General features: G+C 45.8%; 8 protein-coding genes and 3 long non-coding RNA genes across 11 annotated transcripts; 5 read left to right on the forward strand and 6 right to left on the reverse strand.

Moving 5' to 3' along the window:
* Positions 1 to 26,527: 26,527 nt before the first annotated feature.
* On the forward strand, positions 26,528 to 28,848 carry LOC137481103 (protein C19orf12 homolog). The gene is made up of 2 exons (XM_068202586.1): positions 26,528 to 26,733; positions 27,766 to 28,848. The coding sequence occupies exons 1-2, from the start codon at positions 26,574 to 26,576 to the stop codon at positions 28,026 to 28,028; spliced, it is 423 nt and encodes a 140-aa protein (XP_068058687.1). The 5' UTR covers positions 26,528 to 26,573; the 3' UTR covers positions 28,029 to 28,848.
* A 266-nt stretch (positions 28,849 to 29,114) lies between these two features.
* On the reverse strand, positions 29,115 to 29,695 carry LOC137480958 (pleckstrin homology domain-containing family F member 1-like). Its single transcript, XM_068202428.1, has one exon. The coding sequence runs from the start codon at positions 29,649 to 29,651 to the stop codon at positions 29,115 to 29,117; it is 537 nt and encodes a 178-aa protein (XP_068058529.1). The 5' UTR covers positions 29,652 to 29,695.
* Positions 29,696 to 40,322: 10,627 nt separating this feature from the next.
* Positions 40,323 to 43,131, forward strand: LOC137480959 (protein C19orf12 homolog). Its single transcript, XM_068202429.1, has 2 exons — positions 40,323 to 40,482; positions 42,761 to 43,131. The coding sequence occupies exons 1-2, from the start codon at positions 40,323 to 40,325 to the stop codon at positions 43,021 to 43,023; spliced, it is 423 nt and encodes a 140-aa protein (XP_068058530.1). The 3' UTR covers positions 43,024 to 43,131.
* Positions 43,132 to 44,116: 985 nt separating this feature from the next.
* Positions 44,117 to 44,929, reverse strand: LOC137481105 (pleckstrin homology domain-containing family F member 1-like). Its single transcript, XM_068202587.1, has one exon. It carries the CDS (start codon positions 44,666 to 44,668, stop codon positions 44,132 to 44,134), a length of 537 nt encoding a protein of 178 aa, XP_068058688.1. The 5' UTR covers positions 44,669 to 44,929; the 3' UTR covers positions 44,117 to 44,131.
* Positions 44,930 to 50,456: 5,527 nt separating this feature from the next.
* LOC137481168 (protein C19orf12 homolog) lies at positions 50,457 to 59,209 on the forward strand. Its single transcript, XM_068202693.1, has 5 exons — positions 50,457 to 50,520; positions 52,140 to 52,271; positions 53,815 to 53,946; positions 56,497 to 56,673; positions 58,947 to 59,209. The coding sequence occupies exons 1-5, from the start codon at positions 50,457 to 50,459 to the stop codon at positions 59,207 to 59,209; spliced, it is 768 nt and encodes a 255-aa protein (XP_068058794.1).
* A 13,785-nt stretch (positions 59,210 to 72,994) lies between these two features.
* Positions 72,995 to 80,973, reverse strand: LOC137481106 (pleckstrin homology domain-containing family F member 1-like). The gene is made up of 2 exons (XM_068202588.1): positions 80,911 to 80,973; positions 72,995 to 75,275 (listed from the first exon to the last, which is right to left on the reverse strand). The coding sequence occupies exon 2, from the start codon at positions 75,261 to 75,263 to the stop codon at positions 74,442 to 74,444; it is 822 nt and encodes a 273-aa protein (XP_068058689.1). The 5' UTR covers positions 75,264 to 75,275; positions 80,911 to 80,973; the 3' UTR covers positions 72,995 to 74,441.
* A 1,968-nt stretch (positions 80,974 to 82,941) lies between these two features.
* On the forward strand, positions 82,942 to 96,928 carry LOC137481107 (uncharacterized). Its single transcript, XR_011003328.1, has 5 exons — positions 82,942 to 83,519; positions 88,728 to 88,867; positions 90,289 to 90,401; positions 93,654 to 93,850; positions 96,703 to 96,928. It is a non-coding gene; the product is annotated as an uncharacterized lncRNA (long non-coding RNA).
* On the reverse strand, positions 90,878 to 94,076 carry LOC137481108 (uncharacterized). Its single transcript, XR_011003329.1, has 3 exons — positions 94,024 to 94,076; positions 93,268 to 93,520; positions 90,878 to 90,995 (listed from the first exon to the last, which is right to left on the reverse strand). It is a non-coding gene; the product is annotated as an uncharacterized lncRNA (long non-coding RNA).
* A 1,015-nt stretch (positions 96,929 to 97,943) lies between the features above and the next one.
* Positions 97,944 to 101,711, reverse strand: POP4 (POP4 homolog, ribonuclease P/MRP subunit). Its single transcript, XM_068202593.1, has 7 exons — positions 101,652 to 101,711; positions 100,814 to 100,866; positions 100,206 to 100,429; positions 99,478 to 99,555; positions 99,196 to 99,257; positions 98,755 to 98,856; positions 97,944 to 98,323 (listed from the first exon to the last, which is right to left on the reverse strand). Exons 1-7 carry the CDS (start codon positions 101,704 to 101,706, stop codon positions 98,187 to 98,189), a joined length of 711 nt encoding a protein of 236 aa, XP_068058694.1. The 5' UTR covers positions 101,707 to 101,711; the 3' UTR covers positions 97,944 to 98,186.
* Positions 101,712 to 102,888: 1,177 nt separating this feature from the next.
* On the forward strand, positions 102,889 to 109,866 carry LOC137481110 (uncharacterized). Its single transcript, XR_011003330.1, has 2 exons — positions 102,889 to 103,490; positions 108,844 to 109,866. It is a non-coding gene; the product is annotated as an uncharacterized lncRNA (long non-coding RNA).
* A 9,255-nt stretch (positions 109,867 to 119,121) lies between these two features.
* Positions 119,122 to 139,406, reverse strand: VSTM2B (V-set and transmembrane domain containing 2B). Its single transcript, XM_068202590.1, has 5 exons — positions 138,768 to 139,406; positions 137,960 to 138,144; positions 136,363 to 136,392; positions 135,080 to 135,503; positions 119,122 to 119,829 (listed from the first exon to the last, which is right to left on the reverse strand). Exons 1-5 carry the CDS (start codon positions 138,838 to 138,840, stop codon positions 119,741 to 119,743), a joined length of 801 nt encoding a protein of 266 aa, XP_068058691.1. The 5' UTR covers positions 138,841 to 139,406; the 3' UTR covers positions 119,122 to 119,740.
* Positions 139,407 to 140,114: the final 708 nt, after the last annotated feature.

Here is a 140,114-nt window from a genome sequence, read left to right on the forward strand (position 1 = left end):
TGTCCCAACCCCGTCCCTGTGCCAGCAGGAGCATCCCTGTGGCCTTACAGGGCTCAGGAGAAAGATTCTAGCTGGAACCTAACCCAGCCTGTACCAGCCACACTCCAGGGGTGGGGAAGGGAGAATTGAGGTCAACTTCCTCAGTCCTTGCATCTGCAGCTCTCCAGGCTGCTGGTAGAGGCAGTGCAAAATTATTTAAGGATCATGAAGATGCTTTTTGAATTTGTATTCCACACAGCCACAGCATCTTTGCCAGGTAAAGCAATGATCTGGTTTAGTCTTACAGTTCTTAGCTGAGTAATGAATGTTATTTTATGTCCTCTGTATTGTGAAAAACACCATATTAAAGTAAAATAAATTCACTTAGATACTAGTAATATCAGTCTGCTTAAATCAGTACATATGTTTGATCTTTGTGCATTTAGGACTGTTTTATGTATGTTTCCATACAGCATTGCACAGAAGATGTAGTGAAGGCTGTCCCAACAGGTTTGCACTAATACAATTGTTACCAGCTTTGGAAGTTACTTTCAGTAAACCTGTGGGCTTGAAAGGCTGACGTGCAAGCAATGAGCACTGGTGCTCTAGTGCCACAAGAATAAAAATCTTTAGTCAGCTGAAAACTACAACAGATATACTGGTAAGGACTGTTCAGTGGTGATAGTTGTTTTCAAAGAAACTGGTGTCTGTTGTCAGAAGTCACATTCACCACTGTGAGTATAAGAATTTAGTGTTTACCAGTGTGTTTCTTGACTTGGTTTCTACTTACTCACATCCTAAAAGCTCAGAAGTGCCTGAAACTCAAATGGATTTTCACCTGAATAAAAGGAGGGGGTAAGTGAGAACTTCCTCAGTGCTGTATGCAAGGTCTGAAGGCAGTAATGTTGCACACAGTAGTTGTTTAAGACAGAAGCCTCAATGAGTTGGTGTAATACTCATAATAATGCAATGAATACTGTAGACAGCACTTTCACTGCCAGGATTTCATGTAGCACAGCACTGTGTAAGGAACACCAGCACTTGTGGAAGGAACAGGTCATAATTTGGGTCTGTATTGTTACATATAGAAAGGTGAGTGCAGAATTTAGGGGACAGAAGTAAAGGAGAGCTGATTTTCAAGCCTGAAAATGTGACTGATCACCAGCTCTATATCGTTCTTTGTGCCAAAAGTATTTGTCTAGCAGCATTAAGCATCTGCTTGCCTGTTTCACACAGATGCTGTAAGTAGAGTTTGACCTTTTGTTCAGCAAGTGTTTGAATATTTAACGTGAAAATATTAAGTTATCAGAAAGACTGACTCTTTTTGGGAAGACTGTTCAATTTTTATACAGCCCAAGTTGTTAAAGTACTTTGGAGCATGAACAACTTCAGAGCAGAACAAAGCAGCCAGTGCTAATGTGTAGAAACTCCAGAAGTAAATAACAGCTGTTCAAGAAGACTTCTATTAAATATGTATTAATTAACTTGAAGTGCATCACTTAAATATGTGAAGAGATTATCTTGTGTTAATTTACATTAAAACACACAGCACTTGTTAGCCTCATTACACCACCCTAAGTATATCCTAAGCTATCACCTCATCTTACACTGAGCGTTTTGTTGGGTGTTGATTGCTTTTGATTTGCCCTTTTAAAATGTCAGATAGTGGCCTCCATTTCTTGTTGGATCTCTTCTTTCTCTCAGGTTTTGCTCTTGCATAGTTACTGTTCTTACTTGTGTCTGTTCTGTGCTGAGCAGAAAGAAAAATAACAATAGGTTGTGAAAATATAATAGTAATTGCCCACCCAGACTTCGCAGGTGGATCCTGCTGTTAACCTGTGAACCAGCAGAGAATGTAAGTGTCCATTTGTATAAGAAAATTATTTTGTATGAAGATTCAGCATCACCTTTGGACCAGGAAAGATAAATAGTGAAATGGATTCTCTTTAGTGAAATTATAGATAAATAAAACACAGAGCTCATGATTGTGGTATAACTCAATGCATCAATCTTCATAGACTCTCATTCCATCCAGAAAACAAGTATTTAGGTGGACTTAAGTAAAAACCCATCTTTCTTTCTATTTTGGTGCTGAAAATATATAAACTTACAAGATTTTATTTGGTGTCATTTTAGCAGCAGATCCAGCTGCTGGGCTGTTCTTTGATCCGTTATTTTGACTCCACAGACTCCCTGATCACAAATTGGAGTCCAGTTCTTGTTTCCCACACCTATCCCAGCACACTCTTCACTAGGGGGAGACTGAGGAATGTGAGAATTTGCAGGCAGGCCCTGGCAGAGCAGGAAGGGCAAATGAAACCAAAATATTTGGCTTTAGCAGAATTTTCAAGTCCTCGACAAGTTGCTGCATTGCATGACTCTCCTGGGAGAAATGAGTGGGGCTGTTTGCTCTGCTTTCAGGTTGTCTGCAGCCCCTTCAGTTAAGACTGAATTTGCACCTCGGTTGTGTTTCCAGGATTGTCTTTGCTGTATTTGTGCTTTGGGTGCCATTTTTTCCTAAGTGAAAGCTGGCTTTGCAAGGTAATTATGGCAATATGGGAAGTGCTACCTGTAGAGAAATCCAGGCTTGGAATTCACAGCCCTTTGGTTCAAGAGCAGATTCAGATGCATGTATCTTCAAAAAAAAAAAAAAAAAAAACACCAAAACCACAAAGCTTTAAAGGTGACTTAAGTTAAACCTTCACTACTTGCTTTGCCCTGACATCCAGGCAGTGTTTGCTGTGCTGAGGAAGTTGAGTTTAGGAATAGAATTGACTGTGGCTTTTTTCTTGTGCATTTTCAGTGCTTATCTCTGTGACTTAATGGATGTATTATTTTTCAGAAGGAGTGGAGGACTGGGCTGAGATGCCATGGTGTGTAGTAGAATTGACCACCCCTGCACTGAAGATGTTTTTCCTAATATCCAACCTAAACCTCCCCTGGTGTAGCCAAACTAAAAGGCCAGATGGTCTCTAGTGAAATCTTGAGAGTAGTAGATGCTTTTTCACCCTAATCTTTAAAAGCACAGAAAATCAAAGGTAGAAAAAAGTCTTTCTGCGATGCAAACAGGAAAGCTTTAACATGAGGGGAAAAAGTTGCAATTCACAACATAATCTGATTCTTTGCTTCCAGTCAGAAGCTTTAGAAGTAGTAGAGCTAAGGAGAGCCTAAGATGTCTCTTGTTAAACACTTAAGGATAGGAAAATATGTGTAAGGGTAATTATCTTGATTAAAAAATTTGATCATCTTAAATAGGTATTTTTCAAGGTGCTAAAAAGAGAATTTTGCTGATTTGGGCTGAAACTACTACTCTATGTTTAACTCCTCTCTTGTCACTCAAATTTTCGTTGTTTTATGAAGTAAATTCAGTGTCAGCCAGCAAATGTTAGTGTTTCATAATTTTTTTTTAAAGGATGTCACTCCTTTAAAAATGAGTGATGAATGAATGAGGGACATTCATGAATGGAACAGAGATGCTGTTTGGTGCATGGATTATTGGGTGTTTTGTATATTGAAATGCAATTTCTCCCTCTGTCCTACCACCTGTGCAAAGGGAGGTGGAATATTTAGTGTAGAGAGTAGGAGCTGCTGAATTGGTGGGTATTTAGGACCTTTTTATTACTCAGTGAACAACATTAAGTGTAAAAAAAATTATATATCTAAGTTTGGCAAATCTGATATGAAACCAAGTGTTCAGGATAGTAGTTGAACTCAGAATTGTTTGACTTTGTGCCTGGTCACTGTGTTAGATGTGCTATGTCATATTGCTTCAGAAAGAGGTCACAAAACAGAGAACATTGAAATCATGTTTCATACAAATTTGGAGAAATCCTAAATTCAGCAGTAAACAAAAATGAAAAGGAAGGCAGCACAATAAGGGCAAGAAAATATGCTTAAGTTTCCATAGTTCCTGCCTCATTGTTTATTCCAGCTTCCTGTTTTTTCAGTCTGCTTCTCAAGCCTTTCTTGTGCATATACACAGATTATAGTATGCACAAGAATAAGCTGAAGGCAGAAACTGACTTAATGAAGACATTCTTGTGAGAGAGAAAAGATTTTGTTGTCCACAGATGCGCAAAGAAAAACAGAAAAGCAGCTGCCCTTAGAAATGGAGTAAAAGTAGAGCTGAGTGCCACGTCATGATGCTTTACTCAAAATCTGATGTGTTGAAAGTCTTTGAGAGCTTCTGCACTGTTGTGCAGGGATGTAACCAAGAGGTGGAACGAGAAGCCTCTGTAAGTCTCGTGTCTTAGATACTGTCCTGAGCAGTGCTGTCTCTTTGCCAATTTTCAGATGGCAAATAAGGATAAAAGGAAATAGCTTTCATAACTCTGGTATGGATGACACAAGTTTTGTGTCAAAAACTTCTCTTTCCTTAAGACCAAGCTATCTAGAGACTCATGTGCTGTCACTTTTCTCTTCAGAGGAGGATTCTGAAGGGCAGAGGTCCTCAGCTCACTAGTTCCCATCTCTGTATGAAATTAGTTTGTCTTTTCTGAAACCTTTGAGGGCAGGGACAGTATAAATGTGGTGGAAAAAATTATGTGGCAAGTGGGTGGGGAGGTGAGTGAAGTGGAGCTGAGATACAGCAATTAAGTGAAGGCTTGTGGTCACTTGGCCTGCAGAGTTAAGGAGCTAGGGATGTTGGTTAGCAACAATTAAATTTAAGGAATATCTGCACTACACCCACAAGGCTGTGAGCACTGGCATCTGGGTGAATTGGGCTGGTTTATTCTACTCCTTGTGTTATTTGTTTATCAGCTGAAGCATTTATGAGAGCTAATGCAGCTGGTGGCATTTGGGCTGTGGAAATTATAGTTTGTAATAGTCTTCTAACAGTAATTTGAGAGTTTAAAGAATTATATAACTAATATTTCAGTTAGGCACTGAAAACCTTCAAGTTTTAGGAATTTTTTTTTCCACTACCTTTGTCAAATAGCCAAAAATTCTACAGGATTCCTCTGGATCACTAACCATGGCTGCAGCAGCATACCTGGTGAAATAGATCAGTGGTCCAGTCTGCTTTGACAACTCCTATGTAACCAAATATAAGAGAAAGAGAAGAGAAAATTTGTAGGGCTGGTAGTGGCTTGTATTTTTCAATAATTTATCAAGATTGGAGAGCACAGATTTCCTTTGGGAAATATTAGTTCTGAGGTTTACAAAGTGCCTCAGTTGTAAATACCCATAAAAATGACAATTTGGTAGGTCATATTTATTCTTAAGCGGGTCAAAGGACATTAGCGTATTCCTACTGTATAAATCTGTCAAGTGCAGAATTTCTTTATGCTCCCAAATCACAAAAGCACCTCTTACAGTCAAGGAGAAAGCATCACATTATTGCCAATCAAGGACAACAAGCAAGAATATTGATCTCTACCTAATAACTTTTGCCCTGCTCACTAAGTTTTTATTACTGAAACTGGACACATCGAGGGATTGGATTTAATATATACATATAGTGCTGATTTACTACAGGAGGAGAAATATGGTCTGGCCTTACTTCTGGCTCAATATTTTAAGACTTTTTTTATTCCTTGCATGGAAGCCTTTTCTACAGACAAAGTGTAAAATTTCCAGCTAGCTCTGGATGTGCACAAATCTTCAGCTCACAGAGGCACGTTGACTTATGGGTGTACAAGCATCCTGCCTTTGGTGGCCTTACAGTCATGAGTCTTGATTTTAGGAGTTTATGTATGTGAAAGTCTGTATAGGGGGATTGTTACTTCAGAGACATGACTGAAGATAACCCTGGGGAGAGAAGAGGGGAGATTGAAGGGCACAAAAGGTCTGGGTGCTGCTTGCTGAGCCTGGTGTGAAGATGTGTTGGCTTTCTGCTCATTTGTGGAGCTGTGCATGTAAAAGCCTTTGTGTAGGGGCTGTTTAGCAGTCACAGGCATTGGAACAAAGCAGAGAGCCAGCATCCTGCATCTTGGTCTCCTGTTGGTGAAACTTCATATTTTGTGGTCATTTTTGGTTGATCACTGCAGAGGATTTGGCCTCTCCACAAATTCAGCATCTTTGAACTCTGTCCACAGTGATAACCATGGCTTAAGGCAGAGGTAGGATCAATCAGCTGCTTTTTAGAAGGGAAGTGCATCTACAAAACTGAAGGGAGAGTTCTTCGCTACAGAATTCTGGAACAGTGGACGTTGGAAGGAGCACCTAGTCTGACCCACCAGCTCAAAGCACAATCCACTGACTGTTGCTCAGTGAACAGGTTGTTTGCTCCACTGAACAGGTTGCTCAGGGTCTTGTCAGGTTTTCAATGCAAGGATGGTGTTTGGTGTTTCCACAACCTCTCTGGGTAACCTGTTCCAGTATTTCAGTGGTCAAGGATAAACTACTGAGTTAAAAATACAGGCCATGTAAGTCAGCAGGACCAGATATCTGTTTATTTTACATTCTAGAGAGCAGCCAACTCCCTGTGTAATTATAAGCCCTGCTGGCTTTTTACCTGTCTAGGCAAAAGATAGGAATTTTGATTGCTCTTTGGCCTTTCAAGAGCTGGTCAGCCCTTTCCCAGAATAAATGCATGCAGAAGTAGGTGATGGATTTGCTGCTCATGTTCATAATGCTGTGGAGGCTATACCCTACTCTCCATCATTTCCTGACGGAGCAGGCAGAGGGACGCACGCTGAATTTCTCCAGACATGTCCTTCCCATGCCAGACATTTTGTCAAGAGGTTATGTGCAAAGATTATGTGTTTGTCAGGATTTCCAGATGTCAAGTAATCCCAGCACAGGAGCAAATCCTACTGTGCCTGTGGAGCAAACCTGACACTCCCTGGAAGTGCCCCTGCACATGGTGTGCACACTCCCACTGCATCTGATGTGGCTGGGGGTCCTGTGCGTGTGCCCTCCTGTGGATTTCCAGGGCACAACAAATTGGATGTGACCCAAACATTTTGGATTAACTCTGCGTGTTCAGACCATCTGTGCAGCACATGTACCACTGGGCTGGTGGTGCATTGAGGGTTGGACAGAGTGCTTCTACCACACAGCTTCTGGGAATGCATTTCAGTGTAAGAAGAGTTCAGAACAGGATCCTAGCACAATCAGAAATCATGCTTTTTATGGGGAACCTCTAAGAATTCTACTATAGGAAGAAGCTGATTTTTTAGGTTCTTCAGCCTGACTTGTCACAGGTAATTGTGTAGTCAGCCATACCCTGCCTTCAGGGTGCTTTCCTATGGCACAGATTTCAGAAGGATCTGAGAAGGCAGTAGCTTTTGATTTTGCATCTGTGTGTCTTAACTAGAATGTAATTTCTTCACCAACAGGAATTCAAACCAGAAAGGAGACCAAACAATGTGGAGCTGAGATGAAAATATGACCCAGGGTATGCATTGACTACTTCAAGTGTCAGGTGGAAATGCTGAGTTCTACCAGCTGCCTTTAAAATCACCTCTCAGAATCAAGCCTAGAATGAGAAAGTGACAATGACTTCCATGTCACCTTTTCAGGTAAATACAGAAAGCTGTAGTTGCCAGAGCAGTGATGAATCATGATTTCTTTCCATCCAAAGAGCCTTGGGCTTTTTCCTCATTCAAACATTTAACTTACTTGCAGGGCTGACAGAAAAGCAGTAGAGTTTTTTTCCAAATATCCATTTGCCTTTCCATTTATCTACTTTGATCTAAAATATAGAACCTGATAGATGCCCTAGGTAAATCAAACATTTTCCGTCTGCCAAAATGGTTTTGCAAATGCTTATTTCATGCCATTACCATTTTTCTGTTTCTAGCAGTAAATCAAAAAGTATCAGCAATTCATCCACTTTAAAAGTAATGCCTTTCCTTAGCATAATTACACATACCCAGTGGAGATCTGTGTGCACAGTAAATCTATTCCTTTAAAAGGTTTCGCCTTAAGTACCACAGTGACATAAATTGGTGAAGCGCAAATTTATTTATTTAAAAGGTTTATTCTTTTAACTGATCGAGTAACTGTTACACATCCATTGTTTGGTTTGGGTGGAGAGGGCTTTTATTAATGTTTCAGATTTAATTTTGCAGCAGATGTTTATGTAGAAAGGTCTCACTCCTTACAGGACTTGTAGCAATTGATATGCATGTGTAATTTATTCTCATTACAGGTTTATTCTTAACTGGTGTTCAGGGGGTCTTCACTGCATCTCTAGTAGATCCTTGAGAATTAATAGTTTAACGAATGTAATGAGCAAGCCTGAAAGAAGTACACGTAAAGCAGAATATGGATTTGGGTATTACCTCTCCAAATTTGCAAATAATGTAAGTATGGTATTAAAAGGGAGTGAGAAATTGCCAAAAATAAATGTCTTCCAGTAATAAATGCCATGGATGGTATTTTGGCAAAGCAATGATTAAAAAAATGGATCTTTTCATCATTCTCACGTAAACTTGCTCATCTTTCTAAGTCATGCTTGTAGCTCTCAGGGGTGTCAAACCTAAAGCAGACAAGCCCAGCTGGTGGAAGCATGGGAGTGAAATGATGAATTTTTTAGCAGATCTGAGTTTATTTTTAGGCTTTATAGAATTATGTTTCATTTCCCTGTGAGTGAAATTGTAGGAAGTAGCTTAGAAGAAAAACAAATTAAGAAACTTCACCAGAACAGCAAAAAATAGCAAAACACTGGACCCTAACTACAGTTGAGCACAACATATCCTGATTGCATTTGAAATTGTGGCTACAGTTTAGTCCTGCAAATATTTACATACATGTTCAGTTTATTGCATATGAGAATACTTGAATCAAGCAGGAAGTCTGAAGAGACAGCAGACTGCAGGTTAGGTTATGGCATGGGGAACTGAACAAAATTTCTAGTGTGAATATATTTTGTGTGGATATATTTTCCATGGTGCTGAATATGGGAGTAAAATTCCAGGTGTCTGGATTTTGTTAGGCTAAGCAGCAAAAGAAGCATAGAAACATTTTGTGGGAGAGGAGAGTTCATAGCAAGGTTTTGGGTCTGCAATCTTGTTTGGTTAGTGAAGATAATTTCATTAACACAATCAACATATTCCACCCTATGATTTCACACTATCCATTTTTGCTGGCATTACAGAATTGCCAACTCTTTCCTACAGATAAAAAAGAAAAACTACATTAGTGTCCAAGGCAAGTCTGGGAAAATGCCATGGATCTGGGATGAGGAGATGCATATTTTACAGATCCAGCAAGGGCTTGTTTTTGCAAGAAGTTTATCACATGCAGCTAAACATCCCATGTCCATTAAGGTCACTCTTTTGAGATTTCATTTTAAATGAACTTGGCTTTTTGAGGTCTTTTCTAGTACATGGAGTAGATCAGATGTTGCCAAACATCCTTTTTTCTCAGAGTTGATAGTGGTGCTGCCCTGTGGTTTTGCCTCTGATAGAAATGGATTAGTAAGTGACAAAGATGCCTCTTTATATCCCATGTCCTAGAATGTGCTCCTGGGAGTGCTGGGGACTGCAGCCTTCCCCACTGAAACAGCCTCCCCTCTGTTCTGCACTTGGGAACCAAAGGAGCCACCTTAAAGGGGGAGAGAGTACCTCAGCTTCCAAACTGGCTCAATCTTTGTCTTCCCATGCTGTTTGCATCGATGCTAATCAATGTTAATTATGGTAGTGGGGCTTGTGATGTACTCATTATAAAAGCCATCCTATTTTTCTGTGCTTGTAGAGTCTGTCACACAATAGAGCCCTGATTGGGGTTCCCTAGATGCTACAAATAGCAATACAATTTGTTATAAGAATGAATATGTGGTTCATGGTGTGAGACTACCAAACTCAGTTCATGGAGCTTGGAAGCATTGCTTGATAACCATGTTTGCTGTTACCATTGGCCATGGCATTCTGGATATGTCTTGACAGTTGAGATCTCAGGAGTAAACCAGTTAAGTTTTTGTTACTGTTTTAATAGGTGCTTCTTTTTAAATTTGCATTTGAGCCTGGGGGTTTTGGTGTGAATATATGCTTGAAGTTAGCTGTGCTTAAAAACTCTTGTGATTCAGCATCCTCACTGTGCTGGGTTCATGATCCCACCACCACTCCCTGACTGCACTGGGAGCTGGTGGGTGCTGAAGGATGGGGAGCCAGGGTGTTTCTTTCCTAGGCTGAAGGTAAGAGGTGCAAGAGTAGGAAGGTGCTTTGTCCCAGGAGCTGAGCAGCTGCTGGGTGTAATTTGTAAAAAAGGTGCCCAGCTCCTGCAGGGGCTGGAAGCCCAGAGCTGGGAGCTGATGCTTTCCTTCCTCCCAAAGCTGCAGCCTCCTCTTCTGTTACTAAGAGCTGACACCCAAGAGGTGCAGTCCCCTATGATGAATTTGGTTCAGTCCTACTGATATCCTCTCCAGAAATTTCAGCACCATTGTTTATATTAATTAATTTGTGTAAATAACTGTGTTAATAATAATTAATTTGTATTAGTAACTTTAAATGTTTTACATATTAATTTGTATAAATAACTCACTCTGCACTACCTTTGTGAGTTTTGGTGGCTTGTATAGACTCTCCTTTCTTTTCAGAGAAAGTTTTCCACAGTGTTATTGCTTGTTACCTGGTTTGTTATGGATATTGGCTCCAGTCTCATTTTTCAATTCCCACCAGACTGCATGCTTGAATTTTAGTTACTTACATGCAATTTAGCTGTGTGATTATCTGCCTGACTCTAGTTTTCTGCTAGAGTGCTGAGCAAGCCTGTGTACAAAAATCTTTTCAATTGTTTAGATGTTACATTACCTCTCTTGAGTGGTTATGTTGTTTTAAGAGGAATTCAAGTCAGTGGAGAGCTGCTTCTGTGTTTGTAATTAATTTAAAATATTTATTATAGCAGCTAGATTTTTCCCTGCTAATGATGCTTTACTGAAATTTCATGAACTACAGCACACCCTAGTGATATCTGGAAATCATGAAGTTACACCCAGTCAATTTTATTTCCTTTGTGGTTAAGCACATCTTAGGACTTCAATAAGCAGAGTCCAGGAAAGGAAGTACCTAAATGCCTTTGTATCCAAGATAGGAAGTAGGTTTATAAAGCGAAAAACAGCTTTAGAAACTGAGACTAGAGGCTAGTCCTCTGTGAAAAGAGCATCTGCATAATGAGTTCATCTGGCTTACAATCTATAATGTTTGACATGTTTAACAACTAGGGGAAAAGCAGCCAAAGGTTATGTGAGAAGAGAGAGAAATATCTCTTGGGTTCCCTTCTGGACTGGAGAGAGAAATTAGATGTAAATAAAAGCATTGTGGAGGAAATGTGCAGGCAGATTTCATAGGTCAGAAGCACAATTGATCATTTACTCTCTTATAGCCAGAACATTAAAAATTTTGCTGTGTATTAAACTCCTCCTTTTGCAGGATGTTAGATCACTTGGTTTTTCAGGTGGTGGTACCTGTATTTAGTTTTGAGTGGCCATCAGGCTCCATATGATTCTGCAGAGCTTCCTAACTTTTTAGGTTATTGTCCACTCAGTTTTTCCTGGATTTCCATATTTCAGTAATTTATTTTCTTCTGATTTGTCTAAACATAGAGACTGTCAAGGGTTCTGAATTGGCTACTGTTGATCCCATGATGGGGTGAGAGGAGAAAGCAGGTTTGAGAGGGAATCTGACAAAGAATTAAGTAGTCAAGACGGAAGGCAAATATTTATCTGTGGTGAAATCAAATAGGTGACGTGTGGATGACACTGAAAGAAAGTGAAAGCAATATGAGCTCCAGCTTGGCTCAGCTGGAAGATCTGATGCCATATCTCTGTTTCATGTACAGAGCATTCCTTGTCTATGTCAGGCAAAGCTGGATATGGGGTCCTGCTTTCTGGTTCTCTCACACATGAGAAATCTGTAATACTTTAGGGAGAGACAGGTTTCCTCTCAGACCTCTGCATTCCACTCTTGTCAGGTAATCCAAACAATAATGGAAATGAGTATTTTGTTTTATGTAAATAAAAACAAAAAGTTTGCAATAATTTATGGTATTTATTTAAATGACATGCAAATTACTTTGTGAAACTTAGGGGGGAAAGCAGCACAACTGAAACAGCACAATTGTTTCCGAGAACATTCATTTCAAATCCACATACAATATTTCATTCATGCTTAATTATTTCCCCAATGCTAGTCTAAGCATTACTAGTTTCCTTTGTCTTTTTGCTTTTGCATGCAGCGTGATTAGCAAAACTGCTTGTGCTCTACCAACTCCTGCACATATGGGGTTTAGCCTCATTGTTCAAGGGGTGGAGCAACAAGCAATAGGAACACTCATGCTGCCAAATTTGGCACACGTGAGCCCTCCAAAGTATACAGATACCACCCGTTTCATTTAAATCCCTGTCTATATTTTGCATTGCTACCATAATGGCAACTCCATTGTCTGGGTGTATTCTTTGAAGCAGCTTTTCTCCCATTGTTTGTGCACTGTAATCCTGGAGGTTTCTGTAGTCGTCGTGAGCAGCTTACGTGAAAGAAATCCTTTAGCTTGCAGTGAACCTGCTGGCAAAGGAACAGGCCATGACTAAAGCATGAGACCTGTGATCCTTCTGAAGAAAATCTCTTCAGTAGATTGCATAATTTCTTGTTTTCATGAGACCCTGTTCTCAGGTTTGGATTTAGCATTTCCTTTTGTCACCTCTGAGGCATGATGGGAGCAATGATGCTGGCTGTGGATGTGTACCCTTAACAACATTTTATACACATCCCAAATACTAGCAAAGAGACACAGCTACTGTTTGTCAGAAATTTAGGAGTTGTTTATTCTAACTGCAGCAAAGTCTTGGCCTTCTATTCTTTCATGGTATTGATTGAATTGGCACATCCTGCTGCGAGTCTTTCCAACAGATTTTGAAAACTTAATGCTTGTCTGCTTAGGGAAGAATAAAGAATTTCCTGGAACTTACTGCAGAGAAAGAGTTGCCCACTTCTTTCCCTTTCTAGCATTCAGTCACCTGCCTGGGCAGTGCCCTCTCCTCCTGTGGTGCTTGCCTCTCATGACTGTGTATACGCACACTGTTGTCCATAAAGCCATTCAGCATTAGCTGATCTTTACAAATTATGCCCTTTACTGGTTTTGCATGCACATAATTTTACTCCTGACACAGTCATTTGTGACATTTTTAAAGCAGTGGTTCCCAAGATTAGGGCTGCAGAAAGTCAGCAAAAGGTCCCTTTGTAATTTGCAAAGTTTCCAGTTCATTTTCCAAAGTCTAGCTCACATTAGAGGACAATATAAATGTGATATAAACAATGCCCTACTCTTCATTTTAGCTTAGTTCTTCAGAGAACCCTGTTGCAGCCACATAGGCATTATGTGATCCCAAAGGGTGACACCTTTGTGCTTGCATGTGACACTGAGGGATAACCCAGGAGACAGTATTGAAATCTGCTAAACTGTGAGTCTGAAAATCCCATTTTAACTTACTTGAGCATTTGCAGTGACTTCTGGAAGCTTCAAATCTGGTCCATCATTGCAGAGAGTAATTCAAATTCACCTTTTCATCTTTTTGCCTCCAACTTACAATGATAAAAGAAAATCAGGTAATGTAATCTGTACAAGCTGGCCTCTTTCACTCCACTGCCCAGCTGCCTGCAACTTTCCCTCCTGCCTGCCATATTATCAGAACTCAAATCCAGGAATGCTAGAAAGAATGATTCTGTGTTCCTTTGGAAAACTGGGGCTCTCATTCAGCACCTCAGGAGTAGGTGTAAGGTTGGAAGTGAAGTCAGCCAAGGACCCTTGGCTCTGGTGGGACTGAAATCAGCTTCTTTGGGCTTACAGCATGTCTCCAAAGTAATGTGTGTTGGGGGCCAGAATTACAAAGAGCTGGACACTTTCTGTTCTCAGACTCCAGAAGCACCAGTGCACAGCTCTCACACCACTGAGTAGTACCAAGCATGGAAATGTGCTGCTGATGTTATTCCAGACACTTTCAAATGTCATCCATCCTTGATACTCAAATGTTTTGTTCCTTAACTGAATGTACAATAGACATTTTAGATCTGATTTTGACATTTGTTTACTTGATGTATGTCCTTTAATTACTGTTTTGACAAAAATTCAGATGCACTATTTTAGACACACTCTGCGAAAGAGTGGCTGTAGGAGATGGGGATTTTTTTAGCTTCTCTCTGGGAATCTTTCTAGCTCCTCTCTGGTATTTTGCGTAGCTATTTTTTTAACCAGGTTTTTATTTCCACATCAGAGTTTGTCCATGCTATAAGCTATAAACATGTAAGATAATTTCAGGACACTGACTTTTCAGATTTCTGTAGCTTTTTTCTGAAAAGGTCACAAAATGACTATACCAGTAAACACAATTAGTGAATTAGGTTGCTGAGGAAGTAAAAAAAATAGCATAGATGACTACTGTAAAAGAGTCTGAAAGAGTAGGAGATAGGTTATTCCATTTGCAGGTAAGAGCATGTCTAAAGTACCTTTAACAGCTTGCTTGGATAATGCTAGCTAGCAATGTGTGCTCTCTTCCAAAGCACCAGCCTATATTTTTGGATGATCTTTCAAGACTGAGATGATATAAGGCAATTAATAGTGTTTTGTGACCTTCTGCACCAGTAGTCCATCTTTTTGGCATTGAAACTGATTTTGCCCAACTTGGCATTTTATCACCTAGGAGTGCATGGGGAGATCAAAGAGACACCTTTTACAGCAGCAGTGGAATGACTTAGTTCTGTCACACTGTTCTTCAAATTCACTATTTCTTACAAGCTGATGAGGCAAACCTCTTCTTTGCTTAATATCACATAAGGTACATTGAAAGGCTGTGAAGAGGCAGATGTTCTATAGCTTCACTTCATATGCAAAAACCTGTTATTCTTTATTTGCATTCAATTAGAAGTCAGACCCCGATGAATATCTAGTGTAGGAAATGGGGAAGAGATTTGCCATCAAGCATATGCTTTGCTTGTAGTGGATCTCAGTAACCTGTGTCTTCCTGCAGTGATTTGGTCATTTCTACTGTATTATTTACACCTTCCAGCTCAGGGGTAAAGAGTGTTAATAGGTGACAATTGGAGTTATGTTCCTGCTTTTAGAAATGTTGCCTTTTCTCATTCCTTTTAAAAAGCCATTCTGCAGTTGCAAATTTCCCTTACTAAGTAGCTCTGTTTAAGGATTTAAATGCTGTAGCATTGCTTCCATATTCATTTTCTTTTTTGATACAGTTGTGCCTTGTTTGATCCTGTGAAGGCTCGCCATTCTGGCAATCCTGAGTATAATGTGAGGAGCTCAGAAGTTGTAAAACTGTTGTGTTGTCAAGAAGGGAAGTTTCAAATGATTGCTGTAATATGAAGCAGAAGTGGCAGACTCTTCTAGAACAGCTGCTGTGATTGTTGTGACCCTGCAAGAGCACACATACCAGGGTATTAGAGTACGTAGGGAGAGATGGAAGTTGTCTGGAGCCTGAGACATCAGAGACAGGGATAAGCAAAATAGCTTTTCATCACTGCAGTACAGGATTTTCCAGCCTTTTGGGGGGAAAACAACAGGAATCTCATAGCCTCCTAAACTGGCATGTGATTAGAAATTTGCTTTGTTGAATCCTTCATCGCCTTTCTTCTCTGTGGCCCATTCCCCCCACAAGTTCTGAAGAACACATATTTCTTCCTTTTTCCTCTTTTCTCTTTGCTTTGAACTAACATTGTAAATTAAACTGTCCTCACCCGTATCCAAGCAATGCATTAACACAAAAGGAAAATACTGAGAGTATTTTAAGGTGCTTTGCAAACTTAGACAAACAGATCAATATTACTTCACGCATGCCTCAAGTTTGGAATTGTTCTTTGTCTTGCCATTGTGATAATAAAAAATTTCAAGATTCTAAGGAAAAAAAAAGGTGCAACTAGAGGAAATTATGAAACTCATTCTGTCACAGTTGCCTAATCCTCATGTTTTCTCTGGGATTCTCTACCATGGAATAAAATGTAGAGAAACAACCTTTTTTTCTGTGCAACAAGATTAAGTGTCTCATCTTGGAAAAAAAAAATATATCTGTCAGGGTTTCCTGTGAAGGTAATAGGTGTCAGATAACTGGATCAGCTATGTCTGGACAGTTTCTCCAGACTGAGCCTGCTTCTGATAAGCATTTTCTTAAGATGTACTGAAGGATAGGCTAAAAGCCAGAATGAATCATTGTTTTGGTAGCAACAGCCCCGCTGCAGCTGAAATAATTTGTGGTGCCCCTTGGCCTATCTCTTAGTATGTCAAAAGCTGTGCAGACATGAGGCTGAGGACACAATGAAGGGGCTTGCAGTCATTTTGGGTTCTGCTGTATGTTAGGGAAGCCCTTGACAGAAATCTGCCAAGTGGCTCTTCAAACCAGAATGCCAGTGCTGTGGTTGATTTCTGATGCCTGCTTTTGACACATAATGAGGATTTTTGGGGGTAAAAGGGAATGTGGTTTTTATCTTGATTTTTAGAAGCATGGAGATCCTAGTAACTTGAAGAGGGAAAACAGATAAAACATCCTGATACAGGAAATGAAATAGCGAATCAATGCTGATATAAGGGATGGGGGAAGAGCAATGACATCTAGTATTTATTAAGAGCTCAGCTCACTGCAGTGAGTAGGGAATCACAGAATGGGTCAGGTTGGAAGGGAACACAGCGGCCCCACCTCCCTGTTCAAATAGGGGCCATCCCAGAGTTCATGGCCCAGTATTGTGTCCAGGATTGTTTTGGAATGTCCCTGGTGAGGAAGACTCCACACCCTCCGTGGGCAGCCTGTTCAGTGCTCGGTCACTGCACAGGAAAGTTCTTCCTCATGTTCAGGTGGAACTTCCTGGGCACCAGCTCCTGCCTGTTCCTCTTGTTCCATTGCTGCACCCCACGGAGCAGAGCCTGGTCCATGCTCTGACACCTCCCTTTGGACACTGACAAGGATGAGGCCTCTTCTCGAGGCTGAGCAGGCCCGATTCCCTCTGCCTGTCCTAAGAGAGATGCTCCAGTCCCTAAACAGAGAGAGAACACAGTGAGATTAATGACAGGATCGGATGTGCAGCAGGACTGCCTTGAGCTGCTCTCACTCCACCAGCTCCTAGAATTAAAAAGCACACGAACGTCGGTACCCGGAGCAAAGCTGTCCCTGCGTGTGTTCAGGAAGCCCTTCCCGAGGGGCAGGCGCGGAGCTGCGGGTTCCCAGAGCCAAGAGAGGAGCTGCGGGCTCTCCCGAGCTGCGGCTGCCGCCAGATGGAGCCGCCAGGCAGCGGGACCTGGGCGCGGAAAAGCCCGAAACAGCGCCGGCATCCAGCCCGAGCCCACCGAGTGAGAGCTGGGCTGGTACACGGGCATCGGCGAGTGCTCACCCAGGAGAGGAACAGACTGATTCCACCAGATCCTGCCTGGGAACCGAGGACACAGTCGTATCTTAACCCAGCGGATGCAAGAATCAGATTCCCGTTAACCAGATTCCTGTAAAGAACCAGATTTCTCTAAAGAACCAGATTCCTGTAAAGAACCAGATTCCCTCAAAGAACCAGATTCCCTCAAAGAACCAGATTTCTCTAAAGAACCAGATTCCTGTAAAGAACCAGATTTCTCTAAAGAACCAGATTCCCTCAAAGAACCAGATTTCTCTAAAGAACCAGATTCCTGTAAAGAACCAGGTTTCTCTAAAGAACCAGATTCCCTCAAAGAACCAGATTCCTGTAAAGAACCAGATTCCCTCAAAGAACCAGATTCCTGTAAAGAACCAGATTCCCTCAAAGAACCAGGTTCCTGTAAAGAACCAGATTCCTGTAAAGAACCAGATTTCTCTAAAGAACCAGAATCCCAAAAAGAACCAGATTTCCGTTAACCAGATTCCTGTAAAAAAACAGATTCCCTCAAAGAATCAGGTTCCTGTAAAGAACCAGATTCCCTTGAAGAACCAGATTCCTGTAAAGAAGCAAATACCCTCAAAGAACCAGATTCCTGTAAACCAGATGCCCTCAAAGAGCCAGATTTCCGCTGACTGCAGCTGAGTCAGCATTTGCGTAAGTGTAGCGCGATTGCAATGGTATGTACAGCATTAAAGGATATATACCTTACACAGTTATCTTACATTTTGATCTTAGTAATTTCTACCATACAAAAACCAGACCTAGTAAATACCTACTGATGTAGCCCTAATAACCTGGGTGTATTTTTAACTGGAGTAGTGAAGTAATGATTCCATTTGGCATAGTGATAAAAATTCCCTCCTTTGATGGTTGACAGACTTCATTGCTTTTAATTTTGCCCCTTGGAAAGCTGCATGCAGCTGGAATTTGGGGTGTTACTTTTTAAAACGTACATGGCATTTAGGCTCTTTGCTCATTTTAGGAATTACATTTGTGTTTTACATCCAAATCATAAAAATCAAGAGCATCAGTAGACCTGTAACATTTTGAGTTGTTACACAGAGAGTTATTTTATGTGATCATATAAAGCACGGGGAGGTTAAGAAGTCCCCAGTGCAGCTACAGGAAAGGGACAAAAATTGTGACTTATATTTCTCCTTCATTTTCTCATCCTGCATTTTCAATTTCTGAACAAGGAACTGATGTGAGATGGTTTATCTTAAATCAGAAATGAAATCATAATGAAGGCTTAGTTTACAAAGCCAAAAACCTCTGTTATTAAACCATTCTTGAGGAAATGGCAGCATTTTTAACATTGACTAACTTTTCCAAAACTGTACTGGTATTAGGAGCAGTGTGATATTTCACAAGCCATATGTGACACAGCTGTTTTAATGCTCATTTGATTGCTCCTGGTGCTCTATCAGACTAGCACGCTGCATTTTACTGAGCTGGTGGCTGAAACAAACCTGGATAACAAACATGCAAAAATATTCTGAGGTTAAATTCTCAGAGTAGGGCTAGGCATGTCCTAACACTGTTCTGTGGCAGACAGCCCCTTTCCTCTTCCTTTATCCCAGAGGATGGGATTGGGATGTTTGTTCCACAACCATGTTCCTAAAAATCATAGCATCAGAGAATAGTTTGGCTTAGGAGACCTTGAGGAACATCTTGTTCCAACTCCCTGCCATGGGCAGAGACACCTTCCACGATCCCAGGCTGCTCCAAGCCCCATCCAACCTGGCCTTGGACACTTCCAGGATGGGGCAACCACAATGCCTTTCCTTCCCTATTCCAACGCCTCAACACAATCCAAGAATGCTTCCTAATGAAAGCAATGAGAGGGAGGTGTCTTTACAAACAAACTGTGGGCCTGCTGGTAGATTAAGCCAGATACTGATAGGGTGAAAGAAGCAATGAAGGGAGACAAAAATTCCAGAGGAATTCCACTAATTGACACAGACTACTGCTTACCCAAGGATATGCTAAATTCCTGGACTTACAGAAAAAGAGCAGGATACACATTAGAAGAGGCTCTGTATTAGGCGAGTTGGGAATTCTGTATCTCTCAAGTACTTCAGCCACTGGGGAAATAGAAAGGCAAATGCAGCCGGGAAATTCGAATAAAAAGGAGGCTGCATCCCGTAGCAATTTGAGAGACCTCATGGGAAATACTTCATGGCCTCTCCCTTTATTCCAATAAAGCTACAGAACTTTATTTACTCCTCTGTCTCCTTTTTGGACATTAACCATGAATTAATTTCCTGACACTAAACTCTGATCTAAACCTACTCTCTGTCAGTGTGAACCCATTCCCCCTGGTCCTGTCACTACATGCTCTACTGAACAGCCTTGCCGCATCATTCCTCTAAGCTCCCTCCAGGCACTGGAAGGCCACAGTGAGGTCACCCCAAAGCTCCTCTTCTGCAGGCTGAACAATCCCAGCTCTGCCACTCTGACCACGCCGCTGCCTGCTCCGGGCCCGGCTCAGCGAGTGACGGCCCGCACAGCGGCCGTGTCCGGCCGGGCCGATCGCGGCCGCGGGGGCGGCGGCGCACGGCGGCGGAGCAGGCGCGGAGGGCCCAGGCCCGGCGCTCCGCGGCCGGCAGAGCTGAGGGCGGCCCGGGCCGGGCCGGGCGCTCCGCGGGGCCCCTCCTCCGGCAGCACGGCTGTTTCCTGCCCGGCCGGCGGAGAGCCGGGCGCTGCCGGCGCAGGTAGGCGGGGGAAAGAGGGGAGGAGGGAAGGAAGGGCGCGGCGGAGCTGGCTGTGTGTGTGAGGGCCCCGGGCAGCGCGGTCGGCCCGCGGGGTTCGCGGGTGCTGCCCCGGGGAGGGAGAGCGGGGGAGCCGCCCCAGCGCCTGCGGCCGGGCCCGGACCGGGGCCTGGGGCTGTGGTTCGGTGCGCCGCTAACGCCCCTAAAGACCCTCAGGCCCCACGGAACTCCCGCCGCACAGAATCCCCGAGTCATTATGGTGGAAGGGAGCTCTGAGATCACCCAGCCCAACCCTCCTGCCCAGGCAGGGCCACCCCAGCAGGGGACACAGGAGCGCGTCTAGGTGGGTTTTCAATGAGCATCTCATTCCTCATTTCTCCAAGTCACATTGCGGCTGGAGCAATGCTTCAGCGACAGTAAAACTGAAATTGACAGGAAAATAAATAAAGAAATAGCTATAATGTAATTAAATTTCGGCTATTTCAAAGGATTTATAATTGCATTTTATGCTCAACCTATTTTAGTCATAACATTTTTAATAAATTTTAAAGTATTCACAACATGTTGATTAATTTTAATGAGATTAAGTTTTACGATTTTGCAATGAGTCAAGGAAAACATCTTTAATTTCCAGGCTTTGTTCAGGTTTTGAAGGTATCACTGATATGTGCTGTGCTAACTATCTCTACAGGGGAACAGCTCTGCTATTTGTGTTTCTGACTGTTACCTCATTTCTCTTTCTTACCTGAAAGTCTCATTATTGGCTTCAGTATCAGCTAGCTGATGAAAGCGACCAGTACCTTTTTTGAATACAGCCTTCAAAATGGAGAAACTGGCTAGGAAATGGGGAAAAAATCACTCTTAGTTTATAATTAGAAGGACAATGAATGAGGTCTATAAAAATTCAAGGGCAGAAGGAGTTATGGCCAGTCTTTCACAGATGCTTTGTGATTTAGCAGACCAGGTAAGCTGGGTATCCTAAGTGCCTAGACAGGTTAGATGCCAAATTTCCTTTTATCTCAGTGGAATGAGATCATTCCTATTTAATATTTACCTGCATTTTTAGGCATCTAAGAACCTTGTAAAATCAGCTTCTAGGTCTCTAGAAGTAGTTTGCTTATCTAATGAGTAAATTTGTTACCTCTTGTATTAAATAAACCAGTTAGGTGCTTTGATTATATTACATGCTTTGATAAATACAGAAAAGAAGAGCAATGCTCTCAAAGCCTGAGTCCTTAAAAAACAATATTAATATGCTCTTTTGAATTCAGGTTGTCTAGCAAATACAAGAGTTTCTTACTATCACTTCATATAGTTGAAACGAAAAGAAATCTGAGTAAATATATAGTCAGTAACATATTATTACAGCAAATATTTGTAGATATAGTGAATGCTCATTGTTAGGAAAGAAGAGTACGAAATCCTGGGGTGAGAATGGCGGTAAGCGTATTTTAACTGTTATGCTATGAAGCAGGAGTAAACCTTTTGTAGCAAAATAAAAGAAAATTACAGATGCAGAGCAGGTTCAAAATTGGTATATTGACTGGCTGCTGATGCCAGTCGTGATTTATGTCAGACAGACCATCTGCTTTGCAGGTTCCAAGTACTAGACCAGGCCCTAAAGGTAGGATTTTCAGAAAGTGATGGTTTAGGAGCCAGATGCTGCTCGTACTTACAGGATGTGTATGGACCTGTGATGAGACAGTCCTCCTTTGCAGATGGACTCAGTATCTTGAGTCCCTGTCTGTCCACCTGCTGTTATTGAAGTAACTGATGGCCTTCTGGCCTGTTCAATCAATCAGGTGACATCTTCTTGCACACTGTTATTTGTGAAGTTGTGTTCTCCAGTCTGTCTCAGTGTGTGAGTACCTTGTGTTTGGATTTTCTCCAGTGCTGTTCTCATATTTCTTCTAAAAGGTTGCAGTTCATAGAGAGCTGTCACTGTACAGTTGAGACAGAAGAAATTGTCACCTCACATTCCTGTTCATCACCATATGGTGTCCACCATGATAGGGACAGCCACAGGTAGGACATATCTCTGTATCTTCCCAGGTGGGTTGGAACGTGCTGTGTGGGTGGGATTTTGGGCTATGTGCCTGCACGTGGCAGAGATGTTCCCTCAGTTCCTCAGGGAGAAGCTGTAAGGAGCAGTGAGGACAGCTCGATGGTGGGGCAGGCTGGGTGCTGGTGAGAATGTCTCCTGTGTGGGCATTTGGGAAGAGGCTCATTTTTCACTAAGTGGGATAGTGAGTGCAGGGACAGAAGGGCTTCTGCTTGTCTGAAGCCATCATTTGGTGAAGGGGGCAGTGGGGTGATGAGATGGGAATGTTCACCTGGGAACAGCTGAAATGAGGTTCACACCATTGAATTACCTGGGAGCCCTCTTCTATTATTTTGTTAGTAGCACTTTCAGTGAGTTGGGTATGATACTGTTGTTTTGATTCTTTCTATGGCATTTTTCTTCTTAGGAAAACCTGCTGGTTGTAGCTTCAAAGCTGAGATGTTGTAACATGATCTTTCCATTCCCTTTGGAGAGGGAGAGCAGGAGCATTGCTCACTTTGTTCCTTGGGGTGAAAGTGAGGGAGGGAGCATCAACTGAAGCACAGAATCTAAGACTTGGGATCAGTATTTGGGGAGACCACAAAGACACAAGGAAAGCAGCCGTCAAACTGCAATAAAACAAGAACATTGCACAACAAAGCTAGGTTTCTCAGCAACTTCATGTTCTGGTACTCTTGGGATTGTTTTTTTTTTTCCTTGAGGTGCTGAAGGGTTTTGGTACCATGTGACATCAGTAGGAGCTGTGGGGACTTAGCACCTTTGAAAGCTGCACACGGTTTTATGGATGTTGACATTTCTTTCCCTTCATTAGACCAAATCCAGTATTTTACAGTCCTGATGTTTCCTAATGTCTGGGTGATTTCAGTAGGGAGCAATTTGTTGGTAGAATCAAGTTGCACATTAAGTTACTTGTCAGTTACAACATCAGAGTTTATAAATGTTTTTGGCTCTTGTGTGATTGTACCTCTAACACACAAAGTTGACAGCTCCTTCTGTGCTGTTCTGGGGTAGGATCCTTGCTCCTTTGTAGCATCACTGGCATTTTGCAACAGGCCTGTCTTCCTCTTCTGCTCTTGCTTGTGATTCTGATCAGTAGGTTGATGTCAGCTGCAGCTTTGTGCTCCACATTCTTGCAGTTGGCTTCTCACAGACCTCACCAGTGTGTGAGGTCAGTTACAACATCAGAGTTTATAAATGTTTTTGGCTCTTGTGTGATTGTACCTCTAACACACAAAGTTGACAGCTCCTTCTGTGCTGTTCTGGGGTAGGATCCTTGCTCCTTTGTAGCATCACTGGCATTTTGCAACAGGCCTGTCTTCCTCTTCTGCTCTTGCTTGTGATTCTGATCAGTAGGTTGATGTCAGCTGCAGCTTTGTGCTCCACATTCTTGCAGTTGGCTTCTCACAGACCTCACCAGTGTGTGAGGTGTTAGAGGGTTGCAGCTGCAGAGCTTTACAAGCCTTTTGTTTGATTTCCTGACTGAGCTGGCTGGCTGCTGACAGTTATTTAAGTGGTTTTTTTTTGGTAGGGGCTGCTTATCCGAATAGCAGGTTTGAGGCTTCTGTGGAGTCTCTGTGCTGCAATGGTTAGTGTATTGTCAAAATATCCTTTAATGGCCTGTGGTGTGTGGTTGAATAAATACCTGCTCACTGAAAATTGCCTGGTTGATCATCTTGATTCTTAATTGGGACTAAATTGAATTTTTTCAAGGAATTCATAATTCTGCGTGCCGCATGTAGGAATCTGGGATTACTTTGCATGTTAGGTCATGGTTTATGTTTCAGTGGCTCCCACTAGTGCTCTGTATGTACAGTTTAAAAAAACCCCCTTGTATGTGCTGTGCCTCAGGTACTGTGTTCACTAATGTTCTCTGCAGCACTTAAATTATAGTGAATATGACAAGAGATCATAGAAATACCTGTAAGAGTTCAGAGAAAATGAGTGCTCCTTGTGGAGTCTTTGAGAGTTTTGAGTGTGATGCTCCCATCCAGAATTAAGCAGGACACCCTCTGCTATGCCAAGAACCTTGTTCAGTCAAGCCAAAAAAGCCCAAATAAATGTTAATTTTGTGAGTGGAAATTTCCTTTGGGGGAAGTTGTGAGGAGAGTGAAATGGTCAGGAATTTGGTATGGAAAAACTACTTTCAGTTTCTTGAGTCCCAGTAAGTTTCTGCTTTATCTTGAGGCTCAAGTTCCAAATTTGCTTGCCACAGATTTGTACTCCACCATGCATCAGTGTGATTACCATTTGCCTTATGGCCTGGCTCTTTTTAAGCTTTAAGTCAATTGCACTTTGAATGTGGTTATTAAGGAGTGTTTTATTTAACCAGAGATACCAAGGGTAACTGGTGAACTTTGCACTCTGTCACCTTTGAATTGTCACCATGGGGACACCTCACAGTATTGGCCATGTGGAGGATGGTAATGCCGGTGACTTTGGCAGCCAGCTTCAACCCAGTGCTGGAACCTGGTGCTTCAGCTGCAGGCGTGTCTGCTCATAAAACATCATTGCACATCTGGTACAATTAGATTGCTTTAGGAAGCTGTAGCACTCTCTCAGTTTGGGAGGGCCAAGCTGATTATCTTACTAGCAGTGAGAGCCCTGTGTTGTCAGCTCTCCAACTTGGGTTGTCCCACCTGTGCTGCAGAGCCTTCATCCTGGAGGGCTTCATGGGAGACATTGACTGAATTCAGCCCAGAGAGGAGATACAAATTGTTTTCAGCACTTTGGGTTAGTCTGAGGACATGCCAAGGGAGGAAGCACAATCCCAAACCAGTGCCTGAGAGGAGGGAGTGAATCCTGCAGCACTTCAGACTGCTTGGGGCTGGTGTGAATGCACTCTGAGTGGAAAGCTGCTCACCTTTTGTTAGAAGGGTAAAAACAAACATTTAATTGTCTCTTTTCCCATCATTCCCGGGGCTGGCAGTGGGAGCTGTACCAGTAGTATATTTTGGGGTGTTTCCCCACTGCTGCTGTAGGACAGACGGAGCAGCCATTTGTTTCTGACTTGGAGCTTGAGCCCTATGGGATGAGATAATATGTACCTCTGAGAGCAGTGTGTGTGGCTCTGCTGTGGCTGCCCAGCACACTCTGCCACTCTGAGCCACTGCTGTGTCATCAGCCTGCCAAAATCCCAAAAGCAGCAGTGGTGAAATGGTGAACTTGGATGTTTCCTTTAGACTGGCACAAAGATGAATGGAGTAGTGAGAGAAATCAACAGTTGGATGAATTTCCTGCTGTGCCTCTTTGCAGCTATGGAGTATATGTGGTCCCTTCCCAAAATCCAGTTAGCTTCAGTGTCAGCAGAGCTTGGATCCTGCAGTGACATGGGAGATTTGCAGTCAGCCATCTTAGTGCAAGAGAAAGCTTTCTCTGTTGCAGGAGTTAATTTTTAATATGAGGAATAGTGTGGTACCACTCCACTTTCACTTTGCACAGCGGAGTTCTATTCAGAAGAGACTCTGAAACCGGTTGGCTTGGGCTGAGATGGTATTGCTCACACACTCTGGGATAAGAGGTTTTCTAGGGGCTGAAAAACCCCAAATGCTCATCTGCTCTGTAGTGCTGACATTACATGTACTGAGAGAAATCTGCAATTTATAAATATGTGATTTTATTTTTAATTCTATTGAATACTTTTTTGTTTGTTTCTAACTATCCCTGGTAGCCCTTTCCTCAGCTGGTGTGCATAGTGGGAAGTGTTTATGTGGTCACCAGCAGCAGCAGCAGCAAGTGAATGAGGTGGAGAAGTTTTGGTCTCAGAGTGCTTGTTCTCAGGGACAGGTCTCTATCCCTTGCTGAGGACATGTGACAGCATTTTACAAGCTGGGGTCCTGTGTCTCTGCTTGCTCCTTTGTGAGACTCTTCTGGCATCTCTGCTCTGAGTCCTGACTGCCTTCTCCATCCACCCCTACATCTCTGCTGGCCTGGCTCCAGAGCACCTGAGCACTGAATGTCCCAGTACCAGGTCCCTCCTCCAACACTTCCTCAGGCACTTCTTGGTTGCTACAGACAGCCTCCTGCCTTCAGAAATCAGCATGGAAATGTTTAAATATGTAACAAAACATGGAGAAGAACTGATATGTGAAAATAATTGACGGATTTGTGGTAAAAATTAGGACAAGGAGAAGATCCCTGACACATTTGTCCATTATAATCAGGTAGTTGTGGAAGAGTGAAGCTTTGTCTTTTTCCCTGAGCTGTATGTGATGCTGAACATTATCGGGAATTGCTCTGGCCGACAGCAATGTATTGAAGAATTTGATTGTGTAGAATCTCTGAATTTGTTATAGGCCCATTTTTTTTGGTCTGAGACCCGAAGTCTCATTGCAAAATGGCAGTTTCAGTAACCTTCAGCACTTGCTGCAAAGGGTTATTTTCTGAGAATCAAAAGAGAAAGTAGTTAATATTTTCTTTGTTCGTCCTTGAACCTACGGCTTTTTGCAAATTGTATTCATTTAGTAGCTGGGTTTAGTGTTGTTTGCAGTGGTCTGAAGATAACTTAGAACATCTTCCACAGGTTTTGGAGACGCCAGGATGCCAATTCGTGTTGATGATGTGATGAAGCTGCTCAACCACGTTGCCACAGTGAAGGGCATGAAAGCTGCTGTCACACATTCTAGCCGGGGAGCAATGCTGACAGGTGCATCAGCATTTTTAGGGGGGGTGCTGGGAGGCCCACCTGGAATTGCTGTAGGTAAGTGTGCTTTACTTAGGAACAAGAAGCTTGTTAAATCTTACATATCAATACCTCCAGTGGGTTTTGCATTAAGTGCCCCTAAATCAGTTATTGATGTTCTCATAAAAGTCCCTTGAAGATGAATTCAGCCATTGTAGGCTTTCAAGTATTTCTTTGGTATCATGGGAAAAACTGCTAACTGAGTAAAAGCTGCAAATTAAGAGTTTTAGTCTAATGAAAAACTGCATCCCTGTGAGTGCATAGATGACATTTTAGGGACAGTCGCTGGGGGTGGCAGTTTTGGTGGCAGGGTCAGTTCTGCCACCTCTCCATTGTGAGGGTTCTGTCTCTCCTTCCTTCCTTCCTTCTGTCTGTCCCAGGCCCTGTGTGCTCCGGGCAGTGCTGGCAGCCCTGTGCATTGCTGGGCTGCTTTCTCAGCAGCCACAGGCACATCAGCTGTAGATGATCCATCCCTCTGCTGTTATCCTGACAGCCTGGGACCTTCCACTTACCTGAGTGTGTCTTGTCCAGCTGGGGAGGGTGGGGTGAGCACGTGGTAGATGAAAGCCTGAATGTGTCTGATGGGATTGGTCTGTGAGCACCTGCAGGGGTGGGCTTCAGGTGTGTTGGACACTGCAGTGTGTGACTCTTAAAGAAGCAGAAAGCTTTGAACAGTCTGGGACTATCTGGTAAGAGATTATGACACTGCTCCGGCAGTTGTTGGTCTGGTGTTTTCCTTGGGCAAGGTTTTATTCAGCAGTAGAGCTCACCCTAAGAGAGTGTCCCAGGCAGTGTTTTGTTTCTGGTTTCTAGCTTGAAGGCATTAGTTGATTGTATAAAGGGTTTCTTTATGATTGCTGTTGATGTAAAGAGTTTTTAAAATCCTTTTTGATGCTTTGAATACTGTGTATAAATCTAGTTGTAGCAGACACAGATAACAGCTCTCTGTTGATTTCTAATCATAGTGAGAACGCTGTTGGTGAAGATGTGGATAGAATTCCAGGCTTTAATGTTTATTGGTAAAGACTAATGATTCCCTGTGTTTCCTAGGAGGAGCAGTGGGTGGATTGATTGGATGGATAACTTCTGGACAGTTCAAGTCAGTCCCTCAGATTTTAATGGAATTGCCTGCTGCTGAGAAGCAGAAACTCTGTGCTGAAGCCATGGCTGTTGTCAAGAACTTAGACTGGACTGATGCTGCTCAGCTGATTGCTCTTGTAATGTCAAATTCTGCTCTCATGGAGAAGGTATTAGGAGTGCTGACCACTTACCTTACCAATGAGCTAAAAGCACAACTAAAATATGGAGAATAATCCTCTACGATTATTAGAGCAGGATTTTTATGCTGGATTGTATTTTATTCCCATAGTTTGAATCTTCAACACAACAATTGCTAGTTATCAGTACTAATTATAAATATATGCTGATCTTAGGAATGTGGGGGTGTTCAGTTTTGGTGTTTGGGGGTTTTAAATTTTTCATCATTATTTTTATCATTTTTGATTAGTGTGGCTTTGTAAGGATAGTATTAGATTATTGCATTAACCTGACTTGCTATGAAATTTTGGATTGCTCTGCACTAGGACTAATTCAAATTGCTGAAGGGAATCATGCTGCCCTTAGGCTAATGTATCACTTGTAAACATTTTTTTAAGTTGTTTTGTTTTATTCAGGAGACGTGATTCTATTTAAGTGCTTTAATTTTTTTTCCCTGTGAATGATATGGAAGGTGCCAAAGTAGCTGGGGCACTTTGAAGAATTTTACCTGTTGTTTGTTTTAGCCATGCCAAGGAAAGTTTTATAAGGAAGTGCATTACTGTGAACTCAAAAGACTCAATCTGTACTTTGTTTGTCACTTTTTTATTGTAATTCTTGAGTTATCTTTTTATATAAGAAGTGAAGTGAATACTTAGACAAGATTTCACGTATCGGGAAAATGAACTGTGAACACTTTCAATTCAATTTTCACCAGGTTCCTGTGCCCTAGAATGGGAGGGTGTGGCATTAAAACAATGGGGAGCTGAATCTGCCAGTTTTATATGAGTGCCAGGATTAAGGTTGTCATTTGAGCATTGATTTCTGGACTGAGTCTGTACAGCTTGTCCTCTGTTTTCATTAAAATGTCTATGAGAAGCCTCATAGTGATCTGTGTGTTGCTTTAAATGACAGGAACACTTTAGGAACTCAGGCAGGCCTGCAGTGGGCAGGCAGTGGTTGGCAGCAGCAGTGCTGGTGAGGTGGGTGACGTGCCAGCTGCATTATTCCTGTCAGCACCAAATGCTGTGGTGCTGAATGTCCCAGCCAGTTGGTCACACTGGGTTTCAGGGCAGTCATAAGTTTGTAGGTAGAAAAATGTGCAGGTGTGCCTTGTCTTTATGTGAAGACACAGGTGAAGCTGTTCAGCACTTGCGGCAGTGGTGCCTGCGGGTGAGCGTGGAGAACTTGGTCTGTGTGCAGCGCATGCAGATGTCCATGGCCTTGTCTGGGATCCAGGGGGCCACGGGCTCCCTGCAGGGCTGCCGGCCCGTCTTGGTCAGCAGGTGCTTGATGCACTCCTCCAGGTGGCTGATCCACTCCTTCCTCTCCGTGAGGGAGGCTGCGGAAACCACAAAGGACTTCCTGGAGGTTTTAATCATCCAGCGGTTCTTCATCTGCAAGGTGTCTGGCAGCGTCTCCAAAGTGACATCCTCAAGGGGGATGATGTGCTGGGAGTTGTACTTCCTTTTGTTGATGATGATGCTGCCGTAGACGAGGATGTCGTTGAAAAGGAAAAATATGCGAGGCTTTGGTTTCTTGCGGCATTCTTTGGTTAAAATCCCTTCTCCCAGGAGGACCCTGCCCGGCAAGGCTAGGGGCTGCCCAGAAGCCCCAAAGCAGTTTTCCACAGCAGCAATGCGCTGGCTGTTGATCTCGGTGTTTGCAAGGTGGTCCACCATCTCCAGCTCACCCTGAAGAGAGGAAAACAAAGAGGGAAGTGGTGGAACTGCACCAGGGCGAAGGTGAGTGGCCAGTGCATGCACAGGTGAGATGCTCCTAATGCAGTCTGAGGCTAAAGGTCATCACATGAGCACTCCTTGCTTTAGTTTGTTACCTTTGTAAATAGAATCCTCAAACTTTCTGACCTCTTTTTGCAACAGCCCAGGCTGCACTGGGAAGGTTCCATTTGCAGCAGTGGAAGCCCTTGAAGGCAGAGCCAGGTCTTCCTGGTTGTGCTTTTTACCAGTCTCCCTGTGTGTCCTTAGAAAGAAAGCTGCTTGGTCTGAACCTGATTTTATGCAGATCCATAGATCTGCATAAAAGGGTCTTGAGAGCAAGCCTCCTGATTCTGACTGCACACCTGCTTTCTCAAGGATTGCTTACAGACCCACACCCCCCACAGCTCCATTTTGGGCCAGAGCTGAGGCAGGACCAGAAGAAGAATCTGTGGTATCACTTGTTCCTGCTGGTCTTCCATGCATGACAAAAAGGGGGAAAAAAAGAAATGAGAAAAGCCTTCATGATGTGAATAAACTCACACAAGCTAAGCCTTTCCTCCATTTTCCTAGGGCTGGCAGTGCTCCCAAGTGCAGGACACATCATTCTGCAAACAGTGGGCTCTGCTGAAGGGGAAGTGGAATGCAGCACACTCATCTCTTCCACACCTCTGCACCCTCCTTCTCCCACCACCTGGGGGTTTGACACTGTGCTGTCTTTTTGTTCTAAGAGGAATCCCAGGTAAGGGTAGCCCTGAAGCGAAAGCAGCTGCTTGCCCTTGGCAGTCTGCAGTGAGGGAGGTGCTCCCTGTAAGTGGATTTTCTCACTGCCCCTTGCAGGCTGGAGGGTGCTGCCCTGAGGCCAGCTGGCCATGGGAATGGGAGTCATTTCCTGCTGCAGAGGGGTAGCTCAGCCATCACAAGGCAGGTCACAGGGCCATGTGCTGTTAGCCTGGTTGCTGCTGATGGTTCCTGGAAGCACTCATGCAGAGCTGCTCTCCACTGGTATCCGTGTGCTCCTTGCCCAGAGTCCCTGCTGCCAAGGAGGCTGGAGGGAAGAGGAGGATGACAATATGCCAGGCCCTGTGCGTGGGGGACATTCTACCCTTGCCCCTCAGCCCCAGTCAGCCCTTTGCTGTGCTGGAAGGGCAACCACAGAGCTGCTGCTGAAGGCTGCTGCACACCGTGCACCTCTCAGCTGAGCCATCTGGCAGACAGAGCAGGCAATTCCTCTGAGTTCCCAGGGCTTCCTTCTCTAGGGTGAAAAGGCACAAGGCCAAGACACAGCTCTAGCCATGGCAGACCTAAAAGGAGTGCCCTAGCCTGCAGGAAAAGCTTTCACTGGGAGGCACGGAGTGCTGAGTGCTGCTGAAGAGCTGCCTTCCTGGGGTCCCTCTGGAGCTGGAGGGAAGGATGTGAATGCTCAGGGCCTCAAAGCCCTGGAGTGCACTGGGTGGAGCTGGGCAGTGTTGGTGTACCCAACTCACGCGGGTGTGCACTTGCCATTTACTGAGTGCTCTGGCCAGGCTGCAGCCAGAGGGGGAATCCAGGGGCTGCCTCCAGCAGCAGGGGCTGAAACCACTCCCCAGCCCCCCTGCCATGGCACAGACATGCAGCAGCTGGGCCAAGGATCTGTTACTTGTCATCAGAGAGGAGAGAGCCTCCATTCCCAGCGTGGATCCATTCCCAGCCTGAGTGGATCTGTGCATGGAGAGGAGATGTGCTGCTGCAATAAGCACCACATGTTTTTACCCTGTCCCTCTTAAATACACAAATTAGGCTGAAGAACAGACAGGCGGGGCAAACTGTTGTCCACAACTGTGCACCAAACTCCCTGACTAGGGTTTCTTGAACTCTCTCCTATCCTGGGATGTGGTCTCTCCACAAATCCCTGGTTGAGGATTTCCTCTGTGAAAGAGCAAGATGAGCACACAAATAATAAAGGAAAAGCTCATATTACAGCTTGGGGTCCTTGGTGTGCAAAGACTGTGAATACAATAATATACTGTCAGGAACATTTGGCCCCAGCAACACCAAATGGGCTGAACCAAAGCAGTCCCACCAGTTTCCTTTCCTCATCCTTCTGGGTTATGGAGCTCTTAGCCTACCTCTTTCATTTTATGGAGTTTAGAAGCACGGCCCAACCTCTCAAGAACGCATGGTACTTGACATGACTCTATTTCTAGGGATCTCTGCACACCAGATTCCAGTGGAGCACTAAATGTCCCAGTACCAGCTCTTTCCTCCAATGCTTCCTCAGGCACTTCTTGGCTGCTACAGACAGCCTCCTGCCTTCAGAAATCAGCATGGAAATGTTTAAACATGTAACAAAACATGGAGAAGAACTGATATGTGAAAATAACTGACGGGTTTGTGGTAAAAATTAGGACAAGGAGAAGATCCCTGACACATTTGTCCATTATAATCAGGTAGTTGTAGAAGAGTGAAGATTTTTCCCTGAGCTGTGTGTGATGCTGAACATAAACGGGAATTGCTCCGGCCGACAGCAATGTACTGAAGAATTTGATTGTGTAGAATCTCTGAATTTGTTATAAACCCATGTTTTTTCTGGTTTCACCTGAGATCTCATTGGCATTTCCAGTAACCTTCAGCAATTCCTGTAAAGGGTGGTTTTCTGAGAATCAAAAGTGAAAGCAATTACTTATTCCTGTGTTCCTCTGTTAACAAAAGTTTTTTTTTTTTTCCCTTGTATTTATTTAATAGCTAGGTGTAGTCTCGGTTGCAGTGGTTAAAAGATAACTTAAAACATCGTTTGCAGGATTTGGAGACGCCGGGATGCCGATTCATGTTTAATGAGATGAATTTTTGTGTTTTTGCAATGTGTCAGGGAAAACATCTTTAATTTTCAGGCTTAGTTCAGATATTGAAGATATCATCGCCGTGTGGTGTGCTCAGTATCTCTGCAGGAGAAGACCAGGCCCTAAAGGTAGGATTTTCAGAAAGTGATGGTTTAGGAGCCAGATGCTGCTCGTACTTACAGGATGTGTATGGACCTGTGATGAGACAGTCCTCCTTTGCAGATGGACTCAGTATCTTGAGTCCCTGTCTGTCCACCTGCTGTTATTGAAGTAACTGATGGCCTTCTGGCCTGTTCAATCAATCAGGTGACATCTTCTTGCACACTGTTATTTGTGAAGTTGTGTTCTCCAGTCTGTCTCAGTGTGTGAGTACCTTGTGTTTGGATTTTCTCCAGTGCTGTTCTCATATTTCTTCTAAAAGGTTGCAGTTCATAGAGAGCTCACACCATTGAATTACCTGGGAGCCCTCTTCTATTATTTGTGTTAGTAGCACTTTCAGTGAGTTGGGTATGATACTGTTGTTTTGATTCTTTCTATGGCATTTTTCTTCTTAGGAAAACCTGCTGGTTGTAGCTTCAAAGCTGAGATGTTGTAACATGATCTTTCCATTCCCTTTGGAGAGGGAGAGCAGGAGCATTGCTCACTTTGTTCCCGTGTCCTTGGGGTGAAAGTGAGGGAGGGAGCATCAACTGAAGCACAGAATCTAAGACTTGGGATCAGTATTTGGGGAGACCACAAAGACACAAGGAAAGCAGCCGTCAAACTGCAATAAAACAAGAACATTGCACAACAAAGCTAGGTTTCTCAGCAACTTCATGTTCTGGTACTCTTGGGATTGTTTTTTTTTTTTTCCTTGAGGTGCTGAAGGGTTTTGGTACCATGTGACATCAGTAGGAGCTGTGGGGACTTAGCACCTTTGAAAGCTGCACACAGTTTTATGGATGTTGACATTTCTTTCCCTTCATTAGACCAAATCCAGTATTTTACAGTCCTGATGTTTCCTAATGTCTGGGTGATTTCAGTAGGGAGCAATTTGTTGGTAGAATCAAGTTGCACATTAAGTTACTTGTCAGTTACAACATCAGAGTTTATAAATGTTTTTGGCTCTTGTGTGATTGTACCTCTAACACACAAAGTTGACAGCTCCTTCTGTGCTGTTCTGGGGTAGGATCCTTGCTCCTTTGTAGCATCACTGGCATTTTGCAACAGGCCTGTCTTCCTCTTCTGCTCTTGCTTGTGATTCTGATCAGTAGGTTGATGTCAGCTGCAGCTTTGTGCTCCACATTCTTGCAGTTGGCTTCTCACAGACCTCACCAGTGTGTGAGGTGTTAGAGGGTTGCAGCTGCAGAGCTTTACAAGCCTTTTGTTTGATTTCCTGACTGAGCTGGCTGGCTGCTGACAGTTATTTAAGTGTTTTTTTTTTGGTAGGGGCTGCTTATCCGAATAGCAGGTTTGGGGCTTCTGTGGAGTCTCTGTGCTGCAATGGTTAGTGTATTGTCAAAATATCCTTTAATGGCCTGTGGTGTGTGGTTGAATAAATACCTGCTCACTGAAAATTGCCTGGTTGATCATCTTGATTCTTAATTGGAACTAAATTGAATTTTTTCAAGGAATTCATAATTCTGTGTGCCGCATGTAGGAATCTGGGATTACTTTGCATGTTAGGTCATGGTTTATGTTTCAGTGGCTGCCACTAGTGCTCTGTATGTACAGTTTAAAAAAACCCCCTTGTATGTGCTGTGCCTCAGGTACTGTGTTCACTAATGTTCTCTGCAGCACTTAAATTATAGTGAATATGACAAGAGATCATAGAAATACCTGTGAGAGTTCAGAGAAAATGAGTGCTCCTTGTGGAGTCTTTGAGAGTTTTGAGTGTGATGCTCCCATCCAGAATTAAGCAGGACACCCTCTGCTATGCCAAGAACCTTGTTCAGTCAAGCCAAAAAAGCCCAAATAAATGTTAATTTTGTGAGTGGAAATTTCCTTTGGGGGAAGTTGTGAGGAGAGTGAAATGGTCAGGAATTTGGTATGGAAAAACTACTTTCAGTTTCTTGAGTCCCAGTAAGTTTCTGCTTTATCTTGAGGCTCAAGTTCCAAATTTGCTTGCCACAGATTTGTACTCCACCATGCATCAGTGTGATTACCACTTTCCTTATGGCCTGGCTATTTTTTAACTTTAAGTCAATTGCACTTTGAATGTGGTTATTAAGGAGTGTTTTATTTAACCAGAGATACCAAGGGTGGTTGGTCTCCTTTGCACTGTGTTGTAGTTACACAGTTTATGGTAATTGGGAGTGGGGCTGTGGCCAGTCCTCACCCCTAACGAGCTCCAGCTGCACAGAACAGGTGACCAGCATTGGGGGAATGAGACACGGAGTGCCCAGGGGTAGTGACCAATCACCAGAGGGAACAGAGGGCACACAGGTGTGAGGTGTGTCAGGTGAAGGCTACAAAAGGTTGTGCAGAAGAGGAAGGGGCAGATGCTTGAAGTGTTCTAGAGCTGTGTGTTGTGGTTTTGTCTATCACAGCAGAGTTGCCTGTGACATTTTGTGACCCTGACATTGTTTACTGTTAGGCTTAGTGCCAGGTACCGCTGGAGACAGAGCCCTGTGTAACGTCGAGAGCAGCAGAGAGACGCTGTCTGCTACAGGCCTGACCGATTTGGACACCCAGAGTACAGGTGAGCCACTTGGGACATAATGGGGGATATGTTATCAAGTGAAGAACAGCTTGGTTTATCTACATGGGGAGCTTTGTTGAAGGGAAAAGGCATTAAGAGTACTGACTATGCCCTTTGTTGTGTTTTACTATAGGCAAGGTCACCAGATTTTGAGACTGATGCAAGTACTGCTTTTTAGAGCATGGAGAGAAGTTGGGCAAAGACTATGAGATGTGGTACTAAAAGGGGACAAGGTGGCTGCAGATTTGGCCACCACCTGGAGATTGCTCTATGAGACTTTGAAAGAATGGAAAAGAGAGCAGGACAAGAGAGAGCAGGAGGTGTAAGAAGAATCCGAGCCTGAGAGCCTGAAGAATGAGTAGGCAGACTAAGAGCCTAAAAGCAAACCAAGAGCCTAAAAATCCAGAGGAGTTATAGCTAAGCAGACCTGAGGGCCTAAAGTCTGGAGAACTTATGACACACTACCCCCAAGAAGGAGGGTGCTTAATACGAGAAGCGGATGTTATGCACTTTGCTTATTTGGTAGAAAAAAAATAGGGTGAGGCTGGGCACTTTGCTTAATTGGAAACTGGTGGCTTGGGAGCTAACATCCTATCTGGTTTTTTTAATTAAAATATGGGAGTTCAGGGAAACACCAGACACCTGAAGTATGGAAGGGTGTAGATCAAAGCAATGGATGGATGAGGGTTTCCTGATATGCTATGGAGATTAGGGAAGAGAAGTTAATTTGATAATAAATAATATAATCTTCTGCAGATATGCTATGGAGATTAGAGAAGTTAATTTGAGAAGAAATAATATAATCTTTTGCAGATAATATAATCTGCTGCATTCTGAAATGTGAGATTGTCCTGGGTTTTCATGGGAGGCATTTAAGGAAGTGATGTAAAACTTCAAGCCACAGGAAAGCTGTGTGAAACACACGTGTTACAGACAAATGAAACCCAGGAACTTTTTTTTTTTCCTTCTGGCCTGGGAGCAGGTAACAAGGCCGGGCGGGCCCCTCTGCAGGGAGCCTGACAGGTTGTGTCCTGGCCGGGCCGGGCCCCAGCAGCTGCCAGCCATGGATGGGGCGGCTGTGGGTCCCTGGCCGAAGCAGGGCCAACCGCGGCTTTTAACATCTTGCCACCGGGTCCCCTCCCTCCCCCCAGCCCAGCTGCTGCACGAGATCATGTGGCTGAGGCCAGAGGCAGCCCTGCAGCCCATGCAGAGTGGCCCTGCAGCTGGAATTGAATTCAGAGAAAACCAAAGACCCACCATGAAGCCGATTCTGACACAGCCCCAGCTCACACCACAAGCCAGCGGCAGGTCGGGTGACCCTCTGCCCTGGGTGAGATGTTAACTCTTGCAGTAATTCAAGCCTCCCTCGAGTCAGAGAAAGGAATAAGATGTAAGCATGTAGAGGAGCAACATGAAGACACCGAGGTCAGTGAAGAAGTCCCAGATGAGAGGGATGAGGAGATGCCTTGATCTTGGGGCTGAAATCCTCTTGTAAAGCTATGGAGAAAAGACTCTGTTTCCCTGTAACACATGAAAGCATGGGGAGATGAAGGGTTCAATTTGATATCGAGCAAAGGCCTGCCAAAGTAAGCAGGTGTTAAAGTAGCTGTGGTCCAATGAGAAGTTTGAACAGAGAAGGAGAGAAGAGTGATGAGACCCTGTGCCTCCAGGAAGAGAAGAAGATCTCTGTTCCCAGGGATGAAGATGATTTTAGAGATAGATAATGAGAACTTCTGCCTCTGAACAGCGCATCTTTAAACAGAACCCCCTAAGTTGACATGGCCCATAAACACAGGTTGTGAGAAAACCTTGTGAAAAACAGGAGGCATTTCATGATTGCAGATTTCCCTGGGGTGGCTGCTATTTGTGGAAAATAAGAGCCACAAGAGAACTGTTTTCTTGCGGAGAAGTCTCCATAATATTAACAAGAGGGACTTCTCTCCCTAAGTGAACTGATGAAAGACTATTTTAGAGGTGAGAAACTGAAATTTTAGGGTTTATTTCTTTACGATGTCAGTGGGAAGGAAAAGGTTGTAGGGGGAAGACAAGTGTCCTAAAGGTTTTGTTCTGTTTCTAATACCTTAGTTACTGTTAATAAATTTTTCTTTATACCCTTTTAAAGTTTTGAGCCTGCTGTGCCTTTCTCATAATCCTGTCTCACAGCAGGAAGTGAGTGCATTGGTGATTGGCCAGCACTGAACACACTGCACTCATTGGTGCATGGACAGGGAAATCTCAAAAATTGGTGAACCAAAAGCACTACAGAGATGCTAAAATTTCCCTAGAATTAAGGCTGTGTTCAGAGTGATGTGAGTGTGTTCCATAAATGTTTGCTGTGTATTTGAAAAAGGGTTATCACTTGGAATTACATAGCTGTTAGTGAAGCTGTATAGTTGTTAATGTTGTTAAAATTGTATGGCTATTGATGGAATTGTATAGCTGTTGATTTTGTTAATGTCCTAGTGTATGGCCTTTTAACTTACTCTTGTGTGTTACCTTATCAAGTTATCAAGCTCTTGATATTGTCAATATTCAAGAAATGTAAGTATAAAGGTTTGAATGATATGTAAGTTTGGGGAGTGACTCAAGGTCAGTACACAGACACCTTACAGAGTTAGTGGAATCTACACAAGGGATACTTATACCATGTTTGCTATTTCTTCTGTAAGGGCCCTGTAGAGAAATAGTAAACATAGCATTTATTAAAAAGAAAACAAAAAAAGGAGGGAATTGTAGTTAGACAGTTTGTGGTAATTGGGAGTGGGGCTGTGGCCAGTCCTCACCCCTAACGAGCTCCAGCTGAACAGAACAGGTGACCAGCATTGGGGGAATGAGACACAGAGTGCCCAGGGGTAGTGACCAATCACCAGAGGGAACAGAGGGCACACAGGTGTGAGGTGTGTCAGGTGAAGGCTACAAAAGGTTGTGCAGAAGAAGAGGAAGGGGCAGATGCTTGAAGTGTTCTAGAGCTGTGTGTTGTGGTTTTGTGTATCATGGCTGTCTGGGCTGTGACACTCTGTCACCTTTGCATTGTCACCATGGGGACACCTCACAGTATTGGCCATGTGGAGCATGGTAATGCCGGTGACTTTGGCAGCCAGCTTCAACCCAGTGCTGGAACCTGGTGCTTCAGCTGCAGGCGTGTCTGCTCATAAAACATCATTGCACATCTGGTACAATTAGATTGCTTTAGGAAGCTGTAGCACTCTCTCAGTTTGAGAGGGCCAAGCTGATTATCTTACTAGCAGTGAGAGCCCTGTGTTGTCAGCTCTCCAACTTGGGTTGTCCCACCTGTGCTGCAGAGCCTTCATCCTGGAGGGCTTCATGGGAGACATTGACTGAATTCAGCCCAGAGAGGAGATACAAATTGTTTTCAGCACTTTGGGTTAGTCTGAGGACATGCCAAGGGAGGAAGCACAATCCCAAACCAGTGCCTGAGAGGAGGGAGTGAATCCTGCAGCACTTCAGACTGCTTGGGGCTGGTGTGAATGCACTCTGAATGGAAAGCTGCTCACCTTTTGTTAGAAGGGTAAAAACAAACATTTAATTGTCTCTTTTCCCATCATTCCCGGGGCTGGCAGTGGGAGCTGTACCAGTAGTATATTTTGGGGTGTTTCCCCACTGCTGTAGGACAGACGGAGCAGCCATTTGTTTCTGACTTGGAGCTTGAGCCCTATGGGATGAGATAATATGTACCTCTGAGAGCAGAGTGTGTGGCTCTGCTGTGGCTGCCCAGCACACTCTGCCACTCTGAGCCACTGCTGTGTCATCAGCCTGCCAAAATCCCAAAAGCAGCAGTGGTGAAATGGTGAACTTGGATGTTTCCTTTAGACTGGCACAAAGATGAATGGAGTAGTGAGAGAAATCAACAGTTGGATGAATTTCCTGCTGTGCCTCTTTGCAGCTATGGAGTATATGTGGTCCCTTCCCAAAATCCAGTTAGCTTCAGTGTCAGCAGAGCTTGGATCCTGCAGTGACATGGGAGATTTGCAGTCAGCCATCTTAGTGCAAGAGAAAGCTTTCTCTGTTGCAGGAGTTAATTTTTAATATGAGGAATAGTGTGGTACCACTCCACTTTCACTTTGCACAGCGGAGTTCTATTCAGGAGAGACTCTGAAACAGGTTGGCTTGGGCTGAGATGGTATTGCTCACACACTCTGGGATAAGAGGTTTTCTAGGGGCTGAAAAACCCCAAATGCTCATCTGCTCTGTAGTGCTGACATTACATGTACTGAGAGAAATCTGCAATTTATAAATATGTGATTTTATTTTTAATTCTATTGAATACTTTTTTGTTTGTTTCTAACTATCCCTGGTAGCCCTTTCCTCAGCTGGTGTGCATAGTGGGAAGTGTTTATGTGGTCACCAGCAGCAGCAGCAGCAAGTGAATGAGGTGGAGAAGTCTTGGTCTCAGAGTGCTTGTTCTCAGGGACAGGTCTCTATCCCTTGCTGAGGACACGTGACAGCATTTTACAAGCTGGGGTCCTGTGTCTCTGCTTGCTCCTTTGTGAGACTCTTCTGGCATCTCTGCTCTGAGTCCTGACTGCCTTCTCCATCCACCCCTACATCTCTGCTGGCCTGGCTCCAGAGCACCTGAGCACTGAATGTCCCAGTACCAGGTCCCTCCTCCAACACTTCCTCAGGCACTTCTTGGTTGCTACAGACAGCCTCCTGCCTTCAGAAATCAGCATGGAAATGTTTAAACATGTAACAAAACATGGAGAAGAACTGATATGTGAAAATAACTGACGGATTTGTGGTAAAAATTAGGACAAGGAGAAGATCCCTGACACATTTGTCCATTATAATCAGGTAGTTGTGGAAGAGTGAAGCTTTGTCTTTTTCCCTGAGCTGTGTGTGATGCTGAACATAAATGGGAATTGCTCTGGCCGACAGCAATGTATTGAAGAATTTGATTGTGTAGAGTCTCTGAATTTGTTATAGGCCCATTTTTTTTCTGCTCTAACCTGAGTTTAGAAGTAGCATTTTGGTAGTCAAACGATAACTTACAATCCGCATCAAAAGAGAAATCACTTGCTTGTTACACTAGGATTTTGTTGCCATCAAATTCATTTCATAGCTAGTTTTAGTCTTGGATGCAGTCGTCAAAAGACAACTTAGGACATATTTTGCAGGATGCCGAGCCGTGTTGATGATGTGATGGCACTGCTCTGCCACATTGCCACGGAGAAGAGAATGGAAGCTGCTTACACACATTCTCGCCGGGGAGCAATGCTGACATTTATATCAAGTGTTTTGGGGGGCATGCTGGCAGGCCCTCCTGGCATTGCTGCAGGTAAGTGTGCTTTGCTTTAGGAACAAGAGGGTGGTTAAATCCCTGAGTGAAGAAATGAAGAGGTGTGGGTTGAAGAAAAGGGGCATTCAGTGTTGAGATTTCCTGCTGCGATGGAGGGTGAGGGGAGATAAGCCTTAGCATTGGGCAGAATCACTTCTCACTAAAAATGATACTTATTTCTGTATTTTAAAAATCCTGACATCCATGTCCTGATGAACTTGGGTTTTTTTTTCTGCTGGGATTCATTTTTCCCTGTCACTTTTCTTTTCTTCTTATTGCAGAAAGTTACAGAAAAGCCTAAGTCTAATAGTAAAGAATTGTTTCTCCTCTGTAACTCTGGAATTAAGAGTTGTCTAGTTTGAAAGCTGCCTTGTTGCTGAAGGCGTGTGGGCCCTGGCCCATGAATGTTGAGCAGTTGAATGTCCTGTGAGCAGTTGCAGGAATTTCACAGGCTTACTGATTGTGGAGTGAATTGCAGTGTGCCTCTGTCAGGTTGAGTTACAAAAACAAGCAAATAATTTGTGAGGAGTGATAACAGAAAAGGCAGAGTGAAGCTGTGTATTTACTCCTGTTACAGGTACAAAACTTAATGAATAGCCAGAATGTTGACAAATACATGACTGAAGTTATCAGGAACAAAGAAGGGAAATTAAGCTTTTGTAAGAAATGTGTAAGCTTAAAATCTGAAGTGAAGGTAATAATGTAAGTGGCCTCATTCTTGAGTGAGATAAAGAGAAATGCTGAAGTTAATAAAGGGTGTATTTTCCCTTTTAAGTGTTTAAGCTTTCATAGTGTCTCCCGGTCGAGCTTGATGTTTTTCAGCCACTGTGGAAGGCACTGGAACAAGTATACCTGTTACTTCACACTGAAAGTATACAATCATAAGCATGTATAATAAGAGTAATAAGTCCTGTCTAAACTAAAAGCCATGACTCAATTACAGTGCAGCTAAATCATAACCCTCTCATTTAACTTTTAAAAAACTGAAAGGTAAATAAGCCAAATAAGTTTAGGACAGTTAGAGAGACATTTACAATCAAGGGCACCTTCTCTTGCTCAAACAGCCTGGATAGGTGTGGGACTGGGTGGCCGGGGTTGTCCCTCCTGCTGCTTAGCACCAGGAATGAGGACGAGTTACCTGCCATGTGCAGCATTGCTGGAGCAGCTTGCAGTCATCATGCTTCCCAAGGACTGCCTGCTCTGAGAGAAGTGGGCTCTGGGTTTGTTGCAAGGGGGAGAAAGTGTGATCGTGTCACAAATCTAGTCTCAATGGACGGGGAGAGTAGACATCAATACTTCCAGTGGCTTTTGCATTAAGTGCCCCTAAATCAGTTATTGATGTTCTCATAAAAGTCCCTTGAAGATGAATTCAGCCATCGTAGGCTTTCAAGTATTTCTTTGGTATCATGGGAAAAACTGCTAACTGAGTAAAAGCTGCAAATTAAGAGTTTTAGTCTAATGAAAAACTGCATCCCTGTGAGTGCATAGATGACATTTTAGGGACAGTCGCTGGGGGTGGCAGTTTTGGTGGCAGGGTCAGTTCTGCCACCTCTCCATTGTGAGGGTTCTGTCTCTCCTTCCTTCCTTCCTTCCTTCTGTCTGTCCCAGGCCCTGTGTGCTCCGGGCAGTGCTGGCAGCCCTGTGCATTGCTGGGCTGCTTTCTCAGCAGCCACAGGCACATCAGCTGTAGATGATCCATCCCTCTGCTGTTATCCTGACAGCCTGGGACCTTCCACTTACCTGAGTGTGTCTTGTCCAGCTGGGGAGGGTGGGGTGAGCACGTGGTAGATGAAAGCCTGAATGTGTCTGATGGGATTGGTCTGTGAGCACCTGCAGGGGTGGGCTTCAGGTGTGTTGGACACTGCAGTGTGTGACTCTTAAAGAAGCAGAAAGCTTTGAACAGTCTGGGACTATCTGGTAAGAGATTATGACACTGCTCCGGCAGTTGTTGGTCTGGTGTTTTCCTTGGGCAAGGTTTTATTCAGCAGTAGAGCTCACCCTAAGAGAGTGTCCCAGGCAGTGTTTTGTTTCTGGTTTCTAGCTTGAAGGCATTAGTTGATTGTATAAAGGGTTTCTTTATGATTGCTGTTGATGTAAAGAGTTTTTAAAATCCTTTTTGATGCTTTGAATACTGTGTATAAATCTAGTTGTAGCAGACACAGATAACAGCTCTCTGTTGATTTCTAATCATAGTGAGAACGCTGTTGGTGAAGATGTGGATAGAATTCCAGGCTTTAATGTTTATTGGTAAAGACTAATGATTCCCTGTGTTTCCTAGGAGGAGCAGTGGGTGGATTGATTGGATGGATAACTTCTGGACAGTTCAAGTCAGTCCCTGAGATTTTAATGGAATTGTCTGCTGCTGAGAAGCAGAAACTCTCTGCTGAAGCCATGGCTGTTGTCAAGAACTTAGACTGGACTGATTCTCGTCACCTGATTGCTCTTGTAATGTCAAATTCTGCCCTCAGAGACAAGGTATTAGGAGTGCTGGTCAGTTACCTTACCAATGAGCTAAAAGCACAACTAAAATATGGAGAATAATCCTCTAAAGAGGAGGATTTTTATGGTGGATTGCATTTTAATCCCATTGCTTTGAATCTTCAACACAACAATTGCTAGTTATCAGTACTAATTATAAATATATGCTGATCTTAGGAATGTGGGGGTGTTCAGTTTTGGTGTTTGGCTTTTTAATTTTGATCATTATTGTTATAATTTTTTTGTGTGGCTTCTTAAGGGTAGTAGTATATTACTACAATATCCTGACACAAACTTGCTCTGAAATGTTGGATTGCTCTGTACTAGGACTAATTCAAATTGCTGAAGCTAGTCATGCTGCTCTTAGGCTAATGTATCACTTGTGAAAATTTTCAAAATAGTTTTGTTTTATTTAGGAGACCTGATTCTGTTTAAGTGCTTTAATTTTTTTCCCTGTGAATGATATGGAAGGTGCCAAAGTCGCTGGGGCATTTTGAAGAATGAAACAAACTTGTTGTTTGTTTCAGTCTTGCAAATGGAAGTTTTATAAGGAAGTGCATTACTGTGAACTCAAAATACTCAATCACTTCCTTGCTTGTCCCTTTTTTATTGTAATTCTTGAGTTATCTTTTTATGTAAGAAGCGAAGCAAATACTTATTTCAATTATTTTCAAATACTTATTTCAGTTAATTTCAAGTATCAGGAAAGCAAGCTGTGAACACTTTCAATTCAATTTTCACCAGGTTCCTGTGCCCTAGAATGGGAGGGTGTGGCATTAAAACAATGGGGAGCTGAATCTGCCAGTTTTATATGAGTGCCAGGATTAAGGTTGTCATTTGAGCATTGATTTCTGGACTGAGTCTGTACAGCTTGTCCTCTGTTTTCATTAAAATGTCCATGAGAAGCATCATAGTGATCTGTGTGTTGCTTTAAATGACAGGAACACTTTAGGAACTCAGGCAGGCCTGCAGTGGGCAGGCAGTGGTTGGCAGCAGCAGTGCTGGTGAGGTGGGTGACGTGCCAGCTGCATTATTCCTGTCAGCACCAAATGCTGTGGTGCTGAATGTCCCAGCCAGTTGGTCACACTGGGTTTCAGGGCAGTCATAAGTTTGTAGGTAGAAAAATGTGCAGGTGTGCCTTGTCTTTATGTGAAGACACAGGTGAAGCTGTTCAGCACTTGCGGCAGTGGTGCCTGCGGGTGAGCGTGGAGAACTTGGTCTGCGTGCAGCGCATGCAGATGTCCGTGGCCTTGTCTGGGATCCAGGGGGCCGTGGGCTCCCTGCAGGGCTGCCGGCCCGTCTTGGTCAGCAGGTGCTTGATGCACTCCTCCAGGTGGCTGATCCACTCCTTCCTCTCCGTGAGGGAGGCTGCGGAAACCACAAAGGACTTCCTGGAGGTTTTAATCATCCAGCGGTTCTTCATCTGCAAGGTGTCTGGCAGCGTCTCCAAAGTGACATCCTCAAGGGGGATGATGTGCTGGGAGTTGTACTTCCTTCTGTTGATGATGATGCTGCCGTAGACGAGGATGTCGTTGAAAAGGAAAAGTATGCGAGGCTTTGGTTTCTTGCGGCATTCTTTGGTTAAAATCCCTTCTCCCAGGAGGACCCTGCCCGGCAAGGCTAGGGGCTGCCCAGAAGCCCCAAAGCAGTTTTCCACAGCAGCAATGCGCTGGCTGTTGATCTCGGTGTTTGCAAGGTGGTCCACCATCTCCAGCTCACCCTGAAGAGAGGAAAACAAAGAGGGAAGTGGTGGAACTGCACCAGGGCGAAGGTGAGTGGCCAGTGCATGCACAGGTGAGATGCTCCTAATGCAGTCTGAGGCTACAGGTCATCACATGAGCACTCCTTGCTTTAGTTTGTTGCCTTTGTAAATAGAATCCTCAAACTTTCTGACCTCTTTTTGCAACAGCCCAGGCTGCACTGGGAAGGTTCCATTTGCAGCAGTGGAAGCCCTTGAAGGCAGAGCCAGGTCTTCCTGTTTGTGCTTTTTACCAGTCTCCCTGTGTGTCCTTAGAAAGAAAGCTGCTTGGTCTGAACCTGATTTTATGCAGATCCATAGATCTGCATAAAAGGGTCTTGAGAGCAAGCCTCCTGATTCTGACTGCACACCTGCTTTCTCAAGGATTGCTTACAGACCCACACCCCCCACAGCTCCATTTTGGGCCAGAGCTGAGGCAGGACCAGAAGAAGAATCTGTGGTATCACTTGTTCCTGCTGGTCTTCCATGCATGACAAAAAGGGGGAAAAAAAGAAATGAGAAAAGCCTTCATGATGTGAATAAACTCACACAAGCTAAGCCTTTCCTCCATTTTCCTAGGGCTGGCAGTGCTCCCAAGTGCAGGACACATCATTCTGCAAACAGTGGGCTCTGCTGAAGGGGAAGTGGAATGCAGCACACTCATCTCTCCCACACCTCTGCACCCTCCTTCTCCCACCACCTGGGGGTTTGACACTGTGCTGTCTTTTTGTTCTAAGAGGAATCCCAGGTAAGGGTAGCCCTGAAGCGAAAGCAGCTGCTTGCCCTTGGCAGTCTGCAGTGAGGGAGGTGCTCCCTGTAAGTGGATTTTCTCACTGCCCCTTGCAGGCTGGAGGGTGCTGCCCTGAGGCCAGCTGGCCATGGGAATGGGAGTCATTTCCTGCTGCAGAGGGGTAGCTCAGCCATCACAAGGCAGGTCACAGGGCCATGTGCTGTTAGCCTGGTTGCTGCTGATGGTTCCTGGAAGCACTCATGCAGAGCTGCTCTCCACTGGTATCCGTGTGCTCCTTGCCCAGAGTCCCTGCTGCCAAGGAGGCTGGAGGGAAGAGGAGGATGACAATATGCCAGGCCCTGTGCGTGGGGGACATTCTACCCTTGCCCCTCAGCCCCAGTCAGCCCTTTGCTGTGCTGGAAGGGCAACCACAGAGCTGCTGCTGAAGGCTGCTGCACACCGTGCACCTCTCAGCTGAGCCATCTGGCAGACAGAGCAGGCAATTCCTCTGAGTTCCCAGGGCTTCCTTCTCTAGGGTGAAAAGGCACAAGGCCAAGACACAGCTCTAGCCATGGCAGACCTAAAAGGAGTGCCCTAGCCTGCAGGAAAAGCTTTCACTGGGAGGCACGGAGTGCTGAGTGCTGCTGAAGAGCTGCCTTCCTGGGGTCCCTCTGGAGCTGGAGGGAAGGATGTGAATGCTCAGGGCCTCAAAGCCCTGGAGTGCACTGGGTGGAGCTGGGCAGTGTTGGTGTACCCAACTCACGCGGGTGTGCGCTTGCCATTTACTGAGTGCTCTGGCCAGGCTGCAGCCAGAGGGGGAATCCAGGGGCTGCCTCCAGCAGCAGGGGCTGAAACCACTCCCCAGCCCCCCTGCCATGGCACAGACATGCAGCAGCTGGGCCAAGGATCTGTTACTTGTCATCAGAGAGGAGAGAGCCTCCATTCCCAGCGTGGATCCATTCCCAGCCTGAGTGGATCTGTGCATGGAGAGGAGATGTGCTGCTGCAATAAGCACCACATGTTTTTACCCTGTCCCTCTTAAATACACAAATTAGGCTGAAGAACAGACAGGCGGGGCAAACTGTTGTCCACAACTGTGCACCAAACTCCCTGACTAGGGTTTCTTGAACTCTCTCCTATCCTGGGATGTGGTCTCTCCACAAATCCCTGGTTGAGGATTTCCTCTGTGAAAGAGCAAGATGAGCACACAAATAATAAAGGAAAAGCTCATATTACAGCTTGGGGTCCTTGGTGTGCAAAGACTGTGAATACAATAATATACTGTCAGGAACATTTGGCCCCAGCAACACCAAATGGGCTGAACCAAAGCAGTCCCACCAGTTTCCTTTCCTCATCCTTCTGGGTTATGGAGCTCTTAGCCTACCTCTTTCATTTTATGGAGTTTAGAAGCACGGCCCAACCTCTCAAGAACGCATGGTACTTGACATGACTCTATTTCTAGGGATCTCTGCACACCAGATTCCAGTGGAGCACTAAATGTCCCAGTACCAGGTCTTTCCTCCAATGCTTCCTCAGGCACTTCTTGGCTGCTACAGACAGCCTCCTGCCTTCAGAAATCAGCATGGAAATGTTTAAACATGTAACAAAACATGGAGAAGAACTGATATGTGAAAATAACTGACGGATTTGTGGTAAAAATTAGGACAAGGAGAAGATCCCTGACACATTTGTCCATTATAATCAGGTAGTTGTGGTAGAGTGAAGCTCTGTCTTTTTCCCAGAGCTGTGTGTGATGCTGAACATAAACGGGAATTGCTCCGGCCGACAGCAATGTACTGAAGAATTTGATTGTGTAGAATCTCTGAATTTGTTATAAACCCATGTTTTTTCTGGTTTCACCTGAGATCTCATTGGCATTTCCAGTAACCTTCAGCAATTCCTGTAAAGGGTGGTTTTCTGAGAATCAAAAGTGAAAGCAATTACTTATTCCTGTGTTCCTCTGTTAACAAAAGTTTTTTTTTTCCCTTGTATTTATTTAATAGCTAGGTGTAGTCTCGGTTGCAGTGGTTAAAAGGCAACTTAAAACATCGTTTGCAGGATTTGGAGACGCCGGGATGCCGATTCACGTTTAATGAGATGAATTTTTGTGTTTTTGCAATGTGTCAGGGAAAACATCTTTAATTTTCAGGCTTAGTTCAGCTATTGAAGATATCATCGCCGTGTGGTGTGCTCAGTATCTCTGCAGGAGAAGACCAGGCCCTAAAGGTAGGATTTTCAGAAAGTGATGGTTTAGGAGCCAGATGCTGCTCGTAGTTACAGGATGTGTATGGACCTGTGATGAGACAGTCCTCCTTTGCAGATGGACTCAGTATCTTGAGTCCCTGTCTGTCCACCTGCTGTTATTGAAGTAACTGATGGCCTTCTGGCCTGTTCAATCAATCAGGTGACATCTTCTTGCACACTGTTATTTGTGAAGTTGTGTTCTCCAGTCTGTCTCAGTGTGTGAGTACCTTGTGTTTGGATTTTCTCCAGTGCTGTTCTCATATTTCTTCTAAAAGGTTGCAGTTCATAGAGAGCTGTCACTGTACAGTTGAGACAGAAGAAATTGTCACCTCACATTCCTGTTCATCACCATATGGTGTCCACCATGATAGGGACAGCCACAGGTAGGACATATCTCTGTATCTTCCCAGGTGGGTTGGAACGTGCTGTGTGGGTGGGATTTTGGGCTATGTGCCTGCACGTGGCAGAGATGTTCCCTCAGTTCCTCAGGGAGAAGCTGTAAGGAGCAGTGAGGACAGCTCGATGGTGGGGCAGGCTGGGTGCTGGTGAGAATGTCTCCTGTGTGGGCATTTGGGAAGAGGCTCATTTTTCACTAAGTGGGATAGTGAGTGCAGGGACAGAAGGGCTTCTGCTTGTCTGAAGCCATCATTTGGTGAAGGGGGCAGTGGGGTGATGAGATGGGAATGTTCACCTGGGAACAGCTGAAATGAGGTTCACACCATTGAATTACCTGGGAGCCCTCTTCTATTATTTTGTTAGTAGCACTTTCAGTGAGTTGGGTATGATACTGTTGTTTTGATTCTTTCTATGGCATTTTTCTTCTTAGGAAAACCTGCTGGTTGTAGCTTCAAAGCTGAGATGTTGTAACATGATCTTTCCATTCCCTTTGGAGAGGGAGAGCAGGAGCATTGCTCACTTTGTTCCTTGGGGTGAAAGTGAGGGAGGGAGCATCAACTGAAGCACAGAATCTAAGATTTGGGATCAGTATTTGGGGAGACCACAAAGACACAAGGAAAGCAGCCGTCAAACTGCAATAAAAACATTGCACAACAAAGCTAGGTTTCTCAGCAACTTCATGTTCTGGTACTCTTGGGATTGTTTTTTTTTTTTTTCCTTGAGGTGCTGAAGGGTTTTGGTACCATGTGACATCAGTAGGAGCTGTGGGGACTTAGCACCTTTGAAAGCTGCACACGGTTTTATGGATGTTGACATTTCTTTCCCTTCATTAGACCAAATCCAGTATTTTACAGTCCTGATGTTTCCTAATGTCTGGGTGATTTCAGTAGGGAGCAATTTGTTGGTAGAATCAAGTTGCACATTAAGTTACTTGTCAGTTACAACATCAGAGTTTATAAATGTTTTTGGCTCTTGTGTGATTGTACCTCTAACACACAAAGTTGACAGCTCCTTCTGTGCTGTTCTGGGGTAGGATCCTTGCTCCTTTGTAGCATCACTGGCATTTTGCAACAGGCCTGTCTTCCTCTTCTGCTCTTGCTTGTGATTCTGATCAGTAGGTTGATGTCAGCTGCAGCTTTGTGCTCCACATTCTTGCAGTTGGCTTCTCACAGACCTCACCAGTGTGTGAGGTGTTAGAGGGTTGCAGCTGCAGAGCTTTACAAGCCTTTTGTTTGATTTCCTGACTGAGCTGGCTGGCTGCTGACAGTTATTTAAGTGGTTTTTTTTTGGTAGGGGCTGCTTATCCGAATAGCAGGTTTGAGGCTTCTGTGGAGTCTCTGTGCTGCAATGGTTAGTGTATTGTCAAAATATCCTTTAATGGCCTGTGGTGTGTGGTTGAATAAATACCTGCTCACTGAAAATTGCCTGGTTGATCATCTTGATTCTTAATTGGAACTAAATTGAATTTTTTCAAGGAATTCATAATTCTGTGTGCCGCATGTAGGAATCTGGGATTACTTTGCATGTTAGGTCATGGTTTATGTTTCAGTGGCTCCCACTAGTGCTCTGTATGTACAGTTTAAAAAAACCCCCTTGTATGTGCTGTGCCTCAGGTACTGTGTTCACTAATGTTCTCTGCAGCACTTAAATTATAGTGAATATGACAAGAGATCATAGAAATACCTGTAAGAGTTCAGAGAAAATGAGTGCTCCTTGTGGAGTCTTTGAGAGTTTTGAGTGTGATGCTCCCATCCAGAATTAAGCAGAGGACACCCTCTGCTATGCCAAGAACCTTGTTCAGTCAAGCCAAAAAAGCCCAAATAAATGTTAATTTTGTGAGTGGAAATTTCCTTTGGGGGAAGTTGTGAGGAGAGTGAAATGGTCAGGAATTTGGTATGGAAAAACTACTTTCAGTTTCTTGAGTCCCAGTAAGTTTCTGCTTTATCTTGAGGCTCAAGTTCCAAATTTGCTTGCCACAGATTTGTACTCCACCATGCATCAGTGTGATTACCACTTTCCTTATGGCCTGGCTATTTTTTAACTTCAAGTCAATTGCACTTTGAATGTGGTTATTAAGGAGTGTTTTATTTAACCAGAGAAACCAAGGGTGGTTGGTCACCTTTGCCCTGTGTTGTAGTTACACAGTTTATGGTAATTGGGAGTGGGGCTGTGGCCAGTCCTCACCCCTAACGAGCTCCAGCTGAACAGAACAGGTGACCAGCACTGGGGGAATGAGACATGGAGTGCCCAGGGGTAGTGACCAATCACCAGAGGGAACAGAGGGCACACAGGTGTGAGGTGTGTCAGGTGAAGGCTACAAAAGGTTGTGCAGAAGTAGAGGTAGGGGCAGATGCTTGAAGCCCTCTGAAGTTCTATGGTGTTTACACCATGGCTGGCTTGGCTACAACATTTAGTGACTCGGATGCTGTTTATGATTTGGCTGTCGAGCCAGGTACAGCTGGAGACAGAGCCCAGCATAACTTTGAGACCGGCGGGTTGCGACTGCCTGCTCAGGATTGTTGTCTTCTAAACCAGAGTACAGGTGAGCCACTTGGGACATAATGGGGGATATGTTATCAAGTGAAGAACAGCTTGGTTTATCTACATGGGGAGCTTTGTTGAAGGGAAAAGGCATTAAGAGTACTGACTATGCCCTTTGTTGTGTTTTACTATAGGCAAGGTCACCAGATTTTGAGACTGATGCAAGTACTCCTTTTAGTGTTAGAGCATGGAAAGAAGTTGGGCAAAGACTATGTGATGTGGTACTAAAAGGGGACAAGGTGGCTGCAGATTTGGCCACCACCTGGAGATTGCTCTATGAGACTTTGAAAGAATGGAAAACAGAGCAGGAATTGGAAGAAAAATGAGAGCCTGAAGAACTGAGCTGGTGGGGAAAGAGCCTAAAAAGCAAACCAGGCAAACCAAGAGCCTGGGAGCCTAAAAATCCAGAGGATTAATAGCTAAGCAGACCTGAGGCCTGAAAGAAATGTTGGCAGACACGAAAGCCTAAAGTCAGGACAATTTATGACACACTCCCCCTAAGAGGAGGGGTGCTGGATATGAGAAATGGACATTAAACACTTTGCTTATTTGGAAATAGGGTGAGGCTGGGCACTTTGCTTAATTGGAAACTGGTGGCTTGGGAGCTAACACCCTATCTGCTTTTTTAAATTAAAATATGGGAGTTCAGGGAAACACCAGACACCTGAAGTATGGAAGGGTGTAGATCAAAGCAATGGATGGATGAGGGTTTCCTGATATGCTGTTGAGATTAGGGAAGAGAAGTTAATTTGAGAATAAATAATAAAATCTTCTGTAGATAAAGGTTTAGATGAGGTGCTATAATTTCCCTAATGTTAAGGCTGTATTCAGAGTGATGTGAGTGTGTTCCATAAATGTTTGCTGTGTATTTGAAAAAGGGTTATCACTTGGAATTACATAGCTGTTAGTGAAGCTGTATAGTTGTTAATGTTGTTAAAATTGTATGGCTATTGATGGAATTGTATAGCTGTTGATTTTGTTAATGTCCTAGTGTATGGCCTTTTAACTTACTCTTGTGTGTTACCTTATCAAGTTATCAAGCTCTTGATATTGTCAATATTCAAGAAATGTAAGTATAAAGGTTTGAATGATATGTAAGTTTGGGGAGTGACTCAAGGTCAGTACACAGACACCTTACAGAGTTAGTGGAATCTACACAAGGGATACTTATACCATGTTTGCTATTTCTTCTGTAAGGGCCCTGTAGAGAAATAGTAAACATAGCATTTATTAAAAAGAAAACAAAAAAAAAGGAGGGAATTGTAGTTAGACAGTTTGTGGTAATTGGGAGTGGGGCTGTGGCCAGTCCTCACCCCTAACGAGCTCCAGCTGAACAGAACAGGTGGCCAGCATTGGGGGAATGAGACACAGAGTGCCCAGGGGTAGTGACCAATCACCAGAGGGAACAGAGGGCACACAGGTGTGAGGTGTGTCAGGTGAAGGCTACAAAAGGTTGTGCAGAAGTAGAGGTAGGGGCAGATGCTTGAAGCCCTCTGAAGTTCTATGGTGTTCTTTTGTGTATCATGGTAGACTCGACAGTCACATATGATGACACTTTCGATGCTTGTGATTTGGGTGGAGACAGAGCCCCGTGTAATGTCGAGAGCAGCAGAGAGACGCTGTCTGCTACAGGCCTGACCGATTTGGACACCCAGAGTACAGGTGAGCCGCTTGGGACATAATGGGGAATATGTTATCAAGTGAAGAACAGCTTGGTTTATCTACATGGGGAGCTTTGTTGAAGGGAAAAGGCATTAAGAGTACTGACTATGCCCTTTGTTGTGTTTTACTATAGGCAAGGTCACCAGATTTTGAGACTGATGCAAGTACTCCTTTTAGTGTTAGAGCATGGAGAGAAGTTGGGCAAAGACTATGTGATGTGGTACTAAAAGGGGACAAGGTGGCTGCAGATTTGGCCACCACCTGGAGATTGCTCTATGAGACTTTGAAAGAATGGAAAACAGAGCAGGAATTGGAAGAAAAATGAGAGCCTGAAGAACTGAGCTGGTGGGGAAAGAGCCTAAAAGCAAACCAGGCAGACCAAGAGCCTGGGAGCCTAAAAATCCAGAGGATTAATAGCTAAGCAGACCTGAGGCCTGAAAGAAATGTTGGCAGACATGAAAGCCTAAAGTCTGGAGAACTTATGACACACTACCCCCCAGAAGGAGGGTGCTTAATATGAGAAGCGGACGTTATGCACTTTGCTTATTTGGTAGAAAAAAAATAGGGTGAGGCTGGGCACTTTGCTTAATTGGAAACTGGTGGCTTGGGAGCTAACACCCTATCTGCTTTTTTAAATTAAAATATGGGAGTTCAGGGAAACACCAGACACCTGAAGTATGGAAGGGTGTAGATCAAAGCAAGGGATGGATGAGGGTTTCCTGATATGCTGTTGAGATTAGGGAAGAGAAGTTAATTTGAGAATAAATAATAAAATCTTCTGTAGATAAAGGTTTAGATGAGGTGCTATAATTTCCCTAATGTTAAGGCTGTATTCAGAGTGATGTGAGTGTGTTCCATAAATGTTTGCTGTGTATTTGAAAAAGGGTTATCACTTGGAATTACATAGCTGTTAGTGAAGCTGTATAGTTGTTAATGTTGTTAAAATTGTATGGCTATTGATGGAATTGTATAGCTGTTGATTTTGTTAATGTCCTAGTGTATGGCCTTTTAACTTACTCTTGTGTGTTACCTTATCAAGTTATCAAGCTCTTGATATTGTCAATATTCAAGAAATGTAAGTATAAAGGTTTGAATGATATGTAAGTTTGGGGAGTGACTCAAGGTCAGTACACAGACACCTTACAGAGTTAGTGGAATCTACACAAGGGATACTTATACCATGTTTGCTATTTCTTCTGTAAGGGCCCTGTAGAGAAATAGTAAACATAGCATTTATTAAAAAGAAAACAAAAAAAAAGGAGGGAATTGTAGTTAGACAGTTTGTGGTAATTGGGAGTGGGGCTGTGGCCAGTCCTCACCCCTAACGAGCTCCAGCTGAACAGAACAGGTGGCCGGTGGCCAGCATTGGGGGAATGAGACACGGAGTGCCCAGGGGTAGTGACCAATCACCAGAGGGAACAGAGGGCACACAGGTGTGAGGTGTGTCAGGTGAAGGCTACAAAAGGTTGTGCAGAAGAAGAGGATGGGGCAGATGCTTGAAGCCCTCTGAAGTTCTATGGTGTTCTTTTGTGTATCATGGTAGACTCGACAGTCACATATGATGACACTTTCGATGCTTGTGATTTGGGTGGAGACAGAGCCCCATGTAACGTCGAGAGCAGCAGAGAGACGCTGTGTGCTACAGGCCTGACCGATTTGGACACCCAGAGTACAGGTGAGCCGCTTGGGACATAATGGGGAATATGTTATCAAGTTAAGAACAGCTTGGTTTATCTACATGGAAAGCGTTGTTGAAGGGGGATAGGCATTAAGAGTACTGACTATGCCCTTTGTTGTGTTTTACTATAGGCAAGGTCACCAGATTTTGAGACTGATGCAAGTACTCCTTTTAGTGTTAGAGCATGGAGAGAAGTTGGGCAAAGACTATGAGATGTGGTACTAAAAGGGGACAAGGTGGCTGCAGATTTGGCTACCACCTGGAGATTGCTCTATGTGACTTCGAAAGAATGGAAAAGAGAGCAGGACAAGAGAGAGCAGGAGGTGTAAGGAGAATCCGAGCATGAGAGCCTGAAGAATGAATAGGCAGGCCAAAAGCCTAAAAGCCAACCAGGCAAACCAACAGCCAGTGTCACGTTGACCATGTAAACATGGGGACACCTCACAGTATTGGCCATGTGGAGGATGGTAATGCCGGTGACTTTGGCAGCCAGCTTCAACCCAGTGCTGGAACCTGGTGCTTCAGCTGCAGGCGTGTCTGCTCATAAAACATCATTGCATATCTGGTACAATTAGATTGCTTTAGGAAGCTGTAGCACTCTCTCAGTTTGGGAGGGCCAAGCTGATTATCTTACTAGCAGTGAGAGCCCTGTGTTGTCAGCTCTCCAACTTGGGTTGTCCCACCTGTGCTGCAGAGCCTTCATCCTGGAGGGCTTCATGGGAGACATTGACTGAATTCAGCCCAGAGAGGAGATACAAATTGTTTTCAGCACTTTGGGTTAGTCTGAGGACATGCCAAGGGAGGAAGCACAATCCCAAACCAGTGCCTGAGAGGAGGGAGTGAATCCTGCAGCACTTCAGACTGCTTGGGGCTGGTGTGAATGCACTCTGAGTGGAAAGCTGCTCACCTTTTGTTAGAAGGGTAAAAACAAACATTTAATTGTCTCTTTTCCCATCATTCCCGGGGCTGGCAGTGGGAGCTGTACCAGTAGTATATTTTGGGGTGTTTCCCCACTGCTGTAGGACAGACGGAGCAGCCATTTGTTTCTGACTTGGAGCTTGAGCCCTATGGGATGAGATAATATGTACCTCTGGGAGCAGAGTGTGTGGCTCTGCTGTGGCTGCCCAGCACACTCTGCCACTCTGAGCCACTGCTGTGTCATCAGCCTGCCTAAATCCCAAAAGCAGCAGTGGTGAAATGGTGAACTTGGATGTTTCCTTTAGACTGGCACAAAGATGAATGGAGTAGTGAGAGAAATCAACAGTTGGATGAATTTCCTGCTGTGCCTCTTTGCAGCTATGGAGTATATGTGGTCCCTTTCCAAAATCCAGTTAGCTTCAGTGTCAGCAGAGCTTGGATCCTGCAGTGACATGGGAGATTTGCAGTCAGCCATCTTAGTGCAAGAGAAAGCTTTCTCTGTTGCAGGAGTTAATTTTTAATATGAGGAATAGTGTGGTACCACTCCACTTTCACTTTGCACAGCGGAGTTCTATTCAGGAGAGACTCTGAAACCGGTTGGCTTGGGCTGAGATGGTATTGCTCACACACTCTGGGATAAGAGGTTTTCTAGGGGCTGAAAAACCCCAAATGCTCATCTGCTCTGTAGTGCTGACATTACATGTACTGAGAGAAATCTGCAATTTATAAATATGTGATTTTATTTTTAATTCTATTGAATACTTTTTTGTTTGTTTCTAACTATCCCTGGTAGCCCTTTCCTCAGCTGGTGTGCATAGTGGGAAGTGTTTATGTGGTCACCAGCAGCAGCAGCAGCAAGTGAATGAGGTGGAGAAGTTTTGGTCTCAGAGTGCTTGTTCTCAGGGACAGGTCTCTATCCCTTGCTGAGGACATGTGACAGCATTTTACAAGCTGGGGTCCTGTGTCTCTGCTTGCTCCTTTGTGAGACTCTTCTGGCATCTCTGCTCTGAGTCCTGACTGCCTTCTCCATCCACCCCTACATCTCTGCTGGCCTGGCTCCAGAGCACCTGAGCACTGAATGTCCCAGTACCAGGTCCCTCCTCCAACACTTCCTCAGGCACTTCTTGGTTGCTACAGACAGCCTCCTGCCTTCAGAAATCAGCATGGAGATGTTTAAATATGTAACAAAACACGGAGAAGAACTGATATGTGAAAATAACTGACGGATTTGTGGTAAAAATTAGGACAAGGAGAAGATCCCTGACACATTTGTCCATTATAATCAGGTAGTTGTGGAAGAGTGAAGCTTTTTCCCTGAGCTGTGTGTGATGCTGAACATAAATGGGAATTGCTCTGGCCGACAGCAATGTATTGAAGAATTTGATTGTGTAGAATCTCTGAATTTTTTTATAAAATCTTTTTTTTTCCTGGTCAACCTCTGACCAAAGTCTCATTGCAAACTGGCAGTTTCGGGGCCCTTCAGCAATTACTGCAAGGGGTGGTGCTCTCAGAATCAAATGAGAAAGCAGTTGCTTGTTACACTAGGATTTTTTTGCTATCAAATTCATTTCATAGCTAGTTTTAGTCTTGGTTGCAGTGGTCAGAAGATAACTTAAAACATTTTTGTAGGATTTGGAGATGCTGAGAGGCCTGTCCGTGTCAATGATTTGATGACGCTGCTCACCCACGTTGCCACAGTGACAGGCATGAAAACTGCTTACACACATTCTCGCCGGGGAGCAATGCTGGCAGGAGGAGGTGCCTTTGTGGGGGGGATGCTGGGAGGCCCATTTGGAATTGCAGTAGGTAAGTGTGCTTTGCTTTAGGAACAAGAGGGTGGTTAAATCCCTGAGTGAAGAAATGAAGAGGTGTGGGTTGAAGAAAAGGGGCATTCAGTGTTGAGATTTCCTGCTGCGATGTAGGGTGCGGGGAGATAAGCCTTAGCATGGGGCAGAATCTCTTCTCACTAAAAATGATACTTATTTCTGTATTTTAAAAATCCTGACATCCATGTCCTGATGAACTTGGGGTTTTTTTTCCTGCTGGGATTCATTTTTCCCTGTCACTTTTCTTTTTATTGCAGAAAGTTACAGAAAAGCCTAATAGTAAAGAATTGTTTCTCCTCTGTAACTCTGGAATTAAGAGTTGTCTAGTTTGTAAAGCTGCCTTGTTGCTGAAGGCGTGTGGGCCCTGGCCCATGAATGTTGAGCAGTTGAATGTCCTGTGAGCAGTTGCAGGAATTTCACAGGCTTACTGATTGTGGAGTGAATTGCAGTGTGCCTCTGTCAGGTTGAGTTACAAAAACAAGCAAATAACTTGTGAGGAGTGATAACAGAAAAGGCAGAGTGAAGCTGTGTATTTACTCCTGTTACAGGTACAAAACTTAATGAATAGCCAGAATGTTGACAAATACATGACTGAAGTTATCAGGAACAAAGAAGGGAAATTAAGCTTTTGTAAGAAATGTGTAAGCTTAAAATCTGAAGTGAAGGTAATAATGTAAGTGGCCTCATTCTTGAGTGAGATAAAGAGAAATGCTGAAGTTATTAAAGGATGTATTTTCCCTTTTAAGTGTTTGTTTAAGCTTTCATAGTGTCTCCCAGTCGAGCTTGATGTTTTTCAGCCACTGTGGAAGGCACTGGAACAAGTATACCTGTTACTTCACACTGAAAGTATACAATCATAAGCATGTATAATAAGAGTAATAAGTCCTGTCTAAACTAAAAGCCATGACTCAATTACAGTGCAGCTAAATCACAACCCTCTCATTTAACTTTTAAAAAACTGAAAGGTAAATAAGCCAAATAAGTTTAGGACAGTTAGAGAGACATTTACAATCAAGGGCACCTTCTCTTGCTCAAACAGCCTGGATAGGTGTGGGACTGGGTGGCCGGGGTTGTCCCTCCTGCTGCTTAGCACCAGGAATGAGGACGAGTTACCTGCCATGTGCAGCATTGCTGGAGCAGCTTGCAGTCATCATGCTTCCCAAGGACTGCCTGCTCTGAGAGAAGTGGGCTCTGGGTTTGTTGCAAGGGGGAGAAAGTGTGATCGTGTCACAAATCTAGTCTCAATGGACGGGGAGAGTAGACATCAATACTTCCAGTGGCTTTTGCATTAAGTGCCCCTAAATCAGTTATTGATGTTCTCATAAAAGTCCCTTGAAGATGAATTCAGCCATTGTAGGCTTTCAAGTATTTCTTTGGTATCATGGGAAAAACTGCTAACTGAGTAAAAGCTGCAAATTAAGAGTTTTAGTCTAATGAAAAACTGCATCCCTGTGAGTGCATAGATGACATTTTAGGGACAGTCGCTGGGGGTGGCAGTTTTGGTGGCAGGGTCAGTCCTGCCACCTCTCCATTGTGAGGGTTCTGTCTCTCCTTCCTTCCTTCCTTCCTTCTGTCTGTCCCAGGCCCTGTGTGCTCCGGGCAGTGCTGGCAGCCCTGTGCATTGCTGGGCTGCTTTCTCAGCAGCCACAGGCACATCAGCTGTAGATGATCCATCCCTCTGCTGTTATCCTGACAGCCTGGGACCTTCCACTTACCTGAGTGTGTCTTGTCCAGCTGGGGAGGGTGGGGTGAGCACGTGGTAGATGAAAGCCTGAATGTGTCTGATGGGATTGGTCTGTGAGCACCTGCAGGGGTGGGCTTCAGGTGTGTTGGACACTGCAGTGTGTGACTCTTAAAGAAGCAGAAAGCTTTGAACAGTCTGGGACTATCTGGTAAGAGATTATGACACTGCTCAGGCAGTTGTTGGTCTGGTGTTTTCCTTGGGCAAGGTTTTATTCAGCAGTAGAGCTCACCCTAAGAGAGTGTCCCAGGCAGTGTTTTGTTTCTGGTTTCTAGCTTGAAGGCATTAGTTGATTGTATAAAGGGTTTCTTTATGATTGCTGTTGATGTAAAGAGTTTTTAAAATCCTTTTTGATGCTTTGAATACTGTGTATAAATCTAGTTGTAGCAGACACAGATAACAGCTCTCTGTTGATTTCTAATCATAGTGAGAACGTTGTTGGTGAAGATGTGGATAGAATTCCAGGCTTTAATGTTTATTGGTAAAGACTAATGATTCCCTGTGTTTCCTAGGAGGAACAGTGGGTGGATTGATTGGATGGATAACTTCTGAAGATTTCAAGTCAGTCCCTCAGGTTTTAAAGGAATTGTCTGCTGCTGAGAAGCAGAAACTCTCTGCTGAAGCCATGGCTGTTGTCAAGAACTTAGACTGGACTGATGCTGCTCAGCTGATCAAGCTTGTAATGTCAAATTCTACTATCAGACAAAAAGTGTTAGGAGTGCTGGTCAGTTACATTACCAATGGGCTAAATGCAAAACTAAAATATGGAAAATAATCCTCTACTTAGCAGGACTTTTATGCTGGATTGCATTTTACTCCCATAGCTGTAAATCTTCAACACAAGGGAATCATGCTGCTCTTAGGCTAATGTGTCACTTGTGAATATTTTCAAAATTGTTTTGTTTTATTTAGAAGACTTGATTCTGTTTAAGTGCTTTAATTTTTTTCCCTGTGAGTGACATGTAAGGTGTCAAAGTAGTTGGGGCACTTTGAAGAATTTTACCTGTTGTTTGTTTTAGCCATGCCAAGGAAAGTTTTATAAGGAAGTGCATTACTGTGAACACAAAAGACTCAATCTGTACTTTGTTTGTCACTTTTTTTATTGTAATTCTTGAGTTATCTTTTTATATAAGAAGTGAAGTGAATACTTAGACAAGATTTCACGTATCGGGAAAATGAACTGTGAACACTTTCAATTCAATTTTCACCAGGTTCCTGTGCCCTAGAATGGGAGGGTGTGGCATTAAAACAATGGGGAGCTGAATCTGCCAGTTTTATATGAGTGCCAGGATTAAGGTTGTCATTTGAGCATTGATTTCTGGACTGAGTCTGTACAGCTTGTCCTCTGTTTTCATTAAAATGTCCATGAGAAGCCTCATAGTGATCTGTGTGTTGCTTTAAATGACAGGAACACTTTAAGAACTCAGGCAGGCCTGCAGTGGGCAGGCAGTGGTTGGCAGCAGCAGTGCTGGTGAGGTGGGTGACGTGCCAGCTGCATTATTCCTGTCAGCACCAAATGCTGTGGTGCTGAATGTCCCAGCCAGTTGGTCACACTGGGTTTCAGGGCAGTCATAAGTTTGTAGGTAGAAAAATGTGCAGGTGTGCCTTCTTTTTATGTAAAGACACAGATGAAACTGTTCTGCCAAATTAATTTTTTTGCCTAAAATAAAGATCTCTGTGTGTGTGATGAGGTTTTTGTAGGTTAAGGTTTAAATGGTATAGCTTTAATCTCAGATGCTGCTGTTGTATGCATTTGATTAATTTACTTCTGCAGGTAGCATTTGCCTTTGGTAAATTCAGTGGATTGCAGGGCAGTTATTATTCTCAGCATTTGATAACACTTTTTCATTGATGTGAGAAGCAGGTGAAAAAGAATGGTAAATGGGCACTCCTAACCTTGTCAGTTTCATAATGCCAAGCCTGAAATCAATGGGGTTTCTGTTTCATTGGCAGATTACACACACTGCAACTTTTAAATGTTTTTACAAACTATATCAATTTAAAAATACTGTTTTTTATGAATCCAGTTACTTTTGCTTGCAATTTTCTGGTAATTTCACAAATTAAATTCAATCTGTTGAAAATAACACACTGCCAGCAGTGGTAGATGATTGAGTGATCCAGTGGGATGGAGTTGACATCCTATGTTCAGCTGTTCAAACCCAGAATGAACAGGTCTGACAACTGATTGTAAAGCAGGCCATAGGAAAAATGGGCATTCTGGTTCATCTGTAATAGTATTTAGTATTTAAACAGACCTTTACAAGTTTCTGTGGTTTCAGACTTCAATATCATGACCTCCTTTTTACAGGTATTCATAAATATGGGCCCAAACATAGGTAGTGATTTGATTTTTATCACTTGTATCAGTGTAATAGATGTGGATGGAGTTTAGATCATTTTACTCTGGTCCTCTGCTCTCCTGTGAGACTCTAAGAGTATTCTTTGAAATGCTTTTTATTATACCCTTAGGAATTGTAAACCAATTATAACTACACTCTTAGCCTTCACTGTGGTATAAAAGGGGCATGTGTTATATGGATGCCAACAGAACTCGGGTCCCAGTAGTTCAGAGTTCTGTACAGACCAGTCCTAGCTTATGTCAGACCCCACTGATGCTGAGCTACTCAGAAGCCTTATGCCACAAAGGAGGATGCTCTCAGTCATTACAATAAATTTAACTTTTAGAGGTTTTCAGATGACTGGAGTAGAACCAGAAGAAAGGAATTTAATTCTGTTTGTATTCTGTATCTTTATTTAACAGATTTGATGCTCTTGGAGCTCCTTGGAAGGTGACAGGTTTTCAAAGTGGTAGCAGTAGGTTTGCAGACTGGTCTGAAACACATTTCACTGCTGGTAATGAAAGAACAGAAAATGAGCCCAAGTGCTCATCTCATGTGAGTCTGGACTTGAGAGAATGAGGAACTGACCACTCCTGTTGGACACCCTGATACTTAACTACAGAGGGAAAATGAGCATGACAGCCACAAAGTTTATGTTGTTTGTGTTTCCGTGTTTTATAAGTTTATATTGCTGAATGCTGCAGGAAGAGCAAATTGTACCTTTAGTGCTCTGACTGCAGCCCCATTGCTGTCATATTGAGGTCACCATGATATTTAGTCTGTAGCCTTGAGTGGGAATTTGGGTGAGTTAAAAGCGCCCTTCAGCAGATTTGATCATCTGAGGGAGAAGAGCAGCTGCACGAGAGTGTTTTAATATCCATCTGTTGCTGTTCTTTGGTGACGTGGCTGTCCACCACTGTACCCTTGCTGGTGTTGGAAACAGCCACAGGTGGGGGATGGCATATTCTAAAATCCATTCCAGCTGCATAGTGTCCAGGCTGAGTGTGAGGCACAGCCATTGCCTGGGAATCGAGGTAACACAGTGCCAGCAGCTTTGGGAAGCAGCTGAAAGAGTCACTATGGGGAGATGTACATATTTGTACAAAGAAACCATCTGTGATGCTGGTTATTAACCTGGTTTAGTTGTAGACGTGACAGAATCAAGCTAGGTTTTCACTGGCAGATGGTGTATTTTTTAGTTAAAAGTCTTTTGGTGTTTTTTTTTTTAATTTGGAGTTTTTTAAGCTTTCTGATTTCAAAATAGAAAGCAACACAAAGTGTTTTGTTAGCAAGAACAGGGAATATATATACTTTTATAAAAGGCAGTCCTAAATTCAGATACAGACTAGCAAATGAGATGTGCCATCTAGTGGCAATTAGATAAATTCTTAAACTCAGCCTCTCAAGGCTGCCTCAGTGGGTAACACAGTTAGTTAGTCACCTTTTTCTATGAAAAGTAAGGTTGCTTTCTTTTTTTGCTCTTACTCTGTCAAATTTCTAGCCTTAGTAAATTTGTATTAGACTAAAAATACCAGCCCAGCTACAGTCTAGACTAGAATTTATATGCATTCCCTGCAGAAGTTGGCTCTTTGGTGATTATCATATGTGAGCTGTGACAGCACAAATATTTACTGCAGCTGCATGTCGCATTTAATTATAGTGAGAAAATACAGAATCAGGCAGCGGAGGGCAGTTTACTTCTCGATTACTGAGGGACAAGTGGATTTTGTGAGCTGAGCAGCAGCCGGTTTGCAAAGGCAGATTGTCCACGGTGGAACTGGCAAGCCAGTGAGGAGTTTGTTACCTGGAGGGCTGCGTATCTTTGTGCCCCACAAAGGAAGGTGGTTCTTGGCTCAGCCTGTTCACATCGTATTTGTCACGTCCTCTCTCACCTCTTAGGTAGCAGGAAAAGCTACAGGGATTAGCATTCCGTGGGCAGCTTTTCCAAGGACAGCCTCTCTCCTGGCAGGGCTGCAGAGCCGCCCCTGCTGAGGGCTTTGCTGGGCAGAAGGTTCCCCAAGGCGCCACTGCGCGGGGCTGCTGGGCTGCCGCCGTGCAGGGCCACACACGCGTGTCCTCGTCCTTCCTCCCCAGGCCAGCGTGGGCCGAGTTCCCCCGGGGGCTGCTGCTGCTGGTGCCCTGCCCGCCGGCCCGAGCAGGCTGGAGAGCTGCTGTGTGAAGGAGGCCGAGTGCTCTCCTGCAGCAATGGCTGGATGCCTCAGGACCCTCACCCCGCTTCCCCATCAGCTGCTGTGGTGTGGGGGGGTGAGGACAGCCCGGCTGCTGCTGGGGGGCTGTGTGAGCTGAGCGGCAGTAGCAGTGGGCTGTGCTAGACCAGCACGTTGTCAGTGGTTGTTTCTCAGCGTAGTCTCGGGCGGTTCCAGCAGTGTGGGTGTGGTACTATGGGCTGTAGCCTTGCTTACAGGCTGTGCCCTGGCGCAGCTCTTCTCATAGGTCACAATTTACAGCTCCTGCCAAGTGTGCTCCAGCGTGTGTGGCACAGGTGGGGTGGAATGACTGCCATCACCTGCTGCCACTAACACTCGCCTCTTCAGGGAGGAAACCCTGTGCTTCAGAGGGCTGGGTGGGCTGGAATAGCTGCTCTTGTGAGGCACAGTTCTGTTTAGCACACGTGGCAAAAAGCTATTGACACGCAGAGTGTGTGTCCACATTTCTTTCAGATGACACCCCTCTGATGATTGCAAGCCAGTGGAGATGAGCATGCTTTTTCTCACTTTGGTGGGTTTGTGGGAAATTAGGGCTACAAAACTCACTGAAAGGTTATTGGAAGGGGATTGTAATATTCAAAGTCATTAAGCAATTTGATTTTACACAGCTATATTTTCATGGCATACCTGCTTAGATGGTCTGGCCAGGTTTGCTTGTGCACATGGAGGATGAGTCAAATCCTGGTTCTTCTTGATTGTCAATGATTAGCTAACTTTTTGGACAAATCTTTTCTTTCCTTTAGGATATCTTTCATATCCTACTACTGCTGCCTTCCTGCTGGCCTTTCTGTGAGCCCCTTGGCCTGTTGGGCTGACAGGAGGATGGCATATGTGGTTTGCTGAAACTTCTGTGACTGTCCTGCTGTCAGTGCAGGGTCTTGTTCAGGAGCTGCCTGTGCTGTGTTCTCACCAGTGTGAGGCCCTGTGGGGCTGGACAGCAGGAGTGAATCCTCCATTTGATGGAATGGCATCCCTCACTATCCAGAGAGGCCTCTGTTAATTGTTCTGCTGCTTTCACATACACACATTTCCGATCACTTATTCCAAAATTAATACTCCTGTTTCAAACTGTGCAGATTCATGTGGAGGTGAAATTTCCCCGTTTTTTTCCCTCGCAGAGTGGCAGCAGCTCCAGCAGTGCTCCCTGGTGACTCAGGGGCAGGCTCAGGGTTTGATCCTCTGTAGCTGCAGTGGTAGGACCTGCTGAGCTCAGTCTTCATCAGCAGTTTGGCAGTGCTGGTGCAGCCAGAGGATGTAAAAGCAATGCGTTTTTTCCCCCAACTAAAAGCTCTTACAGAAAAAGCAATAGCTTAGGCTGTCACTGCTTGATCAGCTGATGTATAACTCCAGACTAATTGAGTAGCAGCCTTTCAGCTGGGTAAGAAAGCTTTTAAAAAACCAAAGCCCTTTGCATTGAAGTGAACTAAAGCTATTAGCCCCTAATTAAAACGTGAGGTTTCATCTTTACCTTTCTAGAGATCACAGAAATCTATGTATTTTTCAGGCTGTAAGCCAGAAATCAAACATTCATCATGTAATTGCAGTAAGTGTGGGCTAATACTTCTCATTAAGTGTGATTTATGAATTCCAGAAGAGCCTATGAGGTAAATATATAAAATTATTCTGAAGTCTGCAAAAATGAAGGTATTCATTTCTTTGGATGACTGTTCAGCAGGAAGAATTTAACGTGAACATTACAGCTTTCAACACTCAGTACAGACACTGCATTTGGACACCGGTACCTTTGCAGTTCCCTCCGAGTCACTGCTCATCTTTCACCCCAGCTCAGCCTTCAACTGTCAGCAGGGAAAGCAGCCTGGCTTTGAGGCAAGCCCATTCTGCTGGGCCTCAGAAGATCGGTCACCTTCTCTGTCTCTTCTGCTTGTTTGCTGGAAGACCTTGAGTAACTTCCCATCTAGATCCTGAATGTGCTTTTTGTTAAACACTTTGTAATCTGTCAGTAGGAAATGATGTGTTACAGAAATGTGATAGCACTGTTCTGTAGCTAAGCAATCTCTGATCCTGCAGTCAGGACATGAGCATCAAAGAAGGAATGTAATAAATGTTAGCAGAGGTTCACAGCAATCAGGACAAAGAAGAAACTGCTAAGTTTTGAAATGTAGCTACTTTCTTTGTGGCAGGGGAGTGAAAGATTTACACTGATGTTTGACCTTAACTAATTAGACCCTGTACAGGATGCAAATGTTTTGTGTTCCTTATTCCCTGCTCAGCTTCAGTAGGCAGGAGTGAATTAGGGTGAAATTAAATCTGTCCTGTGCTCTGACATGCTGCTTTGGAGTAGATTACTTTGTACATGTAATCTGAAGACAGAAAGAAGGGTTTGTTATTTTGGTATCAGTCAGTGAGACATGATGAATAATCTTTGTCATTTGGGTTCGTTCAAAAAAGCTTTGACACTCTTATTTTTACCTGGCCCTGCTGCAGCTCCCTGAGCAGCTCCTTGTGCTGAGATGTTAAGGCAAAATAATTGGAGAGTCAGAATCAGCCCCTGAACTTTTACAGAGACCTGAGTGTTTGCAGTGTGAGAGACCATGGAGCCAGTGCAGGTGTGTGTTTAGCCTCACCTATACCTCCCCAGGTGCTGGCAGTCCTCACAGCTGGAGGAGATCTGCCTCTCCTCCTTATGAAATGGGTAAAGCCTGTTCTGGGTAAACTCATTCTTCTGATATTGGTGTATTGTCCCCAAATTAGTTTTTGTTCTCACCCAGCTAACTGTCCAATGGATATTTCCTCTCCATTTCTGCCCTCTCTCTGGCAGACAATTCTGCTTTATACTGATGGAAGTTTTCTGCAAGAAAGGAGCCCAGGGCAGCTCTGATTTTTGACTGCTATCTGCATTTACCCAAACCTCTTTGGCTCTACAAATCCTCCTCTTTCTGGGCCAAAATGAGGGGGCCATCTCACTTTTCTACCTTGCTCTTCCAGGTAAATTTTAAGCCCTACATAACCAGTTTTTCAAAATCCTAAGTTAAAAACTTGCTCCCTTCTAGAGCAGTGAAGGATACAAAAGACACAAAAGCTGAATGTAATATTCAGGCTTGAGAGGGATGGGGTGCAAAAGCAAATGCTTGGTTACTCAACAAAACAGGGGATAGGGCAAAATGGTGCGGAAAATAGTAGTTTGTATCAGAGTCCTTGCTGAAGTATCAGTAGGATACTGCTGATATCCTGCTCTGTGCCTGTCTGTGAGCCACAGTTCATGCAGCAGACTTTGACCAAGCTGCAGTTTATGAATGGCTTGTGCAGGAACAAAGTCAGTAATAAAAGGCTAACTAGGGTGCTGGTGGGGAAAGCTCCTGGGTCTGATTTTACTGGCTTCCATAAAAGGGGCTTGCATGCTTTTTCCCAGCCATTCTCTCCAGGAATCTGTGTATAAAAATATTTGTTCCATAACCACAGTTAACAGCCTGGCAGCCGCCTGCATGCTTGAGGCTTTCTGCTGTCTCAAGTTTAACTCTGCAGGAGCCTGTGCTGACGCTGAGTCTAATTCTAATTTTGGACTTTCATGTCCTCAACCCGGCGCTGGGGGACTGGGGCTGCTGACAATGGCAGCAGCACGTCCCTGGTGAGTATGGGGTGAAGATCAGCCTTCACATTGTGCCACTAATGATAAGTACCAGCGAGGATAATAAGGAGCACTCTTGTAGTGCTTTACGTCTTCAAAGTGCTCTGCTCTTGCTAGCTAATTAAGCTGCCTTGTGACAAAGGTGTGTATTTGTGTTGTATTGTTATGCAATAGACCAAAACTGGATGGTGTCTGCAGATAGCACTCAGGAAATCAATTAACCAACTACTGGCTGCTCACACCACAACAGCAGAGCCAGCTTCAAAGCTGCCCCACGTCCTTTGGTTTGCCTTGGCTGGTCTTTGGGAAGCTCGGATATTCGTGGAAAGCACGGGCCAAGTGTTTGACGATGTGGTTGCAGTGTTTTGCAGCAGCTCCGTTTCCAGCCGCACCATCTCCCATCCCTGCCCAGAGGATGCAGTCCCAGTGCTCCTGAGTTAAACCCAGGCACTGCTGGGCTTGGCCCAAGAGCCCCAGCTCTGTGCTGCTGCTGTGTTTTAAGTACAGGATTGTCCTGGTGTGTACTGCTTGCAAAGGAAAACAAGGTCACACTGTGCTGTGCTGCCACGGCAAGCAATAGAGGGGATGCTCTGCTTTATCTGCAAGATTCCAAAACCTTACTGGGCAGCAAAGCCACCTTCCCACAGCAGCCCAGTGCCTGCCAGCAGCTGCAAACATTGCCATGAGCCTGCAGTCAGCAGAACCCTGCATGTTGGTAAGTGCCACCAGGAGGGTAACCCTGACTACACAGTGCTGACCTGTTTTCTCCCAGGAAGGAGGTTGAGGTCACTGGACAGATTTCTGACAGCACAAGACACTCACTCAGCAGTGAGTCAGAAGGCAACAAGAAGGTTAGGGCAGATGGGAAAGGAAACTAAGAAGTAAATGTAGTTAGGTCATTGAACAAATCCAGGTAGCTGCCCCATCTTGGATAGTCTGTGCAGCCTGCTTGGTCCACTGGTGTTTGTCCTTTTGGAGCCAAAGAGGGCATTGCAGGGCAGAGAAGGATACAGAGAACGATAACACTGTAGGGGAGGGCACCTGTGTGATGAGAGATGGGCTGCTTGAAACTGTTCCACCTGGAAAAGGCACTGATGGGGGGAGATTTTGTCACAGCTGTGACTGGCACAGAGCTGAATAGGAGGAACAATACTGTGCTATAGAAGGCAGGGTGCACCCCCTGAACTGGCAGAGGTAAGGGAAGTGCTTGTTCACACAGTGTGACAGGGAGTTGTGGAGCTAATTGGCACAGGATGCTCCAAGTGCCAAAACAAAAATGTGTTCAGGCAGTGATTAGGCAGATTGAGAGTGAGGACTGGTCACACCAGCCACTGCCTCCACAGGTTTGTCACCAGGCTGACAAGAGACTAGAGCAGCAGCAGTATTGCTCTGTTGGTGCCTCTTCGATGCTGTCCCTCATGATTTTGGGATAAGTGAACTCTGGCTCTGGGTTAGTAAGACTGCTTTCATAATCTCCCAATTCCAGCAGTGCTGTGCCAACACACGTGCTACGGTGAGTAAAACCCAATGTAGGAACTGCCAAAGCAATCACGCTCTGAAAAAAGCATGGCATTTTCTGTGTTGTACAAAAGGGGTTTCCTGTGCTACGGAAGACCTGCCCATTTGCCTTTGTGTCTTTTATTCTGCTCAGGAGTGCAGTCTTCCTCTCTCACTGCTTTCCCATGTACAAACAAGTGATTAAACAGAGGACCTGACCTCTTCAGGTCCATCAGTTGCAATCAGTTACTTCATGCTCAAAATTGCAATATCAACTTAAAAATTAAACCAAATGCCTTTATTACTTGCACCACAGAGAAAATGTCTTCAGGCCACTAGAACCCAAAGCACTAGGCCATAATTTTAAAGAGGGAAATCTTTATTCACACCCTTTTAAAGTGGAATTTGTATCAAGATATGGTTGTGATGTTGCTTTGTTTTGCAGAATCTCTCTCTCTCTCTCTCTCTCTCTCTATATATATATATATATATTTCAGTATATTAAACAAGCTCCTTCTCTTCCCCTGTCTTGCTGTCATTGCTAAACGTGCAGCCAGGAAGTCTCCAGCTCACAGAGGTGCCTGTTGTGCAGGGCTGGTACAGCTGGGAGGGGGGCCCTGCTCACTGCAGCCTTGTCCCAGTGTAGCTGGATGAGCTGGCCCCAGGAAAGTCCAGCCTCCAGAGGCAAGTTCTGGTGGGGAGCATGAGCAGGAGGAGAAAGTCCCAGTGTTCTGAGTGGGAGGCAGAGCTGGACAGGAGGTGATGCGCCTCCACAGAGCTCTTAAAGCCACATCTGTTCTGGAGCAGCCTGTCAAAGTCTGTGTCCAGGGTGCTGTGTTGCTTGTGCTTGGGCAATGACCAGCTCCTCTGCCAGCTTCCAGCACAGGACCCTTCCCCCATTTCCCAAGGGGAGCAGCATTTCCCGTGCTGGGGGCTCCCCCACTCTTCCTGCACTGCCCAGATGGTTCTCCCAAAGGGTGAGGGTGCTGAAATGGGGAGCTCTGTGGAGCTTGTAAGGTCTCAACCAACAAACACATCCTTTTGGATCCCTTCTGTGACACAGCCGTAGCTGGGCTTTGGCTGTTGAGTGTCTCTGAGGAGAGAGGGAGGATGGCAGCTGGTGGGAGGGTGCTTATTTGCTGCTGCTCCAGAGGGCTGTCCTTAGGCTCCAGGGTGTGCTGAAAGGGCTGCCCCTGCTCCAGGGCTACACCAGCTGCATTCCAGATCCCGTTTTCCTGGAGGTAACACACCTCCAAATGTGGTATTATAGGGAGCAGCAGCAGTACTGTTAAGTCCTGAAGCAGCCAAGTGTGACAGCCTCCATTTGTCATCCTCCCCAGACGAACAGCTCTTTGCCAGTGGATTTTGTAGAGCCTCTCATCATCAGAGCCGTTTCCTTGCAGACAGATGGCTGCAGTGTGACATCCCGAGTGCCTGTGGGACCAGCACAGAGGGGCCTGCTCAGCCTGCAGGGGCTGTATCTGCCTCCAGCCCGGTGCTGGTGAGTGAACAAATGCAGCTGCAGCCTCACAGCCCGCGGGACGGGTGTGCCCGACAGCAGGCACCTCTGCTGAGGTCTGGGGGGAGGCTTCTGTCCCCTGGGGCCCCAGCAGAAAGCTGTGCTGCAGGGGCCCCTGTGCAGCAGGGTCAATGCACAGCATCACTGCTGCCTCTGCTCCCCGGGCCCTACAGCCAGCTGTGCTTGGGAGTGTGTCAGGGAGAGAGCTGGATCCTGCCCAGCCCGTCAAGGCAGCCTCTCCCCGGGAGGAGACAGCCCTGCGGGTGGTGAGAGGCGCCCTGCTACCCAGGGCAGGCTGCTGTGGGCCCAGCCCCAGAGGGCTGGCCACAGGGTGTGCACAGCCCTGCGGGAACATGAGGGACTTTGGGCTGTGAACCACCCATAGGGGCTGCTCAAACAGAAACAGGTGTGCTCAAGGACATTTTGGGGAGGATCTAGAGACTCAGGTTAGTTTGCCTGGAACTTGCTGCTGAGCACTCATCAAGCCAGAGGCTGTGATGGAAGCCAGGGAGCTGTGAGCTGGGTGCTGGTGGCTCTGGGTTGTGGGTTGGTTCTGGCTCTCACCCAGCTACTGGAGCTGTTTGAGCCATCTGTGGATGCCTGTGGGGGGCACTCCCTGAAAGCACTCTGGAAATCCTTTCTATGAGAAGCCACTAAAGCTCTGGTTTTACCTTATGTGTAACTCTTCCTGTAAAAAACACATGAATTTTTTTTTCTTGTTGCTGTTAGAGGGAAAGGGATGTGTCTGGCCTTGAGTTAACGCTTTTTCCTTCTCAAATCCATTTTTTCCATAGGCTGTCACCAAAACACATTGTGTTTATGATTTCAAAAAGGAGAGGCTGGCCAAAGCTCAGCAATCCCTCGCTGCATGGGGCAGCCTGGGCAGCAGGATCACAGGTAGCAGGATGGCTGCCAGCAGCAGATGCTCTGCCCCAGGGTGTGTGCAACAGGAGGTGCTGCACACTGGAGCTTTGCGAAAGTAAAACCTTTTCTCAGCTGCCCTCCTCCTTTTTCTCTCCCCTCCCTACAGTAACAGACTGGGAGGTTGTGTAGCTCGCTCTGGGCAGTGAACCTCTCCATAAGAGGTTTACAGAAAACCTGCTCATTGCTTCTTTGCTTTTCTGGCCCTCAGTGGAACTGAAGTGAAATGCCAGCTTTGGTGTTGCTGGGGGTTCACCTGCACTTCACAGCACCTCCCTGCCTGCCTCCTCTCCTCCACCTGCAGCACAGGACCACAGCACTGGCTGCGTGTGGAGGTTTTATGTCACAGGCTCCCTCCCATACACCTGCATGGCACCGGGGCTGTTCCTGCCTGTGACATGTAACATAAAGCAGACCTGGCTGGTATTGCCCTGCAGTGCTTTACACCCTGGTGTGCAGCCTGTGCTCCTTTCCGGGGGTAGTGGACACCATCTCCAGCACACAGGTCTTGGGCCAGGGTTTCTTGCAGCTGTTTTGTGTCCACCATGGATGGGACAGCAGTGTAACATCTCCTTCCTGCCAGCACCATTCTTAAAGTTCCATGGCCTGGAGCAGAAAAGGTGAGAAACAGAAGCCTGTACTTTTCATAGGAGACACCACTTTAGAGCTCAGGAGCAGCTGGGACCGTGTGTACTCCTCAGTTCCTCCTCCTAATCAAAAACCAAGCAGAGTGAGGAACATGAGAAACTGCCTTGCAGCAGTAGTGAGTTGGACGAGGCTGTGAGCTGTGGCAGAGCCAGAAATCCAGCTTGGATAGAAACAGAGTACTCGAGCAACTGGGAGCAAGACTCGGTTAGAGCAGCTGGTTCACGTCTCCCTCCTGAGTGCTTGTGAATGCCAAGTCAGCACTGTGCTGGGACCTGGTGTGTGCCTGAGCTGTGCCTTGGGACAGCAGAACACACAGCTTTCCTTGAACCTTTTTGATCCTTTCAGTTTATTTGCAGAGCAAATCTCCCCATTACCTTCTCTTAAGCTTTCGTGACTGGCTGCTGCACCAGTGCCATCCTCTTTCTCCCCTTTTAACCAGCTTTGGAGAGCAGAAGAGGCTGTACAATGGGGATACCCTTCACCCTGCAGTGCCCTTTGGGCTGTGACACCTTCAGGCAGGGGTTGAGCAAGGAAGCTCTTCTGGCACATGACCCCCACAGTTCATGTCTGGGAGCCCTTCAGGAGGAGGCTGTGACCCCACAAACCCTCCAGCCTGCAGATGTTTCCCAAGGTGAGCACTGGAGCTGCTGCTCTTCCTGCCCATGTGGGGCTGCAGGCTGGAATGAATCTCTGGTAAGGCCTTTATTTAGCTAAAATAGAAAGAGCACAAACTATCAGGAAATGCCCTATTAATGCTCTGGAGATAGAATCAGGCTGGAAAAATGCAGGCTGGACTGTAACAGCACACAGCCTGTGATTTAAAACCCATGTGTTCAGCAGGCCAGAAGCCAGGAGCCCCAGGCTCTAATCCCAGTGCTGAGCTCTGCAACAGAAGTTCAGGAAATGGGGAAGAGGCTGTATTTAAATTTCCCCATGTTTTCCTGGGCATGATCCTTTTACCATAGGCATTAAAAATTTAAGAATTGCTTGGTTTCCTGGGGCTTCCAGTTGGTGGAAGATGTGTGCATTTCCCCAAGAGCCATCAGCAGTATTCATCAGAAAAAGGGGCTGGGTTGTTTTTGGTGATTTGTTTGTTTTTTTCTGACTTTTTTCCCCTGCTGTGATTAAGAAAAAATTTTCCTCACCAAGAAGGCATTCTTTAGAGGCATGCCTGTCCCTCATTAGAGCATAAAAGCAGTTCATAGGTCTTTTGGGGCTGGCAGTAGAAAGACCTTTGAACACACAAAGTAAGCTGATCTCTAACAGAAGGATTAGGTTCCAAACTTCAGTACATTTCTGATTGGATGCAGATTCAGCAGCTGGGCTATTTTTGGCTCATGAACAGCTAATGGCTGTTTATTTTTAAGGTCATTTTCTGTTTGCATAGCATGTACACCCTTCTGGTGGGTGGGAGGCATTGTAAAAACAATCACTGCTGTGCAGAGTTAGGAACTAAGCCTGGAGAGGGGTGGAAAAAGCAGAACTCAGTGCACTTACTGCTTTAAAGCCCAAAAACATCTGCTTAGGTCATAAGGTTTGCTGGCCCACTCTGAGCTGTGTCTCCACTGGAAAAATACCATTCCAGTTAATACAGACTACTGCAGGGGATTGCAGGAGACTTGGGGAAAGCCTGTCAGACAACAACATGGTATAAATAGAAAGGAAGCATCAGATTTGATGCCCTTACCTTCAAGCAGTAAACAGAAACCAGAGCAGTCTCCCCTTATCTGAAGAGTCACCACTCGTGCTGGGCTGGCCAGGCCTGAATCCCAGCTCTTGTTAAGACCCTTGTTCAATAATAACATGCTTTATTGTCCTGTTTTCCTGGCTCCTTCCTGTTGGCCATATCTTTATTCACACACAGTCAAGTGATACAAATTCACTGGAACAGTAGCAGTTTATAAAAGACAGTAATAATTATCTTGAACTGAAATTTAAAAAAACACATGGCCACCTGTCAAGCAATGCACTGCTTGTAACAGGTTGTGGTACGGAAATATTTTACAACATTGGCAGTGTATTCCCAGCCATGTTGCTTTTCCAGACCACAAAATACACAATACAAAAATATACTAAAAGTAATGGAGTTTGTAGAAATGTCTGCTGCAAAGCAATTGCTGTTGTCTGATTTCCTCTGTATTTACTCCCATGCTACATTATGATAGAATTCTTGAATAAACACAGTTCATTTCTAACTGAATTTGAACTTTAAAGCTGATCTCAAGTAAACTGTAAAGTCTTTGGCTCCCATCCTTGAAGTACATAAAGGACCTTAACTTTGGACTTGTGAGACTGATAAGGCAGGAGGTGAGCCCACAAGTGAGAATCTGATACCTAGGGCAGCAGCCCAGGAGGGAAGGGAAAGCTGAGGTGCTGTACTTCACAGGATCTTAATTTGAGGCTTTTTCCTGGATTTTTACAGACTTTTAACAAGTCTTCCCTGGGCTTTTTACCTGATAGGCTTGAGATTTTCAAGTTTCTAGTAATCTGGTATAACTGCCTGTGTTTGAGATCTGGGCTCTGCACTCAGCTGAGTGAACTGCAGTACCTCACTCCCTCCATATTTCACTGCTCAGTGTAATTTTCCCTGTCCCTTTCCCCTCTCCTTCCTCCTCCTGACCCAGTACCACTGGCACCGCCTCTTTCCATGTGAGAGACTGGATGCTCCGGTGCTTTGCTAGGGCTGGTCATGTTGAGCCCCACACAAGCTCCCTGCATTCAAAGTACCATTCTCTTAGTGTTCCCAACCTTGAGAAGACAGGGAATCGGGTGCTGGTCGTACTGTGCAGGGATGAGCAGCTACTCCCTCAGGCTGGCACGCTTGCAGTGAGAATCTCAGAATGCTCATGGAAAGTGACATCCAGAGTGGCCCTTGCCATGACAGAGGAACACACAGTAAGTAGGCCAATGTGTTCAACTCCGGGATTTCATGCTCCTTTTCCTCCCAAGAGCCAATCTCAAAACATTTCAAACAAGAAATGTTTTAGCAGAGGAAGAATAAGGCACTGAAGGTGAGCTTATTTGGTCAAGACAGATCCACAGGGCGCTGCCCCAGTCCTCAGTGCTCTTCACTGAGCTGTTCTCTCTGTGTTCACGTCGTATGAGACGTTCTCAGAAGGGAAACCTTGTCTCAGCTCTGACACCACACACAGGGGCCAAGATCCACCTTCCTAGGCATGGCCTTCAGAGAAGACATTGAGAAGGACATGTATTGGAGGCCAGACATTGGCTTCCCAGTGTGTAAACACCACCAGCTCCCAGGGAGGTCAGCTGTGGAAAGATGACCAGGATACCTGTGAGGTATAAAACTCTGTGTCTGCTGGCCACTGCTCAGCTTTCTCATCGTCAGACCTGTCACTGTCATCGCCGCTGGAGGGTTCGTAGCCCTGGATGGCAGAGTGGATCGGCTCCGGCTGCCTCCGATCCGCCTCCGCCTCTTTCTTCTTCTCTGCCAGCAGCTGCCTGTAGCACAGGTTGCAGACCCTCAGGGGCTTGGGGGACAGCCGGGGCATCAGGAATCTCTGCCTGGAGCAGTCGGCGCAAACGACGAAGCCACACTTGCGGCAGTGGTGCCTGCGGGTGAGCGTGGAGAACTTGGTCTGTGTGCAGCGCATGCAGATGTCTGTGGCCTTGTCTGGGATCCAGGGGGCCGCGGGCTCCCTGCAGGGCTGCCGGCCCGTCTTGGTCAGCAGGTGCTTGATGCACTCCTCCAGGTGGCTGATCCACTCCTTCCTCTCCGTGAGGGAGGCTGCAGAAACCACAAAGGACTTCCTGGAGGTTTTAATCATCCAGCGGTTCTTCATCTGCAAGGTGTCTGGCAGCGTCTCCAAAGTGACATCCTCAAGGGGGATTATGTGCTGGGAGTTGTACTTCCTTTTGTTGATGATGATGCTGCCGTAGACGAGGATGTCGTTGAAAAGGAAAAATATGCGAGGCTTTGGTTTCTTGCGGCATTCTTTGGTTAAAATCCCTTCTCCCAGGAGGACCCTGCCCGGCAAGGCTAGGGGCTGCCCAGAAGCCCCAAAGCAGTTTTCCACAGCAGCAATGCGCTGGCTGTTGATCTCGGTGTTTGCAAGGTGGTCCACCATCTCCAGCTCACCCTGAAGAGAGGAAAACAAAGAGGGAAGTGGTGGAACTGCACCAGGGCGAAGGTGAGTGGCCAGTGCATGCACAGGTGAGATGCTCCTAATGCAGTCTGAGGCTAAAGGTCATCACATGAGCACTCCCTGCTTTAGTTTGTTACCTTTGTAAATAGAATCCTCAAACTTTCTGACCTCTTTTTGCAACAGCCCAGGCTGCACTGGGAAGGTTCCATTTGCAGCAGTGGAAGCCCTTGAAGGCAGAGCCAGGTCTTCCTGGTTGTGCTTTTTACCAGTCTCCCTGTGTGTCCTTAGAAAAGAAAGCTGCTTGGTCTGAACCTGATTTTATGCAAATCCATAGATCTGCATAAAAGGGTCTTGAGAGCAAGCCTCCTGCTTCTGACTGCACACCTGCTTTCTCAAGGATTGCTTACAGACCCACACCCCCCACAGCTCCATTTTGGGCCAGAGCTGAGGCAGGACCAGAAGAAGAATCTGTGGTATCACTTGTTTCTGCTGGTCTTCCATGCATGACAAAAAGGGGTAAAAAAAGAAATGAGAAAAGCCTTCATGATGTGAATAAACTCACACAAGCTAAGCCTTTCCTCCATTTTCCTAGGGCTGACAGTGCTCCCAAGTGCAGGACACATCATTCTGCAAACAGTGGGCTCTGCTGAAGGGGAAGTGGAATGCAGCACACTCATCTCTCCCACACCTCTGCACCCTCCTTCTCCCACCACCTGGGGGTTTGACACTGTGCTGTCTTTTTGTTCTAAGAGGAATCCCAGGTAAGGGTAGCCCTGAAGCGAAAGCAGCTGCTTGCCCTTGGCAGTCTGCAGTGAGGGAGGTGCTCCCTGTAAGTGGATTTTCTCACTGCCCCTTGCAGGCTGGAGGGTGCTGCCCTGAGGCCAGCTGGCCATGGGAATGGGAGTCATTTCCTGCTGCAGAGGGGTAGCTCAGCCATCACAAGGCAGGTCACAGGGCCATGTGCTGTTAGCCTGGTTGCTGCTGATGGTTCCTGGAAGCACTCATGCAGAGCTGCTCTCCACTGGTATCCGTGTGCTCCTTGCCCAGAGTCCCTGCTGCCAAGGAGGCTGGAGGGAAGAGGAGGATGACAATATGCCAGGCCCTGTGCGTGGGGGACATTCTACCCTTGCCCCTCAGCCCCAGTCAGCCCTTTGCTGTGCTGGAAGGGCAACCACAGAGCTGCTGCTGAAGGCTGCTGCACACCGTGCACCTCTCAGCTGAGCCATCTGGCAGACAGAGCAGGCAATTCCTCTGAGTTCCCAGGGCTTCCTTCTCTAGGGTGAAAAGGCACAAGGCCAAGACACAGCTCTAGCCATGGCAGACCTAAAAGGAGTGCCCTAGCCTGCAGGAAAAGCTTTCACTGGGAGGCACGGAGTGCTGAGTGCTGCTGAAGAGCTGCCTTCCTGGGGTCCCTCTGGAGCTGGAGGGAAGGATGTGAATGCTCAGGGCCTCAAAGCCCTGGAGTGCACTGGGTGGAGCTGGGCAGTGTTGGTGTACCCAACTCACGCGGGTGTGCGCTTGCCATTTACTGAGTGCTCTGGCCAGGCTGCAGCCAGAGGGGGAATCCAGGGGCTGCCTCCAGCAGCAGGGGCTGAAACCACTCCCCAGCCCCCCTGCCATGGCACAGACATGCAGCAGCTGGGCCAAGGATCTGTTACTTGTCATCAGAGAGGAGAGAGCCTCCATTCCCAGCCTGAGTGGATCTGTGCATGGAGAGGAGATGTGCTGCTGCAATAAGCACCACATGTTTTTACCCTGTCCCTCTTAAATACACAAATTAGGCTGAAGAACAGACAGGCGGGGGGCAAACTGTTGTCCACAACTGTGCACCGAACTCCCTGACTAGGGTTTCTTGAACTCTCTCCTATCCTGGGATGCGGTCTCTCCACAAATCCCTGGATGAGGATTTCCTCTGTGAAAGAGCAAGATGAGCACACAAATAATAAAGGAAAAGCTCATATTACAGCTTGGGGTCCTTGGTGTGCAAAGACTGTGAATACAATAATATACTGTCAGGAACATTTGGCCCCAGCAACACCAAATGGGCTGAACCAAAGCAGTCCCACCAGTTTCCTTTCCTCATCCTTCTGGGTTATGGAGCTCTTAAGCCTACCTCTTTCATTTTATGGAGTTTAGAAGCACGGCCCAACCTCTCAAGAACGCATGGTACTTGACATGACTCTATTTCTAGGGATCTCTGCACACCAGATCCCAGTGGTAGCTAGAATATTTTGTCAGATATAAAGGCCTTGCCTGCAGAGAGCCACGAAACCCAAGCTTGTTTTTAAATAGGAGAGTAAGCTCTGCTGCTGTTAAAGCTTTAGCTGTTAAACTGACATGGCTCCCTGCACAGAAAGCTCTTGGACTTACTGCATGGAGCAAAAGGAGAAGGTGCTGGACACAATCCCGTAGTGTGAAAAAAACTGAAGGTGAGCTCTCATTACACATCAGTCTTCTATCTGCAGGTATGTCCTTACTCCTCCACCCTCTGGTTTGCTACCTAGTTAAAAGCCATGAGTTAACCTAAGAAGAGCCAACTTTGTCGTGGGAAAATCTCTAAGACTAAAATTGTTGGCTGCTCTAGCCCAGGGTATTTCTTGAAGGAGTTTTCGTGGGATGCAAAAGCAGAATGTTTTCCTCCCATTTCTCTTCCCCCTCAGGCATAAGTGACTGGAGAACAACACCTACACATAATAATAAAAAAAAATAGTAGGAGTGGGACTTACAGTGCCTACCTTTAGGCTTGGACAACTCACTCTATCCCTCTGTGTGCTCCCTGTTCAGATGGGGGCTGAAACAGCCATCTGAGGGTCTGACTCATCACATCCCACCACAAGCCAGATCCATCCTGCCCCGAGCTCCGCACCCTGCTCGGCTTGACTGACCACATAAAACCCAGTTTCATGTTAATACTGTGACTCACAGCAAATAATCCACAGTTTGGCTTTGGAATGCAAGCACTTTGTGAATCTGGTAAATAAAGATAGCTGTTGAGTGTTACTATGGTCTGCTTTCCTAGGAGATGAGAGCCTCTCCCTTTGGAACAAAGTGAGGATATGAAGTCTAATCTATTTTATTCATTTTGGTAAAAATTTTTTCCTGTTTGCTCAAGTTTGCTATGTCAGGTTACAGTGCTTATTAGCAAGTGCTACATATGCCCATGTACCACATGTAGCAGCAGCAGCTTACCCAGTTGAAATTAAGGTGGCAAGATGTGTTTTTCTGGCATGGCAAATTCTGGGGTTGTTTTTTTCATCAAGATCTGCTGGTTCTGCATGTGATCAAATGCTATGCAGTGAATATGACTGATTTCAAAGGAAAAACAAATACAGCTTGGCATTCCACTCCAGAAGTAAGCATGCCACAACACTTAACAATGAGCGCTTGTTCACTTGTGATTATAAACAGCCATGTTGATGCCTGCCAGGCACAGCATTTCAAGCTCATGGGTCAGCAAGTCTGGGGTATGTTTTTCATGTCTGTATGTATCTAAGGCTTAGGTGTACTGAGGCAGCGAGCTGTTCTACCTCATCCTTCTGTTCCTGCCATCAAACAGAACTGACAGCCTTGGTATCCACTGCATACCTCATGCATACCACGCATGGGATGGTCCACGACACCGAGATCTGACTGCTGAGGGCTGCCAGCAGAAAATGACCCGAGCCTCACCTCTCTGCAGCTTTCCCTGACTCCCTCTTTCTGCTTTGCTCTGAGAAATGGCTCCTGGAGTTAGGGCTGGCATAAGCTCTTGCCCACCGAGGACAGCAAGTAGGATGCAGCTGCCCGAGCAGGCATTTAGAGCAAGAACAAAGTTCCTCTCCTTCTCCTGCCTGAGGGCATTTCAGCTTGCTTCTCCCTCTTTCCTGGCATGCTGTAACTGCTGGGGAAAGGAGGACAGGGTCTGGTAACCCCCTTCCTGCCATGCTTACGAGGAACCCAATTCAGCACATGTACATTTTGGGACTGGCTGTCATATCAGGCCTTTAAGAATGTCACCAGTTCCAGTGGGACATGGACTGACTGAGCTGCCAAGCTTCTCGCCACTGCTGCTCAATGTAGGGCCAGAGCAAGGGGACGACCGGGCAGTGGCTTTTGAGGAGCTCAGACTGATGCTACCAAACCCAGCTGTTGGCAGCCTGAGCTCAGTTGTGGCTCTTGTAAGTGCCAGCCAGGCTCAGAGGCGCCCAAGCAGCAGAGGAAGGGAAGGGAGGGAGGGAGGAAGGGGGAAAACCACAAAACTCAAGGCAGAGCCTTACCCGTCCGTCTTCCCTGTCTCTGTCCCTGCACTCATCCCGAGGCACTCCGCCCGCACCTCCCGCTCCGCCGCTCTCCGGACTCGTGACAACGACAGACACGGGCTGGCTGCCGAGGGGGAACCACCGAGGGAGGCGACAATTCCCTGTCCCTCCCAGCGCCCGGGAGCTCGCGTGCCCCTCTGGAACAGGCGCAGGGCCCAAGCGGGGTCCCGCTTACAGCTCCGCAGCGGGAGCAGTGCCCAGGGTTTTGGTACACGGGCAAAGTTGGCAACTTAAAGAGGCCCTTCTAAAAACGCCAGCACGCCCGCCACTCTGGAGCAGCGCTCGGGCCGCAGGCTCCGCACACGAGTGACGGGATCGCGGGCGGGCAGCACACACCGCGGGACCCGCGGGCTCCCCGCACCGGCAGTGCACACCGCGGGCTCCCCGCACCGGCAGCGCACACCGCGGGCTCCCCGGACCGGCAGTGCACACCGCGGGCTCCCCGGTCCGGCAGTGCACACCGCGGGCTCCCCGGTCCGGCAGCGCACACCGCGGGATCCCCGCACCGGCAGTGCACACCGCGGGCTCCCCGCTCCGGCAGTGCACACCGCGGGCTCCCCGCTCCGGCAGTGCACACCGCGGGCTCCCCGGTCCGGCAGTGCACACCGCGGGCTCCCCGCTCCGGCAGTGCACACCGCGGGATCCCCGGACCGGCAGTGCACACCGCGGGCTCCCCGCACCGGCAGTGCACACCGCGGGCTCCCCGGTCCGGCAGTGCACACCGCGGGCTCCCCGCACCGGCAGCGCACACCGCGGGCTCCCCGCACCGGCAGTGCACACCGCGGGCTCCCCGGTCCGGCAGTGCACACCGCGGGCTCCCCGCTCCGGCAGTGCACACCGCGGGATCCCCGGACCGGCAGTGCACACCGCGGGCTCCCCGCACCGGCAGTGCACACCGCGGGCTCCCCGGTCCGGCAGTGCACACCGCGGGCTCCCCGCACCGGCAGCGCACACCGCGGGCTCCCCGCACCGGCAGTGCACACCGCGGGCTCCCCGCTCCGGCAGTGCACACCGCGGGCTCCCCGGACCGGCAGTGCACACCGCGGGCTCCCCGCTCCGGCAGTGCACACCGCGGGCTCCCCGCTCCGGCAGTGCACACCGCGGGCTCCCCGCTCCGGCAGTGCACACCGCGGGCTCCCCGGTCCGGCAGCGCACACCGCGGGCTCCCGGGCCGAACCCGGCGGAGCACACGGCCCCCCCCACGCCGCCGCTCTGTCCCACGGCGGGCGGACGGAGCCGCCAAGACAGCTCCTGTCCCCCGCTGCGGCCCGGCATCGGAAAACCCCCGGCTCTCCCCTCAGCCCCGCGCCGAACCCCCTCTCGCCCCGTACCTGCCGGCCGGCCCCGACCAGCGCTCCCGCGGGCCGCGCCGGGCGCCTCCGTCCGCTCCAGGGCCGGGCCCCGCTGCCGCTCCCCGCCCACCGCCACCGCGGCCAATGGGCGCCCCGGGGCCGGGCCCCGCTGCCGCGGGCTGCGAGTGCCCCGTGCCTGCCTGGAGTGGGGCTGCGTGTGCCCCCGTGTCTGATGTGCCCCGTGCCTGCGTGTGAGTGGGGCTGCGTGTGCCCCCGTGTCTGATGTGCCCCGTGCCTGCGTGTGAGTGGGGCTGCGTGTGCCCCCGTGTCTGATGTGCCCCGCGACTGCCTGGAGTGGGGCTGCGTGTGCCCCCGTGTCTGATGTGCCCCGTGCCTGCCTGGAGTGGGGCTGCGTGTGCCCCCGTGTCTGATGTGCCCCGTGCCTGCGTGTGAGTGGGGCTGCGTGTGCCCCCGTGTCTGATGTGCCCCGCGACTGCCTGGAGTGGGGCTGCGTGTGCCCCCGTGTCTGATGTGCCCCGCGACTGCCTGGAGTGGGGCTGCGTGTGCTCCCGGGCGGGCGTGTGCCCCATGTCTGCATGTCCTGGAGGACTGTGTGTGTCCCATAGCTGCGTGTGTCCCATAGCTGCGTGTGTCCCATAGCTGCGTGTGCCCTGCTGACATCCACCACCCTCCTGAACACTCTCCACTTGGCCCCATCAGCATAACTCAGTGTATTTAGTTTGCTGGCAGTTTTAAGTTTCGTCACCCCCTAATCATAGTATTTTCCATCGAGCAGAATGGTGCACATGGATGATATTGTATAAAGATTGTTTCAGTGATAAAATACCCCTGGTGTTTTACAGTTAAGAAGAGGGATATAAATAGAGCTACACATTACACTGGTCCGAAACAGAAACCAGACCTCCTGCCAAGCTTTGGATCACATCTTCTAACCACTTCTGTGATCACTGTTACAGACGTTTGTGTAGAGAATAAGCTATTAATACCGAAATTGGCATTGCAGGGAACTCTTTTGCATTCCTCTCTCCCACCCACTCATGCCCCCTGCATGACAGCGCCAGGAGGGTGGTGGGGTTGGTGGGCAGAGGCTGTGAGTGTCCCTCAGCACCCTGAAGGTGCTGCAGGGGAGCCGAGCTCTGGCCCTTGCCAGGTGCAGTCACACAACCCCGGGCCTGTGCTGATCTATAATTCAGGTGCTTGCTCACTCTCTGTAATAGCTTTTCTATTTTTAATGGGAAGTGATGGACCTGTCAAGGTATTATAAATATTTTTTTTTCCCAGGTTTTCATTTTCTTTAGTAATAATAATATGGGCTGGGAAGCTCATGGTGCACTTTAGAGCTAAAGTGCTTGGCAATCATGGGAGTTTCCACAAGAGCTTATTTCTTTACACTTTGTGTCAGACAAGCAGATAAATGAGGACACGGACTAAGCTCAGTGCAGTATGTGGATGCCTAGCAGTCTACAAGGGGAGATTACAGAGGAAGCCATCAGGTCACTGACAAACCCCTGAAAACCTGGGAGAAAGCTCAGCACAGAGCGAGGCTGCTGGGCTGAACAGATGATTCAGGTTATCACTATATATATATATATATCTATATATATATATATAGATATATCAGGGCTTTAGAGTGGGGTCTTCTCAGTCCTCCTCCCTTTTCTGTGGGACTGAGTGGTCTGCCTTTGCAGGCTGGTTCTTACACCTGGGAGCTGGTTTGTGTTGAGCTGGAGTACCAGCTGTGTCCTGGCCGCCTTGGGAGCAGTCTGCTAACTTTGAGGAGATCTGTGCAACTTAGAAATTAATTCTCTACAGAATGCTGGGTTTTTTTAAACAACATCTAACTGTAAATATCTGTAAACTATAAAAAGACAAAGCACTGAACTAAATATGCCAGAGTTTGTCTTAGCTGTCAGACTAGTTCAGGTCTAACCAACCACAGATTATTACTCTGAAACTTTTTTTTTCCTCCAGTATGCTAAAATGATTCTGAATTTGCTCTCATGTTATGCTAATCATAGTCTCTATTACTGAGAGATAATCCTTTAATTTATTTTTCTTGTTGTTTCTCAGTATGCTCATCTGGACAACACATCAGCCAAACACAGCATTGGGTTGGCCAAACCACCTGGAATCTGAAGGTTTTTTCTTTGTTCCTCTTCAGTCAGAAGTGGAGGTGTGCTCAGGCAAGTGTTGCATGAGCAAGGGAAGCCCCGAGATACACTTTGGGCTTACAGTCGGGGTTAAGCAGTCACAACTGAGAGCTGATTTTCGGTTGGTATTTTGTTTGTTTGTTTTGGAAGCTCTTACACACTTGTTTGAATTCCTTACTGAGATACAAACTGGGAGTTTCACCAGTAATCTTAAGAGTTATTTGATAGGCAGGCTCAGGAGCTCTGTTTTTCCTGGCTCTAAAACCAAACATTTGTGGGACCACTTGAAAAAGTTGCAGCCCAAATTACCAGCTTTTAATGCAACTAGAGCAAGGTGAAGAGACTTTATCTGATTGCCTCTGGCATTTTCTCCAAAGCCACTTGTTTCTCAGTAGCAGAAATATCTTGCCCAATTGGGAGGCAATAATTTCAAAGCAAGTAAAGGAAACTGCAGCTGCTCAGCTGAGTCAGCCAAAGGTAAGCTCTGCAGGGGAGAAAATGTTTTTTTATTATCTTCTAGTGGCAAGATTACTACAACAGCCCGAAGGAAAAGATTAGATTATAATAGTAACAAAAACATCTGTTAAATTCTCAGCTCAGTGTATGTTTACTGCATGTTTGGAAAAGAAGAAAAAACAACCCGGGCATTTGGTAAAATTCTTTTGAATAAAACTCAATATTTAGGTTCAGTTTGGGATGTTAGGAACCCACTGTGATCATAGGATAGACAGTGGTTTTAACTAATTGACTACATGGGGCATTTAATCAGTGGACAAGACAGCTTTTAGCAATGGAGATTTTATTGAATTGAGCTTGGCATACTGTGACCTAATGAAGGAATAAGACAACTTGTGTTCATCATCCAGGTTACCTGTAGGGATGAGTGACCTCTGTCCTGAGTGAGAGAGTGGGGGGATGAATGTTTGTCTGGTCTGGCTCTTGGGGGTTCTGATAATCAGCCTCTTCAGAAATGTGTGACTTGCCATGATTGATTTGTGTCTCTGAAGCCCTACCAGCTTCATCTGCCAGCTTTAGAAATGAGTTGTTCCAAGTCTGATAGTGCAGAATTCACATCCATGCTCAGCTCTGTCAGTACAGGCTGGAACTTCAGAGTGCCAGTTTCCAAATTCTCGCTGGTCCACCTGCCTTGAAGCTGCTGCCCGGCAAACCTGTTTCAGAAGCTGCTTGTGCCCTAGGGCATCTCTCAATCCTCGTGCGGGAAATTACCCACTTGAGTGGCTCTGAAAACCTGGCTGCGAAATGATTGTCCTAGTGAAAGTATTCCTGAAAGCAATCTTTGCTTGCTCCTCTGCCTTTTGCATAAAGCAATGCTCAATCAACGTGCTTTTGTTTTTCACAGAGGCATTGCTGTGCTTTGCTTGTGTGCAGCACTTTATCCTCAGGATCTTGAAGTGCAGCATAAATTCTAATAACTGTGAGGGCTTGTACCCTTCTCACAGGGAAGTTCCACTCTCGGAGAGTTTCATTTGGTCACACGGTGCTTGGTCACTGACACAGAACAGTGGGGTGTTTGCTCTTGTCTTCAGTAGCCACGGGCTCTGGCTCAGAGTGAATCAGCTGGGAGCTGAGGAACAACCCCCAGAGCTCCTGACTCACAGTCCCGTGTGCCTCACCACAGGGCCATGTCCCAGCTCACGAATCTCAGTGACCCTTACAAAAGCTCTTGTGTGCAAGGATGACAAAACCGCTCACATTTGCAGATTCTAAAGTTACAAGTTTGTCTTGGTGTTTGCTGCATCCTTCCCTGCTCAGACCTCAGCCCTGCTCCATAAGTACAGTGCTGTGGAGTTGGAATTCAGTCTTGAATAACCAATAATGATCAATCATTTCCGAGTTGGTTGTGATGAGTCTCCAGGTTGCACCCAAGAACTGCCCAGTGCAGGGGCTCACAACAGGGGAAGCTCAGGAGTCTGAGCTGTCCTGAGGAGCAGGATGGGTGAGCACACACTGATGAACAAGCAGGAGCCCTGACTTGCTGCAGCCCCTGTTTCTGAGTAGTGTTCCCCAGTAGTGGGAACAGGCTGGAGTTGAAATACAAAAGGTGAAGGTGAGGAAAAACTGAGGTAAGAGAATATAAAATGTTGGGCTGTGAGAAGGTGCAGGTGTTCAGTGCAGAAAGGAATGTAATATTAGAATAAAATGTATGAAATTAATGTGGGAAAAAAGAGGTGTGTCTAGAAAAATTACTGAATGCATTTCTCAGCATGCTGTGAGAGAGTGCTGCACCTTCTGAGCTCAGCCTTCCTTCCAGAAGGCACCATTCTGAGCACGTCCTTCTGGGCTCTTTTCCTACTACTGCTATTCTGTCTGAACAGTGATCTCATATTCAGTGTGCTTTTATTGCACAAGATAAATCATGGTGAACAAATAAATGGTGAGCAAGTGTTTCAAAGACTAAACTGAGGTAGATTAGCCATTTCAAATATTTAAATAGGGAAAAAGCATGGGGAACAAGAGTGTGATAATCACTGGTTAATGCAAAATGTAAATGACTGATTGACTGATCAGTCAAAGACAAATAAAAGAGTGTCATTCCTGAACCCTGCTTTGCCTATGGATGTAGCTTCTATTTGTGTGAAAAACATGCTTTGGTCTCTTTCCTTTGTAACTGCTACCCAGGCTGCATGTGTGCATTGCTCAGAAAGGAAAAACCTTCTCTTTGTAAGGGACCTTGCCTCACGTCAGTGTCTTTTGTGCAGGAAGGCATCTGCTGCCATTGCCTGGGGAAGGTTCATGCACTGAGTGCCTGTGCAGAGAGCTCTGTGAAAGGGGAACACAAAGGGAAGTCTTTGTTTCCTTTTGTTATCTTCAAATATAAGGGAACACAGCCAGCTAGTGTGGTTTTTTCCCAAGGTGTTCTGCTGACATCCTGGAACCAAGAGAGCAAGCCTCAGCTTGGCTGAGATCCCCATCCATTGACAGGCTGGATCTTTAAGTGCAGAGGTGCTGATCTGAATGAGGAATTGGGGATTTCTTCTGGGCTAGAAGAGGTTTATTGGCTTTTAGAGATTGTGTTGCTGCCTGGGCAGTGCAGGATGTATGAGATGTGACACAGAGGATGTATGAAGGATAACACCTTAATTTGTGAAGTGTAAAAATTGTTGTCTGGTTGAGAAACCAGAGGGATGTTGTGTATGTAATAGGAGGTTTGTGGTTGCTGTTGGGGGGCATCTGAAGGAGGAGTTGAGAATTCTGCTCTGTATTTCAGCTCAAGCTCTGCAAAAATTGTCCATGTCCAGGTGGTACCGTTCTGCCTTTTTGGGAGAGTTTTGGAAGAGTTAACATTTTTTCTGAGATTTCTCTCTCACTGGTGTACTGAATTGCAGGATGCTTTGATTTTCTTTTTTTGTGTTTTTTTTTTTTTTCTTTTGTTTTATCTGTTCCCAGAATGATGTATTTCTTCTCTAACCTCACCCCTGAAGAGCAGCTGGGGGGAGGCAGGGGAAGGCACTGCAGGTTGGCTCTGTACCATTTGGGTTGTTTGATTTCATTAGCTTGGGAGCCCTCACAAATGCCTCAGGCCATGCACCTCCTCGTGGACCCAACTTGGGAGAATCTCTTGCGCTGCTGCATGCATTAGCCTTCATTAATACAATTAGCATAATAGCGATTAGGATTCATTATTCCCAGCAAACAGATAAAGCCGGTAATACATATCTCTGAATCGAATTCCTCAGCGCCTTGTCTTGGGATTGCTTTATTTTGGAGTTGTTTGCTGTTTATATCCTTCCATCTTCTAGGAAAAAAAAAAAAAAAAAAAAAAAAAAAAAAAAAAAAAAAGCCATGTAAGTGTAAAACTGTTTGGGTCAAAGAAATGCCCCGGGATGATCTTTCACGCATGGTAAATAGGTGAAGTGATCTATGGGACCCTCACAGCTCACACAGCCACTCAACAGTCAAAACTGCAAACTTCATCTTCAAGCACAAAAGCTACTTAGTTTCCCCATGTTGAAGACTTTTTATAATAGCAATAAGACAACTCTAGAGAGAGCCATCTAATATTAACTCCAGGGAGTAATCATCTAATCACAATCTGGGGGTGATTTGAAGCACTCATCTGGACCAAATGCCTCACAACACCCCAGGAGTGGTTTTATTGCATGAGAGCAGTACCCCATTGAGCCTTATTGCTTAATTAAAAACAAATTCCCAAGTAATTTTTTTGCCTTTCCATAAAAACACAGTAGTACATAGCATGTATAAAACATCCATTAAATGATGGTAGATGCAAATTTACATCGTGAGATACAATCCGTTTCTTTACCACTTGGGGTTGAAGTTAAATGTAAAACCATTTTCTGTAATCTGTGCACTGCTGTGTTTAGAGAGGAATAAATATGGGAAAGAGAGGTTCATTATAGGATGCCCTGTTCTTATTAAGTGATATGTTTGGTCCCTTACAAAGGAATTCAGATTCTCATCCATCTTGCAGAGGCAGGGGTCGGTCATCATTGTGGCCTTTCTGCTTCCTGGAGATTTCCTCAGCCTGCAGCGTTTCAGGGCAGCACTTCACAGGAATGCTGTCCTTGTGCCCGGGATTGCCATGGCTCTGAGCAGAGAGCAGTGCTGGTGCTGGTTGGGGATCACGCTGCCCTCCGAACAGGTGCTGCCCACGTGCCTTTGTGGGTTCTGCAGTCTGGCAGGTGCAGGGTTTATCCCCTTTGGGTGGTGCTGCCCACAGCTGACCTCAGGCTGCACTGGCTCTGGCTGAGAGGTCTCCAATCCTGCGGTTTCCCTGGGAAAGCTGCTACAGCTGGGCAGGGGACCCTGCTCTGCTAGGGACCCAGACTGTGCATGGGAAGAGTGTGAAAGTCCTTCCAGTTTCTGTAGAGGAATGCCTGGGCTCCCGGACACCTCTGCAGAGTGCTTTCATAGCCCCAAGGACTCTCAGTGTTGTTTACATGTGAAAAGAATAAGATGAATGTGTCCTTACAAACAGAGCTGAGAATCTGCTTGTAGATAGGTCCAAGGACTTACAGATAGGGAAGGAGGGAAGAAACCATCAGTTCCAGAAAATGTTACTCATTGACACAGACTGTTGCTCATCCAAGGCCGTGTTAAATTCCTGAATTTACAGAAAAAGAACAAAGGCTTAATACAGTTATGAACAGTGTTTTGTTACAAAAGAAAAAATAAAGGGGGGAGTGTATTACAGGGGGCATGGAGTAGAGGATTCAAGGAGTCTGTACCTTCACGGATGTCAGCCAGTGGGGCAAGGAAGAGTGGGACGTGGCCAGGATCTTAGGATAAAGAGGGGGCTGCATCCCCCAACAATTTGAGAGACCCCATGGGAAATGCCCCGTGGCCTCCTCATTTATTCAGATAAAGTTACAGGGCTTCTCTGTCTCCTGTTTGGACACAAACCTCTGGTGGTGTGGGTTTTTCTGCACGCATGTTACAGGCAGAGGAAGCAAATCCAAGTTTTTAAATGTTTATTGACAATCATACAGGGAGTGATGGAGCCACTGCTCAGAAGTCCTGGCAGCCAAAGCTGTAATTGGGCTTTTGGCCACAGCACTGAAATAAATGGGGGAAAAAAAGGGTTGCTATGACATTTTCCTCAGATTTGTTTCTTGGGTTGCCTTTAATTGAATGGAGACAATCTTACAAAGTTTTATTTAAAAAGCTGAGAATTAATAGTAACTATTACTCTGGTTGTTCCAGGTGCTGGAGCCTTCTCGTGGTATCTACGAGCTGAGGATAGAGGATGACACTTGTCAGTCTCTCCCACTGTGGGCCCCACTCAGTGTTGTGCACATCCTTCTGGTTTTCCTTGTCACATGGTGGCTCCCCAAGGAAGCGATGTGTGAGTATCTACTGCTGATAGGTTGCAGCATTTGGGGTTAGCGAGGCAGTGTGATTTCTCCTGTACTTAGATGCTGCAAAAAGTAATGTTGAGGGTTGTTTTTTGTGAGCACTTTGATAGAATGCTTTGCTGACTTCATTTTTAATGTGCCATTAGAGAGGTGTTAAATGTTATGATGGGGGATTTGTTATGAAGAGGTTGCAGCATTGTAGTGAGAAAATGGATGAGAGTAAACTGTTGCCTGCTTCTGCTGCCTGAGAACAGTCTGAAAAAGCAGCTAAAAGAATAATTAAACCTGTGTATTTAAAACAGTTCTGTTCTAACCAGGGACATTGCCAGGTCAGAAAAGGACATGAAAAGATCTGACAGTGTTCTTGAACAATAAACATTTTTACCCGAAAGATCTCTGCTGGCATTATTAGGAATGCCATTATCTTGCTTTGATCTGACTCTCTAGGACTGGCTGCTCACACAGCTGACCCAGAGCAAGCAGCCAACAAAGGAAAGCCCTAATGGGCTTTAATACCTTTAGAGAAGGGTTTCTTTTCCCATCTGATGTGTGTCATTTTACAAAGGCCCCTTTCATCTGAATGTGCCTGGCGGAGATGGCTGGCAGCAGCGGGACCAGCACAGCCCCTGGCCAAGGCAGGCTCTGGCAGAGTGGCTCTCCCTGTCCCCATGTCCCCCTGTCCGGCTCAGGGTGGAGCTGCCGGGGCTCAGCTGTGCTCCCTGGCTGCCTGTGGAGCAGCAGCCACTGCCACTGCTGCAGCCTGGATGCTGGGCAGGGGTGGTTCTGCTTCAAAGCCTACTGCAAAAAAACCCCAAACAGACCGGAGAGAAGCCCTACCATGGCTGGTTTTTAGGTTGTGGGTGGGTTGTTTTTTGTGGGTTTTTTTTTGTGGTTTTTTTTTTTTTTTTTTTTTTTTTTTTTTTTTTTTTTTTTTTTTTTTTGTGGGTGGGTTTGCTTTGGTTTGGGGTTTTTTGTTTTTTTGTTTTTTTTTTTTTTTTTTTTTTTTTTTTTTTCTTTTTGTAAGTAGGTTTTGAAACAGAACCAGGGGTTTATTGGCCTGCTGGGGTGGGCAAAGGCACACCTCGGTCATGTGAAATACCTGCCTTACTCTGACTGCTGAAGAGCTAGCAGAGCACAGAGCTGGCCTGTTCTGTCATCTGAGCACATATAGCTAAGCTTTAGGACACAGAATAAAATTGGTATCTGCCTTTATTTGGCCTTTTGAGATAAGGAGTCAGAAGTCTTACGTTGATGCTTCTGGGATATTTATGACTTCCTTTAAGAGTATATCCTTGCACTGAGGAAATGAAGAATGTGATATTTTAGCCATTGGAAAGGCCTGGCTTAGCTTGGTTCTGTTTTCCAATTTCATTTTGACATGGTAGGCAATTCAGAACATGTATTTGCAGCAAGGAAAATGGAGTTGTTATGGAAACATCTGAGCGAGGCAGCTGACATGGGGTAAGGCAGGCACCAGATTCGCTGTACACACAGACACACTGAAACAGCGAGTTCATGTAAGGTAAGGGAGCAGTTTCTAGGCACTGTCTGCTTCCTGGGTGGGTTTTCTAGCGCAAGAGGGAAAAAAAAAATAAAAAAAAAAAAAACAAAGCCACTTTAAAACTGTGAGCATGTGGCTCCATCTTCTGGTACCAAAGCAAAGTGTGTTGCTCTGGATATAGAGGTGAGATTTCTGCATCATTTTTATGTTAGCTTCTACGAAAGCAACAACAAACCCAGCAGCACCAATAATAACAATAAATTAAAATACCTGTGCCCTACAGCCAAGCTACGAGTAGATTTCCTGAAGCTCCAAACCACTCTGCTGGGAGAAAACTGCCTTTTGGAACATCCTCGTAGATGTTCAGCCCCCAGGTGGACTGTCTTCTAAAGCACGAGCCTGCTCTCCTGTGTGAAAGCAGTGTTTGCCCAGCGTGGGCTCTCCCAGGGAAGCCTCGAGCCTGTGTAGGCGCTGCTCTCCTGCTCTTGGCTGTCGGATGCATTTCTTTGTTGCCCTCTGCAACAACATCTTTGGCAAAGCAGCTCAAATTCCTGATGCATCCTCACGGAAATGCTGGCTGGGTTTAAGCAGGAATGAATGGCTCTTGGAGGCAGACTGCCAGAAGTCAAAAGAAAATAAAGCTGTTTTATTACTTCACCAAACAGTGAGTGTTGTTGCAGCGCATATTGCGCATGCTTAATCGAGCTTGATCGCTCAATCTGTTCACCTTAGTAACTCATTTTGGTTTAATCAGGAGTAAGTCTTTGTTCAAAACCAGGAGGTGTTACCATTTGCTGGGTAAACCTTGGGTTTTTCTAAATAATCCTAAAGAATTGCCCCAACTTTGCTGCTTTAGAACAGCACCCAGCACAAGGAATCAGAACAAAAGGTAATTATCTTGTTGAGCTGCTGTCCTAAAGCTATTGTTTGCAAGTCATTGCAAACAGGAGGCACTGCTCTGTAAATGCAAAATTAAAACTATGGACCATGTGTTTTACTTGGCATATTCTGTGTACATATGTAAGTACATTCTTTTTTTCCCCTGGATAGTGAGCCTAGCATAAAATGACCCCAAATTCTTTGTATTAAGCACTAGTTTTCAGTCCAAACTACTTCATGTGGCAGTTTTCAGTCCAAACTGTGGCAGTGAAGTTGAGGGAATATAAATGTAATGGCCCTGTGCTTGTGCCTCTCTAAGATCACTACCATGAGTGATGAGTTACTTGCATGCAGCATTTATTTGTGGGGAGGGTTGTGTGGAGATCTTCTTGAAAGAGTGCATTCCTGTGTGGCAGGGAATCACACAGGAGTGTGATCACAAAAATCATTCCTAAAGTAAGGACTAGCTAAGGCTTCCCATCACAGCCTCAGCAGCAAGGCTGTGGATCAAAACTAGAGGTGAAACCAGCCTTTGCTCTTCACTGTGGTGCTTTTAAGGCCCCACACAGAGGGAAGCATTTTAAATGGCCACAGGCTGTGCTGATAAAATGCAATTGCAACCTCCATAGCTGGTATTTAGTGTTTCTAACCTGTCCCTGAGGCTGGGGTACATTGGACTTCCCCTTGGCCCTACCTGAGGTTTTCTCTTGAGGCCACCTCCAGTTCCTACAATTTTTTTCCCCTCTCCCTATATTTCACCTTAAGTTTCATCCTGTTTCAGTTCATTCTTTGGTGAAACCAAGTTCTAATTTCTAGAGTCTGTGTCTCTCTCAGTATCCCGTGGATTATTCAAAGGGATCTGCTCACCTTTCTGAAAGATGTCACAAGGGTAGCACCTTTCACTGACACTACCACTAAATAAATACTACAGACTTCTTTTATTAGGAAGTACAAATCCTACCCAGAGTGTGTTTGATAAATCAGATCTTTTGCAGACATCTGGAGATTGTATTTGCTAATCCCTAGCCAGCTTGTTTTGTAGTCATTGTTACCATAATTCAGGTTAATGTTGTTGCCACTTTTTACTTGCTAAAACACATGTGGTGCTTTATTGCTTAAGAAGAAAAAAATAAGTGGCTGCCTTGGAACAGAAGTTCTTTTAAAACCCTTCCTGAAAGTTTGCTGTTTGGAGAAACAAATGTCAAATCAATTGTCCTATCTTTGAATTGCCATTCTGAAAATGCAAGCTGTGAAAAGAGATTACTCGGGTTCTGCAATGGGGAGAGTGTAAGAGTCTAGATTGAGAATTATGTACCAATGGAGACCTAAAATAACAAGTGGAACAAGTAAACTTTTAGCTTTTCCTGTAAAGATTTACTTAAAAAATATTAGATCCCAAGCGAGGCTGCTCATGCCAAGTTTTAAATCTCATTTGAATTTTTATAGCTGTTATAATCTCTGATATATAACCTTGGAAATAGGGTCTCGTAATAGAAATGCCAAGTCCCTTGACTATTGCCTCGCAAAAAAGAGTTGCTGTAATAGGCTGCAATTCTGAGACAAGTTTGCAAGGCTGGCTTATGTCTGCATATCATCATTGAAATGGGTCTAAGCTGGGCTCTTCACATTGTTTGAGGTTATTTGTGTGTACGTGATCAGCCGTGTGCAGCTGTGCCAGCAGTGTCAGCCGTCCGAGCAGGGCAGCACAGCCCAGCACGTCCTTATCCACGGAAATGCTCCCACAGGGACGGCCTCGGAGCTTGGACATGCTGGTAGGGAAAGTAAAGAACAGCTGCTTTTCTGTTTTGCTGTCCTTATTCTTCTGCATTTCTGCACAGAAGAAATGGAAGTTCCCAAGGAGCCAAAAGGATTCCACATGCCAGTGCTCTTTTCTCTCTCATTATCATACGCTTGCAATCAAACTCTAATTTTTGAAATAAAAAACCTGCAAGATTTTTTATTGGGACTATTAAACCTTCAATCTTCATTATTTAGGACGGCTACTTACCTTTTACTCAATGAAGCCATAATGCAACTGCTCCTATAAAAACTATCGAAATGGCTACTGTGGCAGTGAGTAGATTTTCCTCCGTGTAAAATAATCTTCTGTGAGTAAGACATAACTATCATTCACATTAATTAGGCAGCCATATAATGGGGTGTTCAATAGCTATTACATCATTTAAATTCTTCAGTGAGCACCTCAGCCACCCAAGAACTATCCAGCTGAACATTTCTGAGTCCATAATTTTGAAATAATCCTGTAGAGGAAGAATATGCATGGCAGAGTGTTGCAGACAATTTCACCAAGAAAAAAATTAATTTTATTCAGATTTATGGAATTATTTTAACATTTACAAGAAGTGCATAATCCTATTCTTCCCTCCCTCCCAGAGTAATGGTGCTATAAAGTGGAGTCTATTTTGGGGCTGTACTGTGTGAGAGAATGTCCAAGGAGCTTGTAGGCAGAGGCCAGGGATGGCAGCTGGACACACAGACACAACAGGCACATTTCCCTACACATTCTGTTATAAACCTGGGGCCCTGGAGCCACAAGGCTCACCTGAGAAACCCTGACCCACAGAAAATTAGTGCAGTCCTGCTTGAGGTTTTGGTTTTGATGTCTTTTGCCCTTAAAAATCATATAAGCCCCTAAGCATTTATATTCCATTTGGGTTATTGATTTAAAAATTTTGAGGTGAAGCCGGAGTCCTTTGATTTGAATATTATAAATAATGTTCTGTGTTATGATATATTTTTGTACCTTTTAAGATTAGTTCCTCGGTAAAATGTACATATGCCATGAGAGCAGGAGCTTATACTGAGACTTGAAAGAAATAAGGTGGAATTTATTTATTAATAAAGCAGGAAGAAGTTTCTATTAACAGGCCTGTATGCAGATGTTTAACATGCTGTTCAGATGCCTGTAGAAGATTGGGCAGTGCCTGAAAGTATATGAAAATAACATGTTTAAAATCAGTATGGTTTGGCAATATGGGAATAGTTCTTAGCAGAATGAAAAAAAGGAATAGCCTAAAAATTGGCTGGGGAGCAGGGTAGGAGAAAATGTAAAGTTTAGACTGTGCCTTTTCCTGTCAGGTTATTTTAGCTAATTGTGAACTCATTTTTTTTCTCTTCTCAATGGTTATAATGTACTGTACCTTATCTGACTAATAGTAGGAAGCAGCAGAGAGCTCTCTTCACAGGGAGAGCTCTTAATTCAGTATTAAATGTTGGGTTCTCTGTAGTTTTCCATAATCCCTGTCCAACAGAGCCTGCAGAGGCAGGTGTCAAAACCCATCTGCAGGTAGTGTCAGGTACTGTTTGTTCTGCAGCCAGCAGGTTCATGTTTGCCACCTGTAACTGCCCCTCTCAGCAGCAGATCCTCTGTTTTAGAGATCCTCTATTTTCCATGTTTGCTCGTTGATTTAATTAAACCAAGTACACTGAGGGAAATTTCTGCCTTACCAAAACAATTCACTTTCATCCCACACTGTAGGGACTTAGAACTGGAGTTACCATAGGAGTGACAGGATTAAGGATGGGGAGCATGAGACAAGGGTGGGTCAAACCTCTGGGAAATTCCATGGAATCTCTGTTGCTGTATAATTGGATTTGGTATGTGGGACCATGGGCTGGTGAATGTTGTAGCATGACAGGCTTGCTCAGATTTTGGGTTGTCTCACAGCAGGAACGAAGGTGAGCATTTGTTATGGGAATGGGCACATGGAACTGTTCTGGTAAGGGGCTGAGGGATTGCCCAAAATCAGGGCCCCCTTGGTTTTGAGAAAATACTGCTGCTGTTTCCTGAAAGCATGGTCTGGATCAGAATTTTGTGGTCTCTCTTACACTTCTCTAAAACACTGGATGAATTGAATACATAGAGTTAACACCAGCTACTTGCTGCTGTTATTTCAGTGATTTAATATGCGTTTGTCAGTCATAGATGGTTTTTTGGGGTTTCCACTGTATTGCTGTATAACCCATTTTTTAGAGGAAATCCCCCTCAAAGAGAATTTTCCATGTGTTTTCTTGGATGTGAATTGGCTTCAATTTTAAACATTTCCTACAATTAATTATTTTGAGGTTTCAAACAGAAATTATAGGATTTTTGTTTTTCTATTCTTGCTTAAGTGTTCAAAACTCATTAACTGAATTGCTTACAATTGTTTTAGTTCATATTAGTTATAAATATACATACACAGTAATAGGGAAGCAGAAATGTGTGTAAGGTAGTGAGATGTTGCTCACTGCTGTTTGTTATTCCCTGGTTAGTGAGAGTTTAGGTGTAAAAATCATTACAAAAAAGTCTCTGCTGAGTGCAATCCAGAGTTGAACATATGAGGGACGAAGCATATTAGAGACAGCTGTGATTAGTTCTCCACTTTCCCAATATTAAATCCATTAAGGATTTACTCTCTCAGCTAATGAAGAGACAGGGATTGGCCATGAATGGGAATGGGAGTGCTGGTGAGCTGTCATTTTCACCTCTCCCAGTTTCTAAGGAAGTTCCTCGACAAGCACTGAGGAGTTTAATGAGTTCTAGGGAAAGTGAACACAGAGCCCGTGCCAGGTGGGATTAGGTTGATTTGTTGGGGCTGGGCAGTGATCCCAGCTCAGGGTGGTTCAGCTTTGTGAGTCATGGGGCTGTTTGGAGCACCTGGAGCTTGGCAAAAAAGGCCTCTCAGCTGAATTTCCAGCTGCAGGAAAGGATCCTGGATGCCTGGGCTGTTCAGCTCTTGGTAGTCTGCATTCGTCACCTCTCTGTGCCACTAGCCTGGGATTACTCTGGGGAGCTCTTTGACATCTCCTGGGCACCCCTCACTGTAAATAGCTAAAGCCTTGCTCTTACCAAGGCACTGCCAGGCAGTGTTTGGTTTTGTGCTTGCTGCAATAGTTTAAAAAACGCAAGTGCCAGTAGCTGTGGGAAGTTGTATCGTGTTCATCTATGTGTCTATATGGTGGAACATGTTCTGTCCTTCACAGCACAATGAGACATGATTGTGCCTAATTCCAATTTGTATGGCATCCCCATTAATGTCTCTTGCAGCCCTCCATGAAAGGCCCTTAATGTTAATTAACCAGACTATGCCAATAAAGTTCTATTAGCTTCCCCCTATTAAATTAATATTATAGGCATTTAACAGATGTCTTAATTAGATGTTACACTGAAGGCTATGAGCAAAATTAAAACTAGGTCATTGTCGTGAAAGGAAAGTTTCTCTTATGATTTATGGCTTCTACAGCTTTGTTTGTTTTTCCTTCTGACCTCTTACAGGACACTGAGTTTTAATTTTAGAATGTTGAAAGGAGTAATGGGTGAAAGGTAGAATAATAACTTATGTCTAACAACTTTAACACATACTGTTCTTACTTCACAGATAAAAATTCTCATTGGCATGAAATGACTATTTCCCCATATAAAATATCTGTCCCTGGCTAGAACAGTTTTCTCCATTTCAAGAGCAATACTTCATAGAATTGCAACAAAGATTTTTATTTCTGTACCAACTGCTTCTTTTTCCTGATTCCAAAGGATCTGTTCTTGAACACCAGTATTGCCCACACTGTGAGTTCCTCCATTCAGGGATGGTGAAGGTGCTTTGTGTCTGAGGGCTCGTGCCAGGGAGCTGCAGCTCTCCTGTGACCTCTCCCAACAACAGGTCAGGAAAGAAGTGGGAGCTTTGGGGGCCAGGTGTTTGTGTAGCACTGGGGTTGGAGGTGGTGATGAGCTCTGGCTCTCTCCTGTAAGAGAGTAAAAGCTCTGACTGCCCTCCCAACGCCTTACTCAGCTTTGGGGTGTGATTGTGTGAGGAACAACTGTGTTCTCTTTAAAGGAATTACCCTGGTGGCTACAGATGCTTGAATGGTGACAGGGAAAAAGTGTCCTAGGTACAAGCCTTCCATTTGGTAGTGAAATTGAAGAAAAGCTCCCGAAAATTACACTTAAAGCCACCACAGCACTTTTGTAACAGAAAAATGTTAAGCAACCTAAAGTCAGGGGTCACTTCCACCTCCCAAATACATCAAAACTGCCCAGTCAATGAGGGATTGTAATCCGGGCAATCAAAAATGAAGTGTACAGTAAAAAATAAAAAAGAGGCTGAGGACAGACAAAGCACAATAGCTCTGTGGACAGAGGTTAAATATTCATAAAGCAATTCTGTGGGTAATTGAAATACAAGATTGAATGGGGGCCACTTCCATCTGTGAATTTCTAGCCTCCAAGTGCTTCCCTCTCAGGGGCTGTGCTGTTCCCTGCACTGTGCCATGGCAATACAGATACCTGAGCACCCTGACAGCAGCAGGGTGTTGGTGGGCACTGGGCAGCAGCCAGCCATGACATGCCAGGTGTGGTTATACATTGTTATACACATGCATGAACACTGTGCACACCTGGCACCTGTAACAACATCAACCCCAGCCAGGGACAGGCTCAAGGTAAAACCCACCACTGAAACAATTTATTTGCATCTGCCTGCAGCAGGCCAAGATACTGATCTTGGCCCAGGAACAATGATTATAAAGAGCATTTGTCAGGACCTGCAGTCTCACTGCAAGCACATAACAGGCAGCTAAAGCCCAAATTACACAGAAAGCAACAATAATATTTATTACAAAGTTACAAAATATAATTTTCACTGTACAAATTTACACTTATAAACTGAAACAGAAGTCAGGTAATTAATGTTAATCATATAACTTTAATACAAGACAAAATATTACATACAAATAAAAAAACCAGACACAACTAATTTTAACAGTCAGTGAGACTGCTTAAAGACAGCAGATACTGCTCATCCTTCAGTAAGAAGGAATGCTTTATAAATATTTCACATGGCTGTTGCTTCTTCCATCTGCCAGAAAACCTACTCTTTGAGCTGCAGGAAAACACGTTCCTGTGAATGCTTCTGAGTTTCCATGAAATCACAGGTCAATAGATCCTTTCAACTTGAATTTTTTTGCCGATCGCTCACTTGCCCTGAGCAGGAACTTGCTGCCGTAGATGTAGGAAATGAATCCATCAAGCTCCAAGCTAAACACGTTGTTCAGTTTGGGAACAACTGAAACGCAAAAGGACACAAACTGAACAGTCTGCTAATTTAAGTCCCTGTTATGGAAATATCCTGACATACCAGGGGATGTTATTCACCTGGAGATTTGAGCCTTGACACATTTCAAGGTTTTTATACTTTATCAAGAGAAGAAAAATAACCCAAGCCTCCACATTTAACTAGGATAACCAAAGTTAGTCCTCGTGCAGGAGCATGAAGCTTAGTGTTACACTATCTAAAAGTGCTCATTTCTAATGAGATGTGTTTTTGGTAAGATATTGGGCTGTTGGGTGGTCACTTCTGCCACTCTATGCAAAGAGCCAAAAGCACTGATATAAAACAATGCACTCAGAGGCACAAAATGAAGAATCACAAAATGAAGCTCAATAATTTTTTATGGTTCATGTAATGAAAAAACTGAAAAATAATGCCTTGTATACCTTTTAATTTGTCCTCTTTAGTGATAATTTTGAAGATGTGTTTAAATTCCTGTAGAATGATTCCTGTTATCCCAACATAAGAGGGGCACTTTGATTTTGTAACTGAAAGAACAAAAGTAGGTATTAGAAAATTTCAGATGCACTTCATTTGCTCTTCTGTTGCATCATGACTTTAGACATTTTCAAACATAAACATTTAAATATCCTGAAATAATGTAGTTACAGTAATCACTGGTAAAATGTGCAGTTAACCTTTGCAACCAGCAACACGATTTTCAAGAGTCGTTGTAAAGTAATTAGCATTTTTAAGGAGAAAAATACAATCTCAACTATGTGATTTTAGAGTTAATGATGCTGAAAGGAATTTAAAAATAAGCACCTGAACTACAGAATCATCTCCTGAATGTCAGATGATGTTCTACAAGCAAACAAAGAAAATACCTGTAACAATGGCTCCATGAAGATCAGCTTTGAGCAGCTTGCTCTGAATCATATGGGGTTGCCTTGAAGAAGAGAATGGGATCAGACAGGAGGGAAAAAAATCAAATGAACTGTCAGATTTACAAAATGTGACCATGACTATTATAATCATGATAATTCTGTGACTCTGTGAAATAGTACCAATATGCTTATCAGTTAGCCAGTGTTTCAAGCAGTAAATCAATAAAACTGGAATTATCTAGTGCATAAAACCCAGACTAAATTTAAAATATTTGAACGTACGCATCAGGTTTGAGTCCATGGCACAGGTCTCTGATGTACTGTTTCCAAAGCTCGTGGAGTGGGAGGAAAATGGCATATCTGCAGTAAAAAAAAAAGATAAATGAAAAGTATTATACAAAACCTAGTTGTAAAAAAGTCCATTGGTTGATTGCTGAAGTAGTCTGTATTCCACAGAGTTAAGTCTGACATTTTTAAGTTACACAAGCTTAAGTTACCCCGCAATGTGACCCACTCCAAACAGCTGGTTTACTTTATAAAACAAGCACAAAGCATGCTCTTTTCTACCAACCTAAAACAGTGATGTGTTTTAGAGCATCAGGCTAAGACTGAAGAGATTTCTCCTTTTTTTCCCACTCTTATCTCCCTGCTTACTCTGTTAGCAAAGTAGGGGCTTCATTCAGCATGATAAATTCAAAGAACCGTATACAGAATTTTGACTCTCTGGTCACAGACCAGAGACCAGTCCAACTTTACAAACTGAAACCAGAGGAGATTGTGTATGGGTTTGATTTCTTGTCATATTTAGGTATACAAAGTGAACTCAACAGAAATGAATCTTTCACTTATGCAAACAAGAGAATTCTTTTCTCATGCTGAAATGCCACAACTAGTGTTTCAGACTGACTGTACACACTGGAGGATTCCTATCCACATGCACGTGCTGCTGCTTTTACACACTTTTGATGCAGTTCCACCTTACTACACAAAGAAGACATTTAAAGCCTTACCTTTGCTGCTCAGGTTCAATTTCAAACAGACGCAGCTCTCGCCTCTGCTTGGCAGTAAAACCTTTTGTCTTCTTCCTCTTTTGCTTGGTCTTTTTTTTGGGATAATGCTCCAGAATGACAGCTTTCCGAGTTAGCATATCCTGGATAGCTTCATCTTTCATTTTGGGCATGCTGCGCTTCAGGAAGGCATGTACAAATGTCTTGGCTTTTTCTGAGCTCTGGGGCTAAAGACATGTGAAAGGATGCTTTAAAATTGTATGTGTTAATTAAGTTAGAACTAGCTGCTGACCGGTGGATTCATCAAGTCGGCAAAATCTCCGTGGGAATGGCCGATCTTCCCTTCAGTGCCAGTGGAGGGAGATGTTCCCACGCCGAAGGCCCTGCGGGCAGTGCCGAGCACGGGCACACCCCGGCCCTCGCGTCCGGCCCGCTGTCGGACTCACCTTCTGGAGGAAAAGCCCTTGTTTTGCATTTCGTTTGAAACAGCGAGTTCCAAGCGGGATATACAGCGGAAACCGGGGACCGAACCCACCCCCAGCCCGTCGGTGCCTGACGGGGTTTAAAGGGCCGTGTAGGAGTGGGAATCCCAGGCCCGCACTGCTCGGTACCTGCAGGCGCAGCTCCCCGCTCTCCTCGGGCGGCAGCCGGCGGTACAGCTGCCCTGCAAGGAACGGCGGCGCGGGGGTCGGCCGGGGCGGGCGCTCACCGCCATCCCCGGCCCCGCATCGCTCATCCTCCATCGCCCGCCCCCCATCCCTCACCTTGCACCGCCCACGCTCCATCCCCTCACCCTCCACCGCCTTCCCCCATCCCTTCACTCTCCATCCCTCACCCTCCACCGCTCCCCCCTTATCTCCTCACCCTCCATCCCTCGCCCTCCACCGCCCTCCCCTCATCGCTCACTTCCATCCCTCAGTCCCCTCTCCCCTGTCCCATCGTCCCCTCACCCTCCATCCCTCGCCCTCCTTCCCTCGCCCTCCACGGCCCTCCTCTCATCGCTCACCTCCATCCCTCGCCCTCCCTCTCCCCGTCCCTCTGTCTCCCCTGTCCCCTCACCCTCCATCCCTCGCCCTCCCTCTCCCTCTCCCCGTCCCTCTGTCTCCCCTGTCCCCTCACCCTCCATGCCTCGCCCTCCCTCTCCCCGTCCCTCTGTCTCCCCTGTCCCCTCTCCCTCTCCCCGTCCCTCTGTCTCCCCTGTCCCCTCACCCTCCATGCCTCGCCCTCCCTCTCCCTCTCCCCGTCCCTCTGTCTCCCCTGTCCCCTCACCCTCCATGCCTCGCCCTCCCTCTCCCCGTCCCTCTGTCTCCCCTGTCCCCTCTCCCTCTCCCCGTCCCTCTGTCTCCCCTGTCCCCTCTCCCTCTCCCTGTCCCTCTGTCTCCCCTGTCCCCTCACCCTCCATCCCTCCCTCTCCCTCTCCCCGTCCCTCTGTCTCCCCTGTCCCCTCACCCTCCATGCCGTCGCGGCGCAGCCGGCGCGGGTCGATGACGAGCCAGGCGCGCATGCGCACAGCGGCGCCCCCGCCCTGGCCACAAGGCGGCGCTGCTGCCCGCCGTGAGGGCAGCTGCCGTAGCAATTGGCCATTTACCGCTATTTCCTGCTCTTGTGCTAATAAATCCTCTGACTGGGAGGCTCTGAACAACAGCTGTTTCGTTTACTGTAATGGGGGAGGTTTTTTTTAAAAGCCCTGTCAATCATACCTTCTGTAACACCGGCCATCTCATTTTCTGTGGTCATCCACCGTGTGGGTATGGTCACGGCCACGCCTTGAGTGCTGTGGGAGTACGGACACGTCAGTGTCCTTCCCACTGGAACAGCAGGCTCTGACACCCGTCATGGGCAGCCTGGCCGTGTCCGTCCTCACTTCTCCCTCATCCTGCAGTCACTCCCACCACAGATGCGGGGATACACATTCCCACTTTAACATCCTGCAGTCTCCTCACCTCCCACTTCTGTTGTCTCCTTTGTTCTGGAGATCTCCCCCCTCCCGAGATTTACCAGCGTGGTGCTGGAGCCAGCCACTGCCCAGGCTCAGGGCCATGGCAGGCACAGGTCCTCTCCGCCCCTACTCAAGTTCCTCCATTCCCACTTCTCCTGGCAGGAGAGAAGTTCTTTCCTAGTCCCATGCTGTCGTACGCGGCCTCTCCAGCCACAGCCCTGGCTGCCGCTGCAGGGAGTGCCTGCCTCTGCTCTCAGTGGTTAACAGCGTGTCAGAGCTGTCCTGGAACTGCACACCTGGCAACATGAGATCTGGGGTTAAAATCAAGTTAAAATCCATCTCCTGTTTCTAGCAATCAAGGCCAAGACATAGGAAGACGCCACTTGCTGTGAGATTCACATGCTCTGACACGTCAGGGCCTCTTTCCTTCTGGGACAGGACAAAGTCCTGCTCTCTTACAAAACAGAAGTGTCTTGAAACCATCGTGGCCAATTCCTTTTCCTGCCAGCCCAGTCCCAGCTCCTGCAGTTCTCTGCTCAGGCATGATTTTTCTCCAAATACAGAAAAGATTTATATTCTTGTCACATGGAGATATTTGCTTAGCAGATAATTAAGCACTGCTTGGTAAAGGATATTTAGGGAGAGAGTTACAGGGATAGGGTATAGGAAACATGATGATTTCCTGGAGTGCTGATGTGGGGCACAAAGGTACTAAAGTGATCCCTTTACTAAAGGGACTAAAGGGAATGAAATAGTAAATCTCTCTGGTTGTGTGTAAAGGAGAAAGGGCCAGTGTCTGCAGAGTATTAAGCATGACCAGCAGCTGGTTTGTATCACAGACCTCTAGCAGTTAAGTATATTACCACAGCAAGTGGATCTCTTGGTTTTACAGAGCAGGGACTCCTTGAGTTGTCATTGCTACTACGAGAAGATCAATTTTCATGAATGGAGTACCAGGATAAGCACTATGGGTCTTTAGGGCCGTATGAGTGCTCCTTCACTGGATTTATGCTGCAATTCTTAGGGCACTTCAGGGATTAATAGTCAAATCAGTGTTGTCGGTGCTGGTGTTGTAAATCCAATGATCCAGGCTAAACTGGTGCCTGGGGAAACCAGTCTCTTCCAACAGCTCTACATCTTCATTTCCCAATTTATCTTCAGCTATAATGTCTGAGGGAGCGAGCTCAGCGCGTTACTGTGTGTCCTGGCAAGAAGGCTCTGCGTCAGGAGTCGAGACTCACATAAAATAAACATGAAAAAGAATAGGTGAAGAAACTGAGAATCCACAGAATAGGCAAAGGCAGTTTGCAGATAAGGAAAAGAAGGCTCAGAGAAATGAGGAAAGATGGGTAAGATGTGAATGTAAAGTGATATGGAAATATGCCAGCAAATAACTGTAATGCATATTTTGGGATGTGCAGCACCCTGTCTTAATGTCTTAGAATTTTGAAGCTTCTGACTTCAAGTAAATCCCCTTGGAATAGGTTTGTAGTGATAATGTTCCATGATATGTATCATTAATACCATGTTATAGGTGCCAACATTAGTGTTTCTTATCCAATTAAATCTATATGGCTTTATTTATTGCTCTCCAAAAATAATAACACCCACTCACAGCTATGCAAACCCCCTTCATGGACACAATCTAGCAGTGTGCCCTAGGGGAGGATATTGCTGTACCTCTTGGGGCTGCTGAACTGCAGGGATGGGCAAAGACCCATGTGCAGGCCAGGCTGGGGAACAGCAGTGTCCTGGGAGAGCTGGGTGGCTCCAGAGCAATTACACAATGACCTTTATTGTGACAGTCACAGAAAGCTAAAACTTGAGATGTGAAGTGACCAAAGACAGTATAATTAAAGATGTTTGTGTGACACAAGAATAGCAGATTGGGGATTTAAAAAAAAAAGAGTAATTATGAACTGAAGCGAGAGATGAGCGTGAAGTTAAATGGTGTGTACAAAAAGTCACTGGGCTGTAATCACTGTTACACTTTTGCTGACAGTGATGCAGGAAATAAATACTGTAATTCTCTAGAAGGACTGTCTCAGCAAGCATTTGAGCTCTCAAGATCAATATAGTTTATTCCTCTTGGCCAAATTGTATTAGCAGCTGAATTTGGTCCCTAGGGACATCTGTACTCGTGAAAATAATTTCCATTTAAAGCCCTCTGATCTGATTTCCTCTATCCAGATAATACAATTCCCACCCCCTTCCCATGACTGTGCTGAAGCAGCATCCATCCAGTCCATGTCAGCCCTGCCACCATCCCACAGGTCCTGCCTGCACCCAACCTTGGCATCCTGCTCCTGACATCTCCTTTGGGCCTGGGGGAGCTCAGTGCCAGCACTTTTAGGGCCAGTGGCTGACCATACCCAACACAGCTGTTCCCTCCCAGCACTGGCTGTGCAGCCAGGACCTTCTCAGGGAGTCAGTTCTCGGTGTTCCCTGGAAAAACCCATCTAGGAAAGGGTCATGTCTGGGGGTGGTGGGTGGGTGGGCAGGGTGAAATCTGCCATCCAGCCCGGTGGGAGCATGGAGTGATTGACATGGGTAGCCTGAACCTTCATCTCGTGTCAGTGTAGGTGTGCCAGAGGAAGGTTTGCAATATTTATGTGTGTAAGCCCAAACTCTTGCATTAGGGCCTTGGTTGACTGATTTTAGATTGCTGTGTTTGACTGATGAGCAGCATCTTTTGAAGTACTACTTATCCCTCAAATGTGTCTTTTCCATATATTTTTCCATTAATTTTTCTGCTTTATCAGCTCGCCCTTAACTCAAGGCTTGTCATGGTGTTCTGTCCCCGCCCCAAGCTGATAAACCGTCCTTCCCAGCTGAAGGGTCATTATTCCCTTGCAGTCCTGGCTCCTCATCTCGAATTGCAGCTGCTGCTCCAGGGCACAGACAAAAGACTGGCTTGTCTGTGCCTGACAGAAACAAGAAAGTGCTGGGAAGCACAATCCAAATAGGTCTCGGTGGCACAGAAATCAAAAGCAAATAACAATCCAAAAATGTTTTCAGAAAATCCCAATGGTTTAATAGCTGGGTTTTAAAAACACAAAGTGAAATGAGGCGGGTTTTGGGCAGGCTGTGCCCTGTCTCCACAGCTGCTCACACTAGAGGGCAGCCCGAGACTGTACAGTGCTGTTGGAATTCAACTCACTGTCTTAGAGTAAAAAATAAATTATAAAGCTTTACAAATTGTGTCCTCTTATGGAAGAAATGTGCCCATTTGCAGCTTAGTTTAGCATACAGAACTCCAGTTCCTCCACATACCAGCCTTTTCTGCATCACAGTGTCAGTGAAAAAAGGATTGTGAAGGAATTAAATTTCACCACAAGTTAAGGAGGCCACATTTTAAACACCAATAAATTGTTATATCAATATAAGAAACCATATCCGTCTTAAAATATTTAAAATATGAGCAACCCTAGAATACCTGGTGATAACTACTGCACAGAGCAGTGCTAAAATAGCAACACTAGCTTCCCAAAACAGTAACGAGCAGTCAGGAAAGCTGAGGCTTTGGCAGCTGACATTTGCTTTCCCTGCATGCTGGGATCACATAAGATCCAAACACACATCAGCATGACAGGCACCACTTCTGCTCCTGAACAGCTTGTATTTACTAATTAATACCAGCATTCGGCATTCACGTATTATTCCATGACAGTCTCACAGTCATTCCTTTTGTTATGCTTTGAGTCTCATTTAGAACTTGTTGAATATTCTATTTTAAAACTTAATTAACATTGGCTTATGTGTGATAGGGAGGTATGATGCAAAAAATGAGATTTGGTTTTGGTTAAACTAGATAAAATTAACATAATTCAGTACACTTTGAAAATAATCCAGGTGTATTGAAAATAAAAGGTGTATGTTAAAATAATTTGTGTTTCCCCAAAGCATCTTTTGCTGTGCTTCCCAGCAGGTGCTCAGGCCAGAGGCAGGGGGAGGGCACCTGCAGCCCAGGGGCTGTGGCTGGGACCATGGGCGCTGTCTCTGACACCGTGAGCCACGAGGGAGCAGGAGGCTCCAGCCACGCTGTGGCAGTGGCAGTGGCAGTGGCTGTGGCAGTGGCAGTGGCAGTGGCAGTGGCAGTGTCCGCAGCACGGCCGCCTCCTGCACAGCTCCCAGCCAGCAGCTGCTCCCTGCCAAACAGCCACCGTGCCTGGAGTTACAACTGCTGTGAAACCCCAGGGAAGCTGAGAAGGTTCATTAACCGAACAGATACCAACTTCTCGCTTTTCCTCTATAATGAGGCATCCTTCTCAAAAGCATCACTCTCAGCAAAGCCCTGTTCCTGCCAGACTCTTTGGAGGCAGCGTGCTGAGGCTGTTAGGATTGAGCCATTCCTTTTAACACGGCAAGTCTGCTCGAGCACCTCCAAAGGATGCAGGTGCTGAATGCACACTGAAGGGCTCCTCTGCAGCACTCAGCTTCAGGTCCCGCTGGTTGGAACGTGTCTGTCACAGCACGCCAGCTCACAAGAGTCCTGCCCAGGGGACCTGTTTGTCTCAGGAAGAGTGACACAGAGGAAACCAAGTGGGCGCTATTTGTCTGTTGAAACTGGGCTGAATGAGCCCCGTTGGCGCAGTCAGCACCTGAAGTAGCAGTGTCCTGAGCTGCTGCCTGAGGCTATCTGAGGGGAGAGCTGCGATTCCCAGCTGATACGGAGTGGTGCATACTCACACAGGGTGCTGCTAACCCATAATGCTGCTGGGACCACGCTGGTAATGCATGGAGGCAGCATTACTTTTATAATGTTCCTGGTTTTCTACACTGGTGTTTTATCAACCAGTTATAGAGGCATCAGTGACTATAATGTGTGACCCAAACCACCAAGGGGAATTCAGCTAAATCCCCCTCACTGGACTGCAGTGGAGGGCACTGAGCTGTGCTCAAGACTTTTAAAGTTTTCATCCATGAGAGTGTGAAAAGCAGTCAGAGCGCCTCAGGGCTTGGACTCCCACTGCAGGCAGGGTCCTTATGTGCACTGGTCAGCTCCTTGCACGGAGCTGGCGATGAGGCTTTCAGCTCCCTGTCTGTAATCCTATTTCTTCGGGACTGCTGGAGTGTGGTGGGGCAGTGAGGGGGTTAACGCTGCAGCAGTCCTTTGATAATTGAAAAAGAAAAAGCCCTACCCGAAGCTAACCAAAACAACCCCCTGTTTGAGGTCAGTGCTTTAGTGAGTGCCTTTTAAAGAAACAATAACCTGGTGCAATAGAAAATATTCTGTCCCTCTCTTCAGTAGAAATCTGATAAACCACGGAGAGAGGCAGGTGTCCAAGGAGATAAAAGTAATAAATGTGGCTGCACTTCAGGAGTGAGTTAGGCTGTCAGGCTGGTAATTAAATGAAAGCCCTCTCAGGAAATGCTGGAAGCTAATAGATACACATGGAGATGCCAATTCATTTGCCTCATCAATGTATGTTAATTTTAGCATGGGATTAATTTATACATTTTGCAGTGGGACAAATTGCAAGGATAGGAGGAGGAGAGCTTTCATCCTGCCAATGGTAGAAATTATTAAGCACCTTATGCTTGTTAAAAACAGAACAGTGTGTGAAAATGGGAGAGAGAAAATGTTTGAGTACATTCTCTAAACAGAGTTAACTAATCACAGGCTTATACCTGACCCAAAGCACTCTTGCAGACAGCTGCCAGGGGCTCCTTGGCTTTGCTACAGCTCAGTAAGTACAGAGCCCTAGTTAGCAGGTAGATCGAGTCACTGTGTTGCTGTGGTTTAAAGGATTTCTGAGTTACGAGAGTGTGAAATGAGGAGTGCTGCAGGGGTGGATCCGGCTACAGGAAGAACAGCGGTTTTTGGGACTACAGCAAGCTCAAGGATGGATGCTCTGGCAAGTGTACAGAGGAGCTTCAGGGAAGCACAGATTTGTATGTAAAAGCACACTGGTAATCCCCACGAAATGGTAATCACCAAGAGCTGGTAATCTTCAGCGGAGCTGTCACCACAGAGCTGCCTGTGCCATGCAGGCTTGGGGCAGTGAGCATGTCACTGCCCAGGACCCCATCAGCTTTAGCCATGTGGGACACACTGACCACAGAGCTGCCCAGCTCCTTCTGGTTCATGGCTGTCCTGTTCTGGAAGACAGCCAACTCTGAGGCCAGGCAGACACTGAAGGAGGGGAGATGTTCTCCTGTGGCAGAGGGTGCTGTGACCCGGCTGTGCCCTCAGGAGGTGGGTGTTTGTGTGCTACTGTCCCTCTCTGAGGTCATTTTTGAACCTTGCATCACTTCAGTGCTATTTGTCACAGGCACTGAGCTCTCATGGAAGACCCTTGCAGCTCCCAGGTGCACAGCTGAGGACAGACATGCTGCTCCCAGTGCACGCCCAGGCCCCCGGTGAGTCTGGAGCTGCCGGTGCCTGTGCTGATGTCTGCCAGAGCCCTCTGCTGCCGGCAGCACCAGGTGCTGCTGGGGACACGAAATGAGGCCCTGATTTACACATCCAAGTGTGGCATTAAGGGCTTGAAAACGGGTATGTCAGCGCTGAAACACACACTGCAGCACAGCAGGCTTCTTTCTAAAAAAAGCACTCTGATCTGTGAAATTATCAGCATTGAAGCAGCAGAAGCAAAGCAGATTTTCCTTTATTTTCTTCTGCCTTAGAGGAGGAATACTCACTTGCCCTTCAGTATGATTACAACCCATTTACCAACACTTCTTTTTTTTGAATTTCAGACCTACATTTTGGAACAGTCACAAGAAAGAATTTCTTTTCAGAGCCTGAAGGAGCCAGAACAAGGGTAAAGTTTATTTAACAAAAATAATAGTTCCAGCTGAATACATATTGTAAAATTACAGGATCATTTAAAGCAAAATAGAAATGGTTGTGGGTCAGGGTCAGGGAAGGAAGATAATGACATCTGCTGCAAAGTGCATCCAACAACTGTCTTCAAATTTTTTTTTTTTGGATGTTTTTTCTTTGTGTAATTATGCAAAATAATAGAACTAAAAAAAAAAAAAAGTACTAGATGTTGAAAGCAAGGTGGAGGCTTACTCAGGGATTGCAAGAAGAGGCATTGTAAGTGATGTCTCAAGTGCTGATTTCAGAGTTGCGGGCTCTGTCTTTCCAGGATGGAGGTCTGTGTCCTCCCTGCATGGCTGGCCAGGGCAGGACCCTTAGGGACCCCACGAGGGCTGGCCCTGGCTGCACACTCCTTGCTTAACAGCCATTGACCTGATGCCACAGAAGTCACCTCGATCCCTTTTGTTCCAGACTGCAGCTGTCAAAATCCACACTCTTCATGAGAAGGGTAGTTGTTACCCACTTTTGATAATGGTACTTTCAGTTGGCTCTTGCCACTCTTGCTACACAGTCTGGCTGCTGTGTCTCCTCCCAGGCACTGCTGTAGTGTCCTTCTGCCCCTGCTCCAAGGGTTCTCAGTGTTTCCACAACACTGGGAGGTGAGCTGGGAACAAACCCAGGAATATCCTGGTGGTCCTACCAGCATCAGCCCTGGGTGAGCTGTGGGAGGCATGGAGGAGTCAGGAGAGCTCATGTCATTACAGGAGGGGCTCCTGTGCCAAGGAGATCATCTTAATGAAACCCTCCCTATCCCCTGAGGACTGACTTACAGGGATTTTAAGGGACTGTGAGGCATGCTTTAATATGTCTTTGTCTTGACACTACTGAATTGTACTGAGCCTTTCCATAACCCTGGCATTTAAACACAGATGTTGTGTGTTGTGTGTTGTCCTCTTCTTATGAATTGAAACAAAACAAAACAAAACAAAAAAGGTAGAAATAATCATTTCCCTCATTGTCATGCATATAAAAATACCAGACTCCACAGCTGAGACGTTTTTGTTGCCCACCCAGATATACAGAGTCAGTTCTGGGGGTAGAAAACAGGGATGTTCCAGTGTAGATACATTCCCTGCAACTCAGATTCTGCTCTGGCTGGGAGGCACCAAGGCATTCCCCATCTTTGGCCAGAGGTGATGACTGAGCACAGCCGCTGGAGCCCTCGTTCTCCCTGAGTGTGGAGGAGGCATTTCCGGAGCCTCTCCAGGTGCGGCACAACAGCTCCGCTCCAGGTCCTGCTGCTGCCACGAGCTGTGCTTTAAAACCAGCTGAGCCTCCCACATGGCAGCGTGATTTACTAAACCACTAAGATATTGGGTCAGCCTTGTAAATCATTTTAATTATTTCACTAAACAGGTTGTGGAAATAGATCAATAGAAAATATGGCATTTAGGCTTACAGTGCTGTGCATTCATTATGGGAAAGGAGTTATATTAACTGATTTAGGAGCTAATAATAACTGAAAATAACAATTTAATGGAAGCCTTCCAATCCTGCACTTTCAAAGCAGGATACAGCTATACACAGTCTACTCATTTTAATCTCAGTCAAGTATACAGAGCAATCTTTTGACTCTCAGAGAAATGTCAGTCAAGTACAAGTACTTGCAGATTTTCAGCATCCCATAAATTGCATTATAATAAAACCAAAACAAAGAAACTGTCAACAATCATTTTTGCATACTGGCAGGGTTACACGAACCAGACACATGAAAAATAAGAAAATATATTGCAATCTAACAAAGTGAAAGAGTTGCACAGTAGGGGCTACTTTCCTCTTGCAGTTTGTATTTCTGTGAGATCGTAGTTTGTGCTGCAGAGTTTGAAGGACACTTCTCTCTCTAAGATACTGGGGTTTTATCTCAAACATCTGAATAGTAAATGTATGCTATATTTCTGTGAATATGCACTATATGTGTGATTTATATATGCAAGGAGACAGGGAGGAAAGCAAACCAGAAAAACCTAATCTCACCTGTGCAGCGAAAGCCAGGTCTCACCATTCAGTAGTTGGGGTCAGCATTGCTCTGTTACAATTATTTTACTGTAGCTGAACTTAATTTGGTGTGCTGTGTCCTGGTTTTCTTAATGCATGCATGACAGTCACCTGTGCTGTTAAAATATTTCCTCCTGAAATAAGCTGTACATTGTGACTCTTTAATGCCTTATTGGCCGTCGGGTAACTGCTGAAGCCAGCAGCAGGACTGTGGGCAGAATTGGAGCTGCCATCAGATAGCGGCCCCGTGTCAGGCCGGCTCGAAAGCCTGCAGCCTCCTGATAGGCAGTTGTCACACAGCTATCTCCACTCTGCTTTGCAGGCACAGTTCAGCTTTTCTTTAAGCCCTCAGGCTAGATAGCTTTGGAATTATGCACTTCATCACACCCCAATTAGCTAGGGATGCATGACAAAACCCGTTCTCACTTAAAAACACCTTATTTTGCTTCTTGGTTCAGCACGTGAAGACATAAAACACACACCCCTTTTCTCCACTGGGAAAAGCTTGTTTTAGAGCAGCGTGAAACTTCGAGCTGTGTCAAATCATGCTGTTCCTGCTTATTTACCTGTGTCCTTGAGCTCCATCCGGCTGTTTCGGGAATGCTAAGTGTTGCTAAAATAAAAATAAAAGGCTTCAGCGTGACCGCAGCACTTGCTGAGCACATTGCCCGTGCAGGCCGTGCCGCAGGTGTGTCTCGTGGCCCTGAGCCCCCAGAGCAGGTGAGATTTTTCCCCAGGTAAATGTTCCCCCAGGCGCCCCACACCGCCTCGCCCCCTCAGCGTTTTGCACTCCCGGCTGTAAAGAACAAACTGGGCGGGTGTTGTTCCCAAGCCAGCAGCACGGATGAGCACGGAATGAAGGGAAATGTGAACACATGGCGTTCTCACGGCCCTGAACGGGAGCGGGGCTTTCTCTGGTGCTGCTGTGCTCCAAAAGACCTGCTGTGGCAAGGTTTGGATTACCCCGGGTAATGAGCCTAAACTGGGTTGACTTTTCCATACACATTTACAAGGAGGCTGACAAACACTTTCTGAACCCAGCAAAGCTCCTCGCATTTGCTTTTGAGACGTTTTTCTTTAGTGAAATGCTTTAGTCTAGCATAAGTAGTGTAAGACCTCTCTGGGTCATTAAATAATTAACTCGGGTTCATAAAGGGAGTTTATGTTCTTAAAAAATACAGCAAACAGTTCAACTACTCGCATTTGACGCTGTGGCAAGCTGGATTTAGTTCTTTTTATTCAGTCTTGTTATTAAGTCATGTTACAGCTGCCATTCTACGGGAGCCTGGTGCGGCTGCGACTGCTGTGTGCTGGGGCTGGAGCTGGAGCCCCCAGGCCTGAGGGCAGAGCCCCCCTTCTGTCTCTCCCTGGTGCTGGGGGACTTCAGGGTGGCCACCACAGATTGCCCCAGGACTGAAGCACTAATAGGTATTCAGTTTGGGTCTTCTTGTCTTGTCAAACTCTGCTTGCTTGTCTGGAGACTGAAATGCCAGTTATTAATTGTTAAAGGATGTCATAAGGAGTCTGGCTGCGTGGTTCATGGCTAGCTTGGGTGCAAAGTCATTATCAGTGACTTAAACATAAATGGAGGTTCATTCTAACCAGGATTGCAAATTAGCACCTTGCTGTGCGTTTCACTAACTTTAGACTTCCATAACACTATACTATAAAAGTTGAAATTATATCCAGGCACTCTGTAAATGGATTACACTATTATCATTATTTGTAGCACTGAATGATTGTACTTTTACTGTCTTGCACTGAATTAGCATAAATGAATAACAAACACTAGTGTATTTGGTAAAGACCATAAAGTAACTGATGTTTCCTTAATCAAACTGTAAATTTTCACTGTCTCATTTGATTTTGTTGCCTTTAGCTTCTCTCCTGCACTTTCTCAAGTGCTGCATTCCCCTCAGGGTACCAGGTATCACTGACAGACATGGTTCAGCTTAGATCATCGCTCAGTACAGTCATTCCTTGGCCTGACCTGGGTTTAGATGTGCACATTGTGTCTTTGTCTGAAGGTTTATCGACATTCCCAAGCAAGTGCAGCTCCGGAGCTCACGCACTGCTTGGCTCAGTCAGAGTGAGACACACTGGGTAGGTAGGCACTGCTGGCTTCCCAGGGCACTCTAAATTCAGGACAGCACTGGGGTGTGCTTCAGCAGCATCCGAATTCCTGCCACAGACACAGGATGACTATCCAGTGAAAACAGGCTTTAAAATCTTGAGGCACTTGAGGGACCCTCCAGGAGGTGATGGGTGGCTTTTCCTTGTGCTCCCACTGTCCCTGCCTGCTCAGAGCAGTGGGAGCAGCAGTGCCTGTCCTGCCAGACCAGAGTGTGAGGCTGAGCTGTGCCCTGGGATGCTGGGCAGGAGCTTTCCTGAGCTGCATTGGCTGTGGCTGGCAGACTGGTAATGCAGCCCCTGCCATCCTGTTTCAGTGCTTTACAGGGGATCCCAGAAAAGAAAGACAAATTAAGAGTCCTCAGCACCATGCTGGTGATGCTCCATAGGCTCCAGAGAGCTGACTCTGATTCTCAGAGCACAGACTAACCCCCAGCCCAGGGCTGCCTGATGACAGGAGAAGGCACGTTAATTCCCAAGGGGGAATTTATTCTCTGATCCTTGGCTAAGATCTGGCCAAACTGCTCCTCTCTGGGTCACAGCCACCACCACATTGCTCTTCTGAGGGAAGGATGAGGCAAAGCCAAGAGGGTGTCAGAGTCCTGGCACCGACCTTCCTCACACCCGACCTAAGAGCACAGACACTCTCGCTATGGCACATCTGTAAAGCTACAGAGACAGTTGGTTAATGTCTTACTGACAGGTGTCCATCACTTGGATCAACTCTAGCAACTCTGGAAGCACTGAAATGCAACAGTCCAGAACAGTAAGTAAATAAATTACAGCATAAGCATTAAAAAGAGGCTCTGCCATGGGAATTTAGAGTTAAAGCTCATGTTTAACATAGACTGTTAATACAGACAGACTCTCTCAAAAAAAAAAAAAAAAAAAAACCAAAACCAAAACTTATTATAAAAACAAAACACTTGGAAATTAGAAATATGCTACTAATTTTTGCCAAACAGTTGACTTTGACTGCCAGCCTAAATATCAAAACCTGCCTAGGTACTGCGTTGATCACCCTAAAACCCAAAATGAGTCACAATGCTCACTGAATTGTCAGAGCAATTTCAAACCCTGAAAAATATTTAGTAATGAAGAATTCCTATTTTAGTTTATTAAAATAAGTCAATTATTTCAGATTTCCAAACAAAACTACAAGAAAATAAAAAAAATAAGAGCCCATTTCTGGGGTCATCTGTTTTTTTCTTTCTGTATAATACTCCCAAAGACTTAACCTGTTGCTTCCTATTTCAAGGATAATACTAACACAGAGATGAATGAATGTTTTTGAAAGATCTGGTCACGGAATAGAAAAAAAAGTAACACCTCCTTTCCCATCTTCCCTAGAGTAAATCCCAAAAATTTCCTGTTAGAAAAGTACAATCTTCAATTGAACTGTAAACATTTTTGAATTATTTATGAAGATCTTGGTAATTTAGTTTGCATTACATGACAGATGATTTTCCATATGAGATTTAAGAACCAGTTCAATAATAACAGGAAAGAAATCTATATGTAACAAATAGGGAAATCCATTAACTAACTCTGCATCACAGTCCTCTTCGATTCAACTCTTAATGTAACTGTGTTTTACTTGCAGTGTCCATAATTGCTATAAGTCGAAGGTGGGCAGTCACCAGAGGAGAAATAGGGGATTTCAATCCACTCGTTGGCATTAGCACAGATCCTTTAAAAAAGCCACCTTGTTCAGTTCTTAATTTTGGATTGTCATTGTTATAGATCTGAAGCACATATTTTTCCTGACTGGCTTTATTGATAATATTATCCATCTCTACTCACTTGGTCTAAACTCAGCAACAACCCCCCCATCCTGCCCTTCCTCCCTCCTCCCCATCCCTGTCACACACAGCTGCTGCTGTGCTGGGGCAGGACAGGCTGATGCAGGGCTTCCTTATGGCCTGCCTTGCTGGGATTCTTCAAGCCTTCATCTTGTTCCCATTGTTTCAAGGCCTGTTAATTTTCCTGTGGAATAACTGCAGCTGCTCCTGCATGAACAAAACCCAAACCTGGTCACCGTGTGCCCACAGCAAAGCCCCCAGTTGCCCAGCAGCCCCCATTGCAGCACAGGATCTGCAGAACTGCACAGAAACGCCACAAAAGCCCAGACACGGCAGAAAAGAAAGAATCCTCCATCTTTACTCTGCTGTAAGTGGATGTTTTACCATTTAAACCCATTAGCAGCAGTGATGCGCACATGTTGGAATTTCAGTGCTCCCCAAGGCCTGCAGCACTGGTTTTCCCTGACCTGGAGGTGCAGAGCCCCGGGTGATGCAGGTGCTGCCCCACAGGCGCAGAGCTCACGGGGCTGCAGGGACAGAGCTCCTGGGCAGGCTGGCAGAGCCCTCCCCCTGCCCAGTGACACCAGCCGGACACGCTTGCTGCGCATTAATATTCTCACAACAACCCCCCTCCAATCAGTCTTTGCTAAAAGCATTAATTAAGACTTTAACATTTCTGATCCCATCAATTTTCTGTTCTCTTCTTATTAAATAGATGTACTAGGGGCGTTTGAATAATAAGTGCCCAAAGTTTGGGGATAATGAATAAATGAACTTTGCCAGCCTCTGGCTAAGCATGAAATTTGCTGTGGAGTAACAAATGCAATGGAGGCAGCTCATACATTAAGCAACCTAGTTTTGACACACAAGTTTGGGAGCACATTATTTACTTACTTACTAATTCTAAGCGAGACTAGGCTCCAAAATGTTTTATGCAGGAAATGACAAATGACATGTTCAGACAGTCTTTTGCACTCTCCATCACAGCGTGAAGCTGCTCATTCACCCATCTTCCCTTCAGTGGGTCTGGCCCTCTTGCCACGCACAGCAAGGCTTTCAGCACTGCAGGCTCCATTTTCCTTGGGAACTTTGCCAGAAAAGGAGCACACTACAAACTGGGTAATTTTGTTTTTTACTCGCTAGGTCTTGGCACTTTGAAGGTCACCTGTGTGCTATCAAACTGCTTTTGTTCCATGTATTTCTACATGTGCGTGGCTTTAGCACCAGCTCTGTTACACTGCTGTAAATCCATTCGATTTGTGGAAATCCATTAACTCGCAGTGAATTTATGGCAGTATAACTGTGAGCGAGCTGCAGCTGATGGCGCAGACTGGAAATATTACAAGGAAAAGTGCAAAGTTCTATTGATTTTCTCTCAGGAAAAATGTGTGTTTCCTTATGATTATATTACAGATGACTCAGCTCTGGCCCCGAACAGCCATCCCTCATGTTTCCCTGCTTGCTGGCTGTGCGAGGAGCCCGTGCTGTCCCCAGTGCAGGACCCGGGGCTGACTCCCCAGGCACCACCCGCCCCACCCGCGGTGCTGGGGGAGCCTGTGCCCGGCTCCGTGTGGCACTGCAGGAGCCACACCAGCCTCCCACGGCTCTGCAGCACAGGCACTTACTCCTAATCGATTCTGACAGCAGACACCACGAGGAATGCTGAGATTTATGAAAGAGCAAGATTTGCCACTAGCCTCTGTCCATTAAGGGTACGGCAAAACCTCGCTTTGCCCTTTGTAAATACAATCAGCAGAAGTGAGGCAGTTGCCCTTTGCAGAAGAAAGAGCACTCTCAAAGGACAGATGTTTTAGCAAAAGTTCTCAACACACTCACAGCAATAAGGCTCCAAATTCTTTACAATTTCTCTTCAAAACATTTCTCATTCCTCTAAGTGCTTTTTAAAGACTAAATACTGTACTGAAAGCTGCTGTCTCCTCTTTAGCCACTTATTTTCCCTGGACTGCAGGAATATGGGGACAATTATAGGCTGTGTACCTTGCAAAAAAAAGCTAGCCTGAATGTGGAAACCATGGTCCCAAAACCTGAAGGGACTAATTTTGCACATTTTTAAAGGCAATACTTACCTTCATATAGTGAAGATAAAGGTAAAACAAGGCAATCTCACTTGTTGAAGGTATCCTGTGTGCTGGGAATGAGTTATCTCTGCCTGTGTACAGGTCTTCACTGGAAAGAAAAGATGACTTTTTCTCTTGCTAAAAGAGATTTTTCATCAAATCCTCAGGTTATTGTTTAGTATTTCTGAGGTTTTATGGTGAATTGGAATATAAAAATTGTTATTCCTACTGTGGCATGCTTAATTCTGATCTCAGAAAGGATAAAAAAAGTTACTTTTAATTGCAGATTTAATATTTTTTCACCTTTAATGTGATTAAAGTCTAAAAGACCTTGGTAATTCTACTTCTGCCAGTGCACACAAAACTTGCTGCCACATCGCTTTGCAGGTAACAGGCTACAAAAGAAAGGGAAGGACAAACTCAAGATGATTGATATATTTCCTCCAAACCACACAGTCTGTAATTTAAGAGACAATGCACTCTGTAAGTGATGGAACAAAAATAGCAGAGCAAAGAAGATACCTGTTTACTTGGAGACCAGCTGGGGTAGGGCTGAAGTTGAAATAGAAACATAACTACTCTTAGACAGACATGCTTCACTACTTCAAGACTCAGCTAATTATTTTGATTAATTTAGGCAGATTTTCTTCTTCCTCTTGTGGAAAAATTTTAGTTCTCTCCCTTAGGAAAAATGTTGAGAAAGTTGAGGCCCTTGAGAAATGTTCTTTGCCCTTGAGAATGCAGCAGCAGTGATGAAGAGCTGGCCAGAGGACCCCCAGTCCAAACACAGGCAGGTTTCACTTGTGTGACCAGCTCTTGGTGGAAGGGTTAGAGCTCTCCTGACATTGCAGGCTCCACGCACACCTCTGCTGGACTAACTGTCCCTGAGCAAATTCCCACACAGGAATGCTGGTATTTGTTCAGACATGGTCCAACATGCAGATCTTTTTCCCACCTGTTTTTCCCTTCCAGGTTTAGAAGCCCTCCCGTGTGCACATGGAAGCCAAGGACTGTGTTCTTCAGTGTCCCATGCTCTGATGCACCTCCAGGCTGGCAACAACCTCCTCCTCCTCATTCTTCCAAAGAGCAGTTCAGCTTTTTGTGGGAGGATTATGGATTGCTCCTCGATCCTACAGCTGGCAGTAATGGGATGAACATTACTGTGAAGATTTTGTCCCCTTTGAATCCCCATGGTGAGTTTGCCCCAGTGCAAGAGGCTTTTACCACCACAGTGTAGTACATGTATCAAACACAGATCTGCTTGGTCTCCAGCCTAGGGAGTGCAAGTGGCACAAATCCCCGGCTGTAACTGGCAGCCCTAGAAAAAGGAAATCCTGAGCACCTGGGAAAATGGCAATCCCTTCCTGCCCTCCTTCTAGGACAGGACTCAGGTGCGAGGTGAGGCAGTGGCAGGTCCTGTGTTTGCTCTGCAGCTCCTGCAGACACAGTCCTGCTGCCACTGGAGCTGTCACTCTGCCTTTCCCACAAGGAAACTCTTCTCTGAAATGCCACACAAATGACAGGACAAGAGTCATAGTCAGGCATAGGAAATTTCAAAGCAGTTCACTAAATTCAGCTAATGCAGGTCATGTTTCTTTACCAAGTCATCTTACTGGCTCACTTGAAAAACAAGCATTTTGCAACAGAAAAATAACTACTCTACTTACTGTAAAAAAGCTTCTTTAGAGGAAGCTCATGTAGATAAGAAGTGACAAAATTATGCATTTTAAAAAATCTGAATATATTTTAAACAAAGCTTGAAACTAGGTTACACAGCATTCCAGGATGTTTTATTTTGATTTTCCACTGCTTGATTCACCTTTTTTTCAGAGAGGCCTGGGGCAAACCAAAGCAATTTACATTGAATGCCACACACTGTCCCACTGTCCATCTACAAGATCTTGCCCTGACTGCCCAGAGATAATTGGTGGCACCAAGGAAAAGGCAGCTGCAGCCTGGGACTGGCTGCATGCACGTTCTGCTGTGGGCTTTGGCATCAGGTGAGGGTGTCTGAAAAATAACTGATTTCAATTCTATTTTGTTTGTACTGCATCTTTCCTCAAGTCTCTGTGCTGTGACAAGGTAGGGAAGGCATGCAGCCATCAAGCCTTCTCATGGACATTCAGGATGCAGGGAAAGGCACACACATCTGTAAAAACTTTATTTCAAAATCTTTTTATTCAACTGTTATTCAGCAATATACAATACAGTTTATAAACAAATGTCTTACCTTGTTTCCAATCTTCATTTAAAAATAAATATTATTGACAGTGAATATTAATTATGGTAAGATGTATCTTTTTAATGTCTCCAAAAGAAATAATTTAATTAAAAAAGAAAAAGGAAATCGAAAAAAACCTAAACACAATAATCTACTAAAAATATTTCCTTTCTTAGGAAGGGTTTGACCCAACATTTTTACATATTGTCATAAAGATAACTGCTCAACAGTTCGTGCAAAATGAAGAGTCAGAGGAAAGGTTTAGAAAAGAAAAAATATTACATTAAAATAGAGAAATCATAAGTGCCATGCACAGAGCAGGGCTTTACACCATAGAGTCTGGAAACTAGATGCATTATTCTATGTGGTTTACTTCTTGTGGCATCCCCAAAAATATGTTTTTCCCCCCCGTAGAATTTATCATGCTTCTTTCAGTCTCTTTCTGTCCATCTTTAAAATGGTAGGGATTCCTTTGTAGGGGTTTTGTTTGTTATTAAATAGGTTCCTTTCTGTTTGGCTGAGGAGGAGTGGAGGGAGCAGTCCGTCAGTGGTTTACTAATAAATGCACAAGCTTATGCAGTATTAACAGGGACATGTATAGGAGTGGGTCTGTAGCATAAATAGGTCCTGTACCTAGAAAAGAAAGAGACAAGGGAGAGAAGATTTGATTTTTTATCTTTTCCAATATAGAAGATTAAATGCAGAAGAGAAATATAAGAAGATTCATTTTTATCACTTCAGTGCCAGGGGTCAGAAGCTTAATTTTAATAGTAAAACAGCATCCTCAAGCTATCCAGCTCAAATAGCTTTCTCCTCCCCCTCCCAAATCTGACTCCACTTAGGTCATTTCATTATGTGTTACTAATAGTATGCCTAAACTTGGCTTCAGCCAAGTTACCAGCAATTGAGATTTCTATAAATACACCATAATCTGGTATATAGTTTCTTGAGAAATGACAGGTATCAACCACCCATTACTTTAAAGGGAAATGACAAATGCTGCATCTGTACTTCTTGATTAACAGGACATGAACCCATTTCATTTGGAATGGGAACAGCAAGACCTTGACATCTTCTTTACCTTTTATAGGAAAGAGCGGAATTTTAAATTAAAAATGTGCTCAGGAGCTATAGACAAACAGAGGTCAGGTGTGGAACACATCTGTTCCCGTCAGTCTGTCCCAAGGAGAGCGATGAGCTAACTCATGGGGCAGGACACGCCGAGGCAATTGCTCCCACACGAGTGGCAGCCACTCCACACTGCAGCTACCGAGGCTGTCCCTGCCTCACACCCATGCACACCAAGATACTCGCTCAGTTTTTTTATTTTCCAGCGACGTGTGCTGAAAAGATACATAAAGGTACTTGCTGTGTGCCCCGTGGTGTGGCCCCTCTCCCTGGCATGGGAGGGATGAGCTGTGGGGCCGAGGTCTCTTGGCCACGCTCGGCCAAGACAGCAGGACACACAGGCATGAGGCTCTGCTGTGCCACCTCTGAAATGGCCATTGCTGTGCTGCCGGCAAGGGCAAGGGCAAGGGCAAGGGCAAGGGCAAGGGCAAGGGCAGAGCAGCCCCTTTCCCTTGAGCAGCTCCGTTCCCTGGAGCAGCCCCTTTCCCTTGAGCAGCTCCGTTCCCTGGAGCAGCCCTGTTCCCATGAGCAGCCCCGTTCCCTGGAGCAGCCCTGTTCCCTTGGAGCAGCCCCTTTCCCTTGGAGCAGCCCCGTTCCCTTGGAGCAGCCCTGTTCCCTTGGAGCAGCCCCGTTCCCTTGGAGCAGCCCCTTTCCCTTGGAGCTGCCCTGTTCCCATGAGCAGCCCCGTTCCCTGGAGCAGCACTGTTCCCTGGAACAGCTCCGTTCCCTGGAACAGCTCCGTTCCCTGGAACAGCTCCGTTCCCTTGGAGCAGCCCCTTTCCCTTGGAGCAGCCCCTTTCCCTTGGAGCAGCCCTGTTCCCTTGGAGCAGCCCCTTTCCCTTGGAGCAGCCCTGTTCCCTTGGATCAGCCCCTTTCCCTGGAGCAGCCCCGTTCCCTTGAGCAGCTCCGTTCCCTTGGAGCAGCCCCGTTCCCTTGAGCAGCTCCGTTCCCTTGGAGCAGCCCCGTTCCCTTGGAGCAGCCCTGTTCCCTTGAGCAGCTCCGTTCCCTTGGAGCAGCCCCTTTCCCTGGAGCAGCCCCACCACTGCTGCAGGGCAGGACACAGGTGCCTGACACCCCCTGAGCTTGGCTCAGCCCTCACAGGCAAGGCCAGGCTGGGCCAGAGCAGCTGCCCCTGGGGACACCTTCCTGAGCCACGAGAGGACCAGCATGTGCAGCTTCACCAGCACGGGATGGATGTGATGGATGTGGGACAAAAGCAGGAGTCCAGTGGGAATTTGTCCCGCAGCTGAAGTGCAGAGGGGCGCCTGGGGAGAGGGGTCCTCTCTGCTGAACACCCAACCTACAGGGCCCAAAACATTGAGTGCCACTCAGACTGTGAGAGACACTTTGGAAAGCATGAAAACTTTAAAAATAAGTTTTCTGTATCTCTGGAAAAGTAATCAGGGCACTTCTGTTTACAAAACTCACTTCAGGCACCGTAATGTGAATACTTCAGTCTTGGTCTCTAGGACATGTGTCTCCCAGCTGTGGCATGATCAAAGGAGATGCCTCAAACAGTGCCTGAGCAAAGCACTGCTCTGGGGCTCACTGCTCCAGCTGCCTTGTAATCTATACGCACCTCACCAGCAATGCTGGAGCACGATTATCCAGCATCAAAAATAGTACACAGCAATGTGGTATGCAATTGAGGAACTCAAGAAATCTCCCCACAGTGCTATCTCACAGACGCCCAGACTGTGTGGTGATTATTTAGTTATTAAGGTTTTAATTAAATCCCTGCATGCACAAACACATGCTCAGGACTGCCTGCACAGCAACAGCAAGGTATTAAGATGAATACAGGATTTTTGTTTTGAAAGCTGAAAAATCATTAACAAACACAATTAACTCCGGCAGCTAAAAGAGTTAGTTGCAACTCATTGCAAAAAGACACTAGAAGTGTGTACAGGGAAGTCCTTTCTTCTGGGACATGGCACAGCTGCAAGAAGGCCAGTCCAGGACAGTCCCCATGCGCTGTCACTGTCCCCTGAGCCTGGGGATGGCCGGGGCAGCCCAGCAGCAGCTGACACTCCTGGCAGCTGCACACAGCTCAATGGTGCCAAATTTGTGCCAATTCTACACCTGCCCAGCACTGCAGGGAAGAGCTGGCCTTAAATATTTATTATGATCAAACCTGAGGGTGCTGAAAACCCATTCTTTCCCTGCTTTCAATGAACAGGGCTTGAGGCTGAGATGCTGCCAGTTGCTCAGACAGCAAGATGTGCTGCTGTGAGGGGGAATTCCCCTGGAAATACTGAGAAATTCAACCTGGAGAAACGGGCTCTTGAATCTCAAGTGTCCTTACAACTATGGTGCTGAAGGGCTGCCAGGAACACCAGCTTAGGATCATTTCTGCTTAAGGGAAAGCAGTACTAGTCACAATTCCTTGCAGCACCTGTGTGCTTGCTTATCAAAATCATTCCTATGTTGGTTTTATCTTTATGTACTAGTTTAGTTTAAATTTCAATGTAGAACTGTGAATTCAATAGTCCAAATTTTGTCTTTTCCTTCTGTAGAAACTACTGTTGTTTTCAACCTATATTCTCCATCTTCTCTGATGGCAGGATGTGAGTTCAGACTCTGTTAACAGAATCTCAGCAGTTAAATGAAACATATTTAAAAAAAACTATTTGAAAGTGATTATTCTTACTGAACACCACATACAAGCTTCTTTTTTCCTACTGATTCAGTGATGTTCTGCTCTAAGGCAGTATTAGACACACAGAACATCAGAATTCTCCTCCCTCTAAATATAAGCAACCAGAAAAATAATTTCAACAACAAACTGAACTTAGTGTCCTCAATTCTGCTGTTACTGCAGTAGTGGAAGTCTTGACTTTTAGTTAATAAATTGCTGCATCTGTAGATGCAAACAAACAAAATGTGGGCTTGAGCATGAGGACCTGGACACATGATTGACCCAGGTGTGAGAACAGAGGGTTCTTCTCCAGACGCCCTAAATCAGGAGTACACAGTTACTTGCAAACTACAGACACTTGTGAGAAAACATTTCAATGATATTTTGAATATTCATTTGATGTTCTGTTATTGCAAGCATATTTATCACTATACAGACTTACAACTTTGCTTTTAAAATATTTATATGCTCATGGCCAAAAGGGAAAGTCTACCACCATGCAGAACAAGAACAAATTGTTCTCTTCGTGTATGGTGAATTGCTCTCTGGCATCACTCATCCTTCTTTGCGATTTATGACATAATAGTGCTTTACTGCAATTTTCTATTTAATATTTTTTTCATGCCAGAATTAATCACAGTTTGACTTAAAACAGTTCAATTGAAAACAAACATTAATTAAGCAAGTGACTTGTGACACCCAGAAAAAATGGGATGATTCTTTTACAAGCTATATTTAACTAATGGTCAAACCCCACAATTTCCAGCAGTCACCTATTTTTCTTATTAGAAAGAATCTGAAAAGTGCTTTGATGTCTCTTTCTGAGATGGTGGTAAAATGCAGTGGCCCATATAATAAAAAGCTGAAAGACATCAGTAGCCTATTTTCCTTGAAAGATGAGATAACACCTAAAATCTGACTGCCTATTGATGATGGAGCTGGGGCCCCGGTTGGCAGTGTCACGAGACATTTCTCTGTACTGCCTTTTATGCAGTGACCTGCTAGCCTTGGCCTATTTCCTTACAGAACAATGCCCAATTAAAGCCCTCAAACCTAGCATTTCATTAAGAGGTGACCATATAGATTGATCTGTTCTCTCAGTCCAGAAACTATAGACTGCACTTGATACACGTTCTTGTTCTGGTATCTATGGAAAAAATGGAGTTTTACATGGGTTACTAGTCAAGGATCATTACAAACAATAACCTCCTAGATGAAACAGATTCTCACTCACTGACATACATTTGGAGCATTTGCATTGAATTGAATTTCCCCAATTTCAGACCCAAGATCTTCTTAGAAGCTTTTAATTGAAATTACTGAAGTCACTATACACTTACTGAACCAAAGAGATAATAAGCTACACCCCATTAGAACTATTCCACAGTTTGAGACAAGATCTTATAAACTCTACTCTTAAGTACTTAAGTACTTCCAGCACAATCCACACACTGCATTTTTGCCTTTTTTAAATCTTTTTTTTGTACCTGATGCCTTAAAATTCCCACTCCTCCCCAGGAGCTAATTCTCCAGGATGTTGTGCAGAAGTGCATGCAGAGCCTGTGCTGATTTTAGCAGACCCTCTGAGCTCAACCCTAGAGCACTGCATGGAACGGGAGGTGTTGTTCAAAGAAGTACTGGTACAACAGGAAAAACCACTGAACTATGGTGTCCCCGTTGCTCCTGGCTTTTGGCTGGCTGTGGATCATTCTGCCCGGGCACAACCAGAAACAGCTCCTCAGCTGCCTTTTGGTGGAGCTAATTTCAGCAGCGGTGACTTCCCACATATTTAAGAGCAACTGCATGGGATCTGCTTGCCACTGAACCTGCCTAGAAAGCATGATGACAAAATTAGTTTTCTATCCACTACCATTTTTATTTATGATTCGCCGAGTTTTGGAACAGCTTTCCATAACTCATCTCAAGAAAGTGCCTCACAGATGTCACCATATGTTTTTATTTCTACACAACCATGCAGGTAGAAGCTTGTGATTCTGCTTTGTTCCTTTATCCATGACATCAAGGTTTTTAGGTCAGGAGTAAAACTTCTCACAGAGCAAGGTGAAACTACCAGCATTGCCCTCCATGATAATGCCCACATTTCACTTCCTTATCCACACCAGAGCCTCAAACTCTCCAGGAAGCTGAAAGCAATTTTACTGGGCAGAAGACACTGGCCAGAGTTTGTAAAACTCTGTCATCACTTTAGGTCTTCTCAAATACACCTGACTTTCACTGTTTCTCCACCTTCTCTCTCAAAATACCCACTGCAATATTGAGGCCGGTATTTAGAGGTGAATTGCCAAAACCCCACAATACAAGAGTTACTGAAAGCCTCATGTCCTGGTTTTGGAAACTCAACAGGATTTAATATTTCAAATAAGATTCCACTTGCATTTGGAGTATTTAGCAGTCCCGAAAACAGGACACTAAATTACACAAATTTACTTGCTAACACCTGTATCTATGTGCTGGGCTAAACTCACCTGAAAACAATGAGGTGAGGCAGAATTTAAGGCTTGATAACTCTGCAGAAGCTGCATACAGGGCAGCACAGTGCAAACTTCCTGAATAGGCAGAGAAATAAATATGTGTATTTGAGAAAAAGCCAATTCCTTGTAGCAGCCTGGTCCTTATTTTTGACTGTTTTTGATGTGACAACTCAAAAAGTTCACCTAGGACAGAAGACTATTGTTTTAGTGGTTTGGTGTTTTAGACTTTAGTATTTTAGCATGATAGCAGTAAGGCAACAGATTAGAAAACAAATAAATTGGTTGGAAATGAGAGAGCGGTGTAGTCATGCAAGGAAATGATGCAGAAATAAAAGTTTGGTTCTGATAAGAAGCTAAGAGAAGAAAAATATTCCTTCTGCAGTATTGATTTTCTGAAGCACTGCAGTGCTCTGCTGGAAGTCAATGTGTGAGTGCCTGTGGGACAGGACAGACACAGGCATTGGTAGAGGATTTGGGGATGTGTTCCTTAAGGCACCTGCAACTATTGAGGTGGATTTTGGTCTCAACAGAGCTCATTTTAACAGAGACTCATTAAGGCCAAATTTTCCTTAAAATGCTAGTGCTGACAATCCCTGCCAAACATGCTCATGGTACACAGACCAGCCAAGTGCTCTGTTACCCTCTGCAGAGGCTCTTCCCTCTCCTGGATCATAAGGACATCATTAGACATAAGGTACAGGATTAAATGGACAATTGATCTGACCCATTCCACAGCTGCTGCAGGTCTGCAAGGCACAACACTTTTGTATTAACAGCTATCACAAACAGAGGAGTTGTTGAACTAGTGGATTTGATGAATGCAGGGAAATGCACATCTGCTATGGAGCAAGAAATACTCCTGTATTTATACAGAAATACTTCTGTTTGTTGGGTTCCCAGAGAAATATGCAGTTTCATTGCCAACTGACTGGCAAAATACTATCTCCTACTAAAGTTACAAGAAAGAGGGGTAACACAATATGGGAAGGATTTTCCCTCAATATCCCCATTTCCCTTCTGTGGTAGCCAAAAGTGTACAGAACAATCAGCACTCTTACCAAAACCTCCCTCTGCTACTTCAAACACTAGAGGTGCCTGTGAACACCTGTGTGCTGAGGGCAGGCAGTGCCCACGGACAGCCCAGCAGAGCAGCAGCCCAGCCCAGCCCAGCAGAGCTGAGGGAGCCAGGCCCTTGGAGGGCTGCTCTTGGGATCTCTTCTACACTGGAGAGAGCCAAACAAACCACTCAACCACGCCAAATATCCACTTGGGAGAAATTAAAAAGTAACTTCAAGACAACACCAGGAGTAATTTATAACAAGCTCCAAAAGGAAACACTGCTCTAGACGATGTCAATGGAGAACAGAAATGCATCCTGAATGCTTAAAATGAGTAATTCATTCTATATAGATTATACAGTTCAAATACTTTCTATCGGTTTGCATTTAAATAAGCCAGTAACTTTCTTCTTTTGAGACCTGCAGCTGGTCTCTACTTTGTATTGCCCTCACATAAACAGATTTCTGCTTTGGTATAGGTGAGATGATCTTTCCTCACCAAACATCTTATTAAGACACTCAAACCATGTCAATTATGATTTTTTTTTAATTGCCAGAATTTTCTGCAGTTCCATGATCTAAAATTAACAAAACCAAGAACCATTAATTAATTCCCTGAAAGTTTAATAATGAGGGATACAAAATTCTTTGTAATGAAATTTGGTGGAAAATGAATTCTAAACTAAAATACAGAGAAAAGTAAGTAACTGAATGAGCGGTAGCTCAGGTGGTAAATAAGAAGCCAGTCCTACACTTCCTTCTTCTATACTATTATGTGAGCAATTCCAGAGCATATCCATACACACAAGTAGCAAAAGCACCACTCAAACTGCCCAGAGCACAAGGCAATGAAAAATACTGGAAGCTGGTTTCAGCTACTGAGCTTTGAAGCAAGTTTGGGGCATATTCTCAGGTTTTTCATTATAAGTAGGAGGACTAAAAAGTCATATTGCAGAAAAGCAGGCAAGCTAGATATGTTCACGCAATTCCATAGGAACTTTATGAAAAGACTGACAATAAGAGTCCCACTGGACTGAACCACAGGTTTCACACAAGTTGTAAATATTTGCAACCCAGAAATAAAGACGATGACACTATGGTTCTCACTTCACTGTTTTTAGAGTATTTTTGACTTGACCAGGATTAGGAGCAAGCTGCCAATGTAGTTGTAATTATCACTCCAATCAGAATTACTAAACTTAAGCAGATGCAAGTGCAGATTAAGGATTTTTTTTTTTTTTTTTTTGGTTTTTTTGAAAAATAACCCTATCCTGTCCATACTTAAAGAACAGCACTAAGTGCATGATGATACATGAAAAATGGCTGTACTGAGAGCATGTGTCTGGAAAAAAAAGCAGACCCTGTGATTTCCATAAAGAAGGGATCACCTTTTTGCTATAAACAAACAGCGGCATTTTGGGACTGACCCACAAATACAGAGACCCTCCAAATTTCCAGTCATTTCCAATGACTGATATTTGCTAGATGTTAGTTAACCAAAGACTTTGCTGTGCCCTAGATGTAAGGGAGGTCAAGCTTTGCAGAACAAGGTAGCAAGGGGTTATTTGACAAAACTGTGGACATGGGACATTCCTCAATACCCTCTGTACATGTGAAATCTCCAGCTCCTTGGCGTGAGAGGGATTCAGATTAGCACGCCAATTAAAACAATTATAAAGCAGTAAACTAATTCTAATTATACCAGTTTGATGAATTTTACCCATAGAATCACAGAATTGGTGAGGTTGGAAAAGAGCTCTAAGATCACCAAGCCCAGCCATGAACTCACCACCACACTGTCTACCACTCACCCATGTCCTCAGGTGATACATTGCCATGTCTCCTGAACACCTCCAGCAGCATGGTAACAAAACAGGAGCAGAAGACCATGTCCATGAGAGACCTCCCTGTGCTCTGCCGGCTTTGGAAGTCAGAGCCTCTCCCTGCTCACACAGGGATGCCCTGCTCCCAGCCACAGGGTGAGAGCAGCTGTTGTGGGGAGTGCTTGGGGTCCTTTGCCCGGTGAGCACAGCTCCCTCCTCCCTGGGTGAGCCTGGCACAACCTCGTGCTGGCTCACACAGACCCCTCTGCTGAGCACGGCTGCTGCTCTGCCAAACTGCTCTTCTTTCCAGCTAATAAAATTGCCTCCCAGCTGATAACAGCCTAGCAATATAAAGTGCTTGGTTGTTAGCTGCTGTTGTGACAAATAATACCATTCTGCTGACAACCCCATTTTTTCCAATACAAACCTACTTGAACTGTTTATTATTGACATATGGGACTGCTCTACCATTATCTAATTTTAAAAAACACATAGTAAACAGCAATAGTGAGCCTGACAGCATTCATACTGCTTTAGCAAAGCTAAATCAAAATTCAAAGCAACCTCCTTTTATTGCCAGCACAGTCTTGTCAGGTTCTCTTAAGTAAAAAAGAAACACCTACACAGGACTACTGTAAGATTCATTTCCTGGCAGAGGCTACTCTGTGTTTGCTTTCCAACTACAGCCCACACTACTAAAAACCTTCTCAAAACCAGTACCAGTAAGGCTGTCTGGGCATTTCTTTGTGCCACTACTGCTAAGCTTTAAACTGTTAGGGACCTATATATATCGACAGCACAGTTCAAGCATCAGTAAAGCTGCCTAAAGTTTACATCAGTAAAGCTGCACCAGTTTAGCAGAGATGGGGAGTGTGCAACAATTACTGCCTCTCATAAAAGATACAATGTTAGCTGGTTCTGCAAACTAAGACTCCGTTTTGCTAAGTATCTATTGAAATAATGTATAAAGAACTAGCACTGTGTGTATATTCTTGCCCCAAATGCTGTTTGCTCATGCAAAAACACATGTGGGTGCACTGAGCCTTTCTTCATATAAATTTCTAATTCTCACTCACTAATGAATCAATCTTATATAGAAATCTTGACCAGTATTAGATACAGCTTCAATATTCACTAAAAAGACCTGTAATACCCCTTCATTTAATGTGTTCAGTAATATTTTTAGAAGATTTTTTTTTTCACCTATAACTTAAAGATATCAAAGAAACTCAAATAATATTTGGATTTCTTCAAGGGCAGTGAACAGGCTGGAGTAGAATAGGTTAGTACAGTTTTGTCTGTCTTCTGGGGAACAAGCAAGAACCGCTGAAAGGAGGTTACTCAAATAAATTGCATTTCCACAGTACAAAAACACCCAGGCACAGCTTGTTTCTGCCCTAGATAATGAGGTGACACAGTACAGCAGTTAGTGCTTTTGTCCAGTTCGAAAATTAATCCATATTACACAGACACAAAGGAAGATATTTGACCTCACTTGTCCCCAAAGCAGTCTAATTTGCCTAGATATTAAAGTGCTAGTGATGTGTATTTAATGAGAATTCTTTTTGCATGTTTATTATCCAGTGACATTTAGGAGGTCAGCCTGATAATTCAGTTATGGCCTCTGTCTTGCTACTTTATTTAATGTAAAGGAAAATGTGATGTGACCCAGGTTGCGTTTAACTACAAGTAACATCAGAACTGAGCTCATACATGCTCTCATAAAAAGCACAGGGGAAGTGGAGTAGACCCTGACATAACTGAGTGGGAAAGGCAGGGAGCCTGAGCTGAGCAGCCTCACAGACTTTCCTTTCTTGCCATTTCATGTAATGTTCATCTCTCAAACATAAACGAGCTCCACAGGCTGTGTCTCAAACTAGCAGAGAGTCATTAAAGCTCTGACAAAGCCAGGAGAGCCCTGAACTCAAACCCTTACTCCAGAGTTAGTCCAAACCCAACCACAGCCCCTGCAAACAGAGTCCCCCTAACCAGCCACAGCTCTGCAACAATAAAACACTGTGCTCCTTCCTCTGCTGTCTCTGAGCTGCAAAGACAGCCTCTTGCTTGCTCGTGCACAACAGAGATCCAAGAGTCTCCACGTGGCCTCCTTCCTCAAGGTGGGCTGGCTGTGCACGCCCTGCTCTGCTGAGCACCACAGGCACAGGGCTGCGGGGCTGGGACCTGCTGCTTTATCTCGGCCAAGTAGCCCAGCAGCGGAGCTCCTTCTGCCTCAGACACAAAAGGCTTTCAGGAGGGGAGGGACAGGCGTGGAGTGAGGATTTATGCTCTTCCTTGTGATGACCACTTCATCTGTGCACAACACATGAGCCTGTGTTCCTCCTAGAGCTTCTTGTTTCACACTCCCATCTTTGTTTATTTTATTTAAAGCTTTCACTTTTGAGCTTTTGAGCTTTGAGGCTGGAGATCAAACAAATAAAAGGGAATTTGGAAACTGCAATGTCTGATCTACATTCTGCTCAGAAGTTAGAATAAAAATTGCCCCCAAGCCAATACACAGGCACTCATTTTGGAGACTATTTGGTAGGATATAATAGTCAATTTCTCTCCCAGGAGGTCAGGATGAAGATCCTTGTTTATTACTGTACCATCAGATGACAAAGTTAGTCTCACAACTAAGGCACTGGACTTAAATTTAGAAGATCTGAAATTAAGTTTTCATATTTAATTTCACTGCTGTGACACGACTCAACAAAGTCAGTTATTGTTGTGTCATTTATCTGTCTCAAACACTTGGACTGCAAACTTCCTGAGACAGAGATACTGTGTGTTTCACTCAGCAATGCTCCTGCATCCCCCCCTGCTCTACCCAGTAAAAACCAGGAGCACTTCCAAACAGTAACAACACTGCACACTTTCACTTGCTCACCCCCATTTTTTTCCTACAGTGTAAGATTCCATTTGTGTACAAACCTTTAAATTAAAAGCTTAGTATTATTTCATTTAGAACCACATGGATGACTGCTTCTCCGATAGTGTTAAAAGTGGTCTTGCCAGCAGATCTTTGTCTCCTCACAGCCCAAATCCCATTTTCTAGGCTTCCATGAGATCACAGCACCAAGGTTTTATATGGTTGTTTAAACACCACAGATAAAATTCTGTTTAAGTAGCTAATATTTGTGGCATATTGGTCAATTTTTCTGTTATACTGGATCTATTACCTTATATACCATAATGCTGACACAGACTTCAGGCAAATACCATTTCTGATGGTGTTCAAAACAATGGATTTTCTATTTAAACCCAGTTTGTCAGATGAGACTCTCGGCTCTTTAAATAATCTCAGTAACAGACACATTTATCCTAATAAATGAATGTTTCAGTTCACTTAGAAGATGTAAAGAATCACACTTCTCCATGGTGCATGACTGGGGCAGCAGCTGAAGTCAGCAAGAGCCCTGCAGGCACATCCCAATGTAGCATTTGATCTATAATCATGTTTATTGGAATCCAAGTACATAGAGGTCCTCTCTTACTACACTGAAAGTATTGGGAAGATTTCTGTTGCAAGGAAAATAGGATTAGAGGCCAATTCGTGCAGGACAGTGTAGCTAGTGCCATACCATCAGCTCTTAGGCAGAGCTCTCCAGTGTCTTAAATGAGGATGTTTCTTAATCGCTGATAGCAAATCCATTGTTCGACCACATTTCTGCTTTTATACAGAGGAAATATCCCTGTGTAAAATGAAAAGACTTAGAAATGCTAAATACTGTAAATGTATTAGACTATTCAATTATTACACATAGATTTGGTGCAAGTACTTATCTGTATGTGTTATGGAGCTCAAAATAGGATAATGAGGCATATGTATTACGCTATGCAGATATAACTCATACAGCAACACAAGGTTAGGTCTTGCAGTCTTAAACACCACGTGAACAAAGATTTAGTTGGATTTGTTAGCCCTACTGTGTGGAAAGCCAGTTACGACACTGCCTTGGGGGGGGGGACTCAAAACAGGGCTTCTAGTTCCCAGAAGTAAATAAAAGGGAAAAACCCCATTTCCTATAAAGCAACTACATTCTTTATGGAGAACAATAATTACTGTACCTAACTGTAGCTCTAAAGAACACCACTTGAACATACAAATGGGAAACTCAGAAGGTCTAAGATGTCATTTTCTTTTATGATGTTTTGAAGAAAGTTTAGTGCTTATCCAACCCGAGTGGCAGCACTGGAGACCCCAGTCTTCCCTTTCCTCACAAAAGCAGGTGATACTCCTGCAAGCCCTCATCGCATTGACTGCCACATTAATATTTTATCCAGGTTTCTATGCGACATTCATGTCTAGGGAAGACTTCTTGCCTCTACACTGTCTCTCTGCTTCAGACCAAATCCCTGGCCCAGACAGTCTTTCTAAAGTACCCAGGAGATGGGGACTGGGACAGCAGCAACCTGCTTCAGAGAAGCAACCAAAAAGACATCTTGTGATAACAAGACTCAGGCAGTTCTGGTCCAGAAGGTACCCAAATCAGGAATTTTTGAGGGTCAAGTCCCTCAGCTGCAAATCTCCAAAGCCATGCTGTCATTGATGTTCTACTGATTTGTAATTACAGGCACATCCAAACTACCACAGGTACAGAAATTACAACAAACCAGGGAGAAGCCTGTTATTCAAGGAGATCTTGATTCAAGCAGAGTGAAAAGGCATTATTTCTACAAGAGGACCATACCAACATACAGGATTAATTACCTCCCTCTTATGGGGACAAAAGCAGGTGCTGGTTTACACCTTATTAAGTCGGTACAGGAATATGAACAGTCTGACTTGGCTTTCTCCAGCACTGGAGCTGCCACAGAGTGGCACTGTTCACAGAGACCAGTGTGCCCAACAGGGAGCTTACAGCACCAAATTTTTGTTTAGCCAGTTTTGTAGCCCTCAGCATCAGTCTCCACCTGGAGACCCCCACTAGATATTTTACTGTATTCTGCTATCTGTTTCACTGATTTAAATAATTCCATTACCTTCAGTCCTGGCCACAACGCTACCAGTTAATTTTCAGAATTTAATGCAGCCTAGAAATGATGCAGAAGTGCCATATCCCAAACCACAGACATGTAAAAAATTGGGACAGACAGCAGTTTAGCTGATCTGGGCAGGAGGTCTTGCCCTAACAGGCATATGTGACATGCTGTCTTGGCGGCACACGCTTGCATCCATCTGTTGATGTGGAACTGAGCCCGCTGCACTTCCACCATCCTGCTTTCAGTTCATATGCACCACATAAGCTCTGGGTTCAGCAGGCAGGGTGCACAGCGCTGCAAGTCCTAAACCCAGCCTCTACTGTCAGCATGGAAAACACTGCAAGAATTCTCACAGTCACGGAGTGGAGAGCAAATATAAGAACAACCCCCAGCCCTGGGTTCTGAGGAGAAAAGCAGGTATTTCCAAACAAAAAACAATACATCATGAGCATTACAGTGTCTGGTTTAATTTCTTGGGGTCAGTGGATTCAGCAAAAGCAAAATGAACTTCTTTAAATGCCCACAAGCACCTTTAGTTAGATCTCAGGAATTGTCACCTTATCTACCACTAGACAGCAATGAACAACCAGCTCAGTCTTGGGATGATAAGGAGTAAAATCTAACTTTCACATGTATTTCTACAGAAGAAAGAAACTAAATTATTCAGAAAACAGGAAAAGGTAGCAGCCAGATAAAACACAGCACCTGTAAAGCACCAGCAGGTCACAGTGACCCATATAGGAATGATTTCCATTACTGTGAGCCAAAACCTGCAACTGCTTGCCCAGAAAGTGTGAAGAGGTATCAGGAAGAAGTGTGAACTTCCCTGCATGAAGATTATGAATCTGCGTCAGAAGACACTCAGCAGAGAGGGGAGCTCAGGCATTCCCTGCACAGTTAGTGGCATAAAATTGCTTCCCTTTTCCACAGATAACTTGGCAGGGGCATTTGTTCAACATTAGCTAAGTGACAGTGGCTGAGAGGAGAGCTGCAGCCCAGCCAGAGCAGCACCACACCTCTGAAGCTTGAAACACTTTTGCAATGCAGATTTAAGACTATGTTCTTCGTCCCAGACATTCCTGTCATTGGAAAAATAAGGGCTTATAACTGCCTCCTCTGGCAAACCGCAACATGGTAATGTGGCATTAATAACTTAATACAGTATTAACTGATAGACAATCGGTATTAGCATGATGTTTACATTTGGAAAACATTATAGAGCACTGTACCTTCAATTCTTATGCTGTCATTAATTCAGATGTGGAGCTCATTATACAGCAATTGACATTTCCCTTCTGAATCTGCATCCTGCTCTGCACAGGCCTCGCATCTGCCCGGGACAACCAGCCCTGTAAGCCACTTGCTGATCTAAATTCTCTGCAGAACATCCATGGTGTTTCACTCGAGGCTACAACTACGGTTTCAAACACTGCACCCAGAAAGCTGCAAAGGGGGTTCTGAACGTGGGGCCTCCCATTGCATCTACCAAAGGGATGCAGGTCCCAGCCTTGTACTCGGACCCGTCTCCCCAGCCCCGTGCCTGTGTTCACTCCTGTCCAGGCTGGGGCAAGGCGCAGTCCGGGCCTTTGGGACAACCTAAGCGCACTTTGCCAACAGCCTCGGGCGCGATTACTCAGTTTCAGCGTCGCAGCGAGAGTCCCCCCACGGCAGGGGGGTGACAGTGCCCGACCCGCAAGCGAGCGCCAGTGCCGGGGCTCCCTGCCGTGCGGTCACAGGGCTCCCTCCCGGCCCCCGCCCTACCTGACCCGTGCTGCTGGCGGAGGATGGCGGCCTGCCCGGGCGGCGGCGAGGCCGAGGAGGCGGCGGCGGCCGTCGAGGCGGTGGCGGTGGCGGCGCTGGCAGCGGCGCTCGGGGCGGCGCCGCCCGGGGCGGGGGCCGGCGGCGGCGGCGGGCGCTTGGCGGGCCCGGGCGGCGGCGTGGGGCGGGCGGCGGGGCCGTGGCGGCGCGGGGCCGCCCCGCTCTGGATGTGCGACACCGCCTCGGCCGCCTGCACGTCGGGCGGGGCGAAGCGGGACAGGACGCGCAGCAGCGCCTGAGCCTTGTGCTCCTGCGTCTCGTCGTCGCTGTAGTCCGACACGCGGCACTGGTAGACGCCCTCGTCCTGCCGCCGCACGCCCGACAGGCGCAGCCGGTGCGAGATGTCGTTGCCCTGGACGCGGACCGTCTGCAAGAGAGCGCACGGCCGGCACGGCCTCAGCGGCGGGCAGCGGCCCGCCCCCGCCTGCGGGCCCTGCCCGGCCCGCGCCGTGCTCTCTGCTGCCAGAGCACGGAGCCGGGGCTGGTCCCGCAGAGCAGCGGACACCGAGCCCAGCACCTCCCTGCTGAAGCCCCACCTCGCGGGCGCTACCCAGAACCAGCCCCTGTCCCCATCGTTCCCACGCCACCTCCCACCTGTCACCACCCGCGCTCTGCCACCAGCCCCGGGGTGTTCTCTCGCCCCCCGGCCAGTCCCAGGCTCGGGCAGCCCCCACCCCTCACGAGCCGCCCCGAACCCCCCCGAGGAAAGTGCAGCCCCCGGGGGTCGCCCCCGGCCCGCTGCAGCGAGCCAAGCCCGGCTGGCCGCAGGGTCCCCTCTCCGGGTCCAAGGAGCTGCCCTGTGTCCCCAGCACCGCGGAGAGGGGCAGCGGCACCCGGGCCGCTTCAAAGGCAAAGGAGAGTGTTTCCTGCAGGACAGCCAGAGAAGGGGGTCGCCTCAGGCGACTGGGGGTTGCAGAAGGCAAGATTCTCTTCTGATTTGGCCCACAGTCCTTTTCCAAAGTGGCTAAGGAAGGGCTGTAAGGCAAGCGTCACCTCCTCTGGATTTGCGAGGAATGAGACGTGACTGCAAAACCAGCAACAGATGGTAACAACGTCTTGAGCCACGGCACACTGAGGAGGGGAAACGTGCCACACTCCTGCCGTGCTGCAGGAGCGCGGCTGCCACCGAGACCAGCTGCATTCGTGTGTCAGGAAATGAGGGGGCCATGCAGTAAATCCCACGTGCGTGGGAGGAGGGATGTGCACCCATCTCGAGCTGCACTTACGCTGATTTTGGTTGCATCCTTATTTGCTACCTAAAAGAACAGAAAAAAGGGCAATTAGACTCAGCACTGCCAGCACATCAACAGGATGCTCATATTCCCACCCTGGTGGAAGGACAGGACATGGATAGATGCAACTTTCTCTGCTTGCCATTCACACAGCCTGTGTGGCTCAGGGCAGTTCCCCAGGTGATAGGGAAGGCAGCAAACCAGTGCTCAGCCGGGGGGACTGTTTTGGTAAAGTTCCCATACTGCCCCACAGAAGCGCTGCCTTCCCCAAGGGTGCGAACAGCAGCCAAAGAAATGCTTGTTGCACGCTCTGCTGCTCACAGTCACTGACAAACACTGGGGAAGATGCTTTACCAGCAGCACAGCAGGGAAGGGCTTGGGCAAGCTGGATCCTGCATGGCTCAGGGCAGAGCTTCAGTCCTGAAACACCCTGGGAGCAGGTATCATGCAGCAGGTTTCATATTTGGTTATGTTTTTGTCTCCAGCCAACCACTGTAAACCTAAGTGATGCCTCAGACCTCACTGATACGCCTCTCAGGGAGACGGTCATCATTCTCCAGGCTTGCTCTGTCATCATTTATTGTAAAAGCAGCTCACAGTTTTTATATAAGGTTAAAGAAGACATTTAAATCCAAGCGATTTATTTCCCAGTCTGACAACCGACTTACACTTTCCCCAGCTAGGCGGCATCGCATTAGCTCAGTGTCTATATGCTTTGCATCTCTATTTGAGCCCTGCAGGAAAACAAGCGTGCCACAGAGAGGGGAGCTGGCACGGGCACAGAGGCTGCTGCGGGCCACCCTGCTGGCACAGAGGCCGAGGGCTGGAGATGATGACATGTCCTGCACAGTAGGGCAACACAGCCTCAAAGTCCTGCTTTACCCCACTCCTTGTACAGCCGTGTTTGATACCTGCAAGTTGTCTTTGCTCTGGTGGGGAGGGGTGTAGAATGAATTGGCTTATGCTGGGGAAATGCAGCTGAAGAATTTAGACTAAAGCCTACCCTCAGACCCAATGGCTTCCTAGGGGGAGGGCAAAAGGCACGCAAGATTTAACTCTGCTTCATGCATTTTAATTGCTACATCTGACTGGAAACATCTTGCTGATCTTCAGATATGGACACAAGTGTGGGTGTGTACAAGTAACTGTGCCTTTGTAGATGCAGACTGGTACCATGTTAATGTATCAACAGAGAGGTGTATCCCTTGTGCCTTTCTCTGCACTATCAGTGAGCAGAGGCTCTCCCACCTTTTATAGTGATTCCCAGCTCAGTCCACAGAAGCACTGTTTTTTGCTTGTCCACACTTCATACAACAGCTTTTCTTGGGACCTCATTGCTGATATTGCAGTGGAACATTTATCATTTTCTATCTACAATCCTTAAAGCACTGATGTTTTTTCCTGACATGAAGTCTCTCACAGTGCATGCCCTGTACTCCTGAATTCCTCAGAGGGCCTGGGCACACTGATGCTTCCTACTGGTGGTTGCCACTGGGCAGAGGAAGCACTCTGGGAATGCTGAGTTTATCCTCATCACCACCTAAGCATGTTGCATTTGATGAAGAGATGTATCTCCATAGCAATATATTACCTTGCTCCTGCTGCCGGGGACACTGATGGCTAATTCGTGTGCAAGTTCTCTGGCTGGTTCTTTAAGGTACCACCACTGGATTTCCAAGGAGTAAGAGGTGGATCCGCTGGCTCGGAAAGCACAAGGCATCTCAATATCATCTCCCTCCCTAACAGTCACATCTTTGGGAACTTCAGTAAAGGTAGCTGGGAGGGGAAGATAGAGTTACAAGGGCTGGTTAACGAGAGAGATTACAAGACAAGATCAGTCCTTTTCAGGCTAACGTGAGCTGCTTCAGTTCAAGAGCTAAGTGCTGACCACGGCACAGGTTTCCTGAAGCCCAGGGACCACAGGGTAAGCAGAGCATCCAGGACTGCGCAGCCGGGGCAGGGCCGAGCCGGACCCCGTCACCCTGCAGCCGCGGCTTCAGTGGAAAGTTTGAAGAGGACTTAAAAACCTCCTGGTCCTTCTAAGAAAGCCTTCGGCTTGATACAGGGCCACCGGTGTCCCAGTGTTCCCTCCCGCCGAGCGGCGCGGGGACTGTCCCGGGCTGCGCGCCCGCCGCGCCCCGCTCCGTTCCGCGGCGCGCTGCCGGCAGCTGCGGCCCAACAGTGCCACCTTGTTCTGCCAGAGCCCGCCCGGGCAGCTCCCTGCCCCCAGCCCCGCGCTGCGAACGCGCCGGGGAGGCCGGGCCTGGGAGCAGCGGGGCGGCGGCAGCTCGGCTGCGGACGGGCGGCCCCGCAGCCCCGACGGCCCCGCAGCCTCCCGCCAGCAAGTTGTGCCCGGAGCGGCGCATCGCCGCGGGAAGAGGCCGAAGTTCTCTACTCACCGGTCACAATGAACAGCAGAGGAGCGTTGAACATCAGGTAACAAAGGGTGCAGAACAGCCCCCGACTTTCCATCGCATCTATGTGGGCTGCGGGCGGGGACCTGGCTGGGGACGCAGCCGGGCAGCCTCAATCCATCGCACACAGCGGGCCGGGGCACGGCTCCTTCCCAAAAAGCCAAAGCCTCCCGGCTAACCTCGGTTTGCGGAGAAGCAAATATAAAATCCACAGCCGGCTGCTCAAACTCGCTCGCAGATGGAAGCGACGTTTCTGGGAATGCAGCAATAAAATCGCGCCCCGCTCCTTCTCTCCACCACGGGCGGGATTCAACTGCCCTGCGCTGCGTGGGGGCTCCCGCAGCCCGAGAGCGAGGAGGCGACGCCGGGCGTCTCTCCGAGCCCCATCCCACGGAGCGCTCCGCGCCCGGAGCTCGCCGCGAGGTCCAGCGAGGCGACGGCGGCGGGGACGAGCCTCCCCTCCCTGCTGCGCCCGGGCAGCGCCCGCCGTGCGCCCGTCGCGGGCTCTGCCCCTGCGCGGCGGAGGCGGCGGCAGCCCGAGCCCGCCTCTCCCCGCCCGGCCGATGGATCCGATGGATCCGATGGATGCGCGGCCGCGGCCGCAGCTGCCCCGCGGGCCCGGCCCCCGCCCGCGCCCCGCACCGCCCCCCGCGCCAGGCCCCGCCCGGCGCCGCCCCGGGGACCTGCGGAGCCGCTCGGGCTCGCTCGCTGCCCGGCCCGCTCGCTCAAGCCCCCGGCTGGCGCTGGAAGTACCTGTGAAGCACCTGAGCGCGCAGCAATACAGCCGCTGCTGTTCGCGGCATCTCCATCCCTGCCCGGGGCTCCTCCTGGGCTGCGTGCCCGCGGCGGATTGCTCGGCTGCTGTCAGGCTTCCGAACTCACTGCGTTTGCTACTTGTTCAAATACATTAAGGAAAAAAACCGCAACAAAACCCACTCCTATTGATTTAGAAAACAGCATCATAACGAGAAAACGTTTCCATGGATCGGCTGTTTCTCAGGCTAATATCCCAATTAAAAAATAGAAGTGTGAAAAGTCATCAGTGAAGTCATTACAGTGAGTATAAATCATAAGCAGAATTTGATTTTTTCAGTAACTAATGTGAGAGAGCTGTATTTTAATAAATTTGAGGTGCACTTCTAAAATATTCACCCTTCCTCCCCATCCCCCCGGAAATTCCATTAAAAGTCACCATTTTGTTCAGCCACAACTTTATTTAATCACTGTGATGGCCTGGGATGTGTGTTTTAAGATCTGCAGAAAATTTCCTTTATATTTTTAATGGTTTCATTCTGGACCATAAAAAAGATGCATGATGTGTTAGCTGGATAC

This window comes from Anomalospiza imberbis, chromosome 12 (genome assembly GCF_031753505.1).
Source record: "Anomalospiza imberbis isolate Cuckoo-Finch-1a 21T00152 chromosome 12, ASM3175350v1, whole genome shotgun sequence".
Lineage (NCBI taxonomy): Eukaryota > Metazoa > Chordata > Aves > Passeriformes > Viduidae > Anomalospiza > Anomalospiza imberbis.

Bases quoted from the DNA above. Each gene is read 5' to 3' on its own strand.
- LOC137480958 (XM_068202428.1), bottom strand. From the start codon at position 29,651: ATGGTGGACCACCTTGCAAACACCGAGATCAACAGCCAGCGCATTGCT.
- POP4 (XM_068202593.1), bottom strand. From the start codon at position 101,706: ATGCGCGCCTGGCTCGTCATCGACCCGCGCCGGCTGCGCCGCGACGGC. The intron at 98,857-99,195 runs GTATTTTCTTTG...TTGTTCTTTCAG, and splicing joins TCATGGAGCCATTGTTACAG to TTACAAAATCAAAGTGCCCC. The intron at 98,324-98,754 runs GTATACAAGGCA...TTTGCGTTTCAG, and splicing joins TAAAGAGGACAAATTAAAAG to TTGTTCCCAAACTGAACAAC.
- LOC137481105 (XM_068202587.1), bottom strand. From the start codon at position 44,668: ATGGTGGACCACCTTGCAAACACCGAGATCAACAGCCAGCGCATTGCT.
- LOC137481106 (XM_068202588.1), bottom strand. From the start codon at position 75,263: ATGGTGGACCACCTTGCAAACACCGAGATCAACAGCCAGCGCATTGCT.
- LOC137481103 (XM_068202586.1), top strand. From the start codon at position 26,574: ATGCCAATTCGTGTTGATGATGTGATGAAGCTGCTCAACCACGTTGCC. The intron at 26,734-27,765 runs GTAAGTGTGCTT...TGTGTTTCCTAG, and splicing joins CCCACCTGGAATTGCTGTAG to GAGGAGCAGTGGGTGGATTG.
- LOC137481168 (XM_068202693.1), top strand. From the start codon at position 50,457: ATGGCTGGCTTGGCTACAACATTTAGTGACTCGGATGCTGTTTATGAT. The intron at 50,521-52,139 runs GTACAGCTGGAG...GTATCATGGTAG, and splicing joins TGATTTGGCTGTCGAGCCAG to ACTCGACAGTCACATATGAT. The intron at 53,947-56,496 runs GTGAGCCGCTTG...ACATTTTTGTAG, and splicing joins TTTGGACACCCAGAGTACAG to GATTTGGAGATGCTGAGAGG.
- VSTM2B (XM_068202590.1), bottom strand. From the start codon at position 138,840: ATGGAAAGTCGGGGGCTGTTCTGCACCCTTTGTTACCTGATGTTCAAC. The intron at 138,145-138,767 runs GTGAGTAGAGAA...TTCCCCTCCCAG, and splicing joins TCTGCTGTTCATTGTGACCG to CTACCTTTACTGAAGTTCCC. The intron at 135,504-136,362 runs GTAAGTGCAGCT...GCTCTCTTGCAG, and splicing joins AGGATGCAACCAAAATCAGC to ACGGTCCGCGTCCAGGGCAA.
- LOC137480959 (XM_068202429.1), top strand. From the start codon at position 40,323: ATGCCGAGCCGTGTTGATGATGTGATGGCACTGCTCTGCCACATTGCC. The intron at 40,483-42,760 runs GTAAGTGTGCTT...TGTGTTTCCTAG, and splicing joins CCCTCCTGGCATTGCTGCAG to GAGGAGCAGTGGGTGGATTG.